The sequence below is a fragment of the Ceratotherium simum genome, chromosome 6, assembly GCF_057802395.1.
Source record: "Ceratotherium simum simum isolate JZ-2026a chromosome 6, ASM5780239v1, whole genome shotgun sequence".
Classification (NCBI taxonomy): Eukaryota; Metazoa; Chordata; class Mammalia; order Perissodactyla; family Rhinocerotidae; genus Ceratotherium; species Ceratotherium simum.
In genome coordinates, this window is record NC_141905.1 from 31,222,825 (window position 1) to 31,342,934 (window position 120,110).

At 43.8% G+C, this 120,110-nt stretch overlaps 2 protein-coding genes and 1 long non-coding RNA gene across 13 annotated transcripts; 2 read left to right on the top strand and 1 right to left on the bottom strand.

The window, feature by feature from the left end:
• The first annotated feature begins 1,590 nt into the window (after window positions 1–1,590).
• Window positions 1,591–18,057, top strand: AIFM2 (AIF family member 2, ferroptosis suppressor). Of its 8 annotated transcripts, none has more exons than XM_087432090.1 (10): window positions 1,592–1,658; window positions 8,683–8,876; window positions 9,249–9,364; window positions 10,748–10,867; window positions 11,631–11,723; window positions 13,634–13,742; window positions 14,731–14,883; window positions 16,056–16,256; window positions 16,509–16,698; window positions 17,902–18,057. In XM_087432090.1, the coding sequence occupies exons 2-9, from the start codon at window positions 8,699–8,701 to the stop codon at window positions 16,658–16,660; spliced, it is 1,122 nt and encodes a 373-aa protein (XP_087288216.1). In that variant the 5' UTR covers window positions 1,592–1,658; window positions 8,683–8,698; the 3' UTR covers window positions 16,661–16,698; window positions 17,902–18,057. The 8 variants fall into 8 exon arrangements, with proteins under 8 accessions (XP_087288217.1, XP_087288218.1, XP_087288216.1 ...); XM_087432084.1 differs by having other exon boundaries at window positions 16,509–16,683; window positions 17,879–18,057; XM_087432088.1 differs by having other exon boundaries at window positions 16,509–16,683.
• Window positions 18,058–18,187: 130 nt separating this feature from the next.
• MACROH2A2 (macroH2A.2 histone) lies at window positions 18,188–67,089 on the bottom strand. Of its 3 annotated transcripts, XM_087432094.1 has the most exons (10): window positions 66,777–67,089; window positions 51,800–51,917; window positions 47,056–47,286; window positions 34,952–35,058; window positions 33,460–33,657; window positions 32,246–32,356; window positions 30,675–30,774; window positions 26,500–26,589; window positions 20,557–20,731; window positions 18,188–18,962 (listed from the first exon to the last, which is right to left on the bottom strand). In XM_087432094.1, exons 3-10 carry the CDS (start codon window positions 47,225–47,227, stop codon window positions 18,797–18,799), a joined length of 1,119 nt encoding a protein of 372 aa, XP_087288220.1. In that variant the 5' UTR covers window positions 47,228–47,286; window positions 51,800–51,917; window positions 66,777–67,089; the 3' UTR covers window positions 18,188–18,796. The 3 variants fall into 3 exon arrangements, with proteins under 3 accessions (XP_087288220.1, XP_087288219.1, XP_087288221.1); XM_087432093.1 differs by lacking the exon at window positions 51,800–51,917 and having other exon boundaries at window positions 66,777–67,088; XM_087432095.1 differs by lacking the exons at window positions 51,800–51,917; window positions 66,777–67,089 and adding an exon at window positions 66,148–66,270.
• Window positions 67,090–71,123: 4,034 nt separating this feature from the next.
• Window positions 71,124–74,349, top strand: LOC147916824 (uncharacterized). Of its 2 annotated transcripts, XR_015552464.1 has the most exons (4): window positions 71,124–71,530; window positions 72,072–72,157; window positions 72,377–72,477; window positions 72,570–74,349. It is a non-coding gene; the product is annotated as an uncharacterized LOC147916824 (long non-coding RNA). The 2 variants fall into 2 exon arrangements; XR_015552463.1 differs by having other exon boundaries at window positions 71,124–72,157.
• Window positions 74,350–120,110: the final 45,761 nt, after the last annotated feature.

Below are 120,110 nucleotides of genomic sequence, written 5' to 3' on the forward strand. Positions count from 1 at the left end.
CTATGCACCCACACTGTGGCGCCATTGCTCTTCTGTGGCCCCAAGGGCTGTGAGAGGAGGTGGAGACTCCCACACCTCTGACTGTAGTCCCTCCTTCAGCCCGCGTTCAAGGGGCGGGAGACAGCTGGGATAGGAAGAGAGGCAAGGATTCTAGAGAACTGGAAGATGCAGCCTGGCTGTGTGGGCTAATAACGAGAGTAGAATGCTGATGAAAGGACACCAGCTTCCCTCCCAGCTTGAGATGATTCCGGGTACCAATGTCTTCTTGATGGAATTGATCACAATGCTCCCTATACCAGGGGTATGGGGTACAAAGTCTTTGACCACAGCTTTTGGAAAAGGTATAGAAATGGATACTTCTAGTATAAACGTTCATGAAAACCAGGAAGGTGAAGGGCAGCATTCAAAAAAGCGTTGGGCTGTGAACAAGGAAGCTGCCAATGTACTTCGTAGCCTTGGACAAGCTAATTTGCCCATATAAAATATGTATTTTATATGGCCCATATGGCTATAATAAATGCTTGCTGTGCATTTGCTGCTGCTGTGTGCCAAGTACCATGTTAAAACACTTCATATAAATGATCTCATTGAATCTTTTCCATAACTCTTAGGGTAAGTGATAATATTTGCATTAAATAGATGGAGATGGCTTATCTGTCACCAAATCAGCTTGATCCTACCTCCAGATTGCGGCTTCCATCAGTCCATTTCTCTACAGATCCTAGTCCAAGCTCTTTCTTTTTCTCCCTGGACTCCCCTCCTAACTAGTTTCCCTCATTTCAGGCAGCCCTCCCACTCCCCCATCCTTTCCCCACAGGACATACTCAGACCTGTCACTCTTCTGCTGAAAACTCTGCAGTGGCATCCCATTGCCTTGGGACGACACAGTCTTCACCAGGGCCTGGAGGCCTGAACCACCTGCCCACACTGGCCACTCTGGCCTCTGGCCACCTCTGCAATGCCCCGGCCCCCAGCTCTTTGTCCTGCCTCTGTGTCACTGCACACCCAGAGCACCCTTGCCTCCTCTCTGCCCATGGCTAACTCCTTCTCACCCTTGGAGAGAGGCCTTGGCACCCTTCCTTTGCCCCTAGTCTTTCCTACTGCAATTAGCAATACATGCTTTTGTTTGTTCGTTGTTTAATATCTGTCTTTCCCGGGCTATCACCTCAACGGAAGCAGAAACCATGCCTGTTTTGTTCTCCATTTTATCCCCCAGCACCTAGCAAGGTGCCAGGGATACAGTGGGTGCTCAACTGGGTCTGCGGGATTATTCTTCACATGCGTGAAGGCAGGAGGTTGGTAATCCGCCCGAGGTCGCAGAGTCAGCGCCCGGGGGCCCGCGCTCTGAGGTCCCGGAGGCTTGAAACATGTCTGGCAGAAAGTCGGGCGAACTGTGAGCAACGCCAGAAGGCGTTTCGGGGCTCCGAGGGCTCGCGCGGGGCCGCGGCACGGCCTCGGGGGCGTCTGCCCCACCGTGGGCTCGCGGCCAGGCGGGCGGGGCGCGCGGGCGGCCGCAGTTCCCGGGGGGCCCGCCGGGGCGTGGCCTGCGCTGGGGGCGGGCGCGCGCGCTGAGTCACGCCGGCCCGGGAGGGGCCGGGGACCCGCGGCGGTAACGGGAGCGGCCAGCTGGAGCCGGAGCGGCGGGCGGCGGCCGGCAGGTGAGGGCGCCGGGCGGGCTCTCGGGGCCCCGCGCCCGCAGGGCCCACAGACGCCCGGCGCAGGGGCGCGCCGGGGCCGGGAACGCGCAACGGGCGGCGTCGGGAGGTCGGTGCGGCGGATTGTGGCTTTTGGGGGAGAGGGTGGTCGTCTAAGGTACAGGGCTCAGGCCTGCACCACCCCAGTTCCCCCAAAACACAAGCCAGGGAGGTTTGTTCTGGCGAGGGCGGGGCAAACTCGCCCCCCTCCCCGTCCGCCCCCCGAAATCCCTGCTAAGTCTTACCAGGTAAGACGGGCTTGCCCCCCGTGTCTGGAAGTGCTCCGAGGGTCGCCGCCGGGTGGAAGCTGGTGTCACAGGCAGGGGGAAAGCCTCTGTCTCTTGGAGGAAAATGCCTGGGTTACCCGAGTGTCCATAGGCTCCGGGGCACTAGGAGGTCCGCTTTTCCCCTCTACGAAGCCCAGGTTCCACGGGGACAAAGGATCGCTGAACTAACTCTGACGGGGCTGGGGAAGCCTGGGACGCCGGAAATCCACCGTGTTTACTTTCCACCGGGAGCTTACTTTCCACCACCACGCACTAAACACAGCCAGCCTTTCCCCTCCAGCAAGAGTCTCTGACCCTGGGATGTACTGTGGGAGTGGGGAGGGGTGAGGCGCTTGGGAGCTCATGGTCCCCCGGGAGGACAGGCACAGGCCAGAGGGTCAGACATAGATTGGGAAGGGGCTTCTAGGTGTCCCAGCTCTGCGCTTTGTGTTCAAAGGCCATCAGGAGAAATATATAAATATGTGAAATAACAGGGAAGCCTGCTCAGGTTCTAGTGTGTGTGTGTGTATTCCTGTGCACACGCCGCACGCTCTCAGACCCCACCTGCCCTCACCCTAGCACCTAGAGAGGACCCCTCCAAGGAGCAGTGTGTGTAACCCTGCATCTGGAATGCCTCCATTCCAGGGGAGGAGAGGAGGGCCCGGCCTTGGTCAGGACCCAGCGGTTAAGCGGTGGAGTGGGGCAGAGCCGGTATACTCCAGGGCCAGCCTCGTCACGGTCTGGTGCTGAAATGAGGAAGCCAGGGTCCAGACATAGGCAATGAGCAGACCCTGGGGATGTTAAGGTAGCCACAAAGTGACCGGCTCCCAGGAGAATGGACAAGTTTCATGGCCTAGGTTTTCGGGACAGGAGTGTCTATGACACCCGAATGAGCCTGTCTGCTCAGAGCTGCCCTCTCCTGGGGCATGAAAGGACAGCCCCCTCTTCAGGCTTGGAGTCCATTTCAGAAATTGGTCTTTTTTGAGTTATATTTAGCCTGTCTTCCCTGGGGGGCTGGCCCTGGAATGCCCACTCTCAGCCTGGTCCCAGTGTCCAGTGAGGGAGGCGGCCCACCCCTCCCCCCAGGTGGAGAGGGGATTTTCATGGGGCTTGGAGTCACACTCTAGCTGTCCTCTCATCCAGGACAGCCACTCTGGAAACATGGCTGTGGAAACCTACCCTCGGTGTCACCAGTGATGACTCAAAAAGCCGCATGTTTTATTTGTAATCTCTATGAAGCAGTGCTGGGGCCACGTCCTTGCTTTGAGCAGAGCCCACATGGTTCCTGCTGTACATCTCTGAGGCGTGACCTCTCTACAGCTTTGGCATAAATGTAACTTCCTGGTTTTTCATTAGGTTCCTAAAAGCCCCGGGTCTGTATTATTAGAGAAGAATCCGCCTGGGATCAGGCTGGGTCTCTTTGGCAGAGAAAACAGGATTTACTGAAAAAATCTGAGTGTAAACCAGATTGTGTGTGTGTGTGTGTGTTGGGGGAGGGGGCAAAGGTACAATTACTTAAGCATTGCCGCGCAATGAGGATGTGTTTTCTTGGACCTTCTTTTAGGCAGATTTAGTTAAGATTCTCTGTACTCTCCCCCTTGGCTTGATGTTCAGTTCAAAATCAGATGGTGGGTTTGGCAGTTCCTCAAAAAGTTAAATCTAGAGTTATTATAGGACCCAGCAGTTCCTCTCCTAGGTATATATATACTCAAGAGGATTAAAAACATATGTTCACACAAAAACTTGTACACAGATGTTCATAGCAGCACTATTCATAATAGCCAAAAGGTGGAGACAACCCAAATGTCCATCAACTGATGAATGGGTAAACAAAAGGTGGTCTCTCTACACAATGGAATATTACTCAGCCATAAAAAGGAATGAAATAGTGATATATGCTATAGCTTGGATGGATCTTGAAAATATTATGCTAAGTGGAAGAAGCCAGACACAAAAGTTATGGAATAGGCAAATCTACAGAGACAGAAAGATTAGGGGTTGCCAGGGGCTGGAGGGAAGAGAGCATGGGGAGTGACTGCTGATGGATGTAGGGTGTTTTTGGGGAGTGATGAAAATATTCTGGTATTAGATTGTGGTGATAGTTGTACAACTTTATGAATGAACTAGAAACCACTGAATTGTCACTTGAAAATAGTGAATTTTAGAATATATGAATAATATCTCAATTTAAAAAAATTAGATAGTAGAAAGTCTGCCCTGTTTTTAAAGCTTTATTATTTCTGTAAAAATGACACGCTCATTTTAAAATATTCAACCAATACAAAAAAAATGCTCAAAGAAGAAAGTAAAAACATCACCTGGTGACCACTATTAGCGTTTTGGTTGAGAGCGCAGATCTGGTCAGACTGTTGAGGATTGAATTTGAGCAAGTTATTGAACTTCTTTCAAAGATGAGGAGAAAAACCCACGGCTATTCAGTGCAAAGAAAAAGCAGTGAACGCCAGCTGCTGTGATCATTACGTGCATGTGCGTGATGTCCATAAGTGTGATTAGGCTCTACATGCTGTTTTTTTTTTTTTTGTGAGGAAGATCAGCTTTGAGCTAACATCCATGCCAATCCTCCTCTTTTTGCTGAGGAAGACTGGCCCTGGGCTAACATCTGTGCCCATCTTCCTCCACTTTATGTGGGACGCTGCCATGGCAGGGCCTGACAAGCGGTGCATCGGTCTGCGCCCAGGATCCGAACTGGGGCCGCCAGCAGCAGAGCGCGCGCACTTAACTGCTAGGCCACGGGGCCGGCCCCACTACATGCTGTTCTATTACTTGACTTTTTTGTGAACAAAAATTGTTTTTAAGACTTTACCTTTTTTAGAGTAGTTTTAGGTTCACAGCAAAATTGAGGGGAAGGTACAGAGATTTCCCATCTATCCCCCGCCCCCACATATGCATAGCCTCTCCCATTGTCAACATCACTTATCAGAGTGGTCCATTTGTTAGTTGACGAACCTACATTGACATAATCACCCAAAGACCGTAGTTTACATTATGGTTCACTCTTGCTCTTGTACATTCTAGGGATGTGGACAAATCATGGGTAAATCATCCACTCCAAAAACAAATGGCTCCAGAATATTCCATTTTATGGGTGTATAATAGTGTATCCTGTAGTCTCCCATTGATGGAGGGTTCCATTGATTGATGGAGTCTCCCATTGATTGAGGCTGTTTGCCCAGCGTATTACTACATTAGAACATATAATCCAACATCATCAATTGTGCACATGCTTTTTGAGCACCTACAGGGTGTATGGCTGAAGCCCATGGTTTAGGTGTCTGGCAAAGCAGGTCGTGGCTGAGCAGAGGGAAGTCCAGTTGTCCTCGGTGGTCAGGCAAGACTTGGCACTGGAAGAGCCAAAGGAGAGTTGGCGTGTCCAAGCGTATTGGGCAAGGGAGGCTGCTGAGGAGGAGGGTGGAATCTGCTGGAGAGCCGCCAGCCCCCCGTTCCACAAGTGGGAGTATCAGAGGTCAGTAGAGGAGAGAGAAGAGCAGATTCCCGGAGAGGCCTCAGGAGGCTTGGAGTGTAAAAGTGCCTCCCCTCCCCTGGCCCAGCTATGGCAGCCCCTCATGGGCCTGGGTGTGCCCTCAGGCCTCAGACCTACCACTGGGAACTCCAGAGAAGCAGTTTGCCTTCATTGAGAGGTGTGTGCAGTTGGGTGGGGCCAAGGTTTGCCCTTTGGAGAAGCCGGTTGATGATTCTGTGGTGTTGAGGGAGCAGGGGTTCAGCTCCTTTGGCCAACCCACTACCCATCAGGCCTGTGCTGGAATCACCTGGCTTTCTCTCTGCAGGAAGGAGACCCTGTGAGGGGCTCAGGGTGGGCCTGGTGGTTAGAGCTGCGAACATGTAGGGCTGAATGCTGCCCTGCTGTAACAGACCCCCTGTGTGTGCTGGCCCCATCACCTGCTCTCCTGGCCTCCCCACCTTGTTCCCTGAACTCCTCCCACTCCCTTCCCTCTCTGCCGCTGGACTTCTTGGCCTAAGCTGATCCCTCTGTGGAGAAGGCCCCTGGCCCCAGCTGTCCAGTGTGACCTGACCCATGGTGGACCCCCTCTCCCCAACAAGCTGTGTAGCCTCTTTTGGGCCTGTGCCAAGCCAGCTTGGAAGCAGAACTTGCTGGGTGTTTTCCTGACCTCCTCGCTGGCTGCTGGCCCCGAGGGCAGGCTGGCACAGAGGGGGCCGTGCTGAACGGGGCAGGTGAAATGTACCGCGTCCATAGCCTGCCTCATCGCCTGCCACATTCCCAGGCCCTGCTGAGCTCCTGGTGTCCACTCCTGACCTCTGGCTGGGCCTCTGGGCTCTCTTGGGTCCTGGCCCCCAGGAGACCTTCTCCTTCTGGCCCACTTGGCAGATTCAGCCTGATGAACACTTACGTGACCAGCTCTGGACAACTTTCTGAGGGCCTGGAGCAGTGAAGGTGGCACTGCTTGCTGGGGACTTGTCCTGGTCCTAGCCCTGCTAAGGGCTCAGTGTCTTCATCTGTAAAATGGGTAGAAGGCACAAGCCTCAATGCAATGGGGACCGTTTAGCCAATGAGGAGCAAAGTTAAATTCCCTCCAGTCTCCTGTGCCAGATCTGCCCTCCCTTGCCCGGGTTCTCCCTTCCCAGGGGAGAAATTAGGCAATGGGCATTCAAATACTATGAGGACAGTGCCTGGAGGTCCAACCATAAGCTGCCCCCTTAGTGTGGGAAGATCTGGGACCATCTTGGGGGCCTCCATGTTTTGGAAACCTGTGTGTGCAAGGACATCTCAAGGTGTCCCCTCCCACGACAGGGGTAGATGGAAGCCCAGAGAAGGGAGGGGTTGTTCCCAGGGCACACAGATGATACAGGACAGAGTGGTGGCCTTCCAGCTGCTGTGGTGTCACCCGAGAGGGTTCCAGATGGGCTGGAACCTGCTGCTCCATCGAGCCTTTTGGCAGCTTGCTGTGTGTCCTTCAAGGTTGGTCTGAGTCCAGTTCTTCCTTCCTTTCCCCCCTCTGCCATCCCCCACTGTGAACCGCTCCTCCCTGAAGCCCACTGCAGCTGTTGGGCCTCTCTTGCTGCTTTCTCTGCGGTGTGAGCTTTCTTTCTTTCCTTTGCATCTCTCCCCTGGTGGCCTGGTTTATTGCTGCGTCCCGTTAGAGCCGGGCACAGGCCAAGAGGTTTGATTGCCTGTCGCCCCTGAGCCAGCATCTCCCAGCAACCCCTCACCTGATCTCAGGATCTCAGCTGCAGGCAAGATTGCTCCTCAGACAGCTGGGCTCCCACCCCAGAGAGCCCTGAGGCCTGCATCATGAGCGTCCTTCTCTGGGGTTAAGCTGGGTTGGGGACAAGGCCCCAGGCCAGCCCCTCAGCCCTCTGTGGGGGCAGGCTCCGGGGTGCAGCAGGTGACCCGGGCCTGTTGGAGGGCGAGCCTGGTACACAGCCTCCCAGGCTGGCTGGGGGAAGCCCAGGCAAACTTTGCTACCTTCTCCTTTTTCCTCTGCTCAGTGGTTTAGTGTCTAGTGACCCAGCCCAACGCTGTCCTCTCCCTCAGATGTCCTCCAGTGTCTGGCTCTGGGCCAAGGGTTCTCGGATTTTAGCTCCTCAGAGACTCAACCAAGGTTTGTTTTCAGTTTGCTGGGAACTGGTCAGGCTGCCCCCGTCCACGTGTGAGTGTGAGCCTCGGCCGCATTGGCCTGCAGACCTGGCCCTCTGCCCTCTGCAGACACTCCTGGACGGCAGCTGCCCTGTCCCGGGCATCGACCTGGACCTTGCTCCCCCTCCCCCTCTCACTGGAGCCTGCGTGATCAGGGCTGCTCCTCAGCCCTCTTTCTTACCAGCAGACGTTCCTTTGAGGTCCTTAACCAGTGCTGTTTCTTCTCCTGGGAGACATTTCTTCCGGCCCCTGGTCTCCTGGGGAGTGTCGTGCAGCAGTCCCAGTGTACATTCGCTGTCCCAGGAATGCTCAGGGGAATGACCTGCCCACTGCAGGCCCCTCCTCCCCACCCCACTGTCATGGCCTTAGTCACACCACATCCTGTTTTGCAGGCTGATTGTCACACTTGCTAATTGATCTCCTTAGACCTGGAGCTCACGCTGGTGACCTGTGAGCTGGGCAGAATCTGGTCACCGTGTTTCCCTAGTGCAGTGCCTGAAGAATTTTGTTTAGTTCTTCTGGAGTGGCCTGTGCTCGCCAGTTCCCCACAGGTGTGCCCCCCCTTTCTTGTGACTGTGCACCTGCCCAGCTTCCCACGTCTGCACCATCCACCTGGCCTTTTGAGTTTGCAAGCCCTTTACAAGGGCAGGGACCATATCTGTCTGTCTCTCTGACCACAGGATCCACAGCACTGAGCATGGCAAAGATCAGGAGCTCAATTAATGTATGATGTTGAGTGAACAGATATATTGAGTGAAAAAAAGTACAGAACAGTTTGTTTAATATGTGCAAAACATCATCATGACTGGGTGCACAGAATATCTCTGGAAGGATTCTTATGAACTTGGTAACAGTGGAAGCCTTGGAGAAGGGAACTGGGTGGTTGGGGGATGGGATGGAAATAGGATACCCCTTGTTCTTTAGAATTTAATTCAAATTTTACAAAATTGGAATTTCATTAATAGACAATTACATAATTTAAAAAGATCAAGTCTTGGCATTCGAGGCCTTTCTCGCCGTGGGCTCACCCCAGCCCTCCCGGCCCTCGAGCCCCCTGACTCCCGTGTGGTCTCTCTTCCTATCCCAGCAGTGTCTGGTTCAAGATGGGGTCCCAGGTCTCGATAAACGTGGGAGCTGTGCACGTGGTGATCGTGGGCGGGGGCTTCGGCGGGATCACGGCCGCCAGCAAGCTGCAGGCACTCAGCATCCCCTTCGTGCTGGTGGATATGAAGGACTCCTTCCACCACAACGTGGCAGCCCTTCGGGCCTCCGTGGAGAGTGGTAACGGGCTCTTTTCTGGGGCTTTCTTCGTGAGAATGGTCTTGTCCCTGCTGTGGGTCTGGGAATGCTTTTCTCCACTTAGGGCAAGGTGCCTAAATTCCACAGTTAGACGAACGCCGGAGAATCTCAAGGTCACTGCCCTTAAGCAGCTACCATGTCAAGGCCCCAGAAGTAAGAGCTTGAGCTTCCCTAAGGATCTGAGGCCCCAGCTGGCACTTTATGGGGTAATGGTACCCCGGATAGACCATTGGCCCAGCTGTTTGGCCAAGGGCGCCCCTGTTGGCATGCAGCTCAGGAAAGGTTCTGAGTTACTCTGGCCTACTGTGGGCAGCCCAGTTTTACACTGTGACCTCCTTTGTGTCCATTCTCCAGGGTTTGCCAAAAAGACATTCATTTCCTACTCGGTGACCTTCGGGGAGAGCTTCCGGCAGGGCCTGGTGGTTGAGATAGACCTGAAGAATCAGAAGGTGCTGCTCGAGGACGGGGAGGTGAGCACAGCGGGTGCTGAGCCGTCCATCGGCGGTCTTCAGGAGGCCCCCTGGAGGACGAGGCTGCTGGTGGAAGGAGACCTGGGCGGGTCTCCTCAAGGGTCAAGAGAGTCGTCTGTGGCCCCCAAGCCCTGCTCAGTGCTAGGCAGGTAGCAGATTCCTCATAAGCAAAGGCCTGACCACAGCAGCCACAGGAGTGTGGTGGCAGACATTCCTGTATGCCAAGCCCAGTTGTAAGCCTTACATAGTCTAATGCCCACCATGACTCTGTGAGGGAGGTGGTGTAGCCTCACTTTACTGAGAGGCTCAGTGGCTTGCCAAGGATCCCCCAGTTGGTAAGAGACTCAGCTAGGATTTGAATCAAGGCAGTCTTACCCCAGAGCCCACACTCTGAAAGCCAGTGTCCTGGACCAGAACCAGGCCCGGCCAGGGGGGCCCTCCTCGCTTTCTAGAGTCAAAGGGTGGCACACACATGATCCCCTGGATTGGGAAGTCTTTAGGGGCAGAGGTTTTCTTCACGCATCTGTGCATTCCTCAGCCCGGGTAGAGGGCGGGGCCTGGCATATACCTGCAGTCACTTGAGTGCCATCAGTGAGCTGCCACCAGCCCACTCGTCGTATTGAGGGTCACCTCCAGCCTGGCCCTCTACTCCGTTCAAAGCTTGGGGGGTTGGAAAAAGGGAACACAATTCCTGTCCTCAGTGAGTATGCGATTTAGTGCGAACCAGACCTCCTCGAATTGACTTTATGGCCCGAGAATCTCCCGGGGGGAAAGATTACTGTGAGTCTCCTTGTGCTGCGGCTTTGGGCTGTGCTTTTCAGAGTCCTGGAAGGGTCCATGAGGGCATCTCAGGCCTCCGCTGGGGGAGAGGGGACTGAGTGGGATACAGACCCTCCAGTCCCCCTCCCATCAGAGCAGCTCTGGTTTTGTCAACTTGATATATTCAGGCTCCAAACAGGATTTCTCTCCCTCTCTCCTGTCCTTCCTTTTTTTGCGGGGCAGGGGGAAGTTGCTTCTGAAATACCTTGGCAGTTCTAAACTAACTCCACGTTGGAGGCTAGCATCCTGCTTCTTCCCCACGAGCAGTTTCCTGTCCCCTGCCTGCTGGTCCCCCACTGTGGGGGGTCCCCCACTGTGGGGAGCTCACCCGCCTGTTTCCACATTGAGTGGCTCTGGCAGAGGTAAAATCTGCTCCCTTAGGTGTTTCCTGGGTTCAAGGGCCACCCCCTGGCCTAACCAGTGTGATGGTTTTGCTCCTCTCAAAGGAGGGCTGCTTGGTGTGCCCAGAGGGACCTCTCCCATCTGGTGCCCCTGCCCACTGGGCCTGGGGTTGGACGTAGACACCAGGCCTGCCCTCACCTTTCTTTCCCCTGCCCCTCACAGGCCCTGCCCTTCTCGCATCTTATCCTGGCCACGGGTAGCACAGGGCTCTTCCCTGGCAAGTTTAACCAGGTTTCCAGCCAGCAGGTTGCCATCCAGCTCTACGAGGACATGGTGAGGCAGGTGAGCTGCCCCCTGACCAGGGGCAGGCCCCCTGGGAGAGTGGGACAGCAGTGGTGACACCTGGGGCCGCAGCAGGGAGACCCCCGGGAGGTGTTCAGGGCTGCAACAGCAGCCGTAAAGGTGGAGGATGACTAGAACAAGGTCCTGGGGGGAGGCCTTTGGACCTGTCCTTGAGGTCTGGGCGTGAGCACCCCCGGCCTGCTCATGTAGTGATTGGTGTGACCTGACTCATCCCTCTTGGGGCTCCTGTTTGCCCAGGGCTTTGTGTTTTGTAGAGCAGGCTTGGATCCACAATTTCAGTCAGTTTTCACGAGGGTCCTTAGAGGGGGGTGGGCCGGGGCCTGCTGTCACCCCTGAACAGAGGAATGGAGGCCCACAGCAGGATCCCCAGGGGAGTGCTGCTGCCTGACTAAGGTGGGTCCTTCCCTCTCTGCAAAGCTGCTGAGAAGCCCGGGAGCCCCTTGCACAGCCATGAGCAGACGTTAGTGTGGGGGTTAGGAACCTGGCTTTGAACTCACACAGATGCGGGCCATGGTTGTCTGGAAGGTGGGCAGGTGGTGAAACCTGCCTCATGGGGCTGTTGTGAGAACCGAGTGAGAAAATGCAGGGAGACACCCAGCAAGTGCCTGGCCCTAGGAAGCACATCTGATTGCACATTTGGAAAGGGTTCTCTACCCCTCTTTGCCTGAGGAACCCACCCCCTAGGCTGCACCCTGGGGCAGGGCGGATTTGAGGGTGTGTTTTGCATCTCTCTCTTCCCCAGGTCCAGCGCGCACAGTCCATCGTGGTGGTGGGAGGAGGCTCTGCGGGAGTGGAGATGGCAGCAGAGGTTAAGACAGATTACCCCGAGAAGGAGGTGGGCTAGCAGCCTTGGCTTTGAACTCTCAGCCATGGCTTCTTTCTCCATTGTCTAGTGAACGTCAGGAATTTGCTCAGGGCCGGGAGGTGGAGCTCCCTTAGCAGAGAGTGGGGGCTGTGTTTCGGTCTCCTGCTCTCTGCTCTCTGCACTGGGGAATCCCCCGAAGGCCTATTCTGCCGGGAATTTTTCCTGGAGAGCCAGGGTGTGTCCTGATTCAGTGAGGGGTCCTGCCCTCTGGTCCAACCCGGGAGGATCAAACCCAGGGGAGACACCTCACAAAAGGTTAACTCCGGTGTCCCCTGCAGTGTTCCACCTTTGTGATATAGATGGAGACTTTTTTTTTGAGGGAGATTGGCCCTCAGCTAACATCTGTTGCCAATCTTCCTCTTTTTCTTTTTTCTCCCCAAAGCCCCAGTACCTAGTTGTACACCCTAGTTGTAAGTCCTTCTAATTCTTCTATGTGGGATGCTGCCACAGCATGGTTTGATGAGTGGTGAGTAGGTCCATGCCCAGGATCCGAACCGGGGAACCCCAGGCCACCAAAGCAGAACTTGAGAACTTAACTGCTATGCCATTGGGCCGGCCCCATAAATGGAGACTTTGATGACCTCTTCTTGGTGATGACTAACTTGGTCAAAGACACCCTAAGTTGGTTTTTTGTCTGGGGCGAGCAGCAGCTTTTCTGTTCCTTAAGCGATGGTAGCCCTTGTCCTGGACAGCCACATGGTGGTCCATGCCCTGTGACAGTGAAGGGAGCCTGCAGTGCAGCCCCCTCGACTGCTTATGGTAGGGAAGGACTGGCCAGTGCTGCCTCCTGCCCACGGGAGGGTGGCCCTGTTCCAGTCTAATGATGGAGGGACAGAGTTCCTGCCTGGTGACCTGGAGAGAAAGAGAACATCCTGGCAGGTCGTAAGGCTCGGTGAGGCGCTGAGTGATGATTGGTATTTACAGGTCCTCGAGGCAACAGCTTGCTTGCAGCTGATGCCAGATCAGCTTCTGAGAGCCACACGGGGCCTGTGGATGGTTCTTTTTCCCTAGGCAAAGGCAGGTTGGTTTTGAAAAGTAAGATCGATATGGGCTAATTTAATTATATGGCTGTTCTCTGACAAATCATTGGAAATTATTATAGTGATTGATATAACAAAGTGTAATTTTGATTTATGGGTAAAGACCAGTCAGAAGTAGTAAGTAACTCAGTATAATTTCCATATGTTTATAATTAGTAAACAGATAAGAGCCATAGTAGCCACCCTTTACTAAGGACTCAGTCTGTGCTGAGTTATGTGCTTTAAACATGTTTTCTCATTTTGTCATTACAAAATTCCTCTGACTGGGACTGTGATCCCTGTTCTACTGAGTCTTTGGGAAGTGTCCGAGTATCTGAGATGGGATTCCAACCCAGGCAGTCTGATTTCAAAGCCCAAGCTTTGAACGTCATTCTAGGCTGCCCCCCACTACCCTGTGCTGACCCAGACAGCAAGTAGATGTGCCTGGAGGCGCCAATTTTAGAACCAGCCTTAATGTAAATGTCAGCTTGATTTATAGTTAGGATGTCAATGGCTTATATATAGACTGCATAATTATAAGTGCCCAAGGAGGCTTGAAAATAATTTCCCACGTGGCCCCGGGTGGAGTGTGGCTTGTGGAGCACTGGTGCGTTCGTGGTCGTCAGGTCCCGGGGACAGGCTGGAGCTGAAAGAATCCTAGACCAGGAGGCGTGGGCTCCAGCCCAGCTTGCTGTTAACTGTTCTGACGTTGGGCACATTACTTCTCTGGGGCCTCAGTTTCCTCACCTGTAAACTGGAGGCAGGGGAGGAGGTGGAGGAGGCAACTGATGTGTTTTTAAGCCTCTTTGTGTGAGGAGACTCAGAGGCTCCTTCTCAGGCCCTGTGGTCGTTTGTCCCCAGGTCACTCTCATTCACTCCCAAATGGCCCTTGCCGACAAGGAGCTCCTGCCCTGTGTCCGGCAGGAAGCGAAGGAGATCCTGCTCCGGAAAGGCGTGCAGCTGCTGCTGAGTATGTGCAAGTCCCCTCCTCTCCCCCGCCCCGCCCCTCTCCCGCCCTAGTGAGATTTGGCTCCGAGGCTTCGTCACTGTCTCCAGCTTGAGGGTGACTGTTCTCATCCCTAGGTGGTCCCTGTGTCCTGGGCTTGAACAAAGCCCGTTAGAGCCTTGCTGTCCAGCTGGAGGTTGTGTCTGTCCTCGGGCAGGGCGGAGGGCTTGGTACTTATGGGATTTCGATGCTATGGAGGCAGCGCTGTCCTGGCTGTTGCTTTGGACACAGTACATACAGGTAGTACCTATTTGTTGAATGATTAAAAAAAGAAAGCATCTCAAGGATTTGACCTGAATTATGTCTCTGTGGTAGAGAGAATAGGTTTGTATTTTGAGGGTAGTGAGGAGTGTGGCTCGCATCCAGAGCGGGAGGGAAGAGATCCACCCAGCATGTTAGAGAGTGGGGCTCTAACCCCAGTGACGTGACCTCCTTGCTTTTTGCGGTGTGGGGGCGGGTGTCTGTTCTATGAAAGCCCCTCCTGGCTCCCGGTCCCCTTGTAACTGGCTGTGCAGTGCTGTGACCACCTTTACTCTCAGGCGGTGAGGAGAGTGGGCTGGCTTCTTACTTTTCTTGCTCTCACCTTTGTTGGGGGTGTGCCCGGAGAGCTCGTTCTGCCTGGTTAGGGTGGTGTAGCTGACAGGGGGGTGTGGTTGAGGTTTTCCTCAAATAGCTTTTCCCAGAACTTCTTGGGAAACTCAGCCTCACTTGCCCAAATTGCTTCGTGGAACTTTCCTTCCATTGGATCTCTTGGGGCCAGATGTCCAGATTGTGCTTCTTGGGGCAGCAGAGTGGACTGGGAGGGTGGGAGGGAAGGCGGGAGTAGAGGGATTGCCTAGTTGGGCCACAGCAGTCCAGGGCTTCCCCAGCTTCCACGGGTCTCCAGCCTTCCCCAGCCTTGATGATGTGCCCACCCTCTGCCAGCCTCCTGGTCACGGATCTCCCTTGACAGGTGAGCGGGTGAGTAACCTGGAGGCGCTGCCTCTCAGTGAGTGTCGAGAGTGCATCAAAGTGCAGACGGACAAAGGCACGGAGGTGGCCACCAACCTGGTGATTGTCTGCAATGGGATCAAGATCAACAGCTCTGCCTACCGCAGCACGTTTGGTAAGCAGGAGGCTGCGCCGTGGCCCACTCCCAGGCTGCTGCCTCTCTCCAGCTGCCCAAGAGGCCCTGCAGGATCGGCGCCTCCCTGCCTTCCCCCTCGACCTCAGCAGCTCATTGGTCTCTTCTGAATGGTGACATCAACTTGAAATCCAGGTTCAGGTCTACTCTTGCTGTGCTTTCCTCAGCTGCCACCGTGACTTAGCCCAAGGTGGCCAAAGTGATCCAAATCTTCCAAAATTGGGGCCCGGCCCCTAGTGATGAGAGATGGGATCAGGTTTCAGAGAGACGAAAAAGATCCGTTTTCTGTCACTTTCCTTCCTACATGGATGTAGGGGAATTTCCAGGTCAGGTCTTTCTCTGTTCACAGGGGTACTGCTCTCCCCAAACCCTGACCCAAACGTTTGGCCGCTTGAGCTTGGAACGACCATTTGGGAGCGGGGCCAATAACGTGGCCCGTGTTCTAAAGCTCAGTGTTGAACTGTCTAGCTAACCGGAGGTGGGGGGCGTGGAGGACGGCCACCATCTGTGAGCTGGAGATTCAGTGGCTCCTTCTCAGGCTCCAAGAAGCCTGTGTCCCCACGTCCCCATCGTCTATTCCCACGTACCCTTCCTGGACAAGGAGCTCCTGCTTTATGTCCTGCAGGAAAGAATGACCTGATCCCAGAAGAAGGGAGCTGCTCCAGGCCCTGTGTGGGGTGGGACTGAGAGCGTATAGTGAAAAGAGATCTCAGAATTTAACACCTGATTGTCCTAACGTTCTATTTTCAAAGATGAATTCTTTTAAGTCCCTTAAAAAGAAAAGCAGTTTATCATTTATTAAAGCCCTACGTTTATCCTAAAAATATGATCCATGTTCAGAAAGAAATTCAAGACTTGGCTAAGTTGTAACTTAATCATTGTAAGTTAATCGTTGTTAATCATGGTAACTTAGAGTTAGACGCATTAGACAAAATGATACTTGCTGTCTTTCTGACCAGTTTCCGCCCTGGAATAGTAACCTTGCCTCTGCAGGAAGAGTTCTGAGGTGGGCACTTCAGGCAGGAATCAGTTAGGTGGGAGGCTCACCTTGGAGGGTGGCCTGACCCGCATCAGAGCTCATCTTCACCGCGTTCTGGTGGCCGCGGAACATGGCAGCTCAGGATGCTGGTTTTGGTGTTGGTTTTGCCCGGCAGAGGGCCGCCTGGCCAGCAATGGTGCTCTGAGAGTGAACCAGTATCTCCAGGTGGAGGGCTACAGCCACATCTACGCCATCGGCGACTGCGCTGACGTGAAGGAGCCCAAGATGGCCTATCATGCCAGCCTCCACGCCAATGTGGCTGTGACCAACATTCTCAACTCCACGCAGCAGAGGCCTCTCAAGGCCTACACGCCAGGTGAGGGAAGAGAGTGGGGGTCAGACGTGGGGAAGCCTTTTTGACTGCTAGAACAAACTCTCAAAGCTGGTGACAGAAACATCCCCCTAGAGCTCTTTAAAAATAAATCAGGGACTCACCCACCTTCCTAAAAGTCTTATGCATTTTCCAGGCCTGAGACTGAAGGCTCCGGGAAGGGGTAGCGCTCTGGGAACTGCAGGCCCATGAATGCTGGGCAGGACTCTAGTTTGTGCGTGTGTCTCTGCTCCGCAGGCTCACTGACGTTCCTGCTGGCCCTGGGGAGAAATGACGGCGTGGGCCAGATCAGCGGCTTCTACGTGGGGCGCCTCATGGTTCGGCTGGCCAAGAGCCGGGACCTGTTGATCTCCACAAGCTGGAAAGCCATGCGGCAGTCTCCACCCTGACGGGCGGCTGGGCGGGAGATGAGGTACTGCACTGCCAGGTGAACGAATGGTTGACAAATGGCACCTGCCTGACAAGTGCCTGAGGGCAAAAGCGCTTTTTCTGGAGTAAAACGCTAGTGATTTACTGACCAGAAACACAACATATGGAAAACCAAAACCTAGGAGAGAGAGGCACTTGAAAAAGACATGTCCTAGAGGATTCTTTCTGGGTTTGGACAGTTGTACTGGCTGAATGGCTCACTTGGTCCTGGGGAGGGCACAGCAGGCCTTCTCTCCCCCAGGTGCCTCTTGGATGTGCACGTGTGCCTGTGTGTGCGTGTGTGAGCACCTGGGTGTGCATTCAGAGCTCTCAGGCTAGGGGAGAGAGCTGGGTGTCTTGGTGGCTGGCATCCTGGCTGCGAGGGCAGGAAGGAGAGCCTGCCAAGTGAGACCAGCTAGGGAAGGGGGGCTGGGGTGGAGATGGCCTGCACCCCAACCTCTCCCATCGCATCAGGGGTGGGGAAGCCCACACATTCTGCAACACCCAAGCGCTTAATAGGAGCCTAATTTTAAACTGTTAGTCCCTATAATCTTTAATCTTCACGAAACCTCTATATTTCCCTTTTTAGATCCTGGTTATATACTAGAGGTTACATATAAGAAGAAAGAGGCAGATAAAGTTTCCCTCCTGGTTAGTCCATCCTACCAGAGAGTGAGTTTTTACAAAGCCTGGCCTGCCCAGCCGCTGGAGGTGTCCGAGGAAAGGCAGCTGAGCTAATGTGGCTCTCGGGTGGGTTGCCATCTGACTGACATTCAGAGAGCAGAGCGAGGTTCTGCGGGTGAACCCGTGTGCGTCCAGGCTGCTGTCATGGGCAAGTCTGTAAGGGACAAAACTCGAGCTGGGGGCAGGGGACCCTGTGGGACCCTTTGTGGTTTTGTGCTTGTGGTTTCCTGGCCAACCCCAGTGTCACTTATCTGGAGGCCCAGCCATGTGGCAATAAAGCCGGCCACCAGCTGTGTTAAGACGTATAAATGACCCCTCTTGGGAGAGACTTCCAGTCGGGAGGAGCCTGTTGTGGACCACATAGGTTAAATATAGCCGAAGTGGTTGATGAGTTCATGTGAATAAATTCAGGCCCTGACCTGCCCACCCTGCCCCCTTGTGAGGTGCTTGGCCAGAGTCCTCAGATACCAGCCGCACTAGGGTTCTCAGTCCGTTCCGTCTGGGCCGTGGCCCAGGTCTGTTCCGTTTTGTTGCCCAGGCCTCCGTGAGACATGTGCCTCTCTCCTGAAGGATGGCTACCCCACCGGAGGCTTCACCAGGGCCCCGTTCCTGTGGACCAAGGTCAACCAGGCTCCCCTTCTGGAAGCAGGACCTGCCGCCTGAGAAACACAGGCCATTCTGGTGCTGTCTGACCTGGGGCCTAGCATGGTGGGAGTCGCAGCCCATTAATGACAGGCCTGGTTCTATTTATAACATTCTAGAAGTGTCTACCCCTGGGGACACAGTTTTCCAAACCGAGGAAAATGTTACAATAAAAGAATATATTGTAAGAAAGACACTGGATCTTTTATTTTTTTTTCTTTCATTTTCTTTTTCTTTAAAAAACCCAAAAAACAAAAAAAAGCCTGAAGCAAAACCTTTGTAGGAGTAGTTACAGATATTGGGGAGGGGGGTGGTCACTAAAACAGAAAAGAAAAGCACCAGTGAGATGCCTTTCCCATTTTCTTCTCATCACGAGTACAGCCAGCCAGCAAAGCCCAAGTCCTGTTCATGCCCTCTTTCCTTGCAGAAAGGAGAAACAGAAGAGTTGAAGAGTTTTGAAAGGATTCTCTGTATGTGTGTGTACAAGTCAATGCTATAAATCTAAAACGAAGTCTGTTTTTTTAAAAAGTTCTAAAACAACAGGAAGAAAACACATGGAAAGAACCCCTGGTGGAGACCTGGTTATTACGGACTGAGGCTCTTTTTAACGAGAATATAAAATGCAGAGGGTCCTTGCACGGGCAGGAGTCTGCTGCCCACTTCCCTTTCTGCCACCCTCCGCTCCCCTGCCGTCACCCTTCCTCTCTCCTTTTAAAAAATAAAACCCCGCTCCTCTGACTCTGCTTCTCCTCCGATTCCCGTTGGCAAGTGCAGCCGCGGGCACGGGGTGGCTACTTGGTGTCGAGCTTGGCCATCTCCTGCACGTAGATGCCGATGCTCTCGCTGTCGAAGAGCAGGAAGTAGACGTTCTTCAACGAGGACGTGCTCGAGTCATCAAAGTGGGCAGAGATGGCTTTGAGGGTCACCTGGGCTGCTGTCTGTTTGGGGAAGCAGTTTCTGGGCCAAAGGAAAAGAAGAGCCAATGTCACTTTGGTCCCTGGGACCCACGGAGTAACTTTGCCCTGAGCCTGGGTCGGGGGGCAAAGTGGTTCCTTCTTACCTTGGCGCCGGGCCCTTGTTCTCACCATGTGCAGGCTGGTCCACACATGGGCTCTTTAACCCTAGTCAGAGGGGCAGCCTGGGAGGGGCACAGGCAGGGGGACGTTGTCTCCACTTTACAGGTGCCACGCTGACCCAGAGAGGCGCCATGGTTTTAGCCAAGGTCATAGGACTGACCAGTGAGTGGTGCCCTGTGCTTGAATCTATGTCACCTGACTCAAGTCGAGCTCGGCTTTAAAAACACTACCAATGCAGCATTTGAAATACCTATTCTTCAAAAAAAGCAAATATAGGTTTTATTAGCTCCCTTAAAACTGGTTTGTTGGCTAAACAGATTGTTTATTAAAGGGCAAAAATGTATGCTCACAAGTGCACCTTCATATGGACGTGCCAATGTACTTTCAGCAGCGGTGACTCTGGGCCCCAAGCACGAGGAAGCCATGACAGAACTATCCACCAGGCTGGACCACGGCACCATGCTCCAGGGACACAGCCATTGTGTCATTTGGGGTCAGCTGCCAAGCCCCCTTGGGCAGGCCCAGGATGTGCCTTGCCTAATATGAATTCTTCTCACTTGTATGTAGAGTCCCAGTCCAGAACATCATAGCACGCGGTCCCAGCTGTGCAAAGAATCCAGCCTGAAGTGCCTCTGGGCCCAGGCTGTGGAGACCGGTGCTGATTGCTTAGGTTGAGATAGGATTACAGCAGGAAGCTAGGCTCATTATTTCCCTCTTAGCCTTCCCCTGGCTCCAAACAGAATGTCTTGAGAGTGTAAATCATATCTATGTTACAGAGGGGCATCTCAAGAGAGAAGGTGTTCAAAATTAAAGCAATAACTCGTGTTGGCTGTGAGCGTGAAGCAGGGGGATATGCTGCATGTGAGGACAGATAGCCTCATTATTTACCTGAAATACTGCCCTTGCACCCGGGGGGGTCTGTGACAATTAAAAAAATCATTTCTTCTAACCTCCCAAAGCAAACCCTCGGTGAGAACGTTTCACTGCTCCGGGTATATTTGTCACAGCCTCAGCCTCCTGGCTCTCCTGCCCCCCAGAGCAGCACAGGAATCCCCTGGGGATGCTGAGGCAGTGGTCTAGGGTGGGGTCTGAGATTCCACATTCTAACCTGGTGGGGTTGCTGCTGCTGGCTGTGGACCATAGCCAAGGCTGAGGCCTTCGAGCCTGGTGTTTTCTGATCTAGACAGGGACAGCTGGTAGGAACGTGGGCTTTGAACATGACAGACTCTCCAAAAATCACTCTGCTCTCTGCTCCTCCCCGAAGCCGCCCTTTACCGTGTGTTCTGAAGGATGGAAACTGGGTTTCTTGCCCTGTCACGTGGCCAGCATGCTTGGCTGCACCAGGAGCCCTTGCTTATGTCTTCTGGAATGGCCAGACTGGATGTGAGTAAGCGGGAGGGCAGCTGGTTCCCAGGGAGAAGGCTGGATGAACAAGCTCAGAGCCCCTCCCGCCCGCCTGGAGAGGGGCGTCTTACCTGCCGCTGGGGAAGGGTGGGAACGCCAAGGACTTGAGCTTCTTGTCCTCTGCTGCTGACAGGCAGTTTTTGATGGTCTCTTCAAGCTGTTCTTCACATTTGTCGGATCCCCACTGAGGGATGTGACAGTGGATGACAAATTTGGCTGCAAGTCCGCTGGATTGGCTGACGGCGGCTGGGACATGAGAGAGAAATGCTGCAGGTAATTTCCTATGTCTTCACCTTAGGCCAGGGGATTGGGCTGGACCTCACGTGTACCTCTTAGATGCGCGGGGGACTAGGAAGCGATTGAGAAGTTGGCTGGACAATGTTCCGTGCTTCTGATGGGGACTGTACGTTTACCAGAAAGCAGGAGCTGTGTCGGAATTGCTTTGGACAGTCAGCGCAAGCTTCAGATAAACGTGTTCAATGCCAATGTGGAGCATGTGACTTTCACACGGTCTGCCAACTAGTCACTAGGTTAGGCTACCTAATCAGAGGTACACATCAGAAGCATCGCTGGCAGCTGTGGTAGGCTGAGGAATGGCCTCCCCACAGAGTAGATGCCCTAATCCCTTGAACCTGTGAATGTGACCTTATGTGGTAAAAGGGACTTTGCAGATGTGATTAAGTGAAGGATTTTGAGATGGGGAGATTATCCTGGATTATCTGTGTGAGCCCTAAATGTAATCACCTGGGTCCTTGTAAGAGGGAGTCAGGAAGGTCAAAGGTAAGGAGAAGGCGATGTGACAATAGAGTAGATTGGAGTGATGCGGCCAGGAGCCAAGGGATGTCGAAACCTAGAAGCTTCTCTGAGAAGGAACCAGCCTGACCAGCACCTTGATTTCAGTCTCTTAAGCCTCATTGTGGACTTCTGACCTCCAGAACTCTGAGAGAAGAAATTTGTGTTGTTTGAAGCCACTAAGTTTGTGGTAATTTGTTACAGCAGCAATAGGAAACCAATACAACGGCTGTTAGGCTTTTAACAAATAGAGGTGCATGTGTGTGTGTGTGTGTGTGTCCCGCCCCTCCTGACTCAGTGGGTCTGGTCTATGACTTGTGCTTAGTGATTTTAGGATCCACTGCACTTGGCTGTCCGCTCCCGCGGACACGGACTGCGTTTTGATCAGCTCTACATCCCTGAGGAGCCCGCAGGGAGCAGGGGTTCAAAATGGGTGGTGAAATTGAATTTTGCCAGCATTGTCCCATAATTTCAGATCATAGTCCTTACTTTAACTTTTTTCTCCCCCAAACCTATTTCCCGCCAGTGATAGAGATGATAAGCTCTGTGGGGGCTGAGGAGCTTGAGGGAAGTCCCGTGGCTGTTGACCCCCAGAGGAGGGGTTCGGTCTGACCCACCGGCCACTCCCCAGCCCCTTGGGGCAGCTGCGGCTGCAGCCACGTGCTGCTTGCCCCTAAGCCCCCTGCCCGGTGGAGCTGGGGCTCTGTGCCACTCAAGGAACCATTCTGTGTCCCTGGCCTTCCTGAAGTGGCCAGGCTCTGGTCCCTACGGGCAGCATTTATAACATAAATGTGTGTCTGCTGCCTTCTGGAGCCATGTGTGGGGTTGGTTTCAAAGATTTATCTGAAACAGACGATGCCCACTTAGTTTATGAGCAGTTTTCCTAGTGCCGTCCACGGTGTTAGAGCACCTATGCCTGCATAGGTGGGTGCAGACGAGATGCGTGGGACCCCTGGTGTGTCAGCTGAGCCTGTAAGCTCCTGGCCTTCCCAGTGCCTTGCTGGGTGCCGACTCTCTGATTAGTGAATGAGTGAGTGAAAGAATCAGTCAACGCCTCCCATACTAAGGAGGTAGCAGTCATGACTGGGTGACTCTACGACCACGTACATTTGTACACCAGAAGCAGAATGTCCCTGTTGGCCTTGCAGTCTGGGAGCTGTTCTGCAGAGACCCTAGCACCCTGGGGATTGGCCCCCCTGCTTGGGGAAATTCCCTCGAGGCCGTTACTGCTCTCAGATGCTGGAGAGATTCCGGCTCTTGACAAACTGGGTTGATTTATTTTATGTATATTTAAAATATGATCATGTTACCAGCTTTTTAATGTAAAGTCCTTTTTAAATAAGAGGAATATACTCCTAATGGCAGTGTTAAGTCAAATATTTAATCAAGAAAAAGTGGCGTGCCTCTCATCCCTTTGACGCCCTCTACTTACACTAGATCTTGAAGGGAGCCATGATCACACATCAGCCTAGAACAAATACTGCCATGGCCGTTGGAGATGGAGAGCATGGCTTGCAGCTGTGATGATTTGTAATGTTCTCTGGAGGTGCTGAGGGCAAGGGTCTGGTTATCTCGGGGACTGGGACACTGATATTTGGTAGAAGCACCTACTAACACTCTTTATCTGCTATGATGTCACCTGGCAAGTCACCTTCACCTGGTGAAGATCTGCGCTCTGAGGACGGCAGTGCTGCTGCAAGGAGCCTCCAGAACCTTCCCTCGGGCCAGCTCATCACAGGATGGAAGGCCCGGCACCTTCTCAGAGTCACCACAGGGAAAGGGGACTCCAGGGGGGCCCCCCTGCCCCGCTGGGCAGCTGCTACTGCTAATCCTGGTGTCCGAGACACCGCAGTTTTCCTTCTGCCTCAGTTTCCTGCAGCAGGCCCTCTTCTCCCTGCCTGTCCGCGCCCAGCGCTCGTCTCTCTGCTGCAGGTGCTCAGCCCTGGCTCCCAAACAGCCACCTGCAAACCGCGTTTCTCCTCAGCTTACACTAACCGCTCAGCAGTGATGGCACCTCGGTGAACTTCCTGGTGCCCCTTCTGGGGCCCCAGGTCCAGCACGTGCACAACAGAATCATCGTTCTCTCCAGAAACCCGATTCCCCTTTCTCCACCTCTGTCACTGGACCCACCGGTTGGTTGCTGCCGCCTTGTCTCTTCCAGGCCCGTCTGCTTCATTTCCACTGCCGCTTCCCACCCCTGCCCAGCCAGCTTCCCGGCTGGAATCAGGCTGCCTCCTACAATCGCTGCTGCTCTTGCAGAGAGAAGACGCATATGCTTTTATGTCACCTGGGAACACCACCAAACCAGCGTCCCATTCCACTAACTTCCCCACCTGAGGCTTTTGGGCCACACTGGATTCGGCTGCAAATCTGTAGGAGAACCGACTTGTGGTTCAAATCCTCTAGTGGGGCTGTTTTCCCCTCGGCCCACCCACTGCCGAGGTCAAGACATGGACTTGCTGCCCTTTCTGCATGGTGGGTTCAGGTCTTGCTTGCTTTCAAACTATGTCCTGGCTTTATGTGGGGTCTCCTGTTAGACACCGCATCTTGGAAATTTATTCTTTCTTAATGGCATATCTTACAACTGATGGTGTTTTCAAACTAAATGCAATATGGTGTTAGAACCTGATGAACTGTCTCCTCTTTTCCAGATTCACCTCACCAATCCCTTCTTTCCAGGGAACTAACACTGATTGGCCCCCGGTGTTGAATACTTAGACCTCACAGATGTGCACCAGTTTCTTAGCTCATAATTGCTGCCTGAAGCCCCCTCCTTCCTTCTGGATTCACTTCTGTTTCTTCCGGTGAGTCTTTTGTAGCCCTTTCAGCAAGGGTCTGTGGATTTCGGACTCAACTTCTGCATGTCTGAAATCGTGCACCTTTCACCCGCCCACTTGAACAATAACAGCAACGTGTGGAATTCTTGGTTGACAGCTTTTTCCCCTCAATGCTTTGAAGATATTTCTTTCCTGCCTCCAAGCATCCTTTGTGCTGAGGAGGAGTAAGCTGTCAGGGGAACCGTCTTTACAAACGATCTGCCTTTCCTCTCGGGTTGCTTTTCAGGTTTCTCTTTTTTTTTTTGTGAGGAAGATCAGCCCTGAGCTAACATCCATGCCAATCCTCCTCTTTTTGCTGAGGAAGACTGGCCCTGGGCTAACATCTGTGCCTATCCTCCTCCACTTTATATGGGACGCCGCCACAGCATGGCCTGACAAGCCGTGCATCAGTGTGCGCTTGGGATCCGAACCTGGGCCACCAGCAGCGGAGCACACGCACTTAACTGCTACGCCACGGGCTGGCCCCCAGGTTTCTCTTAATATTTGAACTTCTGAAGTATCACCACGATGGGCCAGGTTTTGGATTTTTTCATTTATTATACTCAATATTTTCAATCTGAAGACTCATGTCTTTCATTCTGGAAAATTCTCAGTCATGATCTTTTAAAATACTGCTCTCTACCTTCTATCTTCTGCCTCTGGGACTTGGTTTAGAAGGGTGGTGCAGCCTCCATTCTACGTGGAGTGGCTGGTTTCCTCTCCTTCCCACCCTGTCAGACAGTTTGCTAGGTGCGTCCCTAGACCCCCGTCCAGACCCAGTTTCATATGGCCGATTCAGGGCTCTGTCTCATGGTCATATGGGGGATGTGGCAGATCCAGACTTTGAGCCAGTGGGCACTGTGGCCCTGGGCCTGGGTGAGGGGCTCTCTGCTACCCTAGAAAAACAGATTTCATGTAAGCCATAGCCCTGGGTGGAGGCCAGAGTTTCGGCTTCCTGTAGAGGCCGTTGGAGTTTTATCCAGCCCTTGCTTAGAGCAGTGAGCTTGGCTCTGGTCCCCTCCACACATGAGGTGACTCTGGTCCCATCACCATGTAAGAGTAGACCTCTGATGGCCCTGCATATTACTAGACCACCCTCCCCCCCACACTGCAGCTGCATGCAGCTCTTCTATCCTTGTCTACACGTATGTTTATACTTCAGTGTGGCTCTGTCTTAAAATTTTAAAAAAGAAATCCTATCTATTATTGCAATATGGTCCCTGGCTTAAACTTTCAAAGATGCCCACATTGTCTCTATAGGGTCAGATCCAGATCCTTAGCACAGCCCGCGGGCCCAGGCTCATCTCTGGCCACTGTTTCTCTCCTCCTACCTGCCGACTCCCTGCTGGCTCATGACCCGAGCCTTCTCACACACAAAGCCCTTACTGTCACAATGTCCCTGCCCCCAAGTGGGTCTTATATCCTCATGGAGCCTCCTCTCCGCCCCAAGCAGGGCAGAGCTCTGCAATCCTGTTCCTACCTCTCTGCGCCTTCTGTGTGCCCATGTATGTGTCTGTCTTTCCTCCTAGACTGTCTAGTGCTTGAGAGCAGGAGTGGGATTTTTTGTCTTCGGAGGCCCAGCATCAGGGCAGCACTTGGCACCAACTAGATGGTCACTGGGGATGGTGTGGTGGGGACACAGATCTGAAGTTGGACCTAACCGTGAAAAAGTTACCCAATAGCCTTGAAAACAGGTGTTCAAAAAAATGTGCACAAATGTTCATAGCAGCTCTAGACACAATAGCCAAAGGTGGAAACAACCCAAGTGATGAATGGATAAACAGAATGGAATGTTAATCAGCTATAGAACGGAATGAAGTGCTGATACATGCTACAGCATGGATGAACCTCAAAAACATTGTGTTAAGTGAAAGAAGCCTACTCAATGTTTCAGGGTTGTATAATCTTGCTTATATGAAATGTCCAGAACAGGCAAATCCATAGAAACAGAAGGCAGACTGGTGGTTGCCAGTGTCTAGGGGAGGGCCTGACTGCTTAACTGGTTTCTGCTGGGAGTGACAAAAAAGTTCTGGAACTAGATAGTGGTGATGGCAAACAACATTATGAATGTATGTCATGCCACTGAATTGTACACTTTTAAATGGTTACAATGGAAGATTTTATGTTATGTGTACTTTACCACACACACACAAAGTTACCAATAGCTCCAGACCATTTTTGGGTGATCTGATGCAAACTGAATTGAACTATCCTGATGCTTTATAGTCTCCAAAGCATATGAAGTGATCTACACAGGCCTTCTCAAATGATCTGAGAGAGCCAAAATAGCTCTCTCATTAGTTAAGGCATATTTTGCTTTGCAAACTGAACATGCACGAAGCAGGTACTGCTGGAGAGGAGGGTGGTGAGGCCGTGCTGGGAATATGGGCCCAGTTCCCCACTTACCTTCAGCTACTTCCAAAGGACCTTGGGATTTTCGAAGCTCCTTTACTGTTTCCAAGAACTCCTTCCCCCCAGCCTTTTCCAAGGCCTTCCCTGTGAAGGAGAACAATGGAAAGCCATTGTAGTTGCTCTTTTCAATGTCATTAATTACACTATTTGACATATTTTTACTAGGCCTTAAACAAACAAACAAACCATGCTTAGAAAGTAGGAATCAAACTCTGTATTTGAAATCTTGGTTGCCAGTGGTCACTGGTGGCACTGGGGTCTCTGGGCTTCTGTCCAGCAGGACTTAGGTTCTAGTCTTAGAAACTTAGATTTTAGTTTTAGAAACTCTTTTAAAGGAACTTTTTAGGGAGTGATTTGGCCATAAAACAGTCACACAGCATGAATCCTAAAGGTGATCTTTTTAAAAAGTTGAGGCTCCAGTGTTGTGTGCTCGGGGTTCAGTACCCATGTTGTGTTGGTTAAATTCAGTGTCCTGATTTGATGGCAGCACCCCACACTGGGGGCAACTCACAGACCCTGCAGCCTGCCTCGTGTCACCAGCTCCTAAGCCTAGTCCCAGAGCCACCCTTGGGGATGCAGTCACATGGGGAGTTCAGGCCCTAGGTGACAGATGGCTCAGCAGGAACCTCTGGGTGAAGAGCTCTGGGATCCTGTTCCCATCTCATGACCACCTGTGTGTTGTAAGTCCTTGGGGCCACAGGACAGACACAGGCCCAGGGCAGCCAGGAATGTTGTTCCCCCAACCTGGGCCTCGATTTTCAAAGGAAAAATGCAGAAATTTGCGAGGTTAATCTCTAAGGACCTTCCTGCTGGGAGATCCCTCAAGTTTTTGATGTTAAGATAATTCCCTACTCACTATTTCAGGGTTGTGCTTCCACAGAGGTCAAGTGGGACCCCCAGAAGATGGCAGGACTCCCCCTCTGGCCCAGCAGGAACCCCACCTCTGTGCAACAGGGGATCCTCATGCCTCAAGATGACATATGGGTGTTTTGTCCAGACTAGGATGACCTGCTCTCCAGTGGGCGGTGAGGTATTTTTTCTTCCAATGAATTTGGTGATCTAGATGTCTTGGGCAAGTCTCAGCTCTCTCTCTATGGTTATGAATTGTTGTTATTATTATTCAGTTCAGAGGCTTCCCTAGAGGCTGGGCAAGGGAGCTCCCCCACTCCACACTCAGACACTCAAGTATATTTGGAAACCACAGTACATTGTGCAGATCATTTAGGAAAAATGTCTATCCCAGCAGTTACTCCCCACTGGGATGGGGTGGAGAAGGGAGGGGGTTTTTTCATGAATGCGCTTGGGTTTCAGTGACACAATGTGGACACGGTGATCACAGGCTATGCCAAGTGCTTCTCAGTGCCCTTTCTGGCCCTCAGACTCCTGGCCAGTGTTGGTCTGCTGTGTCACAGAAGCCTGGAGCAGGCTGGGACCCGCAGCTGGTGGCCAGGTTCCCACTGGGCAGCAGAGGAACTAGGTCTGAGTGGCTGCACTCTGCGCTCAAGTCAGAGCCAGATGGGGACGTGTGACAGGCGAGGTGAGTCCACCCACTTCCCTTAAGACCTTTAAGAAGACAGCAGCCTGGAGAGCTGATGCGGGACTGTCTGTCTGTGGAAGCCTCCAGTGAAGAAACGAAGAAGGAATGCTTGAATTAGAATAGTCCCACCTTGACAAACCTGCAGAAGGAGCATCACTGGGAGACAACTGGGCATTATGTGCCTCCTGATGGCAGAACATTCCATCACTGGCCAAGTAGTTTTGCCAAAAATGTTTGAACCTGAATCTCATTAAGCCTCTAGATCCAACTACCAACTTATAAGAAAGACAGAGAAGAGACATGTTTAACGACACCAGGAAGATGCAATCAGCAAAATCCAGACTGCGGGAAACCCTACAGGACAAATGGCCCGGCTTCCTCAACAAATAAATTGTAAAAGTGAAAAAAAAAAAAGAGAGAGAGATGAAGGGGGAACCTGTGGGTTATAAGAGACTTATCAACCAATTGCAACGTGTGGACTTATTTGGATCCTGAATCAAATAAACAAATAAAAACAATAAATTGACATTTATGATGCAATTGGAATTTGAACACATACTGGATATTAGATGATATTAAGTTAATTTTTTTAGTTGTGCTAATGGTGTTGTGGTTATGTTGTTAAAAATATAGCCCTTATTCTGAAATATTCACAGAGAAAATAATACGATGCCTGGTGGGGGAGGGGAGGGGGAGAGCTGAAACAAACGTGGTCTTGGGTTGATGATACTGCAGCTGGGTGAGTGGAGTTTCATTACACTCGTCTGCTACTTTTGTGTATGCTCAAACTTTTCTGTAATAACATATAATGGTTTAAAAAGAATAAATCAGGGCCTTATCTGCATGGGGTGACTGGTTTGGGTGACAGTAGTGGAGAATGGAACCATAATGGGAGGGATGCCTTCTGACAACTTAGCAACAATAAAGACTATCATTTATCAGATGCCTAGGAGCCCTGCACTGTGCTGAGCCCCATCCATGCGTTATCTTATTTAGTCTTCACCATACCCCTATGGGACACATACTACTGTTATCGTCACTGGTGAGGAAACTGAGGTTCAGAGAGGTTAAGAAACCTGCCTAAAGTCACACAGCTAGGAAGTGATTCATAAAATCCAGGACACAGACCCTTGCTGGCTCCAGAACCTCCACTGCTGGAATCTGAGCTTGAGATTTTGCTTCAATGCCAGCATTCTTTCTCTTCTACTATCACCACGCCACTTAAAAAAATAGAAATATCTTTATTGTTTTCCTGATATGAAAATGCAAATACCATAGAAATGATAAAGAAGGAATGTTGCAACTTGTTTTGTTTGTGAGAAGCTAGGACGCACTTCCAAACAGAGCTCAAGATTAAGGCCACCAGGGTGAGTCTTCCCACAGGGGAGGCGTTGAGGGCAGTTGGTAGGGCCTGGCCTGGGTTTGAAGAATGGAGAGCGAATTTTCACCGTCTCTGTGTGTGAGAAAAGTCCTGTTGCTCTGTATTGCTGTTTGTCCCCCCCGCCCTCTCCCCTAGTGCTGTCCTATCTCCTTTTCAGCAAAGCAGGTGGCCTCTGATGCCAAGAGGGAAGCATAGGTGAGCCCAGCAGCCTGGGGCCCTGTGCTATCACCCAGGGCTGGGCTACTAGCAACTGCCCGATATCGCCCACCTGGGAAGCCAGCCCTGCATCCTAGGGACAAAGCCCTTTGCTCACTTCACTCTCTCAACGGAGAATTTCAGTCACTTCTGTCTTATAAAATGGATGAGATGGTGACCATTTCGTATGTTATTATTTCTAGTGCCCTTGATAGCTTACCCCCCCAAGCTCCTCCGCCTAGCCTGGGGACAGCTCCCCTACCACTCGTGGGACAGGGGGCAATCCACTGGTAAAGTAACTCAAGGTGTAGCCTTTCAGACAGCCTAACTTTCCCCAGATGTCCATTTCCTTTTTACCAATGGGGTTCTCAATAGTTAAGCTTAAAACTTATGTAAAGTTTTACCGGAAACATGTACAGCAATGTTCATAGCACTATTACTGATTATAGCCCAAACTGGAAACTACCCAAATGCCACCAGTGGTAGAACGGATCAAAAGTGGTATATCCCTACAGTGGAATACTGCACAGCAAAGAAAATGAATGAACTACACCACACTCAGCAACACGGTGGGCTTCACAAATACAAAGTGAGCAAAGGAGCCAGACACAAAAGAAGACATAATGTGTGATTTCATTTCTATAAAATCCACAAAAGATGACACCCTTTGATGCTGTTAGAAGACAGGACAATGGTGACCCTTGGAGGGAATGGCAACTGGGAGTGGAGGAGAGGGGAGAAGGGGGACTTCTGGGGTGCTGGTAAGGTTCTGCTCATGATCAAGGCACTGGTTACAGTTGTGTTCACTTTGAGAAAAATTCATCAAGCTGTGCATGAATGATCGGTTTTTATATAATACTTCAATAAAAATTTCAAAAATATATGCAGACTTCAAATTAGTTATCCTCTAGTAATGATGTTCAATTACATACAAAGGCAGAGTTTCACATGGTCCCCCAAGCAGGAGATATCCAGTTGACAATGACCACCTTCACAAGAATCCGCCTGAACACTGGGCTATTCTACGGCACGTCTACCGAAGTCTCAGGACCTTACCTATATCTTCCTTGAGGTCGATTTCGGCTGTGGTTGGGTGGACAATGCCCTCCACTCTCATGGAGCCAATATGGCTGATGTCACTCTGGGTCAAGGAGAGCTGTGTTAGGAAGAGAAGATGGAGAGTGTGGGAAAGATCAAATCCTATTAAAAATCTTGCCATGGTACCTCACGTCTGTTAATTCTCTCGATTATTTATACTGAATGTCGACAGAAAGGGCTGCATGCCGGAGCAACCGTATCAAGTTTCCCAGGTGTTTGGTTTTCAGTAGGCTCTTCTGAGCTCAGTGGACATGATTTTCCCTCTGAGGCTAGCAGCAGGCAACAGCTCTGCCCCCTTCCAGGAGCAGGAATGGGACCTCCCCTCCCCTTCCTGTCCCTATAGCTGTGCCTTCATTTCCCAATCCGGGTGGCCTTGGTGTCGGTGACGTGTTCTCTGAGTAGCTCCTGCAAGGGAGCAGGGCTTGCTCTCTCCTGTGCCCTCAGCACAGAACTTTGGGGGCAGGAATGCGAAGCCGACGACCTTGCTTGAGAGAAGTGACGGGCTCCGGGATTCTGATCTGCCTACGTCTGGCCACCTTGCCTTCTGGGGACCACATTCTTGGCTACACTTGTGAAATGCTGCCCTATGTGTTCATAGCTGAGGGGAATGGAAGGCATTCTCCATCGTCTCCCCATGTGAGCAAGAACTTTATGCTCCCCTAGAGAAGTGAGAGAAAGCTAATCGTCATGGAACTATGGACGGCCCCTAGAGGGGACATAAATTCCACCTCTTTGCTTCCCTGCCTTCATCAGCGATGAATTAGGAACCTGCCACGTTTATGCTCTCTTCCTATAACATGCTCTTCCCAGCTGCTTCAAGAGCGGTTCATACTATTACCAGGCTGCAAACATTTGGCTACCAGAGACATGATTAACCGACGGTTTCCTCGTGTATCTTATTTCAGCCCCAGTTGACTTGGCAGATAAATGATCTGTTCCGTAAACTTTATGCTTGTGGGAATGAATTATTTGCATGTCTGGCTAGGCTGCTGTTGTGCTGCTGAAAACTGTTCAAATGTATAGCCCTGTTCGTTTTCTTTCTGCCATCGAGAAAGGCAAGCGGACTGAATTATTGGCAAATAATTCATTTCTAACACCAGGGATATTCAGGAAACATATATTTCTATTTTCTTTCTTTGATACATGACATTGAACCATGTAAGGCGGAGCTCCCAAAGCCTGCTGGAGACAGTTGGCTATGGATTTTTCGGTGGGCACAGAAATAACTGAAGCATGAGGAATTCCCAGCAAAACCAGTCATGCCGTCCCATCCACTGACTAGAAAGATTCCCTCTGCTTACCTTTGGCTGACCAATGTCTGCACAAACAATTCTCAGCACTAAAGAGCTTGTTTACTCTCACGATGCAGACACTGCCATAGCTCTTTAGTTTAAAAATGAATAATTCAAGAGCAGAGTGAAAGCCGTATTAGGGGAGCAGGGGATGAAGGCGGCATCATTGCTCGTAAACAGTAGGTTATAAAAATGCAGTAGTGTTTTACGACAGCACATCACGATTCTCTTTATTACCTTCTGCCCTAGAACAAGGCTCTTTGAAGACAGGATGGTGAATCCATCGCCTGGCCCATCCTCAGAGGTAGAATTTGAAGTTCCTTCCTTATCGCTGTCCTTCGGTTTGGACTGTTGGTGGAAATCAGAAGGACAAATGGGAAATAATCCTGAAAAAGCCTGAAGTGCCTTTATTAGGTTTTTCCCATGGCTCCCACCAACTTGGATGGGAAAGGAAGTGGTTAGGCGTTAAGATGTGCCGTTTTGATGGAGGGGAGCAAGGGAGAGCAATATGAGGGGAGGAAAGAGTACCGCCAAAACCAGAGTGTGTAAGGGCTTCCCACGGACCTGGAGGCCTCCCTCAGACCTGGACACGGCGCGTCATTCTGCTCTTTTCAGTGCCTGCCGCTCATGATGACAAGCGTCAGAACCAAGTGGGGTCATTCATCGCACACTGCTCAACCTCCCTTCTCCCCAGGATTTCCCTGGGGTGCGGTGGCAGTGGGGGAACTCATGCACTCTTTTGTGTTATCACGGAGGTCTGTGGAATGAAAATCTGATTGCCTCTGGAGCAGCGCTGTCCAATAGAACTTTCCGCCACCATGGAAATGTTCTATGTTGGTGCTGCTCAGTGCTTCTGAGCACCTGAAATGTGGCTGGTGCATCCGAGGAACTGTATTTCGAATTTGATTTAGTCTTAATTAATTTTAATTCAAATGCAAATAGCCACATGTGGCTAGCGGTTATCGTGCTGGGCAGCACATGAAAGGATCGTTCCACAAAGGGCGTTCCACAAAGGGCATCGCCGAGCTCTAGCTATGCAGTGTATCAGGCTGTCTGAACACCTGAAATTCCACTGGCTGGACCCAGACAACCAGCCAGGGGAGACTGGAGAGATTTTAGTACATAACACGGAGCTCTGTAGGGAAATGAAAGTGGAGTTCCAGGCTAGCCCCTCTCACTTAAGATTTTGGTGGGGGCAGTGGAAGGGACCTGGAAATATGAAAACTAGCCATGGTTTGGGTTTGGAAACTTCTAGTGAACCCTGCTGGATGATTTGAGCTCCAGTCTCAAAGGCCCTTTATTCTACATACACATTCCTGTCATTTTCTCCCAGCACCAAGCTGCGGAGAGTCCTCAGTCCCTCAGCGATGCTGCCTATGCCCTCATCTTTAGATCATTCGACTTTCCTCCTGTTCTGAAAGTCCCTCGCTCACAGATGCAGCCGGGCTCACCTTTTTGGATGTCCGTGGTTTGGCAGCCTTGGATTTCTTGCCCCCCTTCTTGCCTGACGTGGCCTTCCTTCCTCTTTTCTCTGGGGGAGGAGAGAGGATAGTTTCCGACTTGCCTTTGGTCCCTCGCTTTTTGGCCAGCAGTTCAGGGTGAATTCTGGGCAGGACGCCTCCACTGGCGATGGTCACTCCTTTTAACAGCTGAAGAGAGAAAACGCACAAGCTCAGGTGGCAAAGACCTTGCTGGTGCTGGATTTAATACAGTTCTGACTGTTGGCAAAACAAGTGTTAAATCTGGTCTTTGCTTTCTCGAAGACGCTGCAGAATATGCAGTTTAATTCGCTTTCCCCTGTTTTGCTTGTAGAGCCTGTCTTTGTAGGTATCCAGGCATCCTGTGATCTTGTCCAGAAAGCAAAACAAGCAAAGCAAAGTGAAGGGTTATAGAGGTTGAAACCAGGGATGTTGCCCAGGGCTCTGGAATTCCAGACATAACAGAGGATAAAGAGCTTCACACATGGGAAGCACAGCTTGACAAAACTGGGTTCAAAAGTCAATACTCAGACTCGACCCAGCTGACGACAGACCAGTGGTCTCCACACTTTGGACCATGCATTCCATCAGTAGAATATGTTTGACCGTGTGCCTCCCAAATGATACATGTTTCCTTTCACAAATCGACATGCGCCACCACGCAAATACACTCTGCACATCCTAAGTGGCACCACTCCAAGTGTGGTCTGTGACCAGGGCTGGTCCACAAACTGCCAGTTACCTGTCTGAGGCAAAAGAAGTACAGAAATTGCAAGGCAGAGTCTAGAAACTTTTATAGCAAACTGACAGAGTTATTGGATATCTATTGGGTCTAATAAAAAATTGAGGGTTGTAGTTTGTATGTCTTTGTGTTTTATTTTTATAGTGATTATTTTTTACTGTATTTTTGGAAATTATCAGTCCACAATGGATTGAAGATGAGAACTGATTCTTCACCACAGACAATTTGAGAAGAATGAGATTAGAAAATAAATATAAATAAAAATTCTTATCCTATTTACCTGCCACTTTGCACATCCTTGGAGGGGATTCACTCTACTTTGGAGTCAGTTCTAAAATACAGAGGGTCAGTAGTCCTAATATATAAAGACGGACTCTCCTGCCCTCATCAGAATAAATCATCAACAAAGTTGGGGCAAAGAAACCGTAAAGAGAATAACATGTGTGCGCTGCACATTTGCCAGCAACACACAGAGCTTGCTTTAAAGAGGAAAAGAAGGTCTGGTGGGACCCAGAATATATAACAAGACCTATTCCAGAGGCAATTTTCTTTACAATCTGAATGATATAGCTGGAAGAACTTCTTCTCTTATATGATCAGAATTCTTTTTGTATAAAAGTGACCTGGAACTGAGGCAGTAACGGTTTGTAACCGGCAGAGTCCACATGCAGTGGCGTGTTTGGTAAACCCATTCCGTGGCCTGTCTCCAGGCTCCACACGTACCTGGTTGAGCTCCTCGTCATTGGCAACTGCCAGCAGGATGTGTCTCGGGGCTATCCGGGCCTTCTTGTTGTCTCTCGCGGCATTCCCAGCCAATTCTAGAATTTCCGCTGAAATGACAAGGGGGAGTTAATATGCAATCACAGAAAAGGGTCTGAGCTTTCTAAAGCTTTCTTTTGGAAATGGACTTTGAGTTTGATCACATTTATTCATTTGTGAGTTTTATGTCTGGGCAAGAAAAGAAATCCAGAAGACTGAGAAGAACTCAGGTCATAGACAAGTAAGATATTTTAGCAAGACCTGATACATGATCCTGTGGCAAAGTCTTCTGGTTGTCCCTCAACATTAATTCTCCCTCAGTTTCCTCAGTATATGGACCTCTGACTTTTTGCTGAGCCCATAACCACAGGAAGGAAGACAGTATTTCCCAATCTCCCTTATTGATAAGTGTGGTCATGTGACTAAGTTCTGGCCAATGAAAGGCAAGCAGTTGTGTTGTATGGTACTTGTGGGAAGTGTCCATCAAAGAAGGGACTGTGCCCTTCTTCCCTTTCTACTGGTGGATGGAGGACATGATGGCTGGAATTTGAGCAGCCACCTTTGAGCAAAAGGAAGAAGTTGTAAATTAAAGAGCAACAGATAGATGGGACCTGAGTCTCTTATGGCAGTGGAGTCTTCTTATCAACCTGGACTGTCTTCTATAGACATCTTTTGTGTGCGAGAGAGACTTGCTTGTTTAAGCCACTGTTAGCAGAAGTTAATCCTGACCAAAACAGAACCCTAACATAGCACCTGAGTTTCTTCCAGTCTACAGAGAGCAGGACCATCTCTAAAAAGATTAGCGATAAAGGTAAAGTCTGTCTTTGGTACTCATTGGGATCCCTGTCAGAATTTCCTTTTCCTCATCACTTGATACCCTAGATCCCTCCTGTCCTAAAGGAAAGTGGATGGGAGGAACTGACTTATACTGTGGGATGAGGAAATGCTTAACCCGAAAAGTGAATTCCTAGTGAAGGTACCTATGAGACCTGGGAAAGAAAGTAGCTTGGGGCTCAAGGGATTTTCACATATCCCTCAGGACTTAAGCGTGGCTCTGACGTTAACAAACATGTCATTTGGTAAAAAGTTGATAAATAGGAATTTTCCTAAAACTATTTCACATGCTATCAAAATTTTTGAGTCAAAATTTAAAAAATCTATAGAATTGGTTTACACCATCTATATGCTTTTCCCCTTCCTCATCTGTCTTATTTTGTTATTTTTCTTTCTTCCTCAATTTTAAAGGATGGTCTGCTAAATCAAATTTGTCTGCCTTCAAAAGTATGAATGAGCCTTTAAAGACAAATTCTTTCCTTTAGAAAGCTGGAGGCAATGTGCCAATGTCTTGTCTCACTGATAACATGGGGGAAAAAAGTATGTGTGCATGAATATCTTGTGTGTGTATGTGTGTGTCGGGGGGATATTCTGGTACCATGGCATAAATACTAAACCCTAAAATTAACAGGCGATTCTGTATGAGTCTTTACAATCAGCCTAATTTGAAACAAAATAGCACATGAAATTGACATCATTCATAAAATCTATGGCAATACAGAAAACCCTTGGCATAAGTATGCCATATTAACTAAGCAAATGTGATTAATAAAAAATTAGAATAAAATAAGCATTAGAGTTAAATATTTGTATGGCATTTCCATAAAGAAAAGAGCTAAATCACTGCAAATTCCTTCTCACGCCATCTTTTCCAGGTTATCAGGCAATGACTATTGTGTTTACCAACAATTCATTTATACAGTGACTGTATTTGCTGAGTCAAAGATTGAGGCACTGTAGGTTGAGATGTAGGAGCATGCTTGTTGGGACAACGGATAGAGTATTTGAAATTAATGCTGTATTAGATAATCTGGTTTTCTGCATTCAAGGCTGCTGCCCAACCCTTTATTTCTCTTAAAAAGGGTTCCCTTCCAAAAGGAATGTCGTTATAAAGCGGTCACACATAGGCTTGCTTTATGACTCTAGGTTAAATGTACAGCTCCCCATTCTGCTCAATATGAAGAGGTTTCCTGCCCCTGCTCATCTTGGGGGCCTTCCACCTGGGAGAAAGGGGCACTCCGCTCACCTTTTTCTAGATAGGTGGTTGGGTGGGGGTCAAGGAACCTCCCAATTTTAAGCTTCTGAGCAATAGAATTTAATGGAGCATCTTGGACCATCACTTGCCTGCCTCTGTGACCTGCACTTGGAGGAAGCAGTTGGGCATCCTCCCAAGTTCATCAAATTAGCCGTCAGTGTGAGAGCAGGGCTAATGGGAAGACTGCATGCTTGCAGCCTTCAGGAAGGCCCTGAAGGTCAGGTTATTTTCAGCCTGACAGAGAGATGCACAGACATTGGATTCACAGAAGGAAAATCTGGCAGCACAGGAAGAGACTAAAGGCAGTGATTCAGCAGGTGGCACGATGCAGGGCCTGCAGGTGAGGCTCAGCCTCAGGTGAGGAGCGTGCACCTATGCTCCTGGACCAGCCCTTCTGAAATAAGTTATAAGAAAGAAACCTTGACTTTGTGCTCTAGTGCAAAAGCAGAGGTAGAACTTTTTTCTTTAGAGAGAAAAACTTCCTAGTAATACACAGCAGAAAATCTAGACCAAGGAGTTCTTTTCTCTGTTGGATATTTAGTCTGAACACTCCTTGGGACAGGGACTTTACCATTTAAATGTCTGAAATAACATTAATCATTATTAATGTTTTCAAATGTTATTATGACAAATACATTCACACTAACTATAAAAGTTTGCTACACTCTTGAGTGATTTTATTGATCTTGGGAACACAAGTATCCTTCTACTGGCAATCAATAGGAAAATGGGATTTATATAGTACACATTTGTTTCACTGCAAATTTTGTGGGAAGATCATTATTCTGTGAAGTGGTGGAGACTTCTATGGAAGTCTCTAGACTTCCACAGCAAACCCCTCACTTCTTGGAAGTCACACTTCTGGCAATAGTAACCATCTGGAATACAGCTGAAAATCTGTAGTAAAGGAAAATGACTTCTGTAGCTAAAAGGGATGTTGGAAAGCTCATCATGCACGTTATTTTGGGAGAGGCTGTGTCCTCTCATTTTGTACACAATCGAAACCAACACTGGCTATCCCAGCCCACAGGAGATGGGAAATACCACATTAAATGGAGAGTTGAGACAGAGGGCACGCAGCGGCCACTCCTTCAAGACTGTCTCCTCCCTGGCCCTTCCTGCTTGTCCACTTGCCCACCAGGTGACGCTGCCCCTGGGGCTCCGTCTGGGCCCCCTGTTCTGCTCGGGCCATGCAGTCTTCCAGGGAAATCCCATCCATTCATGGCTCCAGCCTCCACCCACCTGCCCATATTACCAGATCTGCACCTCCAGCCCTGCTGTGATGGTACCGGGACAGCCTCACCTCGGCGCTCCACAGGTAAATCAAACTCATCACATCCCCAAACCCAACTCACTCCCCCACACCTGCTCCTCCCATTGCCCTTGGGACTGACAGCTCCTCCAGAGACCTGGGAGGCATTCTCTACCCTGCCCTCTCCCTCTCCCCACCTCCTCCTGCCCTGGACAATCTCATACAGCTTTGCCCCTCTTCTCCACGCTTCTTGCCTGCCATTACCTGAGTTAAGGCTCTCCTCTCTTGGCGCCCAGATAATTGCTACGGGTGTCTAAATGGTTTCCCCGGCCCCAGTTTTGTTCTCCTCCGGATCCCTGCCAACAAGGCCATCACTGGCCCATAGGTACCTTTGTGCAAATTAGAAAAGACATCCCTTCCTCAAGACACTTGACTTCCCTGATTTTGTTAGCACAACACCCTTTACTGCCATCTGCTGGAAATGCTCATAATAACATACGAATCTTTGAGGTCTATAATGTGAAAGACAACTTCCTTAAATACATGTCCTCACGCAGCGTATAACTTGCACAATCATACACATGGCCCTGGCTGCCAAAGCGATCTTTTCAAAACACAGATGTAATAAATGAAAATCATTAGATAAAAAAATGCTTGTGTTAAATAGATAAACCCAATGGTCTGGAAATGATGTGTAAATGATGGGTTTCTATGTTACACAATGATTTCATGAGGTGCCTTGAAACTCAATCCTGTTTTAAGACCTATTTGTCCTGTCAATTAAAAATATATTATAGGGCCGGCCTGGTGGCATAGTGGTTAGGTTCGTGTGCTCCACTTCGGAGGCCCGGGTTTCAGAGGTTCACATCCCTCCTGGGTGCAGACCTACACACTGCTTATCAAGCCAGGCTGTGGCAGGCGTCCCACATATAAAGTAGAGGAGGATTCTCACATATAAAGTAGAGGAGGATGGGCACAGATGTTGGCCCAGGGCCAATCTTCCTCAGCAAAAAGAGGAGGAGCTAACACCTGACAACAGGTGTTAGCTCACCGCTGATCTTCCTCACACACACACAAAATATATATTATAGAACATTTTCTCACCATAAAATGATTATATATTATTCATTCTCAATATCTTACATTTATTTTATATCAATTATTGATAAATACAAAATCCTTTTCTGGAATTTGAGGCTTGCTTCTTCAGTCCATTATTCCTCACTTTAATTGGAGATGTGACCTGGGCCAACGTTTACAGATGGACGAACTGAAGTATGAATGCATGTCCACTCTGGGAGGCTCAAGGCTGGCTCAGGTGGACGGGATAATCTAGACAAGCAGTTCAGCATGCATTCATTGCCGGACTGTGCAACCTCCTCAAGCTGGGACTAGAGACTGTCTGGCTCTAACATCATGATGATGTGTGAACCTGGGGCCAATCAGGCAGCCAGTCCAGAGAAATCAGGCAAGGCAGACTGCTCTCTCTCGTCCACAGTTGCTGAAAATTTGTGCAACTTTCTTTTTGGCTAAATAGCCCCCAGCCTTCTCTTACTGACCATTCCTGTGGCCCCAGGTTCCCTCTCAGAGGCAGTAAGTGGGAGAGAGGAACTTCAGAGACCATAGACATGAATCCAAGAGGAGAAGTAAACTGGCCAGAGGAAATCACCGATCAGGCTAGCGGCTCCCAGGACATCAGCGGGAGAACCACAGCTCACTGCAGGGATGAAGAGATCTGTCTGCTACTGAGATTTGGGCAGGAGGTAACAGCTGAACACTGCAACTTAAAATCATGTTATAAGGGTCAATTAGGAGGGACTGTGATAGTATACGTGTGAGAGGAGGGTGGCTGCGAGAGGCTGACATCCCCATATGGGGACAGTGTGGTGTGCCCATTTGTTCCCAGCTGCCCCTCCCTGAGAGCTGGAGGAGGTGCCTTCCACTCTTGGCAGAGCCTCCACCCAGCTCTGGAGTCCCCAGGGCCTCACTTCTCCAACAGGCTCCTTGCCTCTAGCATCTATAGCTTCTCTCCCCCCAGCAGGGATGCTGTACCTTGTTAGGACCAGGAATCCCTTTGGTAGCCTGGTGAGGCCCATGGACCCCTTCTCAGAACAATGGTTGATTTTTTTCTTATTGTAGTAGGACACACATAACATAAAATTTACCATTATAACCATTTTTAAGTGAATAACTCAGTGGCATTAATTACATTCACAATGTTGTACAACCATCACCACTATCCATCTCCAAAACTTTTTCATCATCCTAAATGGAAACTCCATACCCATTAAACTATAACTCCCCACCCCCAGTCCTCCTCAGCCCCTGGCAACACCATTCTACTTTCTGTCTCTATGGATTTTCCTATTCTAGATAACTCATATAACTGAAATCATGAAAGATTTCTCCTTTCCTTCTGGCTTATTTCACTTAGCGTAATGTCTTCAGGGTTCATCCATGTTGTAGCATGTGTCAGAATTTAATTCTTTTTTATGGCTGAATAGTATCCATTGTATGAATAGACCACATTTTGCTTATCCATTCATCTGTTGGTGGACACTTGGGTTGTTTCCACTTTTTGGCTGTTGTGAATAATGCTGCTATGAACTTTTGTATATAAGTATGTGTTTAAGTCTCTGATTTCAATTCTTTTGGGCATATACCTTGGAGTAGAACTGCTGGATCATATGGTCATTCTGTTTAACATTTTGAGGAACCACCGAACTGTTTTCCACAGTGACTGCACCATATTACATTCCCACCAGCAATGTACAGGATTCCAATTTCCCTACATCCTCATCAACACCTGTCATTTGTTTTTTTTATAATAGTCATTCTAATGAGTGTCAGGATAAAGTTTTAAATGCATAAAATAAAATATATAGGATGACAAAGAAAACCAATTACACTGAAATATAGTTTGAAAGTATTAAAAATCTGGGCTACAGTAGTCTATATGCTTCTTTATTAATGCATTAAATAACAAGATCTGGTGGCAGGCGATTTTTCCTTCTACTGTGATTCTGAGGTAAGGAAAAATGTGAATGATATTCTAGATATCTATAACCATGGGAATATAATAAGAAAATGTCAGTGATTTCAAGGGGTGAAAAGTCCCAGGAGTTGCTGTAACTACCGTGGTTTGTTGCCCACATTCACACAGGAAGGAAATGCTCAACTTCAGGTTTGGTTAGTGAAACTAGAGATGAAATCTGAGGAGCCGGGCACAAGCCTCTTCTGTGTCACACCCTGTCCCTCCTCCCTCCCCACCAGCTGTCGTCCCTTCTTTTCCCTTCTTCTGGGCCAAACTCCCCAGAAGAGTCCCCACCCCCTTTCTCTCCCGTCCACATCTCCCACTCCTCAACCCACTACCTTTGGCTTTGACCACCCACACTGTCCTCACCAAGGTCACCATGGCCTTGAGGTGGCTAGATCTGTTGTCCTTCTCTGGTTTTATCAGCGTGACCTCTGAGGGTTACTGACTCCCTCTCTCTTCCCTTGGTCTCCAGGGCACCAACTCTCACACTTTTCCTCCTTAACCTCTGGCTGCCCTCCTCAGCCTCCTTCGCCACCCTTTCCCCACTACCTGGGCATGATGGTGCCACTTGGGCTGGTCCAGGGCTCTCCAGTCTTGTCGCTGCACTCTCTCTGGGTGACCTCACTCACTCCCATGGCCTTCACTGCACCTGCCCATGGTGCCTGCATCTGCCCCTCCAGCCCACAGCTTCCTCCTGGGCTCCGGACACTCAATATTGGCAATAGCCGCACTGACAAGATGCTACCATGTGCCTGGAGCGGTGCTCAGCACTTTTCATGCATTATCTTATGTGACCCCACAATGATACTATGAGCGTAAGGCAACATACCTAACAGTTCTTAGGCAGAGCCAGAATCCAGTGTTCCTAACCACTCTGCCCTCCTGGCATCCTGTAGACACCAAAACCCTCCAGGTCCCAAACTGAGCCCCTCACCCTGCAGCCTCTTTCTCCTCCTTTGTTTCCTACTCCAGCTACAGGCACCATTCTCCATGCACCAGCTACTTTCCTCTCTTCTCTTCCTCTTGGCCAGACTCTTTATACGAATTCTCCAAGCCTCGTAGAGTGGAGTCCACATCTCCACTCCTCAGCCCATGGCAGCCCAAGGCTGAAAGGTTCCTGCCGTCCTTGATGCCCCTCCCCCCTTATCCAATCTATTATTGGGCAGAGCTGACCTTACCCTCCAGATATCTTCCAAATTTGTCCATTTCTTCTCATCATCCCCACTGTGTACCCCAGTCCTGGACACTGTCAATTCTCAAAAGTGACACTAAAACAGCTCCCAGTGGTTTCCTGGACTCTGATCTTCCTTCCTACCAACTGTTCTCCACCTAAAGGCTAAGTGATGCCCCCAAAATGCCACCTCCTCCTTAGATGCCTTCCTCTGGCATGTGTGTGCAAAACGTGCACGTTCTCATCATGGCCTCAAGGACCTGCCTGCCCATGTCCCCCATCTCATCTCTCACCCCCACCCCCACCTCTTTCCCAGCTCTGCTCCAGGTACATGACCTTCCTCCAGTTTCTGGAAGGGGCCACACACTTCCTCCAAACTCTAGGTCTTCACCCTTGTTCCTCTCCAACCTGACAATCTCCCCCTAGTTCAACCCCCCATCTGAATCTAGTTAACGCCTACTAATTCCCCATCCTAGCTGCCATCAGAATCATGTGGGGAGATTTAAAAAATCTTGATGCCCAGAACATAGTCCAGAATCTCTGGGGGTGAGACCCAGGCATCAGGATTTTAAATCAATCAACTTGAGAACAACCAGGGTTGAGAACTTGGTTTTGGTCCTAACAACCCTTGCTTTATAACAGGCTATCCCCCCCACCCCCCTGCCCACACTCACACATTTCCCAAAGCACCTCTGACTTCCCTGCCCACCATGCATGTCATCTTATTGCGATGTGTTTAATGCTGTAGGAATGTCAGCCCAGTGAAGGCAGGATCACGTCTGTCTGTTTTCCACTATATCTTCAAGGCCTGATCCAAAGGAGAAACTCAGTCAATATTTGTGTCACGAAGGTTGAAGGTCATTTCAAAGGTGACAGGAGACTTTCACACTTTGAACCCCTTTTTTCAAACAAAATCAATTGATGCCCCCTCCAAAAAAATACAACTAACAAAAACCCCCCTTTTATTTACTCAACAATGGCCTGCAATTCCACTAATAATGATTCATTCTTTTGGCTTAAAACTCCTTGTCTTATTATTATTTATTTTTTTTGCTGAGGAAGACTGGCCCTGAGCTAACATCCATGCCAATCTTCCTCCACTTTATGTGGGACACCGCCACACCATGGCCTGACAAGTGGTGCGTCAGTGCGCGCCTGGGATCCTCCGAACCCGGGCCACCAGCAGCGGAGCGCACGCACTTAACCGCCTCGGGGCCAGCCCCTCCTTGTCTTATTAAAATGCAAATACAGCCCCAAAATACAACGTCTTAATGGAATTAGTTATTATACTTTGTCCTGAATGATTTCATCAGCTCTTAATAGAAAGGAGAAGAGACTAATTACCATTTATTAAGTGCATCTTATGCACCAGGTATTTTGCATACACTGGCTCAGTTAATGGAATTAAATGAGCTAGCTCTAGAAACACTTGAAGCTCAGAGAGGTTCAGGAATCAGCCCAAGGTAACAGAGCTGGTAAATTGATAAACCAGATTTACACTGACATCTAAGCCTCTGCTCTCTCAACTTCAGCCTGAATTTGGAGGGGAGAAAAAGCACAAAAGATGGGAAGGAAGGGACACCGAGAAGACAGGCCGGGGCCTCAGAAGACCAACTTTACCTTCCCCGTTTGACCCAGGACAGGGCTGGCTGCTGGGACTGGACCAGGGGAAGGAGTGTCATTGGTAATGGCATCCTTCCAGGTGCTCATCCTCTCTGCTATTTCACGTCCAAACCATCAGCAAATCCTGTTGGCTTTGCCTTCAAAATACATCAGTACTCTGACCACTTCTCGGTACCTTCGATGCCCACTCCCCAACCGCATGGCTCTCAACGGATCTCTGCAATAGCCTCTTGCTGCTTTCCCTGCGTCCGCCCTTGAACCCCTCTCCCCCAGGGTCAGCTCACTTCTGCCTCTGGAGGGATGGAACCCTCCAGAGCTCCCATCTCAAGCTCCCTCGAGCCTCATTTACAGTCCAAGCCCCTCCACGACCCCTCAGCTCCAGCCCTCGGCCTCTCTGCTGCTCCGCCAGCACTCCCAGCACCTGCCTTCCCTCCACCTGGGCGCTGCCCCCAGAAAGGACATGCTCACTCCCTGCCTCCTTCACGAGCCACCCCCCCAGGGGCCTTCTCAGATGGGCACAATTAACAACCACCCACATCCCCCTTCCTGGAACACCTGTCTCCTTTCCTGCCGTGCTTGTCTCCTGGCACTCATCACCATCTGAGGTGCCACATACACTCATTTGCTTGCTGTTTCTCCCCTCCAGAATGCACCCTGCCCCAGGGCAGGGACTCCTGTCTGTCTTGGTCTCTGCTGTATCCTCAGCATCTAGAACAACACCTGGCATATAGCAGGTGTTCAGTAAATGCTTGTTGAGTGAACGGAGGATTATGAGAAATCAATTTGAAAAGTAGGGTGACAGTCTACTTTGGGAGATAAATAAATCTTTAAAGATGTGCTGCCTCAAAGTCCAGAGTGTGACGTTCAGGCTAGAGTATGCATTGCAGTTGGGTCTGGTGCCTCTAATCCAAGATATATTAAAAATCATATAATGGCCCAATTGTATTACCAGGGAATAGTCTAAGGACTTCCTGTGTGCACTGACATGTAGATGCTGACAAATATTTGTTGAATGAATGAATAGGAAAATGTAAACTTTTACCTGAACCAAAGACTAACAGCGATGCCAGTGATTCAAAAGACCAAAGTTTGTTCTATTATGCATGAAGTTTAGACTTTTGCCAAGTGGAGGCACAGGAAGTACTTAATTTTTTGATTATGCAAACATCATAATGGGTTGGTAGCAGAAAGTGCGCGGCTGGGGGTCACAGGACCTCAGGGAATCCCAGCTCGCCACCTGGAGACTGTGGGACCTCTGGGTTACTCAGGGTCTTCCAGGTTCAGTAGGTGATAGGACCTCATAGGTTGTTTTAAAGCTTCATTCACCCCTCTCAAAATCCTTCCTCTGCCTCCCTAAGCTGAGAGTTTTTTCTATCAGATTCTTGGGTCCCCAGACCCAGGGAATCAGATTCCAGTGGGTAGGGGGGAGTGTGCAGCCAGGAATCTGCGTTTTAAACAAGGCTTCGGGCCTGCTGCTAAAAGACTGGCTTTCTCCTCTCAGTGGTCCCTGGAGCAGCAGCCTCAGCATCATCTAGGAGCACACTAAGAAATGCAGAGTCTCAGGCCCCACCCCAGACCTTGTCAACAGCGCCCCCAGAGTGGAAAAGCCCTGCTCTGTCACACTTGACTGCATCGACTTTCAGAGCCTTCTCTCCAACCCCCTAAAGGATCCTCCTGAAGAACTTTTAGCCCAGGAATAAGCCTTTCATTTGCAAGAAGAGAAAGGCCCAAGACCCCGAGGTCTGCCTGATGGACGCTCCAGGGGGAGGTTTCCACGAGTGGATCAAGGCAAACCTTTTATCAGTAATGTTGTTCGGTGAGCGACACCGAAAGGGCAGGACAGAACCAAGCATCTAAAGAGGTGGAAGGATTGCTCTGGAGGGAGAAGCAGGAGAGGCAGAAGGGCCTGGGGACAGAAGCTGGGTCCAGCCTTGCCACGCCCAGGGGTTTGCATGCCGTGGTTGCAGGGGCCTCAGCTTCCCAGGTAGACAGTTTGAGGAGGTTTGCTTTTTACCCCGCTGACTCCCCAAGGGATCTAACCCTGGCGCCTGGGGAATTTGTTAACCTTGGGCACAGTCAGACACTATTTCTCATGGATAAAATGACCCCTCAAGGAACTAATCACACTTATTTATATATATATCTTTATTTTCATATATTTTATATATATTTTTAAAAAGCATCTTTGAAATTGTGAAGTTTGGTTTCTGTTTACGACATAAAAGAACAACAACAAAAAAGCTAAATAGAAAGTCACTCAAATATATAAAGACCACACAGCAAAAATCTCATCTTTTAGCAAAAAAATAATTTTAACAACCAATGTGGAAAACTATTTCCTGTGTGTCCGTTGTAGACAGAAACCACCTCCGTAAAGGAGAGCAGAATTAGAACATTATTGGTATCGGCTTCATGGAGCCCACTGAAGACGCTTTTGATGCTCAGGTCAACGTTATTTACGGACATTGAGTCCTAGCGTCAATACACCAGGAGAAGTGATGTTTAGTGAGGACCTTGAAGTAAAGTGAAGACCCCGTGTTACAAAATGAATAGCAAGCCCCCATCCTCTCCATGGTTTCTGTAGGAACCTAGATTTTTACATATTGCATTTGCCTAAAGCAATACACACCTTTTTCGAGGCTAGTCTCGAAAGGCCACTTTATTGTGGGTTCTCTTCCTTCCATACTGAGGATCTGTCCTTATGCCCTCTTCCCTCCCCTAAAGCCTGCAGAAACTGATTTTAGTCAGGCAGGCAAGCTGAAACCCTGTTACCACCCATGGCAGCCTTGAGACGGCCACAGGGTGAATCAGAGCATCCCTCCCAGCCTGTGTGAGAGGGGCCGAGGGGAGGCCGGTGGTCTGGGAGTGGGTTCCCTGCCCCGCGTGTGCACGTTACCTGCCAGGTACTCGATGACTGCCGCCATGTAGACGGGAGCACCCACGCTAATCCGGTACTTGAACGTCCCTTTCTTCAGGTAACGCATCAGCCTCCCCACCGGGAAGATGACACCGGCCCTGGCTGAACGGGACAGCTTGGACATTTTCTTCTTCCCACTCCGGCCCGACATCTTGCCTCAGTTTCCCTCTCAGCTTGCTGACACAGTGGCCTCCCGGCACTAACTCAGTGCTGAAAAGGAAAGAAGGCAGGGTGAGGAAGGGTGATTGGCAAACATCTTGGGAACAGTGGTGTGGCCCTAGGGCACCGTGACATGCCTGGTGGAGGCAGTGAGACCTGGCTGCCACCACAGGGCGATGCAGGCAGGGAGCAGGGCCACCCACATACACCTCCCCACCTCATCAAGCCAGCCCAACCTTACTGGGAGAGGCCAAGGGAACGGTCACTAGAGAGCAAGGTCACAGTCTGTAGTCAGAAGAATGATGGCCTCCAAAGATGTCCATGACGTCATCCCCAGAACTGTGCATATGTTACCTTGTATGGCAAAGGGACTTTGCAGATGTGATTAAGTGAGGGATCTGGAGATGGGGAGATTATCCTGGCTCATGTGGGCAGGCCTGATGTAATTGCAAGGGTCCTTATAAGAGGGAGGCAGGAGATCAGAGTGAGCAGTAAGAGAGGTGGTGACAGAAGGATTCTCCCCTCAGAGCCTCCAGGAGGAACCAGCCCCGCCGACACCTTCACTTTAGCCTAGAGAAACTGATTGTCCACTTCTGACCTCTAGAACTGTAAGAGAATAAATGTGTATTGTTTTAAGGCACTAAATTTGAAGGTAATCTTACAGCAGCAACAAGAAAACTAATACGGCTCCTTTTTGCCCTCTTTTGCTTCTGCCTATTTTAATACATAGTACTTAGTTAACCTGGCCACGCCTATTATAAGGTTAGCTTTGACCAACAGCTCAGAGCTGGTATGCACTTCTCAGGTGGAAACACTTTTCTAAATTCTCCAATAATGTAGCATTCTTAAAAACAGAAACATGCCCGAAGAGGTAGTTTTATTGAATATGCTGATGCAGAGTAACCAAACATAGCAAATTAAAAGCTATAGTACAACCCAAGCTTCTGCTCCTTGGAATGGGGAATCCAGACTGATTTGGAGGGAGAAACTTCAGAATCAGCACGAACAGGTGACTTCAGTACAACGCACTGAGGGACGTGAACATAATTCGTTGTTATTTCAGGAAACTATCTTTTGTGTGGAGATAAAATTATTATATACTTCTAAAAAGTCTTTGTAAGGCTAAAACTAATTCAGAGAATGGTAATAGAGCTTACCCTGTTGGTTGAGGGAGTAATGTGACCAAAAAATGCAATATAATCCAGAATAAGTAAAAGCAATTTACAAAGGGCAAACAAGCAGGAGCAAAGGAAAGGAAACAAAACTTCTAGGAAATGTGTTAATGACTCAAAGCTCTTTGCTGCCAGGGCAACGTCATTCTCAGCGGCCATGTCCTTTGGGGATGGAAAACGAGAAAGTCAAAAATAAATTGAAATTGGTTCTCTATGTTGAGGCAGCCATCTCAAATTTTGGCTAGGTCAGCTTACCAACAGCCAAGATGGCAATGAAAAGATCAAGAAAGTGGCTAAAAATATGACCGAAGAAAGTGCTAAATGACTGCATGGCTAATATGAAAGATACAAAACCGGGATTTATTTAATCTGGATGGAAGAACAAACATAGAGTTCAATTTTCTGAAGTATCTGATTACTCCATTATGACTGAGCAGTTTTATATAAAAACTATAGAATTAGCCACAAACCCCATTCTCAACACCTTCCTGTCCCCGAGGCAAATGGTGCAAGTTTGAGGCATTTTATTACCTACTTCACATGCGTTATTTTTAAAGGCTCTTACCTACTTACTACACTCCTATTTTATGTGTCGTTTTGCCACCAAAAGGTATAAGTATTCATCAAAGTTAAGTATAAGCAATGATGAGCAAACAGCCTTCGAACATCATCTCTTTGAGCATAAGGCACAGGGATAAGACTACCACCGTTTTTAGAACTTTCATATTTTCCGTGCTTCTGCTGCCCAAGGCTGCTAAGTCTCATAAATCCACTCACAGATATCTCTCTTGGAGGGAGCACGTAACTGCACATGAGGATTATAACCATCAATTTACATTAAGGGAACTTAGGGCAGGCATCGGTAAATGTCCGGAGAACCTGCTGTTGGTCATCACTGTCCCAGGGGCCAGGGACACATAAGGCAATGTTAAATGGCCCCTGTGCTCAGACAGAGCTACACCGCTCATGTCTGCTGGCTGGTGGTGGTGTTCAAAATGCAGGTGGCTCCTGGTACAGTGGAAAGAGCCTGGGGTTCGGAGCGGAAAGCCTGGACGTGGTCCCACTTCTACATAACCAGCTATGTGAGCTCCGCATGTCATTCGTGTGGGCCTCATCTGTAAAACAGGGAGGTGACTACTAGATCCTGAAGGTCCTTCTGGTTTTAAACATTCCAGTTTTTGTGAAATGCACTTTCAAATGGTTTTGGAAAAGAAGCTTAGTCCCTATAAGAAATGAGTTCTAAAGAGTTAAGAGCCTGTGCAGGTTCATGGTGGTGTATTAGTATTGGTGACTCCACTAGGCCAATTATGTGCTTTTTTCAGCTACTGGTAAGTGGGGGGAGGGGGAGGATTAGTAGGTCTGGTTGCCAAGGAAACCACCCGAAAAGCCCATCACAGGGTGGATGTGCCCTGTGGATATTGTGCGTACTGGATGGTCACCGTCTCTCCCACTGGCAGAGAGAACACAGAGCACAAATGCCACAAGGGCAGGACCCCCTCAGCTCCCCGCCCCCATTTTTCTCAAACGAAAACACTCAGGGAATGACTAGGTGTGCAGGAAAAAGCCACCTAGGGACTTGCCCAATATCAGCCAAGAGGAGTCAAAAATTGCCCTAAAAATTGGAAATTAGGACCGGCAGTAGAAGGAAAACAGGTGACTTTGGGGGATTGATGCCTAAAACTCTCGTGAAGATAAACTAGCTGAGGAAGGAAAACCAGGCTTAGATCAAATAGAGAAACACACCAGCTGAAAACTGTAAAATGTAGGGAAGACCTCAAACATAGCACTTTGTAACAAGACTTTCTCTGGCTTCCAGACTTTCCTCTAGGTTAGAGCCTTAGACAGAGCAGGGGACGCAGTTTCATTCGAAGCCTAAGTGGGAGATTGACTGTTGCCTGTGCTTTAACAGGGCTGGAGAGTTCTTTGTGCCTCGGGAACCCGTCTTTTCAGACACTGTGCTGGGTTTAAGCAGCTGGGCACCTAACTCCTGGGCGCCAGGGGCTGGGAGGCCCCTGCACATTGTAAGACTCAGACCACATCCAGGGATCCCAAGGAGAGCAGGGAGGAAGCTGATGGGAGCTGACATGTCATGCCTCCTGGAACCCACAGATGGAAGGAAGTGCTGCGCCTCCTGGGACCACTCCAGAGAAGACCCTGCTTTCCAAAGGGTCTTCCTGCCACCCAGCCTGTGCTGGACTCTGCCTGGAGCTGGGAGAAGTTGTAACCCCTAACTTCCTTCTTTTCCAGGCCACCCTTTTCCTGGACTCTATCCACTCTTGGGAAGTCAGGAGTTAAAAACTTAAAGGGGTTTTTATCTACTTCCTGTGAATCTGAATCTCTCTGTAGGACCACTCATCTAAGGAGAAAAGAACTATTGCAATGTGAAATGTGTTTCCATCAGACTAAGACTTAAATGTTTACATTTATTTACCTTCTGCTCTAAAACAAATTTTGCTCTAATTAGGCAAAGCTTAAGGACTGTAATGCAATATGTTTGTTTACATGTTGGAAGAAAGAATATGGTTGGATGAAACTCTTGGAACGGTTACAGGCACTCTGTGGGTGCCCCCTGGAGGCCACGTGGCCGTGCTCAGGTGGCCCCATCCTCCAGGCTGCTGCCCGTGAGATACTTAAGAGGAATTGGGAACCAGACCACATACAACCTAGATCTACAATATAGCTGTCCTTTCACATCCGAGACGCCAAGAATAACCAAGGTATAAGTCTTGTAATTATTCGCAAACTGAATGGGAGAGTTTTAAGCATGTTAACAGTGGGGGACAGGACAATAAAACTCAAAACTCAGTGAAGAAGGGGGGAGAATGCAGTGCTGTCTGCTCATTCCATTTCACCTCCGAGAGCACAGCAGTCAGAAGAACAAAACTGGTTTGTGTGTGCTGGGGAAGAGGGCATATGCGGACTCTGTTGTTTTGGGATTTATTTCTGTGATGGAGTTTTAAGCCCATGAGGACACCGATGAGTTAGATTTTACAGATATCACAAGGGTAAATATTAAATTGCAGCACTGATTCAGACACGGGCAATAAACTCACACCAGCCTCTTCAAATAACTACTGTATTTCATTGAGTTTATGATGCTCTTTTTTTTATTTTTTACATTTTACTGTCTCTAGAAATCAGTATGCATCTTGCAATCTATGACATCATAGATTCAACGAAAGACAGTATTTATGGAGCATTTATTATTGAACAAGAAACTACATTAGATGTTGTGAAATATACATGGCTCTTGTCTTCAAATATTTTCCAATGAAGTTGCGTGATAGACCATAATAAAGTTTCAAATGGATGCTAGAGACATGGTTCCCAAACTGTGTGCCAAGGCACTCTGCGACACAGCAAGCTTTCAAGGGAAATACAGTGATACTCACCCTCTGTTGGACCCCACAACTACCAGCTCACAGTGATTCTACCAGTGGTTCACGGTGGATTGCACTATCTTCCTCCTGATGATGTCCTATCTTTGCAAAGCTGAGTTTTTGGCTGTTGCTGTGATTAAAAAAGCAGGTGTTGGGTGAAAATCAGTGTGGAACAGAAAATGAGAGTGGCAGTGTCCAATCTGATTCTTTTTTTTTTTTTTTTTTTTTTAAAGATTTTATTTATTTTTCCCCCAAAGCCCCAGTACATAGTTGTCTGCCATAGCTGCACATCCTTCCAGTTGCTGTATGTGGGACGCGGCCTCAGCATGGCCGGAGGAGCGGTGCCTCGGTGCGCACCCAGGATCCGAACCCGGGCCGCCGGCAGCGGAGAGCACGCACTTAACCGCTAAGCCACGGGGCCGGCCCTCCAATCTGATTCTAAGGTTTGAGAAATTGTGCAGTGCCCAATAGGTGCACACATCCTATTTGTAATTCATTGTGGTTATTTAAGAATGGGATACAAATATTCTTTTTTTCTTCTAATTCATGTGTTAATACTTTTTCAAACAGCTACTAAATCGTTAGGACATGAATACTTATTAAGTTGTTTGGACCTAACCCCTTAATAAATGGAACTGATAGGCATTTCTTCTGGCCTAGCGGCTCTGAGAAAAAATGACTGAGACACTAAATTCTCTGTGAACTGAGAAAGTTCGAGAGCTTCTCTGTTAGGGTCCACCACCAACAAGCTGAAACAGATAATTATGACTTGCTCAAGGTCACCTTGAAGCAAGGTAAACAAGAAAGTTAAAGGAATTATTTAAAATCTTGAGTTCATTATACCTTTAAATCCAAGAAAAACTTGCACAGAGTAAAATAAAGCAAAAAGGTAAAGAAATGTGTAAAACGAAAAGCAACAGTCTCCCACTCCACTCTTTCCACCCCCAACTCACTTCCACAGGCCATTCCACATAACAATTTTTAACTTTAGTTCTGGTGGTTACCTCCAAAACCGCTAATGTTTATACTTCTACTTCTCGATTTATTTTCACTTTTTGATGGTCTCTATCAATGCCTGTCTTGAAAGGATGAGAACTTAACTTATTTTTCTCCTCCCTTTTCTGATTGTTGACAGTATATTTTCATTTTCATTTCCTCCACCGATTGCCTTGGGACCTTTAAATAATATACTTCGATCTCTATTTCTGACTCCACTAACTTTAGGGATTCTCTCTGAAGTCATTGGTATGTAACATGAGGACGTGCACGCCCAATATGTCGCTGGTCCTCTCCTCCCTACTTTATCATCCTATCTCCACCTCTGTCTTCCCTACTTTCCATTGCCCTGATTCATAACGTTTATATTTTGTTCTATAATCACAGTGAGATCTTCATTTTGTCTCTAGGTTTATTTTGAAAATTAAATGCCCATAAGCAGCATTTATACGATCAAGACTTTGTAAACACTGTTCCCTTCAGAGTCGAGTGGGGTGCTAGCCCCACATTTCCTTCTCTGTGGGCCAACACTAGGACTCCTATGTCTTTTTTTTGTGTGTGTGCGAGGAAGATCAGCCCTGAGCTAACATCCACGCTAATCCTCCTCTTTTTGCTGAGGAAGACCAGCTCTGAGCTAACATCTATTGCCAATCCTCCTCCTTTTTTTCCCCCAAAGCCCCAGTAGATAGCTGTATGTCATAGTTGCACATCCTTCTAGTTGCTGTATGTGGGACACGGCCTTAGCATGGCCGGAGAAGTGGTGCATCAGTGCGCTCCTGGGATCCGAACCCGGGCCACCAGTAGCGGAGCGCGTGTACTTAACCGCTAAGCCACGGGCCGGCCCCGTATGTCTTAATATCAAGAAGTGGATTCTCTTTGTTCTGAAAAAGTGTTGTTCAAAATCATTCCACTTTTTGCTTGGCTTCACATTTGGATCATGTCTTTCTTGTATAGCTACCCCCCGCCCTGACATTACTAATTATGGACAATTCTATTCTATAAAGTAGCCGGGAACAACAGTGGAGTCATGAATAGTCAATATTCTTTCTCGGGTTAACAGGGTTAGGGTGCCGTGAGCCTCTGGTCACAACTTTTTCATCAGCGGATCAATACACAAACTTGTTTTATGCGTGTTTCTGTTTAAAGACACCTTATTTAATATGTATTGTTGATTCATTAACATTGAATTCACAGCAAATAGCACTTCAACTTATGCCTGAACGAACCTTATCTAACACATGTATTTTCTCCAGAAGGCACATGGCAGCCTTCTTGTGCTTAGAAACGCTAGACAGCACTTCAGCACTACTCTTGGGGGCCATTTTAAACAGTGAAATCAGCAACACCAAGCACAAAAATGTGAAGAACATGGCACTAAATAGACCATGAAAAGCACACTTGTTTACAGTGTGAGATGAAACAGGAAGGCCGAGCGTGGCCTTGTTTGATCTCAGCTGGGAAGGTGCGCAGTGGGTGGCTCAATTTTTTTGCTGCTCTGTGGCATGTTCTTGAACGATCGCAAAAGCACCATGAGTATTGATTTTGGGGTTGCAAATACATTTTAGTGAGTAGGTGAATTTGCAAATATGGAATCCATGAACAATGAGGATTGACTGTATTTTTCTTTGTTCTTGTTGACAAAAGAGAAATGTGCCTTTACTATATCTTAAAAATCACCCAGCTCCTCACATACACTGCTGTTTGCAGGGGCTGCTTTCTTTCCAGAGACATTCACCCTGAAGCCCTGTGACCTCGGGCTCGTGTGGAACGGTCGTCTTACCCAGCGGTTGTCCCAGGACTGTCTTCCCGGCTCATCCCTGACCCCACGACTTCCTTTCTTGGCTTTCTCCCTTGTTTTCTTGGTATCTGCCTCATGTAACTCTTCCAAGACAGTACAGAGAAGTAAACCTTGTTTTCTTACACAAATGGAACTGTCTTTATTGAATGATCTTTGGATTATTGTTTGGTGGGGTATATAATTTTTAGCATCAAAATCATTTTGCTTCAACACTTTGCAGCCAATGATCTATTGCTTTTAGCAACCAGTGTTACAGAGAAGTTTGGTGCCCCCCACCCCCAAGCTTTTATATTTTATCTTTATGTTCTAAAGTTTCACAAGGATCTGTCTAGTGTGGGTCCTCCCCCACCCCATTCATCCTGCTCAGCATTTGACAATAAGCTCGTTCAATCTGAGGACTTGTGTTTCATAACTCCAGGAATTTTTTTCTGTTATTATTTATTTCCCCCCATGTCTCTATTTCTCCCACTTTTCTCTTTACTTGTCTCGTACTGGGATGCCTGTAAACCTGGTGTTGGATCTCCTGGATTGCTCCTCCAAGCTCTTCTCCTTTTCCTTCTCTTTTTTCAGTCCTGTTAATATGTAATTTTGGTAATCATGTTATTAATTTCCAAGAGCTCTTTCTTGTTCTGTGACTGTTTCTTTTTTCTAGCATCCTGTTCTTTTATGAATGCAGCATGTCTTTAAATCTCTCTGAAACTAGCCAGGATGTGTTTACATTATCTTCTGTTCTCTTAAATTGTTTTATCCAGTCAGTCGTCCCATTTATTTATTTTTATCTTTCTCTTTCATGTTGGCTTTCCTGAAATGTGTGCTGATCTTTGGTCACGCATTCAGTTAGGAATGAAAGACAAGGTTGATTATTACAGGCAGATAGTGGAAGTTTTCCTCCACTATGGTTTGGTAGACCTGGTTCCTGTTTGGGACCTCTGGGTGCGTATGTAGGTCTTGCCAATTAGCAGGCATCACCTTAGAGTGCCCAGTTAGGAACTGAGAGCCCCCTAATAGCAGAATGAGGGAGCTTTATTTTGTGGAGGCATACCCATCCTAGAAATTCTAGATCTGCCCTGAGGTTATTCGAGTTCTTTAGAGAGGAAACTTCAGACTGTTAGTTTGGAGGATAAATGCCAGGTTGCCAGAAACTCTACTAGAAGTAGGGGAGGGAGAGAGGCCCTTCACCTGGCTGTTCTGGAGACAGACTTCAATGACTCCGCATTTCTCACCTGCCCACCTCCAGGGCAGCTCCCTCCTGCTTTTATTCTTATCTGAGGCTTTCCCTGTGACGCCATCCTCGTGGTCCTATGGACTTTCAGTCTGCAGCAATTTGTTGAAATCTCCTGTCTGCTGAGGACCAACACCAGCCCCTGCCTCTTTGCTGTGAAGTGTTGATTTTCTTTGTACTTCTTGACCCTGATTTCTGTGGGCTCTAGAGAAGGAGCACACGGGCTCAGAGTCCGTCATTTTGAACTGCAAACTGAAAATGTCATTTTAATTTCACATCTTAACAAACATCATTTGGGAATTAGCCTAGAAATGAGTGTGCTGGTAAGGAGAAAAAGCTCAATGGTTTTATAATTGAGTGATAAACGTCATATTGAAAAATTTAGATCACTTTCACCACCAGGTGAGCCATTAGAAACCAACTGGTCTTGAGATAATTGAAGAGTATAAAATTTTGTACCAAGAGATTACATAGGACTCATTAATATAACAGAATCAAATTCAGTGTGTCTGTATTTGCCTGATTGTAGCCTATGGGATTCCTAGAAACAATATTTAAAATTATACTGTAATCCCAGAAGGAAGGAGAGGAAAGAAAGGAAAAATCCTAAGCATTTGCTCTTATTGAATGAATTCCTTTTGGTGAGAAACAGCAAACTTTACTTAATTCACTGACAGCCTTCATGAAAAGACAAAAGATTCTGGTTTCTTTAGACCACAATTTTCTTTTAATTCAAATAAGTTCTTTGTCAAGCATAAAGATCTGGTAAAGAGTAAACCATTGTTCTATGCCTCAAACAACTTGACATTTTTATTATATGTAAAATGATGAGGAACATGGTAAAACTCTAGCCAACAGCAAGATGGTCCGTTAGAAGCCACCAGCAATCCTGAGTTAAATGACCATTTTTCTGCAGTCAAGCTTCTGCAAAGTGGCTTTTAAAAAGACAGAGCAGTCAGTCATTGGAGCTGGAGCAATGATTATAGGCCAGTGTGTCACAGGTGAGGTCTGGCTGGGCCGAAGAACACTGACAAAGGATCTGGAATTACAAGACAGCTTACTTTAAAGTACTCATTTGAGAGCATTCTCTTCAAAAGTATACAAATCAAAATGCTTTCATAGATACCTTATTTTAAATCTAGAAATAAGAGGTCTTATAGCTTTGTAATAATGGAAATGAATTAAAAAAAACTCTAAATACTGTTTTCTGAAATATGAACATGAAATTCATAACATCATCCCCTAATGGATTTGTGGACTCTTTTAAAATTGCTGAAATTTATTCACTTTATTCATTTTTAGTCCCCATGATATTTCCCTAACCTGTAGTAGTGTGCTTCAGAAAATTTTATATTGTAAATATTTATGAAACAATGAAGTAGACACTGCAATGAAGCATCTTTACTCTGTCAGTTCAAAACGATCCTTTGGGAAAATAAAATGAGATGAAATAAAACTAGGTAGGACATAAGGGAATTCAATACAAATATATTAACAATGTGTAGAAATATATTTTTAAAGGCATAAAAAAATCTCTTAGTCTCACACCTAACAGAATTCTAATACATTTTGGTGTGTTACTCTAAGTGCTGTATTAAAATAATGATAGTTTGTTAGTATTATTTTGTAGCTGTAAAAACCATTTTCAGTACTATTAGCTAAATCACTTGCTTTATTACACTTCCATTTATGAACTCCAAGGGCAAATCATTATTGCACAAGTAATACTTTCCAAACCATTTTCTTCCAAGGCCACCTTTAAGTGAATGAGAATAGTCAATAATTTTACCGTCATATATGTTAAAGCACATTAACAATTTATAACGTAAAGAGCTATATCAAATGGAATTTCATCAAAATGACACGGGGATCAAATTAACCAAATTAACCAACCATGAATGTTAGAACCAAGCATTAACCCAAATTATTTAAATTACACTATTGGATTACAAATCATTCCCTTTTTAAAAAGTATTTCAAGTCATGTCCTGGAATAATCCAGCGGGAAGCTCAACTGCCAGCACATTCTTTATAATTCAGAGGCAGAGAATGTGTGGCCATCTCGGGCATTCTAGAGAGGAGCAGAGCGCGGGATGGGAGCAGACAGGGAGTGGACTTAGGATATCTGCCCCTACCGCAGCACACAGTGACTTTTAACACATTTTGTTGTTTTTGTTGAACTTGAGCTAAGGTTAAAGTACAAGTCGTTCACATACATTTCATTTCTTTGTTACTAGTCATATGTTATTTTCGAATATAAATATATTTGGCCACCTATGGTACTCATTGGATGAGAAATGAATATAAGCAGATGTAAATGGATGCATAAAAATAACTTTAGTTCTCTTTGAATCTGAGTTAGCAATGCATCCCAGAAGAAAATGAACCCATTTGCCTTCCTGAATCTATTTATTCATTGAAAACAAAATAAAAACAAAACCCTTTACTGGGTCCAGCCTGGTCTCTTGTCTTTTGGCTTTTTTGGGAATTGACAAATAGGAACAGTGGGCAAGCTGTCCTGTTTCCTCAAAATCTAACAGTTTCAAATTAGTAGTGAGGTTTATTGTTATACACAGTGGCCTGTCTTGCCTCTCTGAGCAGGGGACTGGCTTTGTCTGAGTCAAGACAAGCTTGTTAGGTGGGAGTGAGGGGATGGGGGAGCTCCCTTTGGGGGTGGGAATGAGTGTACCAGTACGAGACAGCAGGTGGGCTGCAGCCCCTGGTGCTGCCTGACTCACCAGGGGCTTCCAGAGACACCCATGACTGCTGGGCAACTGAGTACATAGGTGGGACAAGTTGTGGGCTCTCAAAGCTAGAAGAGACTGTGTTCTAAGCAGAGGCAGCTGCCCGGGAACCCCTCTTCCTCCATCCCCGCCCCGCCCGCTCCTCCCTACCCTGTTTTCCTTACTGTCAGTCCTCAGGCAGGGGTTGTACTGTGAGGACAAGTGGCTGGGGGGCTGTGGCTTCAGTTGCAGTGCTCTCTGCTGGTGACACGCACCGTAGCTCCCTGGTCGAGGCTGTGTGGGTACCCCATAGCCCCTGGGCCCTGGCCTGTTGTATCAGCTGCACCAGGTCAGGGCGACCACCAGCCATAGAGTGCCGTTCCCTCTGTGGGTAGAACCAGCTAGACCTCTAGGGGGCATCAGGGTGGTGGGACAGAAGGTGCAGTGGACAGAGGGAGTGTGTGGGCGCTCCAGTTCTGCACTGATCAGCTGTGGCCCTTAGGCAAGTCAGCTGACTTTGCAGAATCTCTCCTTTGCTCAAACAAAACCTTTCAGGAGCTCTAATACATCAAACGATGGAAGGAAGGGGAGTTGTGCTGGTTGGAGTGGGGAGGTGCCTGGGAACCTCGATGGCTTGGTCCCCACCTTTCCCGCCTTGGGCCTCCGAGGAACTCTGGGCTCCGTGGAGCTCCATCTGAGAACCATTGCACCAGTGGACACCTGAGGTCCTTTCCAACCTGAAACATGCTACTATTCTACCAAGATGCTCAAAATGTCACTCCTTCTGACCCCCCTCTGTTACTTACATTCATAGAGATGGAACCATTGGGTAGAATTAAGTCACATCTAGGTGATCTTTCCTTTGAAGTCACTATTCCCTCGCCTGTGATAACCACAGAAAAGAAAAACTGGACCTGAAAAAAATCTGCTTTACTTTGTTTGCGGGGCTGCTTCTTCTTCACCCCAAAACAATAATCTAAGCTGTTTACTAAATTACAGCTGAGGTGAAAATCCAGTTTAGTAGTAAGGGGGCAACACTTGAGTTGATTACCACCTCACCGAAATTCTGGAAGACTCATCAATTTGGAAGTTTAGCACTCTGGTGGGGAACCCAGTGAATTATCAACTGATCTAAAAGTTTATGTTGTGTAATGTATAAGCTACTGGAATCTACCTTTTCATAGTCTACCACCACTATTTAATTTTAATAGTTTTATTGAACAGTGAAGGCAGCACAAAATACAAGTTACATAATTCTGTGTATATACCATTAGTAGTGCCAGGGCAGTAAACACAGGGCCTGGGCTTTCCAGGGTAAGTTGGATTTTATTTTGTTTATATTTTTGGTCTGTTGTCATGGAAACACCCCAAATTTAGGCATCTAAACTATATCATCAGGACTGCCTCTCATATCCAGAAACAACCCCCAAATCTTTGGTCAGACCACATGTCACAATTGGGTCACTGTAAACAATATGGTCGCTGTAGCTAATTCTTCTGACATCACAGAGTCAGCTGAAGTAAATATCCCCGTACCGAGGCTGGTGGTCCTACGCATATTTCCACACACATTTCTGTCAAAGCATGAGAATTTTGACTTGAATTACTCACTCTATTCCAAGTCCAAATTGGCAATGCCAGTCAAATAAATCGGGCAAAGTATGATGGATGGCGAGATGGATAAATGAACAGTAAGGGCTTCAGAGAAACCACCAAATTTATCTTATTTAATACTTCTGACAAGACAGTTTAAAGTACAGTGTTATGTGGCTCAATCTGATGCTCTTTATCTTTCATTTGACATAGATAAAATAGTGATGCAAATAAGGAGTTTTAAAATAAAAATTTGCATATATTAATATTAAAATGAACATAATCTGAGAATCATTGGAATGTTAGCAGCTCCTTGTTTTTACCACATGGATGTAAGGATATACGGCTGTGAAGTGAGGTTGCCTGGGCTGGAGCCCTAACGCTACCACCCACCAGTTGTGTGACCTTGGGCATGTTCTTAACCTCTCTTTTCTTTTCTATAAAACGGGTGTAATAATAGTACCTACCTATAGGGCTATTGTAAGAATTAAGTGAGTTAATACATATAAAGTGCTTGGAACAGTACCTGGCAGGTAGTAGGCATTTAGTAAATATTAGCTATTATGACTTATTTCCACAAAGGAAACAGTTTTGGAGAATTATTTTCACAGGATGCAGGCTAACATTGTCCCTCCATTTCAAAAGCAACTACAGTCATGTGTCACTTGTACGTTCTGAGAAATGCATCATTAGGCAATTTCATCATTGTGTGAACATCACAGAGTGAACTTACACAAACCTAGATGGTATGGCCTCCTACACACCTAGGCTATGTGGTACTAATCTTACGGGACCACCGTCATATATGTGATCAGTCATTGACCGAAATGTCGTTATGTGGCGCATAACTGTACTATAATACTATAGCGCTTGATGTTGTGTGTATGATAACGTGAAGCTTAAAACTCAGCAACATCTTTCTATTTCCCTCATTGATCTTAGGAGCTGGTGCAAAGGGGTGGTAATGAAATTTTAACCCTGAGAAAACTCTGAGAGCCACGTAATCCATTGAGAACCTTCACAACAGCAAATACTTTTGTTTTTCCCAAGGCTGGGCACTTTTGGGCCCCTCCTAGTCTAATCCCGTATTTCCCAAATTCCATCTGCCTGAGAATTCACAATCATTGTGATGTTAGAATCATACAATTTCACAAAATCATAATCTTAGACTGAAAGGGACTTAAGTAATAATCATTTAGTCTCCCCTCCTAATTTTGGTCACAATAAAAGGTGTGGCATGGGAGGGGCAGTGGTCATTAAACGACTGGTCCATGGCCACACAGTCTGTGTGAGACCAGACCTAGAGCTAGCCTCCTTACCCCCACTTCAAGAACCCCTGTCTAGGGTTGTTTTTCCTACACTGTGTTGTATGTTTCATCTCCCGTGGCACCTAGCATAGTGTTATATATACAATTGACGTTCAGTAAATATTCCTTAAATGAGTGAATGAATAAAAGAAACCAGCCTTAACTATTTGTCTCAAAAGCAGTTTGGGGTTCCCTGTGTGATTTTTTTGGGAAATGAATTTTCTTCTCAACACTTATCTTTCCCTACACCCTAATTCCCAATATAGCTCCCAATGTGCATCCAGGAGGAAAAAATCCACCAGCCTCAAGTTTACACTACATTCCTTTTTAAAATACCGCCTTCCAATACCATTGTTAGAACTCATATTCTCTCCTAGCTCATTTTTTTCTTTTAAGTCTAATTTAAAGTATTCATAGAATCATAGAGATGGAAGAGATTGTGAACTGTTCATTGAGTTTACTCCTCAACCTGAACCTTGGCGGGGCAGGCCAGGACTCAGCCTTGCAAGGGAATTGACATAATCCTGTCGAAGAAACGGGAGGAGCTACCTGGAGCACCAGGCTTCCTCTACCTGCCTCGTCCCTTTTCCCCTTCTCCCTTCAAATCCTACCGCATTCTCTATGAAGCCTGGCCCAATCCCTCCCTCCCAGCCTAGAATTCTCTTCTCCTTTTAAAAATTGTTGTAGCATGTTATTTGTGACTTTTATTACACATCATCAATCACTTTTAAATTGTTAAATGCATTTAGTTAGCCAAGCAATATATTAGTTAATTCAAATTGTAAAATTTCGAATAATATAACAATGGTTATGGATGGGTATGACTAATGATATGACTAAACTCCTCCTTGACAATTCCTCCAATTCTTGTCTTCTAATGGGTGTCTTGTTCTACATCTTTCCTATCCATTCATGAAGGCATTTTTACTTATAGAAATGCAGTTTTATTTTGCTTATACATAAATGGCACTATACAGTATGATTGTTCTGCAATTTGCTTTTTTCATTAATAATATGTCTTGGAGACCTTTCTGTCTCAATATATATAGACTGCATTCTTTTTTAACTGCTGCCTAATTTTCCAGAAGACAGATGTGCCAGAGTTTACTTAGCCATTCTCTGTTGATGGCCATTTGATGTTTTCAACTTCAGAACTACCAAATCTCCGCAACGGAAGGGAGTTACATAATCTGTGCACTTGTGTGCTGCTTCCCTAGGACACACACCAAGAAACAGAATTGCTGGGTCACAGAATGTGCACATTATTAATTTTAACAGTGCCAAACTGCCCTCCAAATTGACTATACCAATTTACACACCTGTCAGCATTATAGAAAAGTACCCGTTTTCCCACTAGCTTGCCAATATTACTCACTTTTTACTTTGTTTTACCTGCATATATATTTTATCTCCTAGGCTTGGGGCTGTAAGCACTCCGAGAGCAGGGCCCATGACTTCCTCATATTTGCATTCCTTTCCCCATCTGGAGGTGTTTAATAGTTGTTGTTCAATGGTGTTGAATGGTCTCTAACCATAAGGTCTTTGCTCATCTCTGTGCAATACTCACTTTTCCAAAGCATTTGCCAAGATTGCATCTAACTTTGAGGTTATTTCTTAAGATTGTAAAACATTCTTAAGAAAGTCGGTTGAAAACAAACAACCCGATTCAAAAATGGGCTGAGAGGGGCTGGCCCAGTGGCGTAGTGGTTAGATGCGCGCACTCCGCTTGGGCGGCCCAGGGTTTGCAAGTTCGGATCCCGGGGCGACCACCACTTGTCAAGCCATGCTGTGGCAGGCGTCCCACACATGAAGTGGAGGAAGATGGGCATGGATGTTGGCCCAGGGCCAATCTTCCTCAGCAAAAAGAGGAGGATTGGCAACGGATGTTAGCTTAGGGCTGATCTTCCTCACACACACACAAAATAAAAATCGCCAGAGGATATGAACAGACATTTTTCCAAAGATGATATACAGATGGCCAACAGGCACATGAAAAGATGTTCAACATCACTAATTATCAGGGAAATGCAAATCAAAACCACAATGAGATATCACCTCACATCCGTCAGAATGGCTATTATTAAAAAGAAAAGAAGGGGCCGCCCGTTGGCGTACTGGTTAAGTTCACGCACTCCGCTTTGGCAGCCGGGGGTTCGAGAGTTGGGATCCCCCTTGCCGACCTATGCACTGCTTGGTAAGCCATGCTGTGGCAGTGTCCCATATAAAGTAGAGGAAGATGGGCATGCATGTTAGCCCAGGGCAAATCTTCCTCAGCAAAAAAGACGATTGGCAACAGATGTTAGCTCAGGGCTAATCTTCCTCAAAAAAAAAAAAAAAAAGACAAGAAATAACAAGTATTAGAGAGGATATGGAGAAAGGGGAACATTCATACACTGTTGGTAAGAATGCAAACTTATGCAGCCACTTTGGAAAACAGTATGGAGATTCCTCAAAAAATCAAAAATAGAAATACTGTATGATCCAGCTATTCCACTTCTGGGTATTTATCCAAAGAACATGAAAACACTAATTCGAAAAGATATATGCACCCCTATGTTCACTGCAGCATTATTCACAATAGCCAAGACTTAGAAACACCCTAAGTACCCATCAAGGGATGAACAGATAAAGAAGATGTGGTATATATACAATGGAATACTATTCAGCCATTAAAAAAAGATGAAATCTTGCCATTTGTGACAACATGGAAGGACCTTGAGGGTATTATGCTAAGTGAAAGATGGAGAAAGCCAAATACTGTATGATTTCACTCATATGTGGAAGATAAAACAAACAGGTAGATACAGAGAACAGATTGGTGGTTACCAGAGGGGAAGGAGGATGGGGGGAGGGTAAAGGGGCACATTTGTACGGTGATGGATGGCAACTAGACTTTTGGTGGTGAACACAATGTAGTCTCTACAGAAGTCGAAACATAATGATGTACATCTGAAATTTATATAATGTTATAAACCACAGTTACCTCAATAAAAAAATTTAAAAAATTGAAAAAAAGAAAGTTGGTTGAATTTTTGCACAGCCCTCCCCTGGAACAAATTACAGACATCTTTCAAGTTGCCTAAGACAGAATTCCCTCCTGCTTTGCTGGCAGGAGGCAGTGAAAACAGACCTGGTTGTCTCAGACAATAGCTAGCAGGGTGTCCCACCCACTGGGAAACAGCAGACCAGAGGTGCCTCACAATTCCTGGGAACTAGACAGAGAAGGAATAGTGAGGGAGTAAGGTCAGAATCTTTGGAACATTCTGGATCCAAGGAGGTAAATTCTTTTATAGAGTTTTGAAATAGAGGAAACCATTAATAATGTCTAAAGCATGGCAATTAACGAATCCAGGTGAGGAGAAACTGTGGCAGGGTAGGAAAAACGAGTGGAGAACTGGGCATATTTTTAAAGGAAATTAGAATACAGGAAAGAGAGGTTTTAAACGTGTGAATTATGCGATTCAAGATAAGCTTTTCCTCCAGGCGGTGCCTATATTTATTTATATGATAATCTTGGGCTACAGCATTTCTAAAAATCCATGAGCGTGGTTCCAAATTTTGGCGCTCTGAACATTTATTTGAAAATAAGAAGAGTTTTCCAAAGGAGTAAGAGACAACTTTCAGTTAAAGATGAACGCATCGAGAATTAGGTGTAGCTTAGTTTGTGTTTCACAAAGGAACTGGTCCTAAATAAGAAACAACATAAACGAAGACACATTGTTGCTCTTAATGTTTCTTTTTCTCTCACCTATTGAACCGTTTCAACAGCAACTGCGCAGCCCAGTGAGGGTCCAATTGTATTTCGACACAAACACAAACGAGGAAAGTGAGGAAACCTTTCGCCATGGTGTATTGATTCTCCCCAGGGGAATGTGCTCCTGAGGTCTGGGGGCTTAGACCTCAGCCCTGGTTTGAATTCCTCTGAGCTGGTCAGAGGCTGGACTGCTTCGTCAGTTCACCAGCGCTGTTGGAATACCAAAGCTGCCTGTACCATCAGGGCATGGGGCCCTGGTTCCCACTGCACCCTCCCCGCCCAAACACACATGGACCCGCGCTTTGGTTTCTCAGCCCATTTCTTCTCGCCCCTTTCAGCCCTTCACTCACTTGGGCCAGTTGCCAATAAACCCCAGCAGTGACCGGGCCTAAATCAAGCCCGCAGTGGCCCATTTCCCACCAGGAACAATCAAAGCCTGGACTCTGCTGCAAGAAGGCGCATTTGGCCCTTCGCAGGCTTTAATGCCCTTTTGGCCATTGTTGTGTGGAACAAAGAGGGCAGGAGCGGAGAGCGCCCCCACGAGGAAAGGCGGGGAAAGACACTCACGGGCGCGATTTAGGAGGCGGGCGAGGCTGGGAGCCCGGGGAGGCAGGGTCGGTCCCTGCCTGCCGCGCCCCTCACGCGATTCGCACAGCGTCTGGCGCCCGGCGCAACCCTTTCCTGCGTCGCAGCCACTTTACTTTTATTCCCCCTTTCCTTATTATTATTTTTCCCGCGCAAAGCGGGAACCCGGGACTGCCCAAGCGAGCCGCGGAGGGGCCGCCATTTCCCGGGGAAAGCGCTGCGCGCGTCGGCACCGGGCGCCCCGGAAAGGGAACCGGAGGGGAGTGCCCGGCTCCGAGCCCTCCTCCGCGCCCGCCCGGGGCTCACGGCCGCCCGCGGCGCCCGGCTGGCCGCGCAGCAGCCCCCCGTCCTCGTCCCCGCCGCCCCGCGTCCGCAGCCTGACCTTCCCTGGCGCGGCCCGACCCCGGACCAGGTCTCTTTTCTCCGTCCGGCGCCTCCGCGCCCCTTCCATTGTCAGCTTGGAGCAGCCGGCGCCCAACTCGGGCGGGCACCCTCGGAGGCCACCCTCGGAGGCCCCCGATCGGCCCTGCGCGGGATCCCTCGGCCCCTGCGCAGCCCACCGCCCCCGGACCATCCCCCCTCAGCGGCCGGGCGCCTCCCTCCTCCCTCTTCTGCGCCCCAAACTCCGCATCCCCAGGAGCCCTCCGCTCCCTCCGTGTCCAGCCTCGCCCGGGGCCCGCTGCTGGACCCGGCATCCCTCCACCTCCCTTCCTCATCGCCCAAGATGCCCCTGGCTCCTCGCCGGCCGCAGGAATTTTACCGCTTCTTTAGCAATCCCCTCCCCCTCCTTTATTTCCCGAGGAAGCAAGTTGGGCAGCTTGATTTCTTAATTTTTCTTTTTCTTTTTTTCTTTTTTGCGGGGAGGGTCGACTATTCGGGGTGCGCCCGCAGGGGCTGGGTGGCGGGAAGAGGCAGGCGGTTCTCTCCGGCCCCTGCGCTAACCCAGCGGCGCGTTTTGTTTCCAGACCCCGAAGCCCCTGAACAATAATGCCATCGCCATGGCGGGCTCACCTGGTGCTGCGCCGCCTGCTCCGGGCGCCCGTGCCCTCTGCGCGCCACTCCCGGGCGCAGGTTCGGCCCGCGCGGCGCCGGTGCCGGGCAGGAGGACTCTTTGCCTTTCTTTGGGTTCTATCTGTGCGTGTCAATGGCGGCAAGCGGCAGTTCTCCGGGCCGCGGATACTAGCGGGGGGAGGAGGAGGAGGGAGAAGGGATTGCTCCTTCTCCACATAACCACCTCTAGGAGGAGTCGCTCAGCCTCATCCCCCGCCAGCCCAGGCTCCGCGATGGGTCCGGGGCTTTCGGTGGGGCTCGATGAGCTATTGTCCTTCAGGAGCACTAAAGATGAAGCCGCGCGGCCTCCTCGTCGTTGGCGGATCTGCTGGATGCGCCTTGGGCCACTTGCTAAGATGAGGCTTTCCCCAGAGCTGAGGGCAGAGGCTGTGGTCACGATCCTGTGTCTTCTGTTAGCAGGACCCCCCTTTGGTGAAAGAAGGCGGCGTGGGCGTTCATCGGGCAATTCTGGAGAGATTCTTAGAAGGTGAAAGCGAAAAATGCCACCTTCGATGGTCATAATAACAAATGCATTAACGTTTGTGTCCACCACTGGGAAAGTAGCATAGGTAGGGTGGCCACAGCTACAAGAACTGAGAATTTATATCCACGCCCCTGGGCTTTTTATAAATTAAGATCGATTTAGAACCCAGCGTTCTGTAATATGTGGAGTAGCAAATGTATGCTTTGGTGGGTAAGACTGTATGCATGGACATGATCTTTAATTTGGTTGTTTTATAGTGTGTTAATTTGTAATATCGCAGCGAGTATTAAGATTAGCACGAGTCTATTAAGGACCAATTTTTATTAGTTTCTAGAAAATATATTTTTATGGGGTTGTAGTAGACAAAATCAGGTGTGATAATGGGATTAGGAGTTGTTCTGTTCTTACTGGAAGCCAATACTGTCCTTTGTAACTCGAGATGTTGGCCAGGGCTCCATGGCTGGGGGAGGGGGTTGTGTCAAAAGAATTTCTTTATTTCAGTGGGAAATGCTAACTTGCTATGGGCCATTCATAATTCCTCCGATTTCTCCGTGATGAATCAAAGGATTGTGAGAGGCAAAATTCTGATCTCTTCTAAAACGAGAAACTGTGAGGAAAACAGAATTCTCCGGTATTGGTGGAATGGATGCTTTTCAAAGTCTTTCCCACTTGGTAGTATTGTGTATATTTGTCCCTGTAAACTTGTAAATGTTTAGGCAATGGGGAACCTTTGGGTGACAGAGCTTCCAGTGAGTGGGAAGAACCAAAATGCCCTCTACCCTCTGGATTTATACTAGTCAGGGCTATTGCTGGAATTAGTACATAGAGCTTTAGATCATGTGCTTTTTAAACAAATATTTTGCTGACAAATCAATCAACTTTCCAAAATATCATGCATGTATCATAAAGGTATAAATAACTCTCTCTCTGTTTAAATCTCATGTGGCTTCTCAAACTCTCCTGGACCCAAAGGTCTCGGTTTATTGGGACTTCCTCCACTCTTCTTCCTTTTACCCTCTATGTATGACCTCACTGTTCTTTGTCTTTGAAGGTACTCTCCAGGTCAGAAATCTAGTTGGGATAAAGTCCTCTTTTCCCGAGACATATATTTAAAGGGTTTTAAATGACCCCCTGGGGCATCTCATAATGGTTTCGATTTCCCCTTCCTAGAGGAAGTGCCTATCTCCCTTCTTATATAGATTTCTGGTGTCCATTCTTGATCAGAAATAACCTCCAGGCCAACATTCAAGAGGGTTCAGGAGGCTTCTGGGAGTGCTTGAAGAATGTTCCTACCCTGGGACCCACTCAGCCCGGCTGACTGAGATATAGTTGAGTAATTCATCAATATGTATTAGATTCACATTCTCCCTGTAACTTCCCAATAAAAATGGTACGTGTGGTCATTTTTATGTGCCTTTCATGTAACTCATTTCATCCTAGCATTTTGTTATGTGCTATCCTGAGAAAGGCTGGATCTAAGAGATTCTCCCATATCCTACTGGTTGGTTTCTTCCAATACATGATACACTCGTGACTCAGAGAATCTGAGGGAATGTCAGCTTTGTAATTCTCTTGTTCTTAGACTAGAAGGGATCATAGAGTTCACCTGGTTAAACCCTTTATGTTATGGGAAGAAATCTGGTATTCGGGTGGGTGAAGTGGCTCAGCCAAGATCACACAGATAATTAGTGGCAGAGACTCCAGTGCATTTCCAGATACATAGCCTAACGCAGTTCCACCAACTCCAAACTTCTTAGGATGTATACGGAACAAATATGCCACCTAATATGCAGATCTAGTTAAATCATATATACCTAATATTGAACATTTAACACGTGCACAAAAATTTAACACAGATAATATTGTGTAGTTAAAGTACATTTAAAATAGTCAACATGATTATAAGTTCATCAGTGATCTTGAGTTCTGCAGTGGCCTCCAGCTCAGGGAACCCCTGGCAAGGTAAGTAATAAATAGAGATAATAAGAGTTTACACGTATTGAATGCTTATGTGTGTACTGCGAGTTACCTTTACTAACTCATTTAACCCTCACAAGAGCTCTATGGGGTGGGCACTATTTTCTTCTTTTTACAGATGGGGAAACCGAGGCAGAGTGAATGAGACACTTGCCCACAGTTACAGAGGTAGGAAGTGGCAGATTCATGCTTTTAATCCCTGCCTTAATCTGGCAGTAGGGTTGTGTGCATTTGCTTTAAGCAAAGGAATTTTGCGATTGGTCACGTGATGGAAAGTCCCTTGGATCATTCCCAATACATATCCTCAAGAAGTCATCGAAAAGCCTAATTACAGGAGGTTTGGTGGATTACCATGGCACTGAAAGTATTTTCTTAACCTTTGACCTGTATGTGTGTGTAATATGAATAAATGTATTGATTGTAAGTTGACTCTGTTAGCAACAAGGATGTCTAGTAAATATTTTATTGAGATGCAAGATGAACTGCTTCTCCACTTAGAGACAGGCATGTAGTGTGATTTAGAGATGAAAAAAATCAGCCATGCAACTAGATTCATATTCTATTGAGTCTACAAGTAATTCATCCACAAAATTATCTATTTTAAAAATAGCTTCATCGATTTTGCCCCCCCAAACCTTTTTACTTTGTTATGATCCAAATTTATGATGTTGTGTGAATTGAGTGGGTTTTTATTTTCCATGATTAGTTCTAATCTAATTTATGACACCTATTATAATTTGTGATCATTTTACCCTTCTGAGATCTTGGTATGCAGTTACGCTGTTAATTTCCTGACCCTTGCCACTTCCAGAAGGAGTATGTCATGTAGGTATATATTTATATCTGACATAGGTATGTGTGTATGAGATTTATATATCCAGATTAATTTCATTTGAGAATTTCTGATCTCCTTTGAAGTAACCTGAGAGTCCCTGGGAGTGTCATAAAAACAGATGGAAATCATTGGCTTAAGCTCTTCTTTGAATGTAAGTTAGGCAATTCTAGACGCTGTATTAATCCCTTCAAGGCACCAACTGGCATGACTCTAAATAGCAACATGAGGGCCTGAGGTTACGAACACAGACAAGGCACCCAGCTAAGCAGTACCCCACTATTCGGAGAAGTAAATACAGCTTCTAAATGTAGTGCATAGTGTGGAAAATACTAGGCAATCGGACTTTAAAAATTTTTATTAGCTAGAAATATGCAAAGTCTTTCCTGTTATATTTTAAATGGTGAAAATTATTAATGTTAAACATTTATTTCCTTGATCAGAACTGGTGGCTTTAGGATCTTAATCACTTATGGAAGGGCATAATGTCCTTAAAAGGACACATAGGCAATCATTATGCCAACAAAGCCCGTTCCTAGTATCTCTGACTAAAATGAACATCTTCGTCTCCTAACAAAAGAAACATTTTACTAGCCCTGGTTCTTAAAAATAACAACAAAATGCATCCTTTTGGATACTAAGTCCTGACCCTTTGGTTCCGGAAAATGGGATTTACATGAGTGGGTACATGCGTGTATAGATGCATATCTATGTATATACATCTCTAGATGAATAAATATTTGACGTGTGTGTCACCTGTGTGTACATTATTGGATGGGTAGTGACTGAGACTGCGGTAGGTTCAGAGTGAAGGCTGGTTTGGATTTTAAAGGAATCTACCAAATGTTTAGCATTTAACCGATGAACCATATTGTAAAGGAAAAGAAAATGTTTCAGGTTTTTAAGAGAAATGCATTGTCAGCCTCAATTATGCAAAGTTGTGATCAGGACAACAAGGCACGCGGTGTCATTAAATTTAATGGAAGCAGAACCTGGAGCGAAGGGGAGTGTGCCGGCAGGTATCTTGCTCTGCTTGGTGCAGAGCTCTCTGGAGATCCTCCCGTTACTTCCAGGCACGGCTTTTTGCCACAGTTCTAAGGGGAAGTGGCAGCTCACATCTAGAGAGCCTGGGCCTTAGCATCTGCGTTGGGAGATCTGTGCCATGAGGCCTCACACCTAAACAAAATTGCTCTTTACCATTTAGACCCATTCTAGAGAATGGAGGCATTGATTTTCCAAATCCACAAAAACAGAATACCATAGTAAAACTATAATTTATTTATACAAATGTTGTGTTTTTACAAAGGCCATCTGTCAGTTGACTCTCTGATCTAAAACAAATCTGTTTGTTCCCCAGAAGAAATAACATGTCTGTTGAAAAAGGATTTATGGACGACAGGCTGCCCAATCCACCAGCCATTGGTAAAATAGTAACTATTTATGATATATTTACTTCTAAGCGAGTGCTGTGAGTGGAAACTATTACTTGTAAAGTATGGTAATTAATTTTTCATTATCTCAAAGCCAAGAAATGGAGCCCAGTTGCATTTAAGATTGCTGCATGAGAAACACGTTTCTTCTGTAAAAGAAAATATCCAAATAAAAGCATGCAGAGAGCTACGGCCTCGTGGTAGCTCACTGCTCTGATGGGTGGGGATAGGACCATGGGCTTGAACTCAAGCCCTGGATTTGTTTTTGGAGGACAAGAAGACAAATCACTATTGAGTGACTCTGGCCATTTCATCTCCAGGCATCATTGATGGCTCTTATTGAAAATTAGATCTTACCATTAATACTAAAGGAAAAGAGAACTCTAGGCTGGGAGAAACAGAAATGAAAGAGAAGGGAAGGCCCCCTGTCCCCACCCCCCTACACAAAGGAGACACTCGAGTGCATATTTATTTATATTTTAATATTTACTTTGGAATGGAATCTAATATTTCTTAATACGTCTCTCTTAAAGAAACTGGGCTAGGTCACATGAGAGGTACAAAAGACGTGTTCTCTTCTCTCAGGAAGCTTGCAGTCTACCTGATGACTCAGAGCAAGGTAAGCGGTGCAGAAACCACCCCGACATTATCAGCAAAAAACGGTTATCAAGAGTCAGTGGTTATCTTATCACCTAACACCTTTCTTAAGTTAACACCGATTACTATATTTTGGTTTTCCAAAACATTTTTAAAATTAGCTGAGCCAGATTTTACCCCAAAATATTTTATTTTATTGACTTTGAATTAATTTTTGTTTTTCAAACATTTTAAAAAATAGATACTACTTGAATGTGATACACAAATCAAAAGGTACAAAGGTAGACGATCCATGAGGTCCTTTCCCCTGTGTCCCCCAGGCAGCCAGTTGCCCTCTCCGAGGTAAGCAAAGTTGCTTCTTCTGTGTCCTTCCAAGCAAGTACTTTTCTCCTGTGTTTCTCCTTGTGGGCAGAGGTCTGATTTGTCTTTTCCAGGGAACACTGGAGGAGTCTTAATATTCGAATCCCAAAGGGGACAGATTCTAAGACAGCACATTTGCTCCTCTCTGCTGAGGTTTCAGGCAGGAGAGGACACAGGCTCAGAGGCAAGATCTTGGTGAATGTCTCAACACGGGATCTCCTGCTGGTGCAGCGGCACAGTGAAAGTCTCCCCACTCCTGATCTAGGAAAATCCCCCCAAGACATAAGTCGAAACCCAGGGACACAGCTGGCACTGAAAGACACTTTATCTCTCAGGCTGACAGTCCAGAATCCCAGCTCTGAAGATAAGAGGACCCTCTCTTTACCTCTTGAGGGATCCTTGAAGATGCTCAGACGCCATTCCACTTTATTTCCCACAAATACCTCCCAGTCGTGGGGCTAGAGATGAAGTGGACATGCTCCTGACCCCCATTATGTAGACAAGTCTCTCAGGATCATTGGACTCAGCCTGTTTGCCTCCAAGCTCCACTGCAAAGGGCGTCAGAAATGATGACGTGGTTGTTGGCTGGGATCACGTCCAAGCTCATGTGTGCTTGGGAACTCCTCAGCCTGGGGTCCATGGGCAGGGTCACCTTCAGCTGGGTCTGCTGCTCTCTGGTTTGGGCTGCCAACCTTCCCATTTGGAGGATGGGTGTCAGCTCAGCCTTGGGGGATCTGAGGGTGGTGGGCCAGGGCATAGCACTGCCCCCGGGCCGCATGGGCACGAGGTTGTTACAGCTAACATACTCTAGGAGCTTGGGTTTCAGGAATAGTATGGGTGAGGCCGCTCATGGCTTCCTGCAGCCGTTCAGCTATGGCCTCCTCAGGCCTGGTTCTCAGCAACCCTCCTGCCTGCCCCCCTTCGCAACCCTTTATGGAGGAATTCCGATGTCCACTCCTGGGCCTCAACATACCACTCCCTGCCTCACCTAATTATTCCTTCCATTTCATTTGGGTTGGGGAAATGTGCTCAGAGTGAGAGGGGAGAGAGTTCACACCAAAGGAGACTCAGTCATCCACACCTTTGCTGTTCGTAGAGGTTTCCACCTTGATTTCTCTCTCTCTTTCTTTCTCCCTCCTTCCCTTCTCCCTTCCTTCATCCTTCCTCCCTCCCTCCCTCTCCCCCCTCCCTCCTCCCTTCTTTCTTCCTTCCTTCCTTCCTCCCTCCCTTTCTCCCTCCCTTCCTTCCTTCCTTCCCCTTTGAAATTGTTAGCTTGGGTTCTTGGACACTCAAAGGTCCGGCGAGAGCTGTTAGGGCGATTGGGAGATGCTGAGGTCCTGCAACATTCTGTGCGTCTGTGCATTTCTGTTGAGAAGTTCCACCTTATGTTTTTTGGCAGACTCTCAAAGGGATTTCCACCACAGAAGATAGCTAATGCCGACTATCTTTCATCTTGCCCCAGGCTCCCATCCTCACCAGCCGAGCCCTGGTTCCTCTGTGCTGTGCTCTGAGAAAACTTCACTCCTCCCTTTATAGTAGAGATTGACAAACTTTTTCTATAAAGGGCCAGATAGTAAATATTTTAGGCTTGTAGGCCAAGAGGAAAAATGGATAATATTATGTAGGTACATATATACCAAGAGAGAAAACAAATGTCCACAGCTTTTTTATTAGTAAAATTCTAAATATAACAATAGTAATATATATATATATATTTTTGCACTACAGGTCTACTTATGAGAAGAATAGAATTCTATTTTAGGGGTGATAACATTTCTCTTAATTGAGGTTCAGATTTAGTGTTTGCTGTTATCAAAACTGATTGCAAATGTTCATCTATTAATGCCGATCTGTAATGAGATTTTATATATTAAATTAAAAAATAAAATTTGAATATCATGTAATTTTAATGTGTCACAAAGTATTATTTTGTTTGATTTTTATTTAAACATGAAAAAATATAAAAAACCATTCTTAGCCTATGGGCTGTACAAAAACAGGGAGTGGGCTGAATTTGTTCCTAGGGCCATAGTTTGCCGATTTCTGCTTTATAGCACTCACCACCGCTTATGGTATACTCATTTGTTTCCTTCTCCACCTGGCTTTAACTGTTCATGGTTAAAATATTGAATAATCCTAAAAGTCTTTTAGTGAAAAATAGCATCCACCTGCTCTATTTCTCCCTACCCCGCTGATGCTCCCCAGAAGCAACCACTTTAGATTCTTAGCTGTTTCTTCTGATATTTATCTACATAGATCTAGGAAGAAAGAAAGAAAGAAAAAAAGAAGGAAAGAGCAAAAGAAAAGAGAAAAGAAAAGGAAAAAAAGGAATATAATGCTGTTTCTTGATTTATCAGTTTAGCCACTGTACCTACTGACTTCTTACTATGGAAGGAGATTTTAGTTCTCTTACACTCTTTCTTCCTCCCCACTTCCTTTCCTCTCATCCCATCAGTATAGTTATATCACAATTTTTGGTTAAATTAATATTCAGTCTTTGTATCATTGTGATCATATGGTTATTACTCTCAGCAGAGCCACATAGTATACTAAAACTACATTTCCTAATTTGTCGAACATTTGTTTTTCTTGAAGGTAATAATTGCCTTTTTTCTTTTTTTTTTTGGCTTTGTTGTCTTTGTGCTTGATTGTTACAGTGTTGTAATACAACTGCACATGGGTGATGCCCAGGCAGTTTCACTATAACCCTAGACAATGTAGCAAGATGGAGCTGGTGGTGTAATGTGATGGAATTGTACCTGCAACCAGGTTGTTGGATCCTGTGGCTCGTGCAAGGTGGTTTTGCAGTCATGGATAGTAATGATGTTGGAGTTTCAGGGTGACCAGGCTGGAGGCAGGAGAGACGTGATAAGTGCCCATTTAGGTTTGCTACAACTTGCAGGATGTCACTGGAGACAAGCAGAATATCTTCACCACCTTGAGAACACCTGTGAGGACCTGGAGACTCGAGGAGCCACCTGTACCCCCCACCCTGAAACAACCTGACGTCCTCTTCCCTCCATCACTGGCATTGTGTCCTTTCAGCTTGCTGCTGTGAAATGTTGCTTATATAAGTTTCCTGACTGAACAAAATTTATCTTCCAAACTCACCACAGATCTTGAACTTCTCTTAATATGGCAAACCAAGCAGGTAATCTAGCAGCTGTTGTTGTTATTTCTCCTCCTTCCCCTCCTTCTCCTCTCTTCCTCCTCCTTCCCTGTCCCTCCTCTCTTCTTCTCTTAGACATTCCTCCTGGATCTCTTTCTTTGCTTACTCTAGGCAGTGCTGGCTGCTTTCTAGGATTGCTGTCTAATTATTTTAGAGATTTACCTTTTCCATCCCCTTGACAATTGCCTTTAACTCTTTCTTGTGTTGGATCCTCTGTCTTCCTCTTTCTTGATTGACTTCCTTGTTTTTGTGGGGCACATTTTCCAGGAACTTCTTGAGAAAGGGTGCATGGGAGGTAAAATATTTGCATGTCTGAAAATGCCTTTATTCTACCATCATGTTTGATATCTTTCATCTGTGGTCATTTCTCTTACTCTTTTGTCCTTATGGGTTTATGTCTTTAAATGTTTTTACTGTTGTTTTAGTAGCATTTTGGGAGGGAGTAGAAATAAACATAGATAACAGAGTTAGTTAATTTTCATCTGCTGTTCAATGTCTTTTTCTTTTATTAATAGAACCCCCAAATTTAGCTAGACAGCCAAAATAACTGCTGCATTTCCCAGCTTCTCTTGCAGCTAGATATGGCTGTATCATGATGTTCTGGCCAGTTCTGCACACATTATGTGTGTAACTTCCAAGTCAAGCTCTTAAAGGCAAAAGGCAGGGCTTCTCCTTGTCCACCTTGTTGCCTGGAACGTGGACGTAGTGATGAACCATCCTCAACCTTGCAGAAAAGGGTGACACTCTGGGAAGGCTGAGCAACAAGAGAGAAGGAATATGGGTCCCCAACATAGTAGGGCACCTTATCAGCCTTGGCCTTCTAATGCTCCCTGTGTTGTGGGAGAGAATTACCTCTCTATCTTGTTTAAGTCATTATTAGTCGAAGCTGTATCCTGACTGATCCACTGCATGTGTTCAATCTTCCATGTTTAACTGGAGGAGAGCCTTCATTACACTTAGAACAAGTTTCTTGTCTTTTTCACATAAGGGAAATAAAAGGCTCAGAAATGGTCAGCAGTGGAGGAAGAAACACATAGCTCAGTTGGGTGGATAGACGAACTATTGACACACTACTATATTCCCAACTTATTTTATTTTTATTCACATGGTTCATGGAAGGAAGAATGAGCTTAGGGATGAAAGATTTGGTTCTAGTTCTAGCTCTCCACGATGTGATCTTGGAGGTGATAGAATCTCTTTGAGTCTTAGTTTCCTCAGCTGTAAAATAATAGTGGTTAAGAATGTGGGGAGGGGCGGGGGGGTTTTTACCAAATTCTGCTTTTGTAATTATGTCTTTAAATGTTTGCTCTAAAGTGAATCTAAAATGAATCTTTAAAATGAATATATATATAAGCTTAATGTATTATAATATCGATAGCTGTTATTTATTGAACGTTTTCCATGTGCCAGGGCCTGCAAAGCACTTTAATAATAATAAACTCATTGCATCCTTACGATGTGCCATATACTACACTGACTGCTTTATATGTATTAGCTCATATACTCCTTATAACAACTACTTATGATAATTCCATTATCAACCCACTTTACAGATGAGGACAGTGAGACTTACAAAGTTATGCAACTTGTCTAAGGCAAGGATTCACACCCATAGCTAGGCCAACTCCAAAGTCTTTGCTTTTTTCTTTTTTCTTTCTTTCCACCTTTCCTAAAATGTATTACCTGATTTTTAAATAAAAAATTAAAACAGGCAGGTAAGATTAGAGAACCATAACTGGACCTTAAGCAAAGTTTGCCTCTAACTTGAAACTTATTGGTTTTTTTTGTTTTTTGCTTTTTTTTTTGGTGAAGAGGATTTGCTCTGTGCTAACAACTGTTGCCAATCTTCCTCTTTATTTTTTTGCCTGAGGAAGATTTTCCTTGAGCTAACATCTGTGCCAATCTTCCTCTATTTTGTATGTGGGTCACCGCCACAGCATGGCTGACAAGCAGTGTAGGTCGACACCTGGGATCTGAACCTGCGAACCTGGGCTGCTGAAGTGGAACATGCCAGACTTAACCACTATGCCATGGGGCCAGCCTGAAACTTATTGTTTTGAACCCATGGCCATGACACAACTTAGAATCATAGAAGGGGTGTGGAGTCATCTAGTCTAATCACTGCCCAGTCTGAGAATTCCCTCTGTGACACCCTAGACAGATGGTCCCTCAGCCTCTGTTTTCACACCTCAGTGGCTGAACTTTTACTGCTTTATTAGGCTGCCTGTGCCATTGTTAGGGAATCTCAGCAATGCCAGTTTTCAGGCTCAAGCCCCCGTGTATGCTGCTTTTGAAATATGTACGTATGCTGCCTTTGCAATGCTGAAGCCATCAAGTGGTGGCAAATCTGTCTCTGGCTCTCATCTCCCCCCTTTCCCCTATCTTCCAAGCCCTTTGATAGAGAATTTCATGAAGAAGATGGCGTTTGAGCTGAATGTGGATGGCTATGTGGGATTTCAGCAGGTGAAGATGAGAGGAAGTAGAGGATTAGAGGCAGAGGTTGGAGGTGGGCCAGGTGGGGGAGTGGCCAGTGTCCCAGCCTGGTGGGTCATTGGGTGCCCAGAAAGCAGCTTAATAGGAATGGATCTTTGGAATGGCAGGTTGAGGCCCTAACATGAGGAGCCTTGAACACAAGGATGAGGGCTTGGTATTTACCATGGTAAGCAGTGAGACCTTGCAGCTTCTTATGACTAGGAGATTGGACAGTCTGAGAGCCCTGCTTTTGGGAGATTCCCCTGACCACTGTGCATGCACAATGGATGGCTTGGCAGGAAGACCTTGGAGCAGAGAGAAGAGCCCTTCCCAACCTGCGGGAGCAGGCCCTCCTTGGCTTCACTCATCAACGTAATCACTTTTCTCTTTATATAGTAGCATTTTTATTTCCCCTACTGTATAACAGAACAGCTGATTACATTTTAAAACTGAAGATGTACATTAAAACAAGGATTTTGAATGAGAAAATGTGAACAGCCTTTTGCAAAAAATCATTGAAGTTTAGCTGGGGCAGCTTCCTTTCCTCTTCCAGCCTTCTCTGAGAATATTTCTGGCAAGAGGCACACTTACATCACAGCCTTGGAGAGACTTGTCTTCTAACCTTGTCTTGGGGGCCCAAAGTCACAAGCTAGTTAGCGGCCCAGGGGGCATCAGTAGAGTATCAGCATTCTGATAGGGATTCCAAAGTTCTTTGCATTCCCCCTCACTGACCCAGTTAATCTCACTTACCATCATTATACGTGTGTGTTTACACGTGTGTATACATCAATTCTATCGTATCATACCATAGGCTAGAATCTAAGACTCCAAAATAATTCAACCAAAGAATTTTTGCGATTGAGTTTTATGTGGAGAAATGAGAAGGTCCCAATCTCTTTATCTACACTTGCTTATTTTCATAAATGATTCTCTTCAAAGAGGCATACTAAATAGATCTACCTAGAATCTTATGTCACATTCACAGATTTATGACTGATCGATTGTGCAGTCACCCACTTACTGATGAAGTTATCTGTACAGGGTCTGAGTCCAGTTTTGTTGGGAGGTCCAGTTCTCTTCCTAGTTTACCACGCTGCCTTTCTCTCTGGTTTTTCCTTTCGTCCAGCTCATTAGATGAGGATATTCTCCAGTTCGTTCTGCGCTGATGATCATGAAATTGAGTGCTCCCCAATAATATGACAAGAGAGCAAGAAGAGCCTTACTTAGAGCCGGAGGGGATGGTCACAATTAAGATCTATAAGAACTTTCAAAAAGACACCCCTGCAGAGCGGCTATGACAGCTGCTGCTCATAGGGATGAGAAACCGTTGGCTCAAAACCAGCTGGTTCTGAACAGCGGGGCTTTCTGCACCACTCTCAAGTGTTCATTTCTTTCCGTGGTGGCTGCAGAAACACAGGCTCTAGGAATCCTGCTTTAAATGTGCCCCTGGGGACCCTGGGCTACTAAGGGTTATAGCTAGTGGTCCTCTGTCTAGGAAATGGGTCTAGTTCTACATTATCCATCTCTGAGTTAATTTAAAAGACTGCATGTATTACTACAGAGTGTTGCGGTGGTGTATATGCTAGATTTGGTAACCCGTATAGTCATTTGTAATGAAAACTATGTTGAGGACATTATAGTACATAACCCAAAGAAGCAAATGTTCACGCATGAGACGCTCTCATATTTTTTAGAATAAACTCTGTAGACTGATCTTCACAAGTACATGTTTCTATTTTCCATGCAGAATGACTGTTCAGATTACATTGAGCTCGCACTTATATTGCCTTAAATGGTTATGTGTATTAATGGTTCAATTGAATTCAACTGGAACTATTTAAAATTTTCTTATATTGCTCCAAGGTTAGGTAAAATTCCAGTTTTTGAATTCTGTTATCATGAAATAAACCCTACACTACACTTAGCGAGAGCACATGACATTTTGTGTGCCATACCATGTTCCTTTTCACACTTGTAATTGTTTTCTTAAAAATCAATAATCAAACTCAACATTCTTTTATTTTAAGTGCACTATACTCCCTTTGCTAATCTTTTCAATGCGGGAGGCGTTTTTTTGGGAAGTGCTATAAAGCTGATATTCTGTGTGGCTAATCTTACTTGACCCAGACCTAGTCATTCACAAACAACAGATGTTCATGGTAGATTTTTCACTTTCCTGCTTACTCTGTGAGCAATTACGTCTGTAGTAGGCTGTGTCTTTGTCAGGCCCTCAGATTTCTAGTCAAACCTGGTATTTTCCTTGTGCTGAGTTTTCCTCCCTTGGGATATAGTCTTTTGGTGAGGTTAGAGGTTTGCGGCTGTCTTCATTTAGGTTTGTTCTTGTTTTTAGGAACAGCTAATTCAGGCATAAGATTTCTGTCAGAGGAAATTTAGAAGCTCTCTATATTTCTGTTTGGAATACTGAAAACACAGGGATCTTTCTATAGAATTTGTAAATGCAATAGTTCAGTCTCCTTGTTTACAAGACAATCACAGGATCTTTTGGAAAACGCCAGAGCCTCCCAGAGAAACTCTCAGGTTAGCTGACAGTCAGCTCTGGCTTCAGGATAACTGTTCCTCGCCCCCATCTCTCAGCCAAGTATTATTATTAATTGGAACAACAGATTCATAAAAATGTGATTTTAGCTGCCTTTAATTCAGTTCTGTACATAAAAGTTTTTGAATGCCTACTCTTTACTATATTCTGGTTGTTAGCACAGACCACAAAGCAATTTGGATGGGAAGGGACAGGACTGATGTAATCAAAGCAAAGAAGCCAAGACAGTGAAATGAGTCCCAAGGTATGCATTTTGTTCCCAAGGATCATACATACAACTTGTGGATAAAGTATTTTCGTTCAAAGTATTTATTGGTTTTATTTATTTTTTCCTGATTACAAAAGTAAATAATATTCATTGTAGACATTTTGGAAAAAATAGAAAAGTAGTCATCATCCTTAATGTCAACATCCATAAAATAGCTCATTAACACTTTATTTTATATCCTTCCTCTCTTTTTTCTAAGCATGTCTATATAGTTCACAAAAAAATTCACTTTATATTGTTTTTAAAATCTTTATGTTATCAAATAAAACCTATATATAGAAAATGACACAAACGTATGGATTAATATCAGTTATCACAAGGTGAACGTTCTGACAACCAATATCCAAATAAAGAAATAAAACTTTGGCAACAACACCAGAAGTCCCTCAATCTGCCCCGTTACCATCTCAGCCCCCTCACTTCCCACAAAAGTAACCACTATTGTGGCTTTTATCATGTATAACATTTTATCATTTATAATTTCTACATATATTATAAGCCCCATAATAACACTGTTATTATTTTTGCATTAAACTGTCAATAGACTTTTAAAGAGACTTAAAAATATAAGGAAAACACCTTTATATTTACCCAAATACTTACCATTTCTAGTGCTCTTCATTCCTTTGTATAGATCCAGATTTCCATCTGTTAGAATTTTCCTTCGGCCTGCAGGATTTCCTTTAAAATTTCCTGAAGCGCAGATCTGTAGCTAATCAACTCCTTCAGCTTTTTAATGCTTGAAAAAATTTTTACTTCATTTTTGTTTTTGAAAGATTTTTTTTTCTGGGAATAAAATTATAGGATGACAAGTTTTTGTTGTTGTTGTTTAGTACTTTAAAAATGTTGCTCTATTGTCTCCTGGCTTGCAGTTTTTCCATCTAGAAGTCAGTTGTATTCTTAGCTTTGTTCTTCCAGCTGCTTATAAGATTTTATCTTTATCACTGGTTTTAAACAATTTGATTATGATGTGCCTTGGTAGAGTTTTCTTCTTCTTTCTTCTGTTTGGGCTCATTGAACTTCTTGCATCTATGGTTTAATAATTTTGATAAAATCTGGAAAAATTTCAGCCATTATTTCTTCAATTAGTTTTTGTCCCCACCCTCCTCTTTCTTCTCCTTTGAGGATTCCAACTGCACATTTTTAGACCACTGGAAGTTAGCCCACTATTTGCTAACGATTGGGGTTTTTTCAGTCTTTTTTCTCTGTGTGTTTCATTTTAGATAATTTCTATTGCTGTGTTTTCAAGTTCATTAATATTTTCTTCTGCAGTGTCTAATATGCTATTTCTCCTGTCCAGTGTGCTTTAAAAATCTCGAATGCTGCAGCTTGCATCTCTAGAAGCTCATTTGGGTCTTTAAAAGTATATCTTTCTTATCTCTCCTTTACATGCTCAATCTTTACTGTCTTGAATATATGGACTATAATTATAATTGTTTTATGTCATTGTCTACTAATTCTATTTGTATCATTGCTGCATATCCTTATTATGGGTCATATTTTCCTGTTCATTTTCATGCTTGGTAATTTTTTTATTTGCTCCAGATACTGTATATTTTAACATGCTGAATATTTTGTATTCCTGAAAATATTCTTGAGTTCATTTCTGGGATTCAAGAAAGTTACTTGGAAACAGTTTGAGCCCTTTGAGACTGGCGTTTAAGCTTTGTCAGGCAGGATCAGAGCAGCTTTTGTTCCAGGGCTGATTTTGCCTCCCTACTTAATGCATCATGAATTACAGGGTTTTTCCTCTCTGGTTGGTGAGACCATGGACTTTTCCTGGTTCTGTGTGAGCTCCAGAAATTGTTCACCTTGCTCCTTCTGAGTGGTTCTTTCCCCAGATTTGGGTGGTTTCCTTACGTCCATGTGCTGATCAGCACTCAGGGTGGCACTCTGCAGATCTCTGGAGCCCTCTCTGTGCACTCCTCTCCTCTCCGGTACTTTGCCTTGGGGACTCCAGCCACATGGCCTCCTTGAACTCCTAGCTTTGTCTCCTCAACTCAGGAAGACTGTTGGGTTACTCCTCTGCATTCTGGCCTGGACACTTTCTCCAGACAGTAAGCTGGGGCAATTTTAGACCTCACCTCATTTGCCTCCGCTCTCTCAGGGATCACTGTTCTGTGCAGCCAGATAGCCAGTGTCTAAAACCAGTTTCTTTTTTTCGTATATTTTGTCTTGTATTTTTGTTATTTCAGGCATGAGGGTAAATCTGGTCCCTGTTACTCCATCTTGATCAAAAGCAGAAGTCCCTTTCCTGACTTTTTTTTTGTCATAAATTTTTTTTTCCTTTCCTGACTTTTATAGTGATCGCTTCCTTATGCTACTTTGTAGTTTTATCACCCATGTGCACATCTCTAGAAACTATAGTTTAGTCTTGCCCTTTAAAAAATTATTATACATCTCTTAAGTTTGTTTTAATATACAGAATCCTTTTCCATGGCTTTCTTTTCTTTTATCTGTGGAAGAACTGGCCTATTTGACCTGTAGTTTCTATAGTTTTGCTGATGCATATTTGTGCTGCAGTTCAACACATTGCTCTAGTCTTTGGTATTTCCCGCAAATGGACAACACGTCCAGAAGTCTGATCAGACTTGGGTTCAATGTCTTTGGCCAGATTATAGTGCTGCTGTGCTTTCTCACCAGGAGGCACACAGCGTCTGGTTGTCTCTCTTTTTGTGATGTTAGCATTAATGCTTAATGCCTAAATTTATTAATTCATTGAGGATTGCAAAATGATGACATTCTAATTCTTTAATTTCTTTTTCATTTATTAGATGGAGTACCTTTATAAAGAGACACATATCCTCATTACTATTTGATTACCCATAGTATAGTTTATATGGGAAGGCAGAATAAATGATTCATTTAAGATAATGAATTAGTTTCATATTATTCTTTCAACATGACCCTTTCATTTTTTAAAGATCATTTTTAATATCATTATTAACTCATTGATTGATGGATTTTAATCAATTGCAATTATTATCCTTTTTGAGGCTCAAATCGTCCCATCTCTGGCTGGGAGGAGCCTCTTCAAGTTGGCCCTAAGCCCTTTTAACACCTTAGTATCTTGGTAACTGCCTCTCTATGTAGTATGACGAGATATTCCAGGCTCATTTTGTACAAATCCTGCCCCAAACCAGGAATAGTAACTTCCCCAAGAAGCCCTAGTTTCTTTTTTGTGGAAAATGCTATTTCAAACAATCTGAGTGTCGGGATGATCATTGCTATCAGGTTGCTCATTGTTTTCAGGCTTTCGCAGTGAACAGAGCTAATATTTTACATATATGTATATGTATATATTTTTTCTTTTAGAAGATAAAATATCTCATGAGTTCATGTTGATACTTCCAATTTATAACCACAGAAATGTAAAATTCAGCCTCTTCTATATTGCATCCCTGTCTCCTCTCCTCTTCACCAAGAACCTTGATTCTCAAGGACACAGAGATGATAGAATTGGAATATCCCATAATCACTCATTTACTTTAGCCCTCACTCACGCAAAACATCCTCAGAATAATAATTGTACTACTACTACCACCAATGTTATTCCTAAGAGCAGTTAAAATACTTTTTTGCGTATCATCTCCCCATTCTATCCCCATTTAAAAATAATTAACTGTATCTACCTTGTTTGAACTTCAGCCATTGCATACTATAAAACTCTCTTTTAGGCCTTGTTTAGTGTTGTTTCTATAAATAACTACATCATTATTACCTATCTTTAGTCCTTATGTAAAATGTTTCTTTAGTCATTTTGCTTGACTGAAGCTCATTCTTCAATATATTTCTCAAGGAGGGTTCAAGGGATCAACATTCCCTATGTTTTTGCATGTTGATAACATTTTTTGCCCTTTATACTTAATTGTTATTTTTACTGCCTATAAAATCCTTGGCTCATATTTTTTTTCTCTGTCTTAAAAATCATGTCCATTTGCTTCTGAAGAAATACTAGCATTGAAATGTTTCATGATAATCTAATTTTCTTTTTGTTATAACTTGTCTGCTACTTCGACAAGATGCCCAAAGTACTTTTTCTGTTTTCTTTAAAGTTTAGTAATTTCGTTAGAATATTTTGTGATGTGGGTCATTCTGGGTCAGTAATCTTAGGTACATGGTGTATTCTTTTAAAATGTAGTTTTTTTTTTTTTTTTTAAGATTTTATTTATTTATGTTTTTCCCCCCAAAGTCCCAGTAGATAGTTGTATGTCATAGCTGCACATCCTTCTAGTTGCTGTATGTGGGACGCGGCCTCAGCATGGCCGGAGAAGCGGTGCGTCGGTGCGCGCCCGGGATCCGAACCCAGGCCGCCAGCAGTGGAGCACGTGTACTTAACCGCTAAGCCACGGGGCTGGCCCGTTAAAATGTAGTTTTAAAACTTTTTTTTTAGTTTCAAGAAAGTTTTCTTGAGTTACAGTGTTTGGCATTTATTCTGTTCCCTTGTTTTAGATTTCTTCTTTGGAAACTCCTTTTACTCATATATTGAATCTTCTTTGCCTATATTCAATATCTGTTGCCTTTTCTCTAATGTTTTTCATCATTTTCGAAATTTCTTTTTTTAAATTTAGGTGAAATTGGTATATAACATTATATAAGTTTCAGGTGTACATTATAATTCAACATCTGTGTACACTACAAGTGATCACCACCAAAAGTCTAGATACCACCCATCACGATACAATTGACCTCCTTTACCCATTTCACCCAACCCAAGATCCCCGGCCCCTCTGGTAACCACCAATCTCTGTACCTATGAGTTTGTTTTGTTTGTTTTTAGTTTCATATGAGTGAAATCCTACAGTATTTGTCTTTCTTCATCTGCCTTATTTTACTTAGCATAATACCCTCAAGGTCCATCCATGTTGTTGAAAATGGCAAGATTTCATTCTTTTTTATGGCTAAGTATCCTTTGTATATATATACACCACATCTTCTTTATCCATTCATCCATCTATGGATACTTTAGTTGTTTGCATATCTTGGCTATTGTGAATAATGCTGTAATGAACACAGTGGTGCATATATCTTTTTGAATTAGAGTTTTTGTATACTTCAGATAAATACCCAGATATGGAATATCTGGATCACATGGCAGTTCTATTCTTAATTTTTTGAGGAATCTCCATACTGTTTTCCATAGTGGCTGCACCAATTTACATTCCCACCAAAAACGTATGAGTGTTCCCTTTTTTACACATCTTCACCAATACTTTTTATTTCTCATCTTTTTGATAATAGTCATTCTAACAGATGTGAGGTGATAGCTTTGTGAATTTGATTTGCATTTTCCTAATAATTAATGATATTGAACATCTTCTCATGTGCCTATTGGCCATCTGCATATCTTCTTTGACAAAATGTCTATTCAGATCCTCTTCTCATTTTTTTATTGGGTTGTTTGTTTTGTTGTTGTTGAGTTGTATGAGCTCTTTATATATTTCGGGTAGTAACTGCTTGTCAAATATATGATTTGCAAATATCTTCTCTCATTCTGTAGGTTGCCCTTTCCTTTTGATGACGGTTTCCTTCACTATGCAGAAGCTTTTTAGTTTGTTGTAGTCCCATTTGTTTATTTTTGCTTTTGTTTCCCTTGCCTTTGGAGTCATATCCACAAAAACATTGCTAAGACTAATGTCAAGAAGCTTACCACCTAAGTTTTCTTCTAGGAATTTTATGGTTTCAGGTCTTACATTCAAATCTTTAATTTATTTTGAGTTAATTTTTGTGTATCGTATAAGATAGTTGTCCAGTTTCGTTCTTTTGTGTGTGGCTGTCCAGTTATTGAAGAGACTGAACTTTCTCCATTGTATGCTCTTGGCTCCTTTGTTGTAAATTAATTGTCCATGTATGTGTGGGTTTTTTCCTGGGCTCTCAATTCTGTTCCATTGATCTGTGTATCTATTTTTATGCCAATACTATACTGTTTTGATTACTATAGCTTTGTAATATAGTCTGAAATCAGGAATTATGATACCTCCAGCTTTGTTCTTTTTTCTCCAGATTGCTTTGGCTATTCAGGATCTTTTGTAGTTCCATACATATTTTAGAATTATTTGTTCTAGTTCTGTAAAAAAATGCCCTTGGAATTTTGATGAGGATTGCATTGAATCTATAGACTGCTTTGGGTAGTATGGAGGTTTTAACAGTATTAATTCTTCTAATCCATGATCACAAAATGTCTTTCCATTTATTTGTGTCTTCTTTAATTTCTTTCATCAGTGTCTTATAGTTTTCTGAGTATACGTCTTTCACCTCCTTGGTTAAATTTATTTCTAGGTGTTTTATTCTTTCTGATGCAATTGTAAATAGGATTGTTTTCTTAATTTCTCTTTCTGATAGTTCATTATTATTGTATAGAATACAATAATAAGAACAGATTTCTGTATATAGATTTTGTATCCTGCAACTTTACTGAATTTATTTATTAGTTCTAACAGTTTTTTCGGTGGAGTCTTAGGGTTTTCCATACATAGTATCATGTCATCTGCAAATAGTGACAGTTTTACGTCTTTCTTTCCAATTTGGGTGCCTTTTATTTCTTTTTCTTGTTTAATTGCTCTGGCTAGAACATTCAATGCTATGTTGAATAAAAGTGATGAGAGTGGGCATCCTTGTCTTGTTCCTAATCTTAGAGGAAAAGCTTTCAGCTTTTCACTGTTGAGTTTGATGTTAGCTGTCAGTCATATATGGCCTTTATTATGCTGAGATGCCGTCCTTCTATATCTAGTTTGTTGAGAATTTTTATCATAAATGGATGTTGAATTTTGTCAAATGCTTTTTCTACATCTATTAAGATGATCATATGATTTTTATCCTTCATTTTGTTGATGTGGTATCATAGTGATTGATTTGTGGATGTTGAATCATCCTTGCATCCCTGGGATAAATCCCACTTGATCATGGTGTGTGATCCTTTTAATATATTATTGAATTTGATTTGCTAGTATTTTGTTGAGAATATTTTTTTAATAAACTTTATTTTTTGCAGCATTTTTAAATTCACAGCAAAATTGGGTAGAAATTACAGAGTGTTCCCACATGTCCCCTCCCCCACTATCAACATCCAGCACTGAAATGGTACATCTGTTTCAACTGATGAAACTACATTGATGTGTTGTTATCCAACGTCTATAGTTTATATTTGGGTTCTCTCTTGGAGTCGTACATTCTATGGGTTTTGACAAATGTATAATGATACGTATCCACCATTATAGTATCATGCGGAATAGTTTCACTGCCCTAATAATCTCCTGTGCTCTGCCTATTCATTCCTTCCTCTTCCCTAACTCTTGGCAACACTAAACTTTTTACTGTCTCCATAGTTTTGCCTTTTTCAGAATATCATACAGTTGGAATAATGCAGTATATATCTCTTCAGATTGGCTTTTTTCACTTAATAATATGCATTTAAGATTCCTCCGTGTCTTTTCATGGCTTGATAGCTCATTTCCTTTTAGTGCTGTATAATATCCTATTGTCTGGATGTACCACAGCTCATTTATCCATTCACCTACTGAAGGACATCTTGGTTGTTTCCAAGTTTTGGTAATTATAAATAAAGCTGCCATAAACATTAGTGTGCAGGTTTTTTGTGGGCATAAATTTTCAGCTTATTTGGGTGAATACCAAGGAGTGTAATTGCTGGATTGTGTAGTAAGAGTACATTTAGTTTTATAAGAAAATGCCAAATTGTCTTCCAATGTATTTGCACAAGTTTGCATTCCCACTAGCAATGAATGAGAGTTGCTGTCGCTCCACATCCATGCCATCATTTGGTGTTTTGGATTTTTGCCATTCTAATAGGTGTGTAGTGGCATCTCATTGTTGTTTTAATTTGCAATTCCCTAATGACGTATGATGTTGAACATCTTTTCATACGCTTGCTTGCCATCTCTATATCTCCTTTGGTGATGTATGTGTTTAGGTCTTTTGCCCATTTTTCAATCAGGTTGTTCATTTTTGTTGAGTTTTAAGAATTCTTTGTATACTTTGGGTAACAGTCCTTTATCAGATGTATCTTTTGCAAATATTTTCTCGTAGTCAGTGGGTTGTCTTTGCATTCTCTTGATAGCGTCTTTCACAGAGTAGCTTATCGAAGTCCAGCTTATCGATTATTTCTTTCATGGATTATGCCTTTGGTGTTGTATCTAAAAAGTCGTTGCCATACCCAAGGTCATCTAGATTTTTTCCTATGTTATCTTCTAGAGGTTTTATAGCCTTGTATTTTACATTTAGGTCTATGATCCATTTTGAGTTAATTTTTGTGAAGAGTGTAAGGTCTGTGTCTAGATTCATTGTTTTTTTGCATGTGAATGTCCAATTGTTCCAGCACCATTTATTGAAAAGCCTATCTTTCCTCCATTGTATTACCTTTGTTCCTTTGTCAAAGATCAGTTGGCTGTATTTGTGTGGGTCTATTTCTTGCCTCTCTATCTGTTCCATTGATCCATTTGTCTATTTTTTCACCAATATCAAACTCTCTTGATTACTGTAGCTTTAGAACGTCTTGAAGTCAGTCTTCTGACTTTGTTCTTCTTCAATATTGTGTTGACTATTCTGGTTCTTTTGCTTCTCCATATAAACTTTAGATTCAATTTGTTGATCTCCAGAATATAACTTGCTGGTATTTTGGTCAGGATTGCATTGAATCTATAGATCAAGTTGAGAAAAACTTACATCTTGACAACATTGAGTCTTCCAATCCATGAACATGGAATATCTCCTCATTTATTTAGTTCTTTTTTGATATCTTTCATCAGAGTTTTATAGTTTTTCTCATAGAGATCTTTTATATATTTTGTCATATTTGTATCTAAATATTTCATTTTTTGAGGTGCTAATGTAAATAGTCATTTGTTTTAAAATTCAAATTGCAGTGGTTCATTGCTGGTATGTAATCACTTTCTAGTGATTGACTTTTGTATACTAATCTTGTATCCTGCAACTTGCTATAAGAGCTTATTAGTTCCAGGAGTTTTTTGTCAGTTCTTTTGGATTTTCCACATAGACGATCATGTCATCTACAAACAAAAACAGTTTTATTTCTTCTTCTCTGATCTATATATCTTTTGTTTCCTTTTCTTATCTTATTGCATTAGCTAGGACATCCAGCACGATGTTGAAAAGCAGTGGTGAGAGGGGATCCTTGCCTTGTTCCTGATCTTATTGGGGAAACTTCAAGTTTCTCACCATTAAGTATGATGTTAGCTGTTGGTTTTTTAGTAGATGTTCTTTATTAAGTTGAGGAAATTCCCCTCTATTCCTGGTTTGCTGAGAGTTGTGATCATGAATAGATGTTGGATTTTGTCAAAAGCTTTTTTTTTGGATCTACTAATATGTTCATGTGATTTTTCTTCTTTAGCTTGTTGATATGCTGGATTACATTAATTTATCTTTGAATGTTGAACCAGCCTTGCATACCTGGAGTAAATCCCACTTAGTAATGATACATAATTCTTTTTATACACTGTTAGATTTGACTTGCTAATATTTTGTTGCAGATTTTTGCATCTATGTTTACTAGAGATATTGATCTGTTGTTTTTTTGTGGTAATGTCTTTGTCTGATTTTGGTATGAAGGTAATGCTGGCCTCATTGAAGGAGTTAAGAAGTTTTCCTTCTTCTTCTACCTTCCGAAAGAGGTTGTAGAAAATTGATACAATTTCTTCCTTAAATGTTTGGTAGAATTCACCAGTGACCCCATCTGGCCCTGGTGCTTCCTGTTTTGGAAGGTTATTGATTATTAGTTCAAATTCTTTAATAGATATATGCTTATTCAGATTGTCTATTTCTTCTTTTGTGAATTTTGGCAGATTGTATCTTTCATGGAATTGGTCCATTTATCTGGGTTGTCAAATTTGTAGGCATAGACTTGTTCATAATATTTCTTTATTATCTTTTTAATGCCCATGGATTCTATAGTGATGTCTTCTCTTTCATTTCTGATGTTAGTAATTTGCATCTTCTCCTTTTTTTTTCTTAGATAGCCTGGGTGAAGGCTTGTTGATTTTATTAATCTTTTCAAAGAAGCAGCTTTTGGTTTTGTTGATTTTCTCTGTTGATTTCCTATTTTCAATTTCATTGATTCCTGCTCATTTGTTATTATTATTTTTTTCTCCTGCTTACTTTGGATTTAATTTGCTTTTTTCTTCTTCTTAGTTTTCTGAGGTGGGAGCTTAAATTATTGATTTTACATCTTTCTTCTTTTCTAATATATGCATTAAATGCAAACATTTCCCTCTCAGCACTGCTTTTGCTACATTCCACAAATTTTGATGCATTGTATATTTATTTATTTATTGGTGAGGAAGATCAGCCCTGAGCTAACATCCGTGCTAATCCTCCTCTTTTTGCTGAGGAAGACCGGCTCTGAGCTAACATCTATTGCCAATCCTCCTCCTTTTTTTTCCCCCAAAGCCCCAGTAGATAGTTGTATGTCATAGCTGCACATCCTCCTAGTTGCTGTATGTGGGACGCGGCCTCAGCATGGCCGGAGAAGCGGTGCGTCGGTGCACGCCCAGGATCTGAACCCGGGCTGCCAGAAGCGGAGCGCGCACACTTAACTGCTAAGCCACGGGGCCGGCCCCTTTATTTTCATTTAGTTCAAAATATTCTTAGATTTTCTTAATATTTCTTCTTTGACTCCTGTGTTATTTAGAAGTGTGCTGTTTAATCTCAAAGCATTTGGGGATTTTCCAGCTACATGTCTGTTATTGATTTCCAGCTTAATTCCATTGTTGTCTGAGAGCAGACAATGTATGACTTCTATTCTTTTGAATTTGTTAAGGTGTGTTTTATGGCCCAGAATGTGGTCTATCATGGCTAATGTTCCCCATAAGCTTGAGAATAATGTGTAATCTGCTGTTGTTGGATGAAGTAGTCTACAGATATCAACAATATCCAATTGATTGATGGTGGTGTTGAGTCCAACTACGTCCCTACTAATTTTCTGCCTGCTGGATCTGTCTATTTCTGAAAAACGAGTGTTCAAGTCTCCAACTATAATAGTGGATTCATCTATTTCTCTTTGCCATTCTATCAGTTTTTGACTGAAGTATTTTGATGCTCTGTTGTTAGGTGCATACACATTGAGGATTGTTATGTCTTCTTGGAGTATTGACCCCTTTATCATTATGTAACACTACTCTTTATTTCTAAGACTTTTCCTTGCTCTGAAGTCTGCTCTGTCAGAAATTAGAAGAGTTACTCTCGCTTTCTTTTGGTTAGTGTTAATGTGATATATCTTTCTCCATGCCTTTACTTTGTAAAATTTTTTTTGGTGAGGAAGATCAGCCCTGAGCTAACATCTGCCAATCCTCCTCTTTTTGCTGAGGAACGTTGGTCCTGGGCTAACATCCATGCCCATCTTCTCCCACTTTATATGGGACGCCGCCACAGCATGGCTTGACAAGCGGTGCGTTGGCGAGCACCAGGGATCCTAACTGGCGAACCCCAGGCCGCCACAGCGGAGCCCGCGCACTTAACCACTTGTGCCACCGGGCCGGCCCCAACCATGCCTTTACTTTTAATCTATATGAGTCTTTATATATAAAATGGGTTTCTTGTAGAGAACATACAATTAGGCCTTATTTTCTGATCTACCCTGACAATCTCTGTCTTTTAATTGGGGTATTTAGACAACTGATATTTAAAGTGATTATTAATATAGTTGGATTAATATATACCACATTTGTTACTTTTCTATTTGCCCTTGCTCTTCATTACTATTTTTGTCTTCCACACCTTTTTTGCTTTTTGTGGTTTTAATTGAGCATTTTATATGATTCCATTTTCTCTCTTTTTTTAGCACATCAATTATACCTTTTTTAAAAAACTTTTTTTAGAGGTTGCTCTAGAGTTTACAATATATGTTTACAACTAACCCAAGTCCATTTTCAAATAAGACTATACAGCTTCATGGATAGTGCAAATACATTATATAACAAAATAATCCTAATTCCTCCCTCCTGTCCCTTATGTCATTGCTGTCATTCATTTCACTTATGTGTAAGCAAACAGAAACATCAATATACATAAGTACATATAAGCCAATACATTGTTGCTATTACTATTTTGAACAAACTTGTTAGCTGTTAGACCAATTAAGAATAAGAAAAATAAAAGTTTTTGTTTTACCTTCACTTGCTCATTCTCTAATATACTTTTCCTCTTTGTATGTAGATCTGAGTTTCTGACCCACATCATTTTCCTTCTCTCTGAAGAATTTCTTTTAAAATTTCTGGCAAGGCAGGTCTACTAGCAACAAATCCCTCAATTTTTGTTTTGTCTGAGCAAGTGTTTCTCTTTCACATTTGAAGGATAATTTTATAGGGTATACAATTCTAGGCTAGTGGGTTGTTTTTTCTTTCAACACTTTTTATTTATTTATTTATTTATTTATTTATTTATTTATTTATTTTTCCAAGGAAGATCAGCCCTGAGCTAACATCCATGCCAATCCTCCTCCTTTTGTTCCCCAAAGCCCCAGTAGATAGTTGTATGTCATAGTTGCACATCTTTCTAGTTGCTGTATGTGGGACGCCGCCTCAGCATGGTGTGTGTCGCTGTGCGCCCGGGATCCGAACCCGGGCTGCCAGTAGCAGAGCACGTGCACCCAACTGCTAAGCCACGGGGTCGGCCCCTCTTTCAACACTTTAAATGTTTCACTCCACTACCTTTTTGCTTGCATGGTTTCTAAGAAGTCAGATGTCATTCTTATCTTTGCTCGTCTATAAACAAGGCATTTTTTCCCCTCTAACTTCTTTCAAGATTTTTTCTTTATCTTCGATATGCCTAGGTGTAGTATTTTTTTGTTTTTGTTATTGTTGTTTTGCATTTACCCTGCTTGGTGTTCTCTGAGTGTTCTGAATCTGTGGTTGGAGTCTGACATTAATTTTGGGGAAATTCTCAGTCATTATTGCTTAAAATATTTTTTCTGTTCCTTTCCCTCCTTCTTCTTCTGTTCTTCCTATTATGCATATGTTATGTATTTTGTAGTTGTCCCACATCTCTTGGATAGTCTTTTCTGTTTTTTTCAGTCTTTTTTCTCTTTGTTTTTTAGTTTTGGAAGTTTTTGCTGTCATATCTTTGAGCTCAGAGATTCTTTTCTCAGCTGTGTCCAGTCTACTAATGAGTCCATCAAAGGTGTTTTTCGGGCCGGCCCCGTGGCTTAGCGGTTAAGTGCGCGCGCTCCACTGCTGGCGGCCTGGGTTCGGATCCCGGGCACGCACTGCTTCTCCGGCCATGCTGAGGCCACGTCCCACATACAGCAACTAGAAGGATGTACAGCTATGACATACAACTGTCTACTGGGGCTTTGGGGGAAAATAAAAAAAAAAAAGGTGTTCTTCATTTCTATTACGGTGTTTTTGATCTCTATCATCCTTTCGATGCTTTCTTAGAATTTTCATCTCTCTGCGTACATTATCCATCTGTTCTTGCATGCTGTTTATTTTCCCATTAAAGCTCTTAACATATTGAGCATAATTTTAAAAGATTCCTTGTCTGATAATTCCAGCATCTCCTGTCATAGCCCATTCTGGTTCTGACGCTTGTTCAGTCTCTCGAGACTGAGTTTTTTTGCGTTTTAGAATGCCTTGTAAATTTTTATTGAAAAGCTGACGTGACGTGCTGGGGAAAGGAACAGCAGTAAACAGGCCCTTAGTGATGTGGTGAGATGTAGGGCAGGGAAGCCTACAGTCCTATGATTTAGTGTCAACCTTCTGGTGAGCCTGTGTCCCTGGACAGTGAACTTGTCAGTGCTTCCAGTTCTCCCACCCCTCTTTAGTGGGACAGGATGGCTAGAGGGGGCTGGAGTTAGGTGTTTCCTTTCCCCCATGTGGAAGGCTAGAGGGAGCTGGGATTGAGTATTTCCCTTTCTCCAGGCTGGTTAGGCTCTGATGAAACCCCCCCAGATTAGGCTTTGATAAATTGCTTTCTTCTGAGGGCAGCCCTTGTTAAGAAGAACAGAATACTCTGACATATTTCGAAAATTTTTTCCCTTTCCCCTGCCAGAAGCATGAGGGGAATTTTCTCTGATATTCACTTTGAGGACCTTTCAGGTCTCCTGGAGGTAAAACTCACAAAACGGTGGGGGTTGCCCTACGACTGGGTCCCCCTGGAGTTATTCACACTCACACTTGTCCACACGGAGCCTCCAGCAACTCATCAGTTACAGTTCCGGTTTTCCCAGTCCAGCACCGGTTCCTACAGAAGTGTCCACGCGAGTTTCTGCTCTGGTGCACTGTGATTCTCTGTATCCCCCTGTCTGTGTCTCCAATTTTGGGGAGGTTCACTCTTCCTTTTACCCCTCAGAGTCTCATTTGAAGAGTCTTACCTAAAGACATAAGCTCCAGTTTTCGTGGGCCTGAACTCTAATTTTTGTCCTCCCAGTCAACCGGGAGTCAGTGAGTCACCTGCGAGCTCTGCTCCACTTCTCAACTATTGTTTTCAAGTTGGCAAATAGAAAGTGGGCAAGGTGGGCCCCAGGGTTATGTTCTCCTTTCTGGGCTTTCCTTTATTCTGTGTTCTTGTCTCTCTAAGCGCTAACTACTTTGATAGCTCTCCAACACCTTCAAATAGAAACGTTCAGTCTAGCTTTTGTAGCTGTTTTCAGTAGAAAACACACTAGCCTATCATTTTCCAAACAGAACTCACTTTGCTGAGTTCTAATTTTGGTAAATATTTAAATTTTTTTAAAGGATTTATAATTGTTTATTTTTAAAAATTATCTAATCTGTTTCATAGTGTCATGTGTATTCAGTATAGCTTTTGTGCTTAAAAAATATCTCTTTAAATATTTTAAGCATATACTTTTTATTATATCTTTCAGAGTGTCCTGTTGTCTTTGCTTCTTAGGATATTATTTCTCCTTTACGGACTTTGTGCCTCATGTGTTCTATAATTTTTGATTGTGAACTAATCTTCACCAAGAGTCATTTCTGTTGGAGTTTTGATATGGTTTGTAGAAGTTTTCTTATGAAGTTTGCATTTGCTTCTGGTAATACTATAGGAGTTTCACTATCTCAAACCAATTTTAATGTTAATTTCAGATTTGTAGGTGGAGGGGGAGTGGGAAGGACTGCTAATAGTAATGAGGTTTCTTTTTGGGGTGGTGAAAATGTTCTGGGATTAGATAGTGGTGATGCTTGCAGAATTTTGTGAATAAACTAAAAACCACTGAGTTGTACATTTTAAAGTGGTATGAATTTTATTATACGTGAACTGTACAATAAAACGTAAAGTTTTATTGTACAAGTAGTGTAAATTCACACAAGTAGTGTACACAAGTAGTGTAAATTCAGACTGCATATCCTCACAGAGGCCCAGGTGGACAACAGATTTCTTTGCTGCGTTCTTGGCCTGTGAATAATGATTTTTGGTTCCTATTTTAAAGACAAAGCAGCAGTTCAAGAGATTTTTATTTCAGCTCTTGTCTCAGACAAACCTTAGACCTATGTGCCTGCCTTTGGTGGGTTTTATAATCCCAACCTTGAGCTCTTATGTCTTAAATCTAATACCCCTTTAAGCCAATATGACTTTCCTTTCTTCCTACCCTTCTAATTTGAATTCTTTTTTCATTTTTGGCCCTGGGGATTTTTTTTCCTCTTGCTTTAGAGCTGTCTCTCTGGGTTAGCTAATTATTTTTAAAAGTTGGTTAATATATCATAGTATCACTATAATGCATTTGTTTAAAATTTTCCATATTTTTGCCACTGCAGATAACACTACAAGAACCGTTCTTGTACTTATGTTATTATGGGATGATTCTTTTCATTTTTTGTATGGTTGAGTCCCATAAGTGGGACTGTTATGTAAAATGTATGTGCATTTTGAATGTCAATAGCTATTGCCAGATAACTTTTAAAAAATATTGTAGAGGGGCCGGCCCGGTGGCGCAAGCGGTTAAGTGTGCGCGCTCCGCTGCGGCGGCCCGGGGTTCGCTGGTTCGGATCCCGGGCGCGCACCCACGCACTGCTTGGTAAGCCATGCTGTGGCGGCGTCCCATATAAAGTGGAGGAAGATAGGCACAGATGCTAGCCCAGGGCCATCTTCCTCAGCAAAAAAAAAAAGAGGAGGATTGGCGGATGTTAGCTCAGGGCTGATCTCCTCACAAAAAAAAAAAAAAAAAAAAATATATTGTAGAGGGGCCAGCCCCACGGCCTAGTGGTTAAGTTCAGCGTGCTCCACTTTGGTGGCCTGGGTTCAGTTCCCGGGTGCGGATCTGCACCACGCGTTGGTGGCCATGCTGTGGCGGTGACCCACGTACAAAATAGAGGAAGATTGGAGCAGATGTTAGCTCAGAGTGAATCTTCCTCAGCCAAAAACTAAAGTGTTGTAGACTTCCCCATTCCTACTAGCAATGTATGAGACAACCCTAGCCAGTGTTGTAGAAGCTGCAGCAGCCTTCTCTCAGCTTGGCGTGGGGAGGAGGTTTGAAGTGCCTTCACCTGAGTAAGCTTCCGTGGAGTTTATGGGCGGTGGAGGGGGAGATGGAGCGGATAGCGAGAGGCTACCCCGAGAGGGATGTATTGGACTGCTTCTAATTGGGCAGGTGATTGTTTGAATAATTAAATTTGAAAAGGGAGAGAGAAAATTTGTGAAATCTGTGAAGCAGGTCTTATCAGTTGTAGAAGCTATAATTCATACTAAATATTAGACTTGTCCATCTTTTAAATCATATGCTTTTAAGTCATACATCATGCACCAAGTGGCCTATAAAGATAACTCCCAGGCCCCAACTAAGGTGGTTCTAGAACTGTTCACTTGTTCTGGAGTTGCTGGAGCTTCAATTCAGTTTTATTAGTCTTACTCTTTGGATCCACTTCTCAATTTTTATCCCCAAAGTCATTGACTTTAGCAACTGTTCTTTCTGGTTTAGGCTCAAGACTTCTCCCATCAAGGATGTTGGCTTTCCTCTTCTCTCCCAGCGTTTGACTGTCTTGGGACGGGACCTTTGTGTACACTCCCTAGTCTGCCACCCCTTGGCCACCCCTAGCCTGCCTCTGGTGGGTTGGAGTTGGAAGAGAGTAGACATCTAGTCATTCAAACTTGTGAATGTTTCTTTTGCTATCATGGAGAATACTATTGGGAGTTAAGGAGAAGAAAAATTGTAAAGATGATTGTAATCTTGAGACTATTCATGTATAAAACTAATATTGATGTTTTTGAATGAATGGTAAGGAAATGGAGAGAACTGGCTAATGACCAGTGTGATAATAAGCTGTGTTTTTGTGTTTTTTTGGGGGGGAGGAAGATTAGCCCTGAGCTAACATCTATTGCCAATCCTCCTCTTTTTGCTGAGGAAGATTGGCCCTGGGCTAACATCTCTGCCCACCTTCCTCTACTTTATATGTGGGATGCCTGCCACAGCATGGCTTGATAAGCAGTGCTTAGGTCCACACCCAGGATCCAAACCTTCAAACCCCGGGCCGCCAAAGCAGAGCATGCCAACTTAACCACTATGCTATGAGCCTGGCCCATGAAGCTGTGAGTTTTAAGCACAGAGTGTTTATTAGGTAAAAAAGTTATATTGGGCAACATTTTGCAACTTATTTTGATAGTTTTTAAATTAGAAGAGATGCGGTAGATGCTATATGCATAAATGTTAGCAACACATTTCAGTGTTTGAAAATTTCGTTGGTAAAATTTAAGATGCCTTGGAATTAGAAACTCAAGTCACATGGTTTGCAATCTGCTTGAAAGACTGTAGATTACAAATGGTATTGTTTAGTAGTTGGCTGAGAAGTTTGACAGAGGTCGTAGAGTCTGAAAGTTATTGCTGGAATCTATATTTCTTAAGAAAAATATCTAGGAATTTTGGGAGTTTCTGAGCAGTATATCCGTGGGAAAAGAAATAATTTCAGTTCCGTTCTCTTGGAAATCGTGAAGTGTTGGGAGGGTGGACTTTCAACAGAGGTGGATGGTACTTTATGGAAATGGGCATTTGATGTTCAGCCAAGGCAACCAGCATGGCCCAAGAGTTGCTCCATAGGGATTCATTCTCTGTGGTGACTGATGGTTTCCCAATCTAAGTGCTGTAGGGATTCAGGAAGATTGTCCTATAAATTAGGATTGTCTGTATTCCAAACCCATGGTTTATTTTATATAAACTGTTACATCACTTTCTTGAATAACTTTTGGGATTGTTTGCCTGTTGTAGTGATGTTGCTTTCAACAATTAAAAAACCCCCAAATTTTGTTGTTCAGGAATGGACTGCATTCTGTTTTTAATTTCTCCCAGAAAGGGAAATGTTTGACAGACTTCCTTTGGGATGCAATTATCCAGTTAGTCTTAGTGTGCTGTAGAAGGAGATTACAAAGCTTTTTTAGATCTTGCCTTAGTCAGGTTGGGCTGCTATACCAAAATACCATAGACTGGGGGCCTTAGACAACAGACATTTATTTCTCATCATTCTCAAGGTTGAAAGTCCAAGATCAGATGCTGGCAGATTTGGTTCCTGGTGAGAGCCCTCTTCGCAGCTTGCAGTCAGCTGTCTTCTTACTGTGTCCTCACATGGCTGAGAGGAGAGAGAGAGAGCTGCGGTCTCTATTCCTCTCCTTATAAGCACCATCCCGTCATGAGGACCCCACCCTCATGACCTCATCTAAACTTAATTACCTCCCAAAGGCCCCATCTCCAAATACCATCACATTTGGGGATAGGGCTTCAACATATGAATTTTGAGAGACCACAAACACTCAGTCTATAACAGATCTCATGCCTCCAAATTTGATTCCAGGAAAATGCCACCCAACTCCACATTTCTAATGGAAAAATAATTTATCTATCTATCTATCTAATATTGATATATGATATATAGAGGATATTAAAATATTCTGAAGTTGTACAAAGGCACTTTCTGGAACCATTGATTAGAATTTTTCTGTTTTTGCTTGTAATAGACAATACCTGTCTTCCAGAGAAATTGTTTCCCCTTTATTTTCTGCCCGTTTCTTTTTCTTCCCTTTGGTTTTTATCTATTGTGAGAACAATTTTAAAAGAAACATTGAAAAAAAATCATTCATAATCCTGTCACTTTACCTCAGGAACTTTTTTGGTTGGGAAGTTACATCTGTTAATTTTGTCCACATGTAATTACAGTCTACCCTCTTGTTTCCTGCTTATTTTTATTCCACTTAAAATGTCAAAATCATTTCCCCGTGTAGTTACACAGTTTTTCATCGTCATGTTTATCATTATCCTATGGTTTTATGATTGCATGATAATCTGAAAAGATGAAGTAGCAAATTTACTTAACTGTTCTGATGGAAACCATTCTAAAGTGCAATAGAGAGAGATGTCCCCACCCCTTTCCCCCGAAGACGCATGGGTCTTTAGGTGTCTATTCAGGAGTACTAGGCTATTTTTTGGGATGCCAGTCCGAGAAATAGCAGGTGCTCAGGGGTTTTGCATTCCACCCCAGAGAGAATTTTTTTTTAAAAGATTTTATTTATTTATTTATTTTCCCCCCAAAGCCCCAGTAGGTTGTTGTATGTCATAGCTGCACATCCTTCTAGTTGCTGTATGTGGGACGTGGCCTCAGCATGGCCGGAGAAGCGGTGCGTCGGTGCCCGCCCGGGATCCGAACCCGGGCTGCCAGCAGCAGAGCACGTGCACTTAACCGCTAAGCCACGGGGCTGGCCCCAGAGAGAATTTTTAAAACAGTTTTTCATTCTAAAAGCAAATTAGTTTTGTTACCAAAAAATTTGGAGTGAAAAAAAGAAGAAAAATTAGCCTTAATTCCACCATTGATGCCACTGTAGTATTTCCTCTCACTTTTGTTTTTGAAACCCCTCAATTTGGTTTCTTTTCTTTCCTTGTCTCGCATCTTAAAAATACAGCATAGGGCCGGCCCCGTGGCTTAGCAGTTAAGTGCGCACGCTCTGCTACTGACAGCCCGGGTTCGGATCCCGGGTGCGCACCGACGCACCGCTTCTCCTGCCATGTTGAGGCCGTGTCCCACATATAGCAACTAGAAGGGTGTGCAACTATGACATACAACTATCAACTGGGGCTTTGGGGAAAAAAAGGAGGAAGATTGGCAATAGATGTTAGCGCAGAGCTGGTCTTCCTCAGCAAAAAGAGGAGGATTAGCACAGATGTTAGCTCAGGGCTGATCTTCCTCACACACACACACAAAATACAGCATACATGAGTATATTCTTACTGTAAAAGATTAGAATAATTATTCTAGAGGAAACAGTGGAGCCCCCCTTCATTCTAGTTCACTCATCTCCCCTCACTCTAGTGGTAAATTACTATTAAGTATTTGATGGGTATAATTCCAATTTTATTTCTTTGTGGCTACACACACATAAGTACATAGACAGTTATTTCTGTTCTTTTTACAAATAGGATAATTTCCATATTGTTCTTTATCTTGCTTTTTCAATTTACAGTGTATCATAGAACTAGTTTCATGTTAGTACTACATTATTCTCTTTAACAGCCATTTAATATTCTATAGAAGTGATACCAGAATTTTAAAATATTTCCTCTTTTGATGGACATTTGGGTTTGTTCCTATTTCTTTTTTTCTATAACAATGTTACAGTGATTACTTTTGTACATTCTTTTTCGGAACATATATGAGAATTTTTATGTGGTATGTCCCTTTAAGTTGAATTTCAAGTTCACATAGTACACATGTTAAAAACTTTGAGAGATGTTGCTGAACTGTCTTGAATTTATAACCTCTCTAATAGTATATTGGGATGTCTGTTTCCTCTTATTTCAAATTTCATATCATAAAACAAAATTTTTGGATTATATGATTGGGAATGCTTTATTATCATTTTAATTTATATTTCTTTGCATTATGGTAGATCTGGCTTCTTTCACTTAGCATAATGTTTTCAATATTCATCCATATTGTAGCATGGATCAGTACTTCATTCCCTTTTTAGGCTGAATAATATTCCATTGTATGGATATAGCACAATTTTTTATACATTTATCAGTTGGTAGACATTTGGGTTGTTCATACTGTTTTTACTATTTTGAATAACGCTGCTATAAACATTAGTGTACAAGTTATGTGTGAACATATGTTTTCAGTTCTCTTGGGTATATTCCTGGGAATGGAATTGCAGGATCATATAGTAACTCTATGCTTAACTTTTTGAGCAGCTGCCAAACTGTTTTCCAAAGTGGCTGCAACATTTTGCATTCCCATCAGCAGTTTATTAGGGTTCCAGTTTTTCCACGTCCTTATCAATACTTATAATTATCCATCTTTATGATTATAGCCATCCTAGTAGGTATGAAGTGGTATTTCATTGTGGATTGGATTTGCCTTTTCAAAAAAGCTAATGATGTTGATCATCTTTTCATGTACTTATTGGCCATTTGTACATCATCTTTGCAGAAATGTCTATTAAAATTCTTCACCCATTTTTTTTTACAGAGGTCATAATAGTTTATAACATTATGAAATTTCAGTTATACATTATTGTTTGTCAGTCACCATATAAATGCTCCCCTTCACCCCTTGTGCCCATCCCCCAACCCCCTTTCCCCTGGTAACCACCAAACTGTTCTGTCAGTGTGTTAGCTTATCTTCCACATATGAGTGAAATCATGTGGTGTTTGTCTTTCTCTGTCTGGCTTGTTTTGCTTAACATAATACCCTCAAGGTCCATCTGTGTTGTTGCAAATGGGACGATTTTGTATTTTTTTATGGCTGAGTAGTATTCCATTGTATATATATATATATATATATATATATATATATATATATATATATACCACATCTTCTTGATCCAATCGTCAGTTGATGGATACTTAGGTTGCTTCCACTTCTTGGCTATTGTGAATAATGCTGCAGTGAACACAGGGGTGCATACGTCTCTTTGGATTGTTGATTTCAAATTCTTTGGATAAATACCCAGTAGTGGAATAGCTGGGTCATATGATATTTCTATTTTTAATTTTTTTGAGAAATCTCCATACTGTTTTCCATAGAGGCTGCACCAGTTTGCATTCCCACCAGCAGTGTATGAGGGTTCCCTTTTCTCCACAACCTCTCCAATATTTGTTATTTTTGTCTTGGTGATTATAGCCATTCCAATGGGTGTAAGGTGATATCTTAGTGTAGTTTTGATTCGCATTTCCCTGATGATTAGTGATGTTGAATATCTTTTCATGTGCCTATTGGCCATCTGTGTATCTTCTTTGGAAAAATGTCTGTTCATATCCTCAGCCCATTTTTTATGGGGTTGTTTGTTCAGTTATGTGAGTTCTTTATATATTGTGGAGATTAACCCCTTGTCACATATAAGATTTGCAAATATTTTCTCCCATCTGGTGGGTTGTCTTTTCATTTTGATCCTGGTTTCCTGTGCCATGCAGAAGCTCTTTAGTCTGATGAAGTTCCACTTGTTTATTTTTTCTTTTGTTTCCTTTGTCCGAGTAGACATGGAATTTGAAAAGATCCCTCTAAGACTCATGTCAAAGAATGTACTGCCTATATTTTCTTCTAGGAGTTTTATAGTTTCAGGTCTTGCCTTCAAGTCTTTGATCTATTTTGAGTTAACTTTTGTGTATGGCAAAAGATAATGGTCTACTTTCATTCTTTTGCATGTGGCTGTCCAGTTTTCCCAGCACCATTTATTGAAGAGACTTTCTTTTCTCCATTGTATATTTTTAGCTCCTTTGTCGAAGATTAGCTGCCCATAGATGTGTGGTTTTATTTCTGGGCTTTCAATTCTGTTCCATTGATCTGTGTGTCTGTTTTTGTACCAGTACCATGCTATTTTGGTTATTATAGCTTTGTAGTATATTTTGAAGTCAGGGATTGTGATGCATCCAGCTTTGTTTTTTTTCTCTCTCAGGATTGCTTTAGCTATTCATGGTCTTTTCTTGCCCCATATGAATTTTAGGACTCTTTGTTCTATTTCCGTGAAGAATGTCATTGGGATTCTGATTGGGATTGCATTGAATTGATAGATTGCTTTAGGTAGTATGGACATTTTAACCATGTTTATTCTTCCAATCCATGTGCATGGGATATCTTTCCATTTCTTTATGTCATCATCAATTTCTTTCAATAATGTCTTATATCTTTCATTGTATAGGTCTTTCACCACCTTGGTTAAATTTATTCCTAGATATTTTATTCTTTTTGTTGTGATTGTAAATGAGATTGTCTTCTTGAGTTCTCTTTCTGTTAGTTCGTTATTACAGTATAGAAATGCAACTGATTTTTGTAAGTTGATTTTGTACCCTGCCACTTTGCTGTAATTGTTTTGAATAGTTGAAAACTATTTCTAGTAGTTTTCCAGTTAATTCTTTAGGGTTTTCTATATATAAAATCATGATGTCTGCAGACAGAGAGAGTTTCACTTCTTCGTTGCCTATTTTGATTCCTTTTATTCCTTTTTCTTGCCTAATTGCTCTGGCCAAAACCTCCAGTACTATGTTGAATCAGAGTGGTGAGAGTGGCCATCCTTGTCTTGTTCCTGTTCTCAGAGGGATGGTTTTCGGTTTTTCCCCATTGAGTATGATGTTGGCTGTGGATTTGCCATATATGGTCTTTATCATGTCGAGGTACTTTCCTTCTATAGCCATTTTATTGAGAGTTTTTTTTTTTTATCATAAATGGATGTTGGATCTTGTCAAATGCTTTCTCTGTATCTATTGAGATGATCATGTGGTTTTTATTTCATATTTTGCTAATGTGGTGTATCACATTGATTGATTTGTGGATGTTGAACCATGCCTGTGCCCCTGGTATAAATCCCACTTGATCATGGTGTATGATCTTTTTAATATATTGCTGTATTTGGTTTGCCAATATTTTGTTGAGGGTTTTTGCATCTATGTTCATCAGCGATATTGGCCTGTAATTTTCCTTCTTTGTATTGTTTTTGTCTGGCTTTGGTATCAGAGTGATGTTGGCCTTGTAGAATGTGTTAGGAAGTGTTCCATCTTCCTCTATTTTTTGGAATAGTTTGAGAAGGATACACTTAAATCTTCTTTGAATGTTTGGTAGAATTCTCCAGAGAAGCCATCTGGTCCTGGACGTTTATTTTTTGGGAGGTTTTTGATTACTGTTTCAATCTCTTTACTTGTGATTGGTCTGTTCATATTCTCTATTTCTTCTTGATTCAGTTTTGGGAGGTTGTATGAGTCTAAGAATTTATCCATTTCTTCTAGATTGTCCAATTTGTTGGCATATAGTTTTTCATAGTATTCTCTTATATTCCTTTGTATTTCTGTGGTATCCATTGTAATTTCTCCTCTTTCATTTCTAATTTTGTTTTTTTGAGCTTTCTCTCTTTTTTTTATTAATGAGTCTGGCTAAGGGCTGTGTTAATTTTCTTTATCTTCTCAAAGAACCAGCTCTTTGTTTCATCAATCTTTTCTATGGTTTTTTGGTTTCAATTTCATTTATTTCTGCTCCAATTTTTATTATTTCCCTCCTTCTGCTGACTTTGGGCTTTGTTTGTTCTTCTTTTTCTAATTCTGTTAGGTGTAGTTTAAGATTGCTTATTTGGGATTTTTCTTGTTTGTTAAGGTGGGGCCTGTGTTGCTATGAATTTCCCTCTTAGGACTGCTTTTGCTGCATCCCATATGAGTTGGTGTGGTGTATTTTCATTTTCATTTGTCTGCAGATTTTTTGATTTCTCCTTTAATTTCTTCAATGATCCATTGGTTGTTCAGTAGCATGTTGTTTAGTCTCCACATCTTTGTCACTTTCCCAGTTTTTTTCTCGTAGTTGATTTCTAGTTTCATAGCATTATGGTTGGAAAAGATGCTTGTTATGATTTCAATCTTCTTAAATTTATTGAGGCTTTCCTTGTTTCCCAACATATGGTCTATCCTTGAGAATTTTCCATGCATGATTGAGAAGAATGTGTATTCTGCTGTGTTTGGATGGAGTGCTCTAAATATGTCTGTTAAGTCCATCTGGTTTAGTTTTTTGTTTAAGTCCACTATTTCCTTGTTGACTTTCTGTCTGGATGATCTATCCATTGATGTAAGTCGGGTGTTAAGGTCCCCTACTATTATTGTTTTCTTGTAATATCTCCTTTTAGGTTTGTTAATAGTTGCTTTATGTGCTTTGGTGCTCCTGTGTTGGGTGCATATATATTTATAAGTGTTATGTCTTCTTGGTTGAGTGTCCCTTTTATCATTATATATTGCCCCTCTTTGTCTCTCATTACCTGTTTTATCTCGAAGTCAACTTTGTCTGATATAAGTATGGCAACACTTGCTTTCTTTTGTTTGTCATTAGCTTGGAGTATCATCTTCCATCCCTTCACTCTGAGCCTGTGTTCGTCTTTAGAGCTGAGATGTGTTTCCTGGAAGCAGCATATTGTTGGGTCAAGTTTTTTAATCTGTCCCCCTACTCTGTGTCTTTTGATTGGAGAATTCAATCCATTTACATTTAGAGTGATTATTGATATATGAGGGCTTAATGCTGCCATTTTTTCACTCATTTTCCAGTTCTTCTGGATTTCCTTTGTTCTTGTCCCATGTGTTTCATACTACCAATTCAATGTGGTAGTTCTCTATGATGGTTTTCTTAGTTTTCTCTTTATTTATCTTTTGTGTCTGTTCTGATTATTTGTTTAGTGGTTACCATGAGGTTTGTATAAAAAAATCTCTTAGGTGAGATAGTCCACTTTCTGATAGCCTCTTATTTCCTTAGACTAAGTCAATTCCAGCCCTTTCCACTCCCCCTTCTAAGTTATCCTTGTCACAACTTATTCCATCTTGTGTTGTGAGTTTGTGGTTAAGTGATGAGGTTATATTTATTTTTGGTGTTTTCCTTCCCTTAATCTTTGATGTTTTAATTAAGTGCTAACCTGTTCTGATAGAAAGCTGCAATTTTTCTGATTTTGTCTACCTATTTTTCTCCTTACTCAAGGCTTTGTATCCCTTTTCTCTCTTTTTTTATTCAGATATGAGGGACTTGTTGAGCATTTCTTGTAGTGGGGGTCTTGTGGCGATGAATTCCCTTAGCTTTTGTTTATCTGGGAAAGTTTTTATTTCTCCATCATATCTGAAGGATATTTTCACTGGATAGGGTATTCTTGGCTGAAAGATTTTGTTTCTCAGAGTTTTGAATATATCATTCCACTCTCTCCTAGACTGTAAGGTTTCTGCTGAGAAATCTGCTGAAAGCCTGATAGGAGTTCCTTTGTACATTATTCTCTTCTGCTTTGCTGCCCTTAATATTTTTTCTTTCTCGTTGACTTTTGCCAGCTTTACTACTATATGCCTCGGAGAGAGTCTCTTTATGTTGATATAGTTAGGAGATCTACTGACTTCATTCACTTGTATTTCCAGCTCCTTTCCCAGGTTTGGGATGTTCTCAGCTATTATTTCTTTGAACAAGCTCTCTGCTTCTTTTTCCCTCTCTTCTCCCTCTGGAATACCCATAATCTTCATGTTGCATTTCCTAATTGAGTTGGATATTTCTTGGAGAATTTTTTAATTTCTTTTTAGTCTTAGTTCTCTCTCTCCTTCTCCATCTGGAGCATTTCTGCATTCCTATCCTCTATATTACTAAATCTATCCGCCATATTGTCAGCTCTGTTATTTAAAGACTCCAGATTTTTCTTTATCTCCTCCTTTATATTTTTCATCTCCAACATTTCTGATTGATTTTTCTTTATAGTTTCAATCTCTTTTGTGAAGAAGTTCCTTATTTCATTGAACTATCTGTCTGTATTTTCTTGTAACTCATTGAGCTTTTTTATGATAGCTATTTTGAATTCTCTCTCCTTTAGATTATAAAATCTGTGCCTTCAGGATTGATTTCTGGGTGCTTCTCATTTTCCTTCTGGTCTGGAGATTTAATATATTTTTTCATACTGTTTGACGGCATGGATTTCTGCCTCCGCATAGTGTAAGAATCTGGTTGCAGCTTCCACCTGCTGCCACTAGGTGGGGGTCAAGAGCTGTGTATCCTGAGCCTGCCACGATCTGCAGCTCCTGAGCCTGCCAGGAGCCCACCAGGATCTGCAGCTTGCTGGCTCACAGCTCCTTTTCTATCATATGCATGGGTGCTCTGGCTGACCAGCTGAGCTGGAACGCCCGGTGGGGGGAGGGGTGCTTTCTTTCACCTGCCCAATGTTGGGGGCTTCTCACTCTTCCCTCGCTATCTGCTCTTCTGGGGTGCTAGCTTGATGAAGACACCCCCACAATAGTTCAGTCACCTCCGTGTGGGGCTTTCTCCTGGGCTGTGAGGGAACTTGGAGAGCAACGATGTTCCTGTGGAGGGCCACCCCTCCCCCTCTCCTCTCAGAGCTGTGCGTGGTCTCAAGGTCACTGACATAGGGGGAGGGAGAGGAGCTCTCCTTACCCCCTTACACTTCCTCCAGGGGGCCCAACACCTCCACCTTCAAACGTATGGCTGCATGGGTCTCTCACATGTCTTTTGTGTTGTATGAATGTCCTCTGTTGGTTTATGAATGTCCTTTCTGTTGTAACTTAGGGGTGAGAGTCTAAGGGGAGAGCTCACTCCACCATGATGCTGACATCACTCCTCTTCACCCATTTTTAAATTGGGTTATTTGTCTTTTTACTGTCGAGTTCTTTATATATTATAGATATAAGTCCCTTATCAGACATATAATTTGCAATATTTTCTCCCAGTTTGTTAGTTGCTTTTTAACTTTCTTGTTAGTGTCCTTTGAAGCACAAAAGTTTTTAATCCTGATGAAGTTCAATGTATCTTATTTTTCCTTTTGTTGCTTGTGCTTTTGAATATCTATAAAGGCTTTGCCTTACCCAAGATCATGAAGATTTTATCCCATATTTTATTCTAAGAGATTTATATTCTATGACCCATTTTGAGTTAATTTTTGCAGATGGTATAAAGTGAGGGTTCAAATCCATTCTTTCACATGTATATATATCCATTGTTGCAACCCTATTTGTTGAAAAGATGGTTCTTTCCTTATTGAATTGTCTTGGTATCTTTGTTGAAAATTAGTTTATGTGAGATTTTATTTCTGGACTCTTACATTGATCTATATGTCTACCCTTATGCACTACCACATAGTCTTGATTACTGTAGCTTTGTGGTAAATTATGAAATTGGGAAGTGTGAGTTCAACTTTGTTCAAATGTTTTTTGGTTATTCTGTGTTCCTTGAATTTCCATATGAACTTTAGTATCAGTTTGTCAATTTCTGCAAAAATAAAGCAGCTAGGATTTTGACAAGAGTTGCCTTGAATATGCCGATCAATTTGGGGAGTATTGCCTTCTTAACATTATTAAGTCTTCTAATCTATGAACGTGGGATGTCTTTCCATTTATTTAGGTCTTCTTCAATTTCTTTGAATAGTGTTTTGCAGTTTTCAATATAAGAGTCTCATACTTCTTTTGTAAATACATTTATTTCTAAGTATTTCATTCTTTTTGAAGCTATTGTAAATGTAATTGTTTCCTTAATTTCATTTTTGGATTGTTCATTGCTAGTTTATAGATATACAATTGGTATTTTACATCTGTCTTGTACCTTGCAAGCTTGATGAACTCATTTTCTAGCTCTAATAATTTTTTTGTGGATTCCTTACTATTTTCTATACTTTACTGTATAAGATCATTTCATATGCAAATAGAGATGGTTACACTCTTCTTTTCCATTTCTTTTCTTGCCTAATTGTTCTGGATAGAACTTCCAGTATGATGTTGTATAGAGGTGGTGAGAGCAGTAATCTTTGTTTTGTTCTTGATCTTAATGAGAAAACTTTCACTCTTTCATCAAGTATGATTTAATTGTTAGTTTTTCATACGTGATCTTTATTAGGTTGAGGAAGTTCCCTTCTAACTAGTTTTTGAGTGTTTTTATCATGAAAGAGAGTTGGGTTTTGTTAAATGCTTTTTCTGTGTCTACTGAGATGCTCATATTTTTTTGTCTTTTATTAAATTAACATGGTGTATTACTTTAATTGATTTTCATATGTTGAACCAATGTTGTATTTCTGGGATAAATCCCACTTTGTCATGGTGTATAATTCTTTTTACATGTTGTTGGATTCAGTTTGCTAGTATCTTGTTGAGAATTTTTGCATTTATATTCATAAGGGATATTGGTTTTCTTTTCCAGTTGTGCCTTTGTCTGGTTTTGGTATCAGGGTAATACTGGTCTCATAGAATGAGCTGGGAAGTGTACCTTCCTCTTCTATTTTCTGGAAGAGTTTGTAAAGGATTGGTAACGATTTTAAAATTTTGATAGAATTCACCTGTGAAGCCATCTGGTTCTGGGCTTTTCTTTTTGGGAAGTTCTAAAATTACTAACTTAAGGGGCCAGCTGGGTGGCACAAGCGGTTAAGTGGGTGTGCTCCGCTGTGGTGGCCCAGGGTTCGCTGGTTCAGATCCTGGGCAGGCACTGACGCACTGCTTGGCAAGCCATGCTGTGGCGGCGTCCCATGTAAAGTGGAGGAAGATGGGCACAGATGTTAGCCCAGGGCCAGTCTTCCTCAGCAAAAAAAGAGGAGGATTGGCAGGTGTTAGCACAGGGTTGATCTCCTCACACACACACAAAATAAATAAAATTACTAATTTAATCTCTTTACTTGTTATAGGTATATTCAGATTTTCTCTTTCTTCTTCCCAGTTTTGATAGTTTATGTCTTTAGATTTGTCCATTTAATTTAGGTTATCTAATTTGTTGGCATACAATAGCTCATAGTGTTCCCCTATAATTCCTTTCATTTCTGTAAGGTCAGTAATAATCTCCCTCTTTCATTTTGATTTTAGTAATTTGAGTTTTCTGTCTTTTTTCCTTTGTCAGGACAGCTAAAACATGTTTTTTTATTTTTTATTTTTAAAAGAACAAATTTTTTTTTCAATGATTTTCTCTGTTGTTTTTCTATTCTCTATTTCATTACTTGCTGATTGAGTCTTTGTTATTTTCTTCCTTCTGCTTTCTTTGAGTTTAGTTCACCTTCTTTTTCTTTCTTAAGGCAGAAATTAAGTTATTGATTTGAGATTTTTTTCCTTTTCCTTTTTTTTTTCAATAGTACAGGCATTTGCAGCTATAAATTACTCTCCAAGTACTGCTTTAGCTGCGTCTTATATGTTTTGGTATGTTGTGTTTTCATTTTCATTCATTCAAAGTATTTTCTAATTTCCTTGTGATTTCTTTATTGATCCATTGGCTATTTAGGAGTGTGTTGTTTAATTTCCTCATATTAGTGAATTTTCCAAGTTTCTTTCTGTTAATGATTTTTAATTTAATTCCATTGTATTCAGAGAATATGGTTTGTATCATTTCAATCTTTTTAAGTTTATTGATACTTGTTTTGTGGCTTACCATATGGTCTATCCTCGAGAAAGCTTCACATGCACTTGAGAAGAACGTGCATTCTGTTGTTCTTTCTCATTTGTCATTCTGTTGTTCTGATGGAGTATTCCACAGATGTCTGTTAGGTCTAGTTTGTTTATAGTATTATTCAAGTGTTCTATTTTCTTGTTGACCCACTACTTTGTTGTTTTATGCATACCGAAAGTGGAGTATTGATGTCTCCAACTGTTATTTTTTAATAGTCTGTTTTTCCCTTCAATCCTTGTCAGTTTTTACTTTATGTATTTGGAGATCTGTTGTTAGGGGCATACTTGTTTACAATTTTTATATCTTCTTGATGAATTGACCCTTTTATCATTATAAAATGACCTTCTTTGTCTCTAGTAACAATTTTTGTGTTAAGGTTTGTTTTGTTTGATGTTAGCATAGCCACTCCAGTTCTCTTTTGATTACTGTTTAGACGGTGTATCTTTTTCCATTCTTTTACTTTCAATCTATTTGTGTCTTTGAATAGAAAATGTGTCTCTTGTAGATGGCATATATTTAATTGTATTTTTTAAATCCATTCTGACAATCTTTGTGTTTTGATTGGCAAGTTTAATTCATTTACATTTAATGTAATCGTTGATAAGTTACTATTTACATCTTCCCTTTTGCCTATATTTCTTTAAATATTCTTTCTGTCCTTTGCACTCTCTCCTCTCCTTCTGAGACTCCCATTATGCACGTTAGTATGCTCAGTAGTGTCCCCCATGTCCCTGAGGCTTGTTTAGTTTTATTCCTTGTTTTTTCTTTCTGTTCATCAGACTGGATAGTCTCAATTGACTTACCTTGAAGTTTGCTGATTCTTCTGTATGCTCAAATCTGCTATTGAATCCCTCTAGTGAATTTTTCATTTCAGTTCTATTTTTTAACCTTAGAATTTCTTTTTGGTCTGTTTTATAATTTTCATCACTTTTTATATTCTTTATGTGATGAGACACTGTTTTATATTTTCCTTTAGTACTTTAGGCTTGGTTTGCTTTAGTTCTTTTAACATATCTAATATGGTAATTTTAGTGTCATTGTCTAGTAAGTCCAAAATCTGGGCTTCCACAGGGACAGTTTTTATCGCCCAGTTTTTTCCCTGTGCTTTCTTTCTTTTTGCATATCTTTTAATTTTTTATTGAAACAGAATACTTTAAATAATAATATATGCCATCTCTGGAAATTGAATTCTCTCTTCTTCCCAGGGTTTGTTGTTGTTGCTGTTTGGTTTTTTATTGTTTTTTCTGAATAATTCTGTGAAGTTTGTATTCTTTGTCATGTGTGGCCACTGAAGTCTATGCTCAATTAGCTTAGACATAGCTAATGATTTGACAGAGATTTCCTCAAATGGCTAGAACCAATAAGTCTCCCATTTTTTGCCAAGGGTCTCTGTGTATGTGTTGGGGCATGCCTTCCACACTCAGCCAGGTAGTTGACAACTCTGCCTTAGCCCTAACTTACTGCTGTGCAGGGCCTCAAGGTCAGCTAGAGGTGATAGCCTAGGACTCTCTTAGGTCTTTCTTGAGCATGTGCACAGCACTATTCATGTGTGTGGCTTTCTACATTACCAGGAATAAGTTAGAGCTTTTGAAAGTCCCTATGGACAACTGATTTCACAGCTTTTCCTTTTAAACATTTTAGTTAGACTGTTATTTGTCCCAATGGTTATCCACCACGCAGGCAGCCACAAGGTTAAACAACCACTGCTGGTGGTTTTGAAAAATGCCCTTGGAGAAGAGGCTTTTACACTGGGCTAACTCTGAGTTAGGTCAAATAAGGATAAATCTGTGAATAGGGCCTTCCAGGGAATGACCAGACACGTCAGGTAATGACAATTCTCTGGAAATGTATCCTTGAATGAGTTCCAATATAGTTCTATCTCCTACACCCCCCATCCCTTGCCCCCCCACACAAGTGGCTGCTAGACTGCTGGTTTTCACTGTGATCCCAGTGGTTTTCACTGTGATCCCTGTTCATTTTCAAGTCCACTGCTGAGCTGGGGAGAGGGATATGGAAATAGGGCAAGTCAAGTGTCAGCCAATTTTCTTTAATTAATGCTCTCTGGATTGCTGCAAACTTTTCATGAATTTCTAGAGTTCTGAAAAAGTTGAGTCTGATAATTTTTGATATTCTTCTAGTTGCTTTTATGGGGGAGAGGGTTTTCCAAATACCTCACTCCACCATTCTCTCTGATGAGATCATAGCTACCTTTAAATTTCTTAGCACACAGCATCTCCTGTGTATGTCCACAGTTAACCAGTATGTCTATCTTCCTCTTTATTCAGAATAAGGAATAACCTGGGGATGATTTTACCTAGGTCTCTGCCACTCTCTTTGTTGAGAAAATAATTCTCAAAATTGGTAATTTTGTTTGTTCTAGATTTCTATCAATAAAACAACAATAATTGTTTAGGCTTAACTATACATTTTACTAATTTTTATATACATACCAGTTTCTTATATCCCATGTCTTTGTTTTTGCTGGTACACTTTCTAGTAATAATTTCAATAAGAGTTCATAGTCTAAGAAATGTTCTGAGTCCTGAATATCTGAACATGTCTTTATTTCTTTCTAATACTTGAATAATATTTTGATTGGATATGGAAGTCAGGTTCAAAATTATTTTGTCCCAGAACTTTTACATTGTTTTCTTTTTAAATATATTTTTGAAATAATTTCAAACAAAGAAAAATTACAGTAGTACAAAGCACCCTGCATACTATTCACCCAGATTTACCAGTTGTTCACATTTTCCAAGATTTGTTTTATTATTTTATTTTTGTTTTTATCCCTTTCTACTTTTTCTTTTTTTAATTAATTGTTTTATTGAGATAGCATTGGTTTAGAACATTATATATTTCATGTGTATATCATTATATTTTGACTTCTGTATACACTACATCGTGTTCACCATCAAAAGTCTAGTTTCCATCCTTCACTGTACACATGTACCCCTTTAGCCCTCACCCAACCCCCTTCCCCTCTGATAACTACCAATTTGTTCTCTATATCTGTGTGTTTGTTTGTTGTTGTTTTCTGTCTTCCACTTATGAGTGAAATCATACAGTATTTGTCTTTCTCTGTCTGACTTATTTTACTTAGCATAATACCCTCAACGTCCATCCATGTTGTTGAAAATGGCAAGATTTCATATTTTTTATGGCTGAGTAGTATTCCATTGCATGCATATATATATATACATATACATATATATATATACACACACACACACATATATATATATACACACACACATACACACACACACCACATATTCTTTATCTATTCATCTGTCAATGGGCACTTAGATTGTTTCCATGTCTTGGTTATTGTAAATAATGCTGCAATGAACATAGGGTGTACATATCTTTTTGAATTAGTGTTTTTGTATTCTTTGGATAAATATCCAGAAGTGGAATAGCTGGATCATACAGTATTTCTATTTTTAATTTTTTGAGAAATCTCCATACTGTTTTCTATCGTGGCTGCACCAGTTCACATTCCCACCAGCTGTGTGTGAGGGTTCCCTTTTCTCCATATCCTCTTCAACACTTGTTATTTCTTGTCTTTTTAATAATAGCCATTCTGACAAGCATGAGGTGATATCTCATTGTGGTTTTTATTTGCATTTCTCTAATAATTAGTGATTTTGAACATCTTTTCATGTGCCTGTTGGCCATCTGTATATCTTCTCTGGAAAAATGTCTGTTCATATCCTCTGCCCATTTTTTAGTTGTATCTCTTTCTATTTTTTCTGAACTATTTGAGACCAAGTTGTAGATATCCTTCCCCTTTACTTTTAGATGTTTCCGCGTGTATTTCTAAAGTCAGGAATATTCACTTATATAACCACAATACGATTATAAACACAGGAAATTCAACGTTGATACAGTACTATTATCTAATCCTCAGATCATATTCAAATGTTTCCAATTGCCCTATAATTAATTTTATAGCACTTTTTTTTTCTGGCCCAGGATCCATTTAGTTCTCATGTCTCTTTAGTCTTTATTCTTTGTTAATCTGGATCAGTTCCTCAGTCTTTCCTTGTCTTTCATTACATTGACATTTTTGAAGAGTCAAGCCAGTGTTTTTGTTGAATCTCTCTCCATTACCTTGTATTCCACCCAATGTTGCTACTGAGAATTTGGAGGTAGAGGGACTGAATGAGAGTGTATTTAACTCACTATTTAACCCATTCTCACTCTTGAAAAGCCAGAGAGATAAATAATCGACTTTTAGAATATCCTATACCAAACTCCTCAAGGCCTGTTCAAGCTCAGAATCCCTGAAGATGCCACTCAACCGCTCATTGTGGGGAATTTACTGCTCTCTCAAATGGCGCATGAGCTGGGAAAGAGATCTCTGTGTGTTGGCACTACCCAAACCAATCTCTCCTCAGTTCCGACGTTACAAATCTAATCTCCAAGAGGTTGTACACTGACTTCAACCACACTTACAGCTGTCAACAGCAACTATCACCATATCGTATTGAAAATACCAGTGGCCACAATGTTTCTCAAGTTATCACTGTAGGCCACAATAGTATCAGAAGAGCTTTAGGGTTCAATGACTTCGCTTTATGAAGAACTAGAGGCCTTGGGAGATGGAGAGCTGGTGAAGGCCACGTAACTTGTTAGGGCCACAGTCACATCTTGAATTAATATTCTGATTTATTATTTAAACTTGAAATGATCTGACAATCCTAAGGAAACCCCTGTCAGCAGTGGCAAGGTTGCAGGGGCCACATTAATTAATACTGGAAAAAGATTGGGGGACATAGTTCACGTCTCCAGGACTAAGATGCTGAGAATTCGCCAGTCTGATTAAAAAGGCCAGGTGGGTGATATTCATGAAGTACCACTGGAGGGGGCTCTCTGAGGTCAAAAAAAGAGACTGCAATTCATTATTCCAACAGCATCTTAACTGTCGGCACATTGAATTAAGGGGCCAGTACCAAAGAGGTCCTTCCCAGTTCACAGCCACAAATGTGAAGGGTCAGGGGTCTTTAATTCAGAGGAGAGACTCCAGCCTTATAAACGTAGAGATTTATTGCTCATCCAACAATGAGTGCAGTGGGATCCAGGGTCAACATCCTTCACTACATCTGCTTTTGATAAGCTCCGTAGAGTTAGTTATTTATGTCAAGAGTTCTTAGCCCCAAGCAAAGTAGGGGTGGGGGAGAGGTGGAGAGAGTGAACCGAAGAGGGGAAGAGCATAGAGCTCACCAGGGTCAGAGGTTAATACTCAAATACAGGGCTCCGTCAATATCTGCTCAAGGGTTTTCCTGGTTACACTTTTACCAGCATAATGTATGAGGTGAAAATGATGATGGGTTTTAATGTCTGTGAAACAGGTCTGGGTATTAAATAAAGCAGAGCATTGCTTTACAACGGTAGAAAATATTTTTGTTTCAGTGGAAAACTATGCTTCATCTACAGCCTATCCTTCTGGGTTATCAGATTCTAGACCTGTTCATTGTCTTTGAACTATTTTACAACTCTTTGTAAATTGCAGGTAACTGATAAATATGTAAATTCTGTCCTGTCTGAAGAGATAGTTTACTTTGTTCCATTTGCAATTCTCCTCAACATTCCTTAACTTCATATAAATTTGTGCTTTTTTAACTTTTGCTCCGGACTAGTTAAAACATCTCTCTGGTTCCCTCATATGAGTCAAATAAAATCTTTAACATATGTTCATTTTTATATCTGTATGAGATTCGTGATTTTACCTTTTTCTAAACATTGTCTTTTAACACAGAATCCTTCTGTAGTCTGATTGCTTCTGAAAAGTTCAGCCACTCTCCTCTTCCCTGTCTTTCTGAGATTCAATTACGCAGATCAGCTCTCTGGGGACTTCTTCACTGAAACTGTTAAACATCAGTCATTTAAAACAAAATACACACAGCTGAAACCCTTTTTTTTTTCTTTTTTGATGCTGTTTTCTAAAATTGTAGGGTTTATTAGTTAGAAATCACAGGACTATGTATCTGTAGTACTCACCTGTTTTACCAATTTTGCATCAAAGAGCTGATAGAGTTGGTGGGGGTGGGGGGACGGCGGGAAAGAAAATGTCAGGAAACAGAAAACAGAAGAGGTACTTTTATATGTTTCCCCGCCAGTGCCAGCATTTCAGAGCAGGAAGGGCTCGTGGTTGCGTTTAACGGCCGACTCAGACGTGGAACCCATTTCTCTTGGGTCACAGGTCTGCCCTGCTCTTCAGAAAAGGAGGAGACATAAAGCCTTTACTTTTAGAAGCTGCCTACTCAGACCCCCAAACTGTGCAATGCAGTGACTGTCTTTCTGATGCCCTAATCGGAAGACGGAGGGCCGGAAGGTGACTGAAAGGTGAATGCAGCAAGTTTTCTTCCACCTGCCCTCCCTGTACATCATCTTGAAGAGCAGGCAGAGAGGGTGGGGCCACAGCTCCAGAGAAGGGCCCGGATGGTCCCTTTAACCTAGGTCCCTTTCTCATGTGCTGTAAGGAATGCTATGTTGAGTGACCTTGGTTGAGTCACAAAAATTCTTGGTGTCGCATATACAAGACGGGGGGGGGGGTGTCCAGATGATCTTAAAGGCTTATTTCTACTCTGACGTGGTAAGAATCCAAGGTCAAGCCTTTTGGTCTGTTGAAGTGGGAAGCAACATGCTATTCATCATGGCTTTCTTTTGAATTGTATAGCTTCAGTTCTGTCATCCACAAAGGATAGGAAGGCACTTTTCAGTTTGATGGACTTATGTGTACGATTTCCTTGGCTCTACAGTAGAGTCTGCCTGGGACATTCCATGAGTTTCCTGCCCACTTTGGATGGATTGTCAATTCCAGGACATTTGATTATATTTCTGCCTTGGTAAAAGTCTTCTTCATGGGATGTTAGACACTGATGAGGAAGTTTTGGTCAAACCAAGAACATAGTCAAAGCTTGAGTATTTCGTTAAAAATTGTTGAAACTTATTTCTTTCCTAAATGTTCTTAAAGCTAATAAAATAATTATGGTTATTAATCATGGGTCTTTAGAAATACCAACAGGAAAAGTGAACTTCATACTCTATTTTTTTGGGGTTTTGTCCCAAAGCAGAATTCAAGCAAAATAAAATATTAAACAGAAGTCTCCCTTATATAGAATGTCCATACTCCAACCGATTGATATAATGAAAATTAAGACAGTAATTCCGTGTGCATCTGTTACCTTTTGAATTTTAAAACGACTATGGCAGCTGTTTTTATTTTTAGATGAAGGTCCAAGAGGTTAAGTGATTTAGTCTCACATCCGTTAATGAAAGAGCCAAAACTAAAACCTACTCTCCTGACCTTTCGTCTTTTCCTCTTTATACAGCACCATCTTACTTCCATTAGTTAGGAATTGAGGCTCCCTTTAATCATGAAACTCTTTTTCCCTTCCGAAAGATATTAAAGTAAAGGTATATAATTTCAAAAAAAAAAAAAGAACAAGATGTAGATGATTTGTAATTTATTGCTTAGATCAACTTCCATTTTAGAAAAGACAGAAACAAAATATATAATTCATATTTACACTTTTTACATCATAGATATACATATTTACATCATAGATATTAAGTACAAAATAGCATATAAAACTCTAGGACAACATGAAAGTAAGGAGCACAATTTCAGCAGGGAATTTTCTGGCTGTTTTTTTCCTTACAAGTTGAAGCGTATTAGGCTAACTGTTGCCTAACAATTTTACTACTTCAGGCGTTTTTTAGCTTGATGGCCTCTCCAAAAGAGCCTTTGTTCAGTGTAATTAGTAACTGATCTTCCCGCTCTACTCTCTTGGGTTCACCTTTGAGCCTTAGGATACCTATTCCATCATTGTGGTTCAGGCCATCGGCTCTTGTGGATTTCCAGGGAGTAGGGCCATCTACTTAAAAGAGCAGTTGTACTCATTTGCTAAAATCCTCCTCATCTGGGCTGCACCACCACATAGAACCAGCCAGTTCCTCTGAGTTTGTGTGGGCAACAACAGTGTATTTCTTGGCCAATTGAAAGCTACATTTCAAGGAATAGGTTGCTTTCTTTAGCTATGTCTCATACAGAATATTCAAGTTGCGAAGAATGTCCAGCTTTACACTTTATAGAGCTGAGGACCAGAAAGGGCTGCCATTTAGCATACCAGTGGTAGAATTAGGACTAGAACCTGGGTTCTGACCCCCACGCAGGGCCCGTACCCTGGTGTCACACTGACTGGGATGGAATTGTTCAGAATTCCAATTGTAGCCCACCTAGATGAGTCGAAGTGGGAGGCAAAAAGTTTCAAACAGATGTGGGTATGGGTTAGCTGAGGGCTCTGCCTTCTACTTCAAAAACACTTGAGAAGCCATTTATGAAGCCATCTGGCATAGTCCTTAGGCAAACCCTGACCACCTGGGATAGTTTCCTTGTGGTTAACGTTTAGCCTGGAGTTACTGAGATGGAGCAAAGACTCCACCATTGAGGAAAAAAAGCTATCTTTGACCTAGTATGTTTAGGCATTGGCAAATTGATTCACTGCAATTAAAAATCAAAGTCAGAAACGGGAAGAACAGAATAACCCAGTGGAGAAACAAGTTTGGTTGAAATAGCACCTGGTAACGGGAAGAAAACCATGTAGGTAGCATTTAAAAGGACTCATCTTTTAATGTCAATATCTGTTTATCAAAGAGCTTGCCCACTGTGTAAGCAAAGCGCTCTCCTCTGTCTACACACAGAAATAACTGACATACTTCCAGATTAGAAAAATAAATTGAGTGCACCAGAAAAAATATCCAAAATTAAGAATGATAATAGAATAATAGTGATAATGATCACAATAAAAACGAGACGGTACTTAAAATATCGAGATATGTCAA

What these genes read in the sequence shown, in the direction of transcription:
- AIFM2 (XM_087432090.1), top strand. Translation starts at nt 8,699, where the DNA reads ATGGGGTCCCAGGTCTCGATAAACGTGGGAGCTGTGCACGTGGTGATC. An exon ending in TCGGGCCTCCGTGGAGAGTG is followed by an intron (nt 8,877 to 9,248) that starts GTAACGGGCTCT and finishes TCCATTCTCCAG; the next exon opens with GGTTTGCCAAAAAGACATTC. An exon ending in TGCTGCTCGAGGACGGGGAG is followed by an intron (nt 9,365 to 10,747) that starts GTGAGCACAGCG and finishes TGCCCCTCACAG; the next exon opens with GCCCTGCCCTTCTCGCATCT.
- MACROH2A2 (XM_087432094.1), bottom strand. Translation starts at nt 47,227, where the DNA reads ATGTCGGGCCGGAGTGGGAAGAAGAAAATGTCCAAGCTGTCCCGTTCA. An exon ending in AGTCATCGAGTACCTGGCAG is followed by an intron (nt 35,059 to 47,055) that starts GTAACGTGCACA and finishes TTGTCATTTCAG; the next exon opens with CGGAAATTCTAGAATTGGCT. An exon ending in AACCACGGACATCCAAAAAG is followed by an intron (nt 32,357 to 33,459) that starts GTGAGCCCGGCT and finishes TTCCACCAACAG; the next exon opens with TCCAAACCGAAGGACAGCGA.